At 42.1% G+C, this 109471-nt stretch overlaps 1 protein-coding gene and 1 long non-coding RNA gene across 2 annotated transcripts; both read left to right on the top strand.

The window, feature by feature from the left end:
• The first annotated feature begins 17397 nt into the window (after positions 1–17397).
• Positions 17398–49886, top strand: PXDC1 (PX domain containing 1). Its single transcript, XM_067562616.1, has 5 exons — positions 17398–18634; positions 34100–34191; positions 36188–36305; positions 41392–41503; positions 48117–49886. Exons 1-5 carry the CDS (start codon positions 18379–18381, stop codon positions 48232–48234), a joined length of 696 nt encoding a protein of 231 aa, XP_067418717.1. The 5' UTR covers positions 17398–18378; the 3' UTR covers positions 48235–49886.
• Positions 49887–61145: 11259 nt separating this feature from the next.
• Positions 61146–103477, top strand: LOC137162679 (uncharacterized). The gene is made up of 3 exons (XR_010922465.1): positions 61146–61279; positions 101564–101701; positions 102996–103477. It is a non-coding gene; the product is annotated as an uncharacterized lncRNA (long non-coding RNA).
• Positions 103478–109471: the final 5994 nt, after the last annotated feature.

Below are 109471 nucleotides of genomic sequence, written 5' to 3'. Positions count from 1 at the left end.
CTTCTGCATACGAGGCTTGATTCTTCTCTCTTACACTGATGCAAATTGGGAGTAACTCCATGAAAGTCAATGAAGGTGCACTGTTAAAACACACTGCCCAGGTAAATGCAAGGAGAATCAAAGTCTCCGAGTTCTAATATGTTCTCCTTACACTGTCCTTGGGCTTCATATGGTGCAGTAAAAAAATCTTGTTCTAAAGCCGAGTTCACTCCTCCTTCTTTCTCCTCCCCTCCCCCACTCCAAATCCTGCATTGATTTTTTTCCTCTCTTCCCCACAGCTATATATACTTCTTTGGGTCCCTGAAATTGTTCTTTCCATATGGCAGGTCCCAAGTGCACCCCCTTTGTCCAAGGAAATGTTATGTCTTCAGCTTGAGAAGTTCTAAGGAAAGAAACAACAGCTTCATTAATGGAATGGGGTATTTGTTTCACATAGTTCAATATGAGGAGCAAGTGGTGAAGTTTTCATCCAGGGTTTTAGTTTGATCCATTTTTATGGGTATGTGGAAGCCTTTCCATAACTAAGGTTGCAACCTATGTCCATAATAAGACCCATATTACCTGCCTTATAACTTTGGTTCTGAAAAATGGTTTGGCCTGAAAATTGCTAGATTTACTCTGGAAAAAAAGGAGGATGTTTCTTCAAAATTTGCAGAAAATATATCAAACTATGTTGTCATTTCAGTTCATTAAAAATAAACTGACTTGAATATTTTGCTTCATTTGATCCCTATAGCTCAAAAACTGCTTGTTTCTACCTCTTCAACCTTCCTGTGAAGTTAAATAACCTTCAGAACTTGAATACTGGCTATACTTGATGAACAGAGTTTGTAATCAAGCTATTAACTCTTTTTGTGGAGAGTTTTGAGGCCAGCCCTCTTCCTGTTGCCTTTGGTAGGAGTTATGGGTCAAGGATTAATGCCACAGAAGTCAATGGAGTTATATCAGTGTGAGATTAAAGTTGAGCTCTAGGGATGAAATCCTGGCTCCATTAAAGTCAACAGTAAAACTCCCATTGACTTCAGGATGTCACCCTAGATCTCGCTCCTCTCCTTCATGCTCATAGCAATTATACCATAAAGACACAAGAAAGCATGCACTTCCCACCACCCAATTCTTTCAAATGCTGGGGAATAATTACAGTCCTTATGTTAAACAGCAAGAGTCCTTATGTTCCAGACCTAACTGTTCAGTTCCACTGAAATGCTGTGACATCAGAGCAGAGAGCATTCAAGAGCAGAGCTTTTCTACCATAGAATTTCAAAGGAGCTGAACAGATGAGCATGCCGTTTCAGGGAGCATATTTGGAAAGCTGAAAGACATGTCTGGAAAGGGTACCATACAATTAAATAACATCCAACATGCAAAATAAGATGTTATATCTATCTCGTAAAACAAACTCCCATAAGTATTATTTTTATTACTGAGTCATTCTGGGATGTCCTTAAAATGTAGAGATAATGAAATAAGGATTTTAGATATGTATTATCCCAACCAGGACTGGGATTCAATTTGGAAACAGTATAGTTTCTATTCAGCCAAAGCATGAAATTATTTTTGAGAGCAAAATTTACTCTTTCCCTTAGAAGCTGCCATACACCCAATCTCTTTCTAGACCAGAAACTGCAATAAAATGGAAGTTACAGACTTTTCTTTCTAGGGAGCCCAGTACTTTCTCATGCAGGTTATCCTTGCTTTCAGCGAATCAGGTGAGTATGGATTGCAAGATCAGGTCCATTGTTTAGAATTGTAGAAGAATTAATACATTATTCAGATTTACTATTAGTATCTGGTTTATTGATTTCTTTTTCCCCCATGAGAACAAGATGCTATCTGGCTCTCCTCCATATGTGGTGAGCACCGAACCTTTCCCTTCGCCCCATCTCAGCAATAACTGCTGTAACAACACTCATGGGAGCACAGGGATTGCTCCGTTCCTACTCCCCTGGCAGCACAGAACATCTCAAAAGGGAACTGAGAGGGTTGGGGAGGAGGCAGGACTGATGTAAAGGGTGTAGCAGCAGAAACACTTGCCCAGACACCAGACATCTGGAAGGCAGTTGGCCTGGTTGCTGCAGAATGCCTCCTGGTGCTCCTCCAAAGGGCAGTGCAGCTTCACACCAATCCTGATATGAAATGTCAATATTTAGGAGGGAATGTTTGAAAAGACATTAAGAAGCCAATTCCTAAAAACGTCTTATCTTCTGTACACCAGTTTATAATAAGGCACTGGATAAAAGGGTTCAGTAGGACAAATTCTTCTCAGTTACACTGGTTTAAATCTGGAGTAGTTCCGTTATCTTCAAGGGAGTTATTTATTCCAGTTTCATCCAAACGTAAATAAGAGCAGAAACTGGCCCCTGATACTAGTGGATTTATGCTGGAGTTATACTTCTGCAGCTGGGTGCAGAATTTTGCATGATATTCAGGCAAACATAAATTTTTAAAAAGCCAAATAATCAGCAGTTTAGCTCGAATAATATGCTCCATTTCTTGGTCTGCTGCAAACACCTGTGAGGATAAGGGAAAGGATTTCTTAATTCTGAACTCTAACCTCACGGATCGCTGAAATTACTGTATTGGCTAGGACAAAATTTAAATATCAGATGATGAATTCTGAAGTAGTTTTAAATATAGTGAATCACAATCTAACATTACGTGTGTTCTCTTATATGTCATGTGATCTCAAAGCACTCTTACTTCCTAAAACCCTGTGATCCTGTTGTAGCAAGATGGATATCGTTTCTCCACTACCCTTGGGTCCCATGGTGCTTTTCATGGTCAAGCAAGAAAACTGCCTTGAGTGGGGCTTGATTGTGACCTCTCAGTAGTTTTATGCTGGGTTTAATCCCGTGACTTAATAGTCAGTGATTTAACACTTCATTTATACTCATGTAAATGAAATCAGAATCAGGCCTTCAGACTTTTTGGTGATCTCCAATGTATATAGTTAAGAAACGGTCCACTCTGAACAGATAATAGAAGGCATGATGCTCTGTGTGTTAATTCCTTTATGGTGATCTTTCCTGTTCATTGATCTAGTCTGATGGTAAAAGTGTTTCTATTTAAAATGAGCACTCTAATAATAATCTCCATAGGAGGCTGCAGACATGCACTGAGAGCTTCTACAGAGTATTCAGATATGCTTTAAGAAGTATCTATCACTTCACGTTGCTTTTCCATTAGTAAAATAGTCATTATGTAACAGGCACCATTACTTTCCAGGGATACTGCGCTGCTATTAACAAGACAAAAACTACTTCAAGAAAACTTCTAGTTATTTATATAGGGCTGAACTCCTTATGCAATTTTTACATCTTCTTACTCTTCCTTTGACACTAGTGGGAGTGAATAAGGACTGAAGAAAAACTAAAGCCTGAATTCTGATCTCAGATTAGTTATACATCAGTGTAACTGAGATCTGGCTCTTTGGAAAGACCTCAGGATTTGGCCCACTAATTTTGCACAAGTAGAATTATTCTGAAGAGGGAAGGAAGAAAGTCTTGTTATTAAAGCCCACTGTGAGTCCTGTGCCTGGTTCTCCACAGACTGTTTCTGTGATCTTGGATAAATCATATAGGCTAAAATGTTCAAGCTTAGTTACCTAAGGTTAAGCATCTAATTCATACTGTGATGAGTAAATAAGTGGCCCATTTTTCAGTGGGGTTGAGCACTCAACACCCATAGAAGTTAATGTGAGTCAGCCAAACAGTATATGAGGCTGCAAGTCTGGCTTGCAGTTTTCTGAGAATCAACTTCAAATTCATAAACAAATGGACATATAAATCACATGCCAAATGCAGAGTGGGAAATCAGATTAGATGTTAGAAGAATTACAGTAATGCTACTTCAATTTCCCCTCAAAGAACTGAACTTCAAATCCATATCTCCTGTCGTGTTCCACTACATATAAGGAAATGAAAGCAACATTAGAGAGAGATTTGAGCTATTTTGCTTTACCAAAGTAAATATGAACTGGAATAGATTATTTCCTGACCATGCTGGTAGTTAGGCTCACGGTGCCTGCAAACCCTTACTCATATGAGCATCCTTTACTCACCTAAATTAAAGGCTTATTTTGTTGCTGTTTTGATCGGGAGGTCAACAGTCAACATTCAGTCACCAATTTGATGATGTTAGTCATGATTTCCCACTTAACAGGGTGGACCTCGAGAAGGTCGTCATCTTCCACTCAATGCCTCTGCCATGGCTTTCTGTATTAAAAAACATTGAACCTCCAGCTATCTATCGAGATATAGTCACAGCATGAGAACTTAAACATGCTGCAGGCTACCTGGAACTTCTCATCTGGCAGGTTATGGACAACATACCCTAACAATGCCTGAAATCACAAAAACAACCATGGACTACATGTGACCACGTCATGTCTCTGGATCTGTCTAGAAAATGGCAAAGTGTCTGGATCTCATCCACCATTCCAAACAAGCACATTATCACTGATCTAACAAGCTGCCCCCCCCCCCCACGCTCCCAATTTTGACATGCTACACTGACTTTGGAGAACAGTGAACTGCATTTGAACAAACCATGGAAGATGCGGCTACTTGATGTACAAGTGGAAAAGCAAAAACTCCCCTATGTGCGACCGCAGTGAGAACATCAAACCAGTGAACACATCATAATGCAGTGACCCAAATATGGATTCAAAGGTGAAATGGATGATATCCACAATGGCACAGAGGAGACCTTGAAATGGTTTATGGACTGAATCTGTAGAATGTTGTTCTGCAGACACGAGAGACTCACCTAAATAATCCTCAAGATGAGTTTCCTCAAGCTTTCTTGCGTGAATAAGAATTTGCAAGACTGGAGCTCAAATTCACTTTTCTTAATGTAATTATTTCAATTCCAAACTAGCTCTTCTACAAGATAAAGCTATACAGGCCTAAATTTTCAAAAGTAACTCGTGATTTTGGATGCCTCCATTTTTCGGTATCCAGCCTGAGACATCTTAAAGAGGCTTTTTCAAATGGCAGGGCTCAGAAATAATTAGACTTGAAAATCATCAGATTTTTATTATTCAAGTAACCTGATAAAAGCCAGCTACGATAAGAAAATCAATTGAATAACTAATCTATGGCCTGACTCTTCGGACCTGGGTGGCTAAGGTTAGGTTCCTAAATCCTTATTTAGGAATCTAAATAAATGGCCTTTTTATTTTTTTAAAATGTGCTGAAAACCTACACTGCTATTGATTTCAGTGGTCAATACCTCTGAAAAATCAGGCTTCTTCCATTTAGATACCAAAATATGGTTTCATGAGTAGAGCTAAGAGAATAATTGGCATTTTTTGTTTGTTTGTTTTTTTTGGTTTGGAGGCTGAAGGAATTAATCAGAAGAAAAAGTTAATTTGGGTTGAACCGAAACTGAAATTTTTTGCATTTTCTTGCTGAAATGAGAAACCAAAAAAAACCAATTAGTTTCATAAACACTGAGCTCATGGTGTTTCCAAAATGAAATTTGCTTTCTAGGACCAGCAGCTGCTGAGGGACATTGATAAGATGCCAATTACACCCAGCACCAGCTGGGACTTCCAGGATGGGATAGGATGATCAGAAAGCAAGTGTGAAAAATTGGGATTGGAGTGGGGTGGTAACAGGCACCTATATAAGACAAAGCCCTGAATATCGGGACTGTCCCTATAAAATTGGGCCATCTGGTCACCCTAGGGCTGGACTCTGAGGCCAGGTGGACTGTCCTCGATTTGGGTATAGCAGGACTTTGCCTCCCAGGCCAGCCTTGAGTCTGGAAGCTCTGAGAAGAGGACTCTGGGGACTGGAAGGATCCCTGCCACTAAGCTGTGGACTGTGAAACACCAGCAGGTTCCTAATGGAAATATGCTTGTGTTTTGGTGAAAGTTTTGTCAAATCTGCAATAGATTTGATAAAATATCTCAGTCCAGCAAATGGGCATTTTCTAATGAAACTTAGTTTCATCAGAAAATTTCTGACCAGCTCTATTTAGGAAGCTAGCTTTAGGCACCCAGTTTAAACATATTTTGGTCGTACACCAAAAGAAGCTGATAACATTAAATTGATTATTATGACTTAACATCATTAATAATCTAGAAATCCATGGTCAGTTCCCCCAATTCTTCCCCTAGGGACTTATCCCACCTTTAATCCTTGGAACTGACACTAAGGTTAAAAATAATGGTGCTAGGAACAATTGGTTCTTGATTTTTAATCATAGCTGTGACACTTATTTGCTGTGTGGTCTCTGGTAAACCATTTAACATCTTTGTAGCCCATTTTGTTAATCTATTCTTTAAAAAGAGAGAATTCTTGCAACACTCGGCAGAGGAGGAAAATGATTAATTAGTTGATGTTCTTACAACACTTTGAATAACTAATACTAACATGCTATAATTATTTATGTGCTATTATGTATTGAAACTTCTCAGTAGAATAGTACAATACAAACATGCATTTTAACAAAGTTTATATGCAGCTTTGTTGACTCTAGCCTTGGTGTCTTGGTTTTGTTCTAGACAAGGAGGAGGATGTCTCGTGGGATTTAGGTTGGCTCTTTTTGACAAGCAGCTGGAATGATTTGAGTGGTGTTGGTTTTTAAATGGAAACTGTGCAACAAAAGAAGTTAAAGCATCTCCCTTGTTTTACTCAGATTGCTGTGTTAGAACTGACTATATTAAAATGCATACATTCTTGACTAATTCTAGGGAAAATTTTCACAACACAAAACAGGAATCTGGCCAGTCTACACAGAAAAGTCACTGAACAGCTGAGTTTGCTTTCCTACAGAATGTAGCACTAATGAACAGGATTGCTGCAAAAACAAAAAATGGGCACTCTGCCCCACCCCAGCCACCAGTTCTTGCTGGGACAGGTGAAGGCATGCTCCATGCTGAACTTTTTCAGTCTTCAGTCCCATAACCTGACGGGGTCTCAACAAGCAGGCAGTCTATGTTTAAGCCATTTGGTCTGTGCTTCGTGTTTCCTTTCCGAACTGAAGACTGAAGGGCCCTAGAATTGTTTCACTGTGTAGTTAAATAAATAAACAAACAAACATACAAAAAAGCTGTCATGCTTTAGAAGCTTTAAATTGTCACTCCTTCCATTTCATATACCCTCACTCCAGCCCTTTTATTTTTCTCTCTTTTTCACCTATAATGCTGCTTCTGTCTTTTCTAGATCCTTCCCACTCAGCTTTAAAAAGGAAAAGACTTATGGTGAACCCCCAACCCCACTGAAGTTAGTGGCAGAACTCCCATTGACTTCACTGGAGCCAGGATTTCATCCTAAGGCTCTGAGCCTGCAAAAACTTACACACATGCTTCACTTTACACCTGTGAGTAATCTCACTGAAGCCTAGTTTTACATTGATGCAGCAGAACTACATAGGGATTTGCACTGGTGAAACTACATCAGCACAGCTATACTGGTGCAAAAGTCCCTACTGCAGACAAGCCACCAGTCTCATGGAACTGTTCTGAGACAGGGATTGGAGAAAAGGCAGCCTTTGTTCACCCCCCATCCTGCAATCTGAATGGCAACAACCACTGCATGTTGGAAGTGCTTCTCCATGGGAGAGGTCTCAAAGCAACTAAGGCAACCTCCCTCACACTCAGGACACTCTGGAATAGTTCACTTTCACTTTTTTTTATAGTTTTAGGTCAGTTTCATTGGAGGAGGGGGGTGTTCTCATGCACTAGGATGCTGTTGCAATGTTTGGATGGAAAACACTGACGGGAAATAATTAATATATTTTCATGAAAATGTTACTATTAGTTCTTTGAAAAACCCATTTTGTTTTGTTTTTAAACAAATGTGGGACCTAGACTACACAACAGTGTTTCTTTGAGTAAATGGAATTCAAGGAAGACTTATACATGGTATTCAAATATATTAAACAGGAATATCAATCATTCACACAGGAAGTAATGAGCATATTATGGGTGCTACTGGAAACTAATAATACTAGTAATTACTGACAATATGACTTGTCTTACCTGAACTTCACAAAAGCAAAAGAGGTGATAGTCATTGGCTGCTGACTGGATTAGGTGTGTAGAGTGATGATTGTGGACAAGGTAGTGTTGGGGGAATAAATAAAATATATATTACTTAAAAAACAAAATAGCAAACGTTGAATAACAGCATCACATTGCACCTTTGTGCAGCAGAAATCAGTTATTTCAACCTGTGATATTACTTAGTAATAAGAGCCCACTTCTATTGCAATATTTATTGGATCAGGGTCCCCTGTTCTAATGTACTTTAGTCTTGTCTGTGTGTAAGGGACTCTATTTATGCTATGGAACCATATGACGTCTCTGGTCACTACACTCTTTTTAACTGGTCTAACTTGGGCCAGATTGTGCCTACTCCTTTCACTGGTGCACTGTGTGACTGAAGGACGACTGCAAGGAGCTTTCTACTTCCCAAATTGTATGGTTTGAATAACCATTTTAAAGCACAGTTACTGCTAATGCTGTCTGCCTAGCTATGTAGCCAGTCCATTCATATGACAACTTAGAGATCCAGTACTGACCACATCTTTAAATGTAGTTGTAAAATGGCTACACGTTATCTAGATCGCGAGGCAGACAGGGCCAGATTCTTCCCTCATTTGCATAGTGTGAATGAAGACTATAATTCCACTGGAATAGAAACAGTGTTATATTAGCATAACACGAAGGTAAGTGAGTTGAAAATCAGGTCCATAGTGTTCAAAATGTATTGATTGAACCATATTAAATATGGCTTCTTGTGGAGAGCAGAAAGGTATACAATGCCTCATTTCCCTTAGCTGACCATTGCTACTCTTACATCTCTTTGGCCACTATGCCAAATTGCACACTAAGATTTTTCCCCCCCTTAAATTTCCCACTGTTGCTACCACTGGTTGAACCTCATCACTCGTAGCAATGGAGAGTCAGCTAGTGCAGACAAGGCATTTTAACCACTGCCTTGTGTAGATCAGATATGAGTAGGGTCAGATGATACAGTATCTAAAATGCTGGTGGATGTCTGGAGTCCTGTCTATATCAGCATTTATCACTGTTGCTACCATGAGTGCAGCTCTAAAACTGGAGCAAGAATGGGAAACACAATGGAAAAAATCCACTTGTAGACACAACATTCAAATCAGCATGTCTTGCCATTGCCATTTCCAGGGAGTGGCTGTCTGAGAGGAATTCAGAGTAGAGAAGAAGCCACAGAGCAGATTGTGCAATCCATCTTCATATGTACCAGGTGTGATCATATGTAATGTATGATCCAAATTTATAGATACTTGTAAAAAGGAAAATCAATAGAAAACCAAAGGTCAGAATATGCAGATACTGTGATTCAGCTCCCACTGGTTTTATGTACTGATGTCTTTAAAGTAACTTAGGGCTGAATCCTGTTGAGGTTCATGTATGGAGTAGCTATAGGAGCAGGCCCTAAGGCTTTTTAAAAAGCCTTAACTATGGGGAACACTGCCTTCTTTCCAATGTTGAGCTGCACTGCAGCCATTGTGAATTGCTCACTTAGGTATCCAAGATCTCGTAGTGTTCACTTTAGGCACAAATTAAACCCTTGGTTGAAGTAACTTACCTGGCTGCACTTAAGGAAACAGGCAGCAGCTTTCTACCCTGCATTCCCCAACAAGTTTTAGGTGTTTTACTAATTTCACAACAAATGCATACGAACTGATTGGAGATGAATGCTCAGCACCTCACCAGATCTTGTTCCATATGAATAAACAAAAAGATATTACACGATCTGTCATGGTCTTTTCCTTATATATGTGACAATAAAAGGGGTGGTAGGGAACATTAGAGACCATAACAAATTATAATCCTTTAATCATACAGCAGGTTCCTGGAGCGGGAGGGGGCGGGGCAGGAACAACTTAATAAAAGCAACCTAGTAATTGATTTAAAACAGCTCCAAATGAAATGTCTATACTCATAATATGAAAAAACTACCCACATGCATGGACACAGCAGCTGTGCTAAGTAGCACCGAGGAATAGCGCACAATAGATAAGAACAGAGATTCACCAAAAGCCCCTTTTTGGAAGGAAAAAAACGGGGGTGGGAAATAAGAAGGGAATGACTTCTCTCTTGCTCCTGGGAGGAGTTAAAAAAATAGAACATTTACCAATACAGAAGGAAAAGGAACATAGTTCTGTGTATTATTCATGCTTCATTTGTATCTCACTCATCCCCTCCTCACACCAGCCCAGAAAGGCTTTCTAGGGCATGAAAGGGACTATAAAACTAACTAAGAACAACAACGTGTGTGTGTTTTGGGGGAAGGGAGTAGAAGTGATGGAATTCCTACCCTGATCCTTCAGGAGCTATACTCTCAGGAACTTCCAAAACAAAAGCCTGGCTTGAAATCCTGTTCTCTGCTAAAGGTCTCTGCTTTGAAACCCATATAATTAAAAATGGGGGAGACTGTGGCTCTCAGGGAGTTTCATAAAACCTGACGACTGGGTTGTCATGCACAGACTGAACTATCTAGGGTATGATGGTATCAAGTTTAATTTCTGTAACTACAGTAATGATGTATATTTCAACTATGCTGAAATACTTCTTGTAATTACCTTATTGCTCTAGTTTCTGTAATGACAATTGTTTACATCCCTACTTATGCTATGCAGACACGTTGAATCATTTTTTGACTTGTTTTGACTTGAAGTATTTGAAGTAGGAAATGTAGACAAGCCACACATTGCTGATGTAGTTATGTGCATCAATGCAATTTGACAGCCATTGTTCTTCACACCCAGGGTTTGATCCTGCATGTCTTTCATATCCAAGGCTCCAACTGATTTTTTAATGGGAGTTTTGGGTGCATTGGGTCTTCATTTTGTGAAATGCTTTCTTGGACTGTGCAGATACTTAAGGGCTTTTATCTTGTAAGATGCTGAGTAGTTTGATCCTGATCCAGCAAAGCATGTGGGGACGTGCTTAAGTTAGGCATGTGCTTAAATACTTGGCCAGAGTGCTCAGCACTTCACGGGATCAGGGCCTACAAGAGAGAGACTAGTGCAGAGTCTAATGTATTGGATGGAGAGTGAAGGTTGCATTTATTTCAATCACCAACACGAGCCACAAAATGACTCTGACCCAGGGTAATCCACTGACCTTCCAAATTTTAGTATATTAGGTTAGATTAGATTGCTGTTCCTTAGAAAAGAAAAAATTAGAAAGAAACTAGAGCAGCTTTGAATCTCAAAGTCAATAAACAACATGAATGGATGAATTCTTCTTCAGGGCAAGCATACAGTACAGTTGCACATACACTGATTTTAGTAATTTCAGGCATTAATAATGCAGTTTCATTCTGACACAATATGATTTTTTTAACTTTATAAAATGTCATGTGCCAAATCGCTAAGAGATTTCAAATTACATACAAGCCTATCTTTCCTGTGTAAACTTAGGCAAGTCACTTCACTGACATCAGCTTCTCCATCTGTCAAGTCAGAGTACTTGTCTGCATTTTTAAAGCACTTTGAGATCTATAGATATAAGAGCTAGGTTGTTGATATTATTAGGCCAAAAAAGGAATAACTGAAAACTGTAAATTCCAGCACATATATCTTTGTGTCCAAATGTATAGATTATATTAGGCTAAGAACCTGAATAATGCATATCAAGTCTATCTTCATATTTTTACATCCATATTTTAGTATATTGGAGGTTGATTTAGTACATTTTTAGTATATTTTGCTATGCCTGAAACATATTAAAGATATACTTGGCATACAACCTTTTGTGCACAGGCTAATAAAGGGTAAAATTGTTTCAACTAGCAATGTTCTTTAGCTAGATGAAGCTATCTTACCCTTTGGCATGACTATACCTAGCTTTCAAATGCGGTTACAGATCCTTGAGCATTTATAATACATTTTTTAATGGAAAGAATTTCAGGCTCTTCTATTAAATCAAATTCAGTGTCGGTGCTGAGGGAAAAGAGGGGCTCTTTCAACCAGTTTTTAACCAGAAAACATGCTATAAAGTCTAATAATCATTTGTGTATACTTTATCGGTAACATTTATATTATGAATAGTCCAGTGCTGCATTGATACAGCATGCCCTCTACTCCCATTGACTTCAGTGGGCACTGAAGGGCACTCAGCACCTCACAGGGTCAGATCCAGCTCAGTCTGCAGGAGTGATAGAAGAACACAGCAAGAATATAGAATTTCAACAGAAATCTGGTGGTGCATTCATCCCTCATTCAGATAGACCACACTTTAGTAGCATGAAAGGATGTTTCAGTCACCAGCCCATTTAATCCAAGGCTTCCTTTCACCACAAGATTTCAGAGGAAAGATTTTGTCATGGGAATAACAATTCCCTGAAGACTAAAAGATGAGGAGTTACTGTGAATTACAGATGCAAAAAAGTTCTAACAAGCGGGATCTAACCATGAAGAATTGAATGGGAGCACCTACTCCACATGCCTGCAGGTGTTAACAGGGCCTGGGTTGCTTTTTAAAACTCATTATCTTCCCTTTATTTTTTATGTAAGTGAATAAAGTTTCTACCCCCACGGCTTTGCAAATACCACACTGGGATTCTCGAACAGGAGGAATAAGTGAATTATTCCAGTACTGCAGGCAAAAGAGCAGAACAATGCAACAGGCAGGTAGCTCTCCCCTCTAAGGGTATATCTATACTGACGGCCACAAAATCACCCTGTCAGATCGATCTTTCTGGATTGATTGAGCGGTCAGTGTAGACCTGCTCAATTGATTAGGAAGTCAACGCAGTTAATCCACCCCCTCAAGTGGCGTAGCGCTGAGTTGACGGGAACATGGTTCCCGTCGGCGTAGTGCAGTGAAGATGATGCGCAGAAGAGAAGCACAACAATCGACAGGAGTTACGCAAGCTATTCTGTGTAGCTTGCATAACTCTCCCCGACTGCCACCAAATGTACAGGTAAGTGTAGACCAGGGCTCTGTCTTTTATCTCCTCCATTAAAAAACCCAGCCAGCTCAGGACTGAAAATTCCACTTGGTTCTTCACCCATGGTATTTAGATTGGCCATCTTGTTACTTTAGGAAGGAACCTGCAAGGAGGCCAATATCGCCTGTCAGGTGACCTCACAGAATTGAGTGCTGGGTTGCTGCATCATCAGGTCAATTTCTTTATTTTTTTTTCCCCTTTAACTGTTTTAATTATTTATTTTATTTAGTGGTAATTGCAATAGACATTCATTTACATGTATCTCTTGGATTTAAAAGTGTTTAACAAAGAAAGATAAGTACCATTATCCCCATTTTACAGATGAGGAAACAGAGACACAGAGCAGTAAAATTGCAGGCCTGAGGTCACACAGCTGGCCAGTGGCGGAATCAAGAACTCCTGAGTCCAAATCCACTTGCCGAGCCACTAGTACACACTGCAGATTTAAGGATTGAGAGCACCTGCTCTCAGGATTCCCATAGCAATGGGATCCAACTTCTCTCCTACAGGCTGTGCTTCCTGTGAAGGTGGCAAAACTTTGCTGCACTTCAGAGAAAAGAAGGAAGATGGCAAAGGTAGATAAAATCTATTTTTAATTCTCTCTCCTTTATCTATCCTCTAGTTGTGTCTGTATTGCACTCATGATGCTATTATGGAACAGGTCACAATAATACAACAGAAAAAAGTTCTGAGATTGACACCTTTTACGAACATTAGTTTTTGTGTGTGCTTCAGTCTAAAAATTGAAGGTCAGTTTTTCCACAAAGGTAGGCTTTATAGGGTTTGGGTTATTTCAGCAAGCAGAGAAACAGACTGTAGGAACTGTGCATGTATTTATTTTTAGCTGATTTCATTCCTGCTGGAAAGCATTCCTTTCTTTAATATCACGTGATAGTGAAAGTTGTGGTGCGGTAGGCTGAAAAACTCTGAGGCACAAATCAAAAGAATTTAAGTGGCTGAGAGCATGCATGCATTTAAGAAATGTCTTATGACTGTAACAAGACAATCAGATCACTTCACAAACCTCATATAGCATAAAATACACATTCAAATGGCAGCTTTATTTGCTAAGATATCTATGTGCAACCAAAAACAATGTCTACACCCTTAAATATGGAAAATAACTATCCTACACAAGTCATGTAAAAAAGACACCTATCAGAAAAGGGATAAAAATGTGTCTTAATAAAGGCCCTTCCTTTAAAAAAAAATGCATATTTTAAATTCTCCACTGTGTCATAGATGTTTCTCCACTGACTGTGATCATGCTGCATGTAAATGAACTAAATGAATGCAAAGAACCACTGTCTATCTACTTTTAAAAAGTATACATGCAAATTAAATAGCAGAAAAGAAAAGTATGACAAAAACAAATGGAACAATCATTTTCATTTGCAAGATGCAGATCCCTTGTGGTTATACATCCTTATTACAAATCTATTTTATGGCCCAAAGTGCTGACCTACTTTCCTCCTAGACATATTGCTGTTCTACTGCAAATACTTTTTTTGTGTGAAAGCTTTTTCCCACTACACTTTTTCAGATGCAAACAACAGTATCTGATTATTATGAAAAAATCTTTCACCCAAGGAAACAATCAATGCGATTTTAAAGCTATACCAGTTTATACTTAAGTCATGTCTCTCTTACATATAGTGAATTAGGTCATTTTTTTCTGGTACCATATTATATAATCACTCACTGGAGGTGTAAGGGGCTGATCCTGCAAACAATTATGCACATACTTAATTTTAGGCATGTGAGTAATCCCATTTTCAGCTTTTCTAAGGATCAGAAGATGTATTTTTATATAATGTATATGCTGAAATATGGCTTAACTTTAGGAATCTAGGTTTGAAATTGTTGGCATTGGATCAATTTCCATAAGCAGGCAATGACATGCATACAAGTTTTCTTGTTAAGTTTATGTTCTTAATTGCTTTGAGTACTTTAAACTGGGACGGGGGAGTGTCAGTGTAACTAAAGGAGAGAAAAGTGAATTGTACAAATGGAAAATCAAAAGGGCGCAAACCTGTGAGATGTTGAATGCTACATAGGATACCATAGGAATGAGGACACTCAACACCTGGCAGGACAGGCCTGAAATATAAGAGAACTTCAGTCTGTTTGGTTTTGGGCTCCTTCAAGTTGACTTCAGCAGGAGTTGGGGGAACACAGCAACAGACAAAAATTAGTCCCAGTCTGTATTGTAATGAAAAAATACAATTAAACAAATTGTGTTCAAAAAGTGCTTCGGCTGCTATATTTAGAAGCCACGCAAGGCTGACATCTCAAAAATGAGGGAGATGCACAGTTGCCTTCATAGAGGTTTCACTTCCTTAGGATGTATGGTGTGTTTCCCCCATCCCCCCTTGGGTTACCACAGCAACTGTTAGAAAATAAAATGCCTTCTCTTCTTGTTTTGTTTTTACATTGAAGAACTTGGGAGACCACCATGTACTGGAACAAGAGAGGAGATTACAAAAGCCTCCTTTCAACAAAAAGAACTGTGTTAAGTTCTTCCCTCAGTACAAAAGTTCACATCAATCCTTTTTCCTTGAAAACACATTGACTATTCCTAACAGCTAATAACTAATACAGAAGAGAGGTCTTGTCTGTCAGTGATATGAAAATCTTTTTGTGGTGAGCCAAGGTAAAGTGGGTGGGCCTTTACCACACACTGCACTGTATGCTGGGGCGACAGTGTGTGAAATTTATGTGTAGATTTCTGAGTTGCTTATTTGGTTTACTTTTATTTATCAGACTTAGGCCCAACCCTGCTTTTATGGAAGTCAGTTTAGTCGCAATTTAGTCTGACTAGGGCAGAATCCAGTTCAATATCTTAAGGGACTTGGGTATCATTAGTCCAGAATTTTTTAAAATTCAATATGATCTATAATGAAAAGTATATATCTGCAGTAGAATGGCATTAATATAAATGACCTTAGACATTTTCATTTGGGGAAATATGGTTCAGTCGTGGTTTGCTCTCTTCTCTGACAGTCTATTGTGCTTTAGAATGGATTCAGCACAGCTATACTGATAAAGAAGTTGAGTCAATAGAGTGTGGACAGTTTGTGTGTGTCCCCCTGGGAAAAGGATTAAATTTTTTCTGTTGTGTGACTTGAAGTATCAGAATGATTCAGTGAATTATCAGCAATTCCTCCCAAGAAGTTGAAAAGTGAGAGGGTTTTACTTACTTGAAGTGTCACATAGTTTAAAGTGTTATCAACCATTTTTGTCACCTTTTCTTTATTTTAGACAACAACAATGCAATATGTCACTACTTGTCATGTGAAAAAGCTATACAACCTTCCTTCCCCTGACAGTGTCCTAAATCGATTCAGCTACAATGCCCTCAGAGCAGCTATCCCACCATTTCAATAGGTATCTGTTCCACAGCGCTGATAACTTCTTGTCTCTGCCTTCCACTTGTGTCCTCCCTGTTGATTTGTTGGCGGCAATCTTGGTGTGAGGAACTTTAGGAGTTTATCACATCAGCAAACCAGCTCTAATGTGCTATTGAGCACAGCAGCAGGTTAATGTGGGAACTTCAGGTCTTCCAAAGAAAGTACCCCCAGAAAGGTCCTTTCTAACTTCTGGCCACTGTAGGGTCCAGCCAGGGAAAGTACCCACCCTTCTCTCACTGTGTTTCTGCTCTGTCAGAACTCGTGAGCTTCAAGGGAGCAGAACTCCCTTCCCCAAATACCACGGACCAAGTTGTGCCTTCAGTTACCATGGGCCTAGTAAGTACCCCTTACTATTCAGATTCCCAGCATTTCAAACAACTAGACGACCCCCTTCCCCGTTTTTTAATAGGCATTTCTCTAGTTCTGATAGATAGCTCTCTTGACTGATAGACCTTCGACACGGGCTGGAACAGCCCCAGAATTGATTTCTCCTTAATGAGGATTTGGCAGGCGGGGGGTTTGAACTTTAAAGCGAACTGTTTATTTGCAAGAACATGTCACAACGCGTGCAATGCTTTTGCAGGCTCAGTCAATGGTGCTGGCTCTCCTGGCCGTATTAGTGGAAAGCACCAGCAAACTTGCTAGCCTGTCCCCTGCTTTGCCTCTAATCCTGAACTGTGTATGTGCTTCTAGTCTCGCTTTTTCCTCAAGAGCGCACCAAGCACCAGTCCCGACTCCTGGTGTCCTGCTTTAGCTAATATTGCGTGGGAGGGGAAGGCTCGATATGGCAGGCACCCATCTCCAAGCCAGTCCTCCCCGGAGAGCCAGGGGCACTCTTGCTGCGCGAAGGCATCGTTCAGTGTCTCCCCAGAGCACTGGTGGGCTCTGCCTTTAAAACCACAGGCGCGCTGGAAACAAGTAGGCGCCGAGACGAAGCGAATCCAGCAGCCTCAGGCTGGCGGGAGCTTGGGGTGGGGGGAGCTTTCTCTTCCTTCCCAGCCGCTGGGGCTGGAAGAAAAACTTCTAGGGTCACTGGGAGGGAGAAATTCCTCGTCCGCTCAGTGGCTGTCTGTGAGATCACCCCGAGGAGGAGCAGGGCCCTCCTCTCTCTCGCCCTCTGCCTTGGTTGGGACCCTGCTCAGCGGCGTGTGCGGATGGGGTGGGTGTTGGTGACGGGCTCTCAGCTGCTGCAGATGTGGGGAGGAGGGAGCCTCGCTCGCAAGCGCAGTTTAGGAGGAGAGGACAGAGACTCCGCTGCTTGCGGGGGCTTTTCGCTGACCTGCCTGCCCCAGCGTGGAGGGATCGGCCGCGCCAGCGGGCAGGGAGCTGCTCCGCGCTACCCCGGAGAGCACAAGCAGCCCGGACGGGGACGGGGCGAGGGAGCAGCGCGCCCGATCGCGCTGCAATAATCCTGCCTCGGCACTTTCCAAATCAGGAGGGGCCGGGGCTTGATTTTCGGCCTCTGCCAGCGAGGCTGAGTTAGAGACAAAACTTCTCCGCCTTCAGGAACCAGCCGGGAGACTTTCCACCAGCCACCCCCGGGACAGCGGACGAGAAGCATCCCGCCCCCGCTGGAGCCGGGAGAGAGGAAGCCGGGGGAGCGCAGCGAGCGGAACTAGCAGCGACCCTCCCGCCGGCTGCCGGCTCAGTCCCGGGGCGCAGAGGAGTCGGGGTGTCTGTCTGGAGGCGCCTCCCTTGGACCCGGCGCCCGGGATCGGGCTGCGAAGGGCGCTGCCTCCTGGCCCGGGAGGGGGCGACAGCGCGGGCCCCGTGGCAAGCTGCCGGCTGCCTCCCTCTGCGGCGCGAAGTGCGATCGAGTGGTCGGGGAAAGTTACCGCCGCCCTCCCCGCCGGGCGAGCGACACGCAGCAGCTCTGCTGCAGCCAGCGGGAGGAGACTCAGCCCCTGCTTGAGGCGGGGTGCGGTGCCTTGCGCCGCCCTCCCCCGGACTTGCCAGCCTCCCCCCCGCCGGCCTTCGGTTCCCCAGCTGCTGGGGCATGTGCGGGCAGCGGCGGGATGGCCTCGGCCGTGTTTGAGGGCACCTCGCTGGTGAACATGTACGTGCGGGGCTGCTGGGTGAACGGCATCCGGAGACTCATCATCGACCGGCGCGGGGCCGAGGAGGAGTTCTACGAGATCCGCACCGAGTGGTCGGACAGGAACGTCCTCTACTTGCACCGCAGCTACTCCGACCTGGGCCGCCTCTTCAGGCGGCTGCTGGACTCCTTCCCGGAGGATCGCCCGGAGCTGTCCCAGTCCCCCCTGCTGCAAGGTTTGGGCAGCTTCTGGCTTCCTTCTTATTGGCTAAGATCCGGCTCCTTTCTGGGAGGGGTGTGTGTAGGTGCACGCCGGAGAAGGTGGGGGAGCGGTAACTTGCGGGGAGTCACTCTTGTTGGTTGCGGGGGGGGAGCTGGTTTCCTGGAGGGACTGAAAGACTCCGGTACAAGCGGGGGAAGGGTTAAAGTCCACATAACGGGCTTGATTCTCTACGGCCTCTCACCTTGGAGCACTTTACCCCAGTGCACAGTGCATGGGAACTGCCGCTCAAGGCAGTGGAGAGAATCTGCCCCCAGAGGTTTGGCCCGGATTGGTGGGAAACCGAACTCAGTGTCCGCGCTCCACATACACAAGCCCCCAAATTCTGATGCACCCTGTGGAAGAAATTTCCGGGCAGGGGTTAGAACACTGTCCCATCCTTCTCTGAGTCGAAGTGATCCTAACTGACAAAATCTCTATTTACTGCTCCATCCACACGGATTTAACACCTCCCCACTCCCACACAAGACACTTTGAGGGATGTGGGGAGAGGGCTGGGGAGGAAGCACTGGTGTTGAAAGTCAGCCACAGGTGTGTTTCCGGTTTGTAAGATGGGGAAGGTTGCAGCTCTTCCCAGTGGACAGAACAGACTCACAAGGCTAATAATTTTTTTTTTTGGGGGGGGGGGGGGGCAGACTTTGTGTATGTTTTCCCATAAGAGAACATGGAAGTTTGCTGCTGCTGTCTCTTTTTAACCATCCATCCTACGCTGAGCCCCAGTGCAAGGTGATGGAAAGTTACATTCTGGGGCGTGATTCTCTGCTTCTTTACACCAGTGTTGCTCCACTGACTTCAGTGGAGTCACTTCTGATTCTCACCTGTGGGGTTGGAGGTACCACCACAGACTTTTTTCCCCCCAGGCTAACTTGGTAAAAAACATTTTTTTCTAGAGTAATTCAAAGTGAAATTCTCTTGCGGGCTCTGTCAGTCACTCACGCCTCCTCCTTTCTTTACTCCTGTCAAGTCTCCATCTATTTGTGTTATCATTTTGTCCTGTTAAAAATATCTGGAATATATTCTTCTTCTTTTTCCCTCCGTGCCCACCTCTCTCTGTGGTGTAGCCTAGGTTCATGTGGGGAGTCACTTCCCTTTCAGTTCCTGAAAATGTAGACTTGCTCATTTAAGTTCATCTCGTTTCCCCTCCTCATCCTTTCTCAGATGACACTGAGGGAGGAAGGAAAGCTGCCGGACACTCTCAGGCACTGATTGCTCTCTGCAGACAACTGGGGCACCCTGTTGTATAAAAGTGAAAAGCCCTTGAGCCGGGCTGCCTGATCTGAGGCCTACTGATTTCAGTGCTCAACTTAACATACTTCGGGCCTGATTTTCAGGCTGAGCACCTATGGGCCCTATTGCCTTCTATAGGAGCTGTGACTATTCAGAGCCTCTAAAAATCAGGCCCAAGCTGTATCAAGTGAGGCCCTCCAAATCAGAGACCACTCTTGCACAATATTAGGCTTTAATGACATGTTTCAGAGGCCCCATTTGTGCTTATTCACTCACACTGGGACGCTGATGCCCTTACTTGATTGTCCCAGGTGGCATGGGCTATAACTGTTAAATAGTCAGGGAGGACTAAACCTCCTTAGCACATTAGGAGATTTAATTCTTGTGTAAGCCCTTGGTCCTGCAGCCCTCACTTCTGTGAGTAATCCTTCTCATATGAATTGTCACCCTGACTTCCGCAGGCTTCCACTGTGAATGATGTACATGAGTAGGGGGTGGAAGAATTAAGCCCTAAAACTACAGTCATAGTGAGATAGGAAGTTGCAATATTTTTAATGCTGACAGTTCTATGATTTGGAGTTTAAGATATTTCAAATCTCAAGAACTCTACTGTCTTTGGTTAATGATGGAAACTTTACAGTGAAACACGTGAATGTGGTGGAGTCAGAGTCCTGAATTGTTTGAGTATTTGCCGTGTGTACCTGATAATTCCAGTCATAGTGAATCCATTTCTTAAAATGAAATTCTGTAAAAAATGACTTTGCAGTAATGAGGTATCACTGCATTTCTCTGCACAGTCTTCATATTTATTCACCAGAACTTGTGCCTGTCTGGCCACACAGTAACACACACTAAATCTTCTTTAACTAAATGATGCTTTGGATGTAAGCAGGGGATTTTATAATGTATTTGGTACACATAGAAGGTATGACCTCATTTTAGATAAACTTTTTGGATCTGTGGTTTCTGCATATAGCATTTTAAAGAAGAATCACACTTTTCCATACATTTCAATATATTTAACCCAGCAGACAATCACGCTGTTTCTAAGCATTAGCACTGAGTCAGATATATTGTTAATCTCAGACTTTCCAAAAGTGCCAGGCAGAGTATTATTTGCATCTGGAATCTTTATGGAAGCAGTGAAAGCATTGTGAGTCAAATTTGCATTGCATAGCAGGAATTGGAAGTACTTCTGGTTACCGTAGATACATTTCAGTAGCATCAGAAGAATTAGATTATCCTATAGACACTTTGTCAAACTACATTATATAAAAGTTAAGGGATATTTTCCAGTAGCAGGCTCCTAAAATTTGAGCTAAAATAGTTTGATCTTAAAAATGGTTAACTTTGTGGGTTTAAAAAAAAAATTCCCACTTTTCAGCTGCAGAAATATTAGAAAAAGATGGTAGAGACCACTACTTTTGTGGGACTATAATCATTTGTATGCCCAACACAAAGCTAACAGATTGTGTTACTGTGCTCAGTAACAGCAAATTTTACTGAACCCCACAACCCACTATTTCCAGAACTGTGCAGCATTAATGATGCTTATGCAAAAATAAGGTAATAAAGAAAAACCCAAAAAATTAGAGCCATATTGGCCTCTATTGCACTAGGAATACTGAAAAAGAGGTGGAGAGAATACTGGAGAAATACATACTTTAAATCTTAAAGGGCAGATTGCAAGTTAATGGTGGCATTTTTTGAGATTAGAGTTCTACAGCTCAGGGTTTGTCTACATTTACAGTGCTGCAGCAGCACAGATGGAGCTGCCCCGCTGTACTGCTTAGTGAAGACGCTGCCTATGCTGACAGGAGAGCTTCTTCTGTCAGCATACGTACTCCACTTCCCTGAGAGACAGTAGCTACATTGACAGGAGAATTGACATAGTTATACCAACCTAATGGCCAGTAGACAGCGCTATGTCACTCCGAGTTGTGGATTTTCCACACCGCTGAGCGACCTAGTTATACTGACATAAATTTGTAGTGCAGACCAGTTTTGCCTTCTGAAGTTTGTTACATGTAAATCTATTTCAGTCAGAAGAAATATCATTTGACTATTGCAAAGGGCATATGTGCAAATGAACTCATCTGCTATAAATGCATGTTTCTATATTGCAACAAGGATTCCCTAGAAAGTCTTGATTATGTGCTTGATACCACTGTAATTACTCCTGGGAGATCTCCTCTCACTGGGACTCAGGCTATAATATTACACCACATCTGCTTTTCATTATGAACTTTGCAGCATTTGGGCCTCATCCTGCAAACCGCCCTACTTCATGTGAGCAGACTTTAATCACACAGCTACAGTAGCTCCACTGAAGTCAGAGGGTCTTTTTACAAGAGCAAGAACTACTTGCATAAGTGTTTTAAGGCTTGGGCCCTGTGCTAATACCCACACTCAAGAAATTAAGTCAATGCACTAATCTAAGATCACCATAAGTTTACCGAAACTTGCAGGATCCTGAACCCTTCCTAGTGGTGCTCAATGCTCTCAGCTGCTGTATTAATTTATCTTAACTCTTTCAGTGACTTCGTACCCTAATGGGGTGGGTACTAGCACACCCAGCAAAAATTCTGATTGAAAAAGCAAATAGAAAGTAATATTAATTTGTATTTCTTTAGACCCGAGTTTCCATGAAAACAGAAATGTTCCCACCATTTTAATATGAATGGAGGGTTATCAGAATCTTGCAAGGTTCAGACTTTGAGCCATGTGTACTCATATGTAGTGTGGACCTGCATAGGAAGCAGGGAATTTTAATCAGGTTCCTCTCATGCAGTTTCCTCTGTATTCTTCTGTTGTGGGGAAGAGGGAAATAGACAGAGGGAAGGTCCCCTTTCATCCACAGAAGAAAGCCAGGCACTGGTCTATAATGCTCACAAGATCCACAAGACCATCTGCATATTCCAATTGAATATATTGAATTTATTTCATTTCTTGGTGGATGTTGCATGCCCTGGCCCACCCGCTCCTCTCACAACCGGTCTGTTGCTCACCCTTGCCTCCACACATTGATAGACCAGCAAAGAGCCCTCTGCAGTTCCCAAAGAATGTGTGTGTGTGTGTGTGGTGGTGAAGGGGCGGGGAAATGCTGCTATGGAGGTAGCTGACCACCTTCCCCTCTCTGTGTGGGGAGATCTACACATACAGGGTATCAATATCACACAATCTGCACTATAATACAAGTACTATACTCGGTATAAGCAATAACAGCATGCATAGAAAAGTATACTTGATTCCTGAACATCTGGAATGCGTAATGAGACTAAAGGCCAAGTACACTCATCAACATGAGGTGTGAGTGCCTAGGATAATTACTCTCATTATAGTGATGCTTTTGTAAAATGTTTTTCTTAATAGTAAGCTGGCTAACAAGTCTGTTGCTGTGCTGTTTGCCACTATCTGTAGGGTCATAAATTTTGTCTTCCAATCAAATTCCTGCTCTTATAATGACCAATCGTCTTCATTCTCATGATTCATTGTGATGTCACCAGAATATTCATGGTATTTTCTTTAGGTGTCTGAAGTGTGTCTATCCCTTACTCTAGGCATATGCACACACAATACAATATAAAAGTAGAGACTGATTCAATAAGTGCAATCTTATAATCCACAGACATATACTATACATTACAATTCTAGTCATTGCCAATCTACACTCTGCTTATAAAAATTAGCTTCTCTGGATTTATGTAAAAATTGGTGAGGAAGACAGCAAAAGAGTTGGGGAGCTGGCTTAAAAATGACCAATTCGCTCTAGAGAGATCCAGAAATAATTGCAGTAGACCAAATAAATAAAATAAAATAGAAAAAAATAAGGTACAAATTTGGTATAGAATGAACGAGAAGTGGCTACTGCCTCCAAAATAATATTGAGAAATTCTGTAGTATGACTTTTCTTCAAGCACAGTCCTTCACCCATTCAGTCAAAGGCACCCCTCCCACGGAATTCAGCAAGTTGTTAGTGCTGCTTGATCAAGCCAAAGTGTATCACATTAGCACAGTCCCACTGAAGTCTGTGATAAATTTGGTCTTTTGAGTGTTTATGTATTTTCTAGGAATCCTGATGGAGTGAAACGGTCACAGTTTTGTACATTCTAGTGCTGTTCTCATAGGGCCAAATTCTGCTTCCAGAAACTCTGACCTCATTGATTTCAGTGCGGAGGGCAGAATTTGATCCAGGTATTTATAAACTCTTAACAAGCACTAACAGTTTTATGAATGTTCACATTCCTGGTGTAGAGACCACATGGATGGTAAGCTGGAAAGCTCAGATGGATTCCCAGAAAGGCCATTCACATTAAGACTGTGTGTAGTGCCTGAACCGACATACACGCTGTCAGTGCACAGTCTTGTCTATCTCATAAGGCTGTTCTGCTGTATTTCTCTTTCCAGATGGCTCCTCTTCTGGCTGCATCTCTTTTCCTCCCATCTAGTCTGATTTTTCTCTTCCTTTCTTCATCAAACTTTCCAAGGCTGCTTATCCCCCTCATGTCTCACTTTGCTTGGCCTACTTTCTGTTTCCTCACTTCCTCTTCAGGTTTCTCTCCATCCCGCACTAGGATGCTGGTGTTGTAACCTTTTTGCCAGACAGAGCCAGCAGCAGCAAAGGGCCGGGTTCTATATCTAGGGGTTCCTGTCAATGATACAGCACCAAATCAGCTCAAGCCCCCACCCAGTCACCTGGAAAATCACACACTATCCCCTGGGCGCCCCCAAAAGGCCACTTCCCCTCTCGCAAGCACAGAGTCTGAGTGTACAAAGTAAACCTTTTAATAAAAGAAAGGAAGTAACACAGCACTGTTTTGGGAAAACAGTGCACGCACAATTCATGAACACAATGAGTCGAACCTACCCCACCCCAGCATATGTGGGGTGTGTCCTTCGCCTCTCTCTTCTTGCTTTCCCCTGCTCTACTGACCCTCGTAGTTGCAGTGTCCACCCGACTGCACTGTCCACCTCGGTTGTGGGGCTCTGCTAGTCCCCTCTGCTAGCTCCTGCTGCCTGCCAGATGTGGGCTTGACATCCCCACTGCTGTGCCTGCTGCCTGCAGAGCCCCCTCTGCTGCTGACTCCACCACCTGCAGGCTTCCTTTGGGCTCCCACTGCCTCCAGGCCTCACGAGTCCCCTCTGCTGGTTCCCGTCATGCTGGCTCCTGCCGCTTCTGGGCCTTGTTGAGTCCCCTCTGCTAGCTTCCATTGCGCTGGCTCCCGCTGCTTCCAGACCTCACTGAGTCCCCTCTGCTGGCTCCCACCAAGTCCCCTCTGCTGGTGGTCAACCTCTTGAGGTTTCCCAGTTCCTTAGTGATTTCAGCTCTTAGTGAGTTTCATCTGTCAGCTTTCATTCATAGGAAAGCCTTCTACTGACACAGGAGCAAGTCCCTGCTTTTAATAAAACCAAAGACTCCAAAAAGAATAATTAATTCTACTTTTTAACAGTGGGAGGCAATAGTCAATCCATGCCTGAGAGTAGCCCTTTGTCAGAGCTGCTGCAGTCTCAGCAGGAGACCCCCCCAACCCCTCCCTCCTCTCTCTTACAGTGCTCTAGCATTCCTTCGCCACCTTTGTTGAGCTCTGTTTAGATGAGTGAATTTTTCATCAGAACAGGCTAAACACAGTTCTGCTGCCATTTGTTCATTCAATAGAACAACATTTCATTACCCCTGCAGCTAACACATGATTTGTAACCAAAAACCAGTCACACTGACCATTTCCCAACATGCTGAGCACCATGCAAATACTGAGCCCATGCAAATAAAGTGCTTCCCCTCCCCATTGCTCTCAGCTGATGGAAAAAGGAGAGGGCCATTCAGACACTCAGACCTTGCTTACAGTGTCACTGATGATTAATTATCTGTGGCACATCAGTGCTCTCCCATCATTCTCCACATTATTGTCTGATGCAAAAATTCTGTTTTATGCTGGATCATCTCTGCCTTCCTCCCCTGTTGCATCATGTCATAAGTGGGAGTGAATGGGAAAGAGATGATCGGCTGCTTCTCTGTCACATCTGCAGTGCACCAGGAAGGACATGTGAAAAGTTACATTGCATTCCTGAGGGCTGCACTGATCTGGATTACACACACTAGAAGATAGTCACATTTTGCTGCACTTTCTGTACCCATAACCTACTGTTTTATGTGTGCTCTGTTATACAGTGTTGCTTACAAGACCATCTGGGAGTTTAATATGTGTGTGCAGGGAGTCCTACAGAAGCATTTTAGCAGTTTCCAAAGACAGCAGCTGTTACAGCACTGTGACAATACAGATAAATACACTACATCTATTGTGCCTCATTTCATTGTTGACAATGTCAACAGTTCATTAACAGAGCTTGCTCAGAACTTCAGTCTGGTAGACAAAAGGGAACAGATCTTCTTTATCAAGCTTCTAGCAGTGTAGTCCAACTGAAATTCAATTTTTATTTGCCTCACTGTCCTTTTAGCTTCAGCTCCTCCAGGATGGCACTGGTTGCATATTATTGTTAAGGACCTTTGAGTGAAAGGACAGATTTTTTTTTAATTTGCTTCTGAATCTTCTTTACAAGATTTATTTGGGTGTAAGTAAATCCATTGAGCTTGGCTGATGTCCACCAAATTGTCAAACAGTACAGTTCAGTGATGGCAAAAATGAATGGTTCATCTGTAATAAGATGAATAAAACTTGCTGGTTTCAGAACAAAGCCATCCAAACGTCAGGAGTACATGATGAATTAATGACATTTGTCAAACATTTTTTTTTTTTTTGGGTCCACGTTCCATGTCGAGTTTTGGAGTTTGTATGAATTCTGTGCTAAAAGTGATAGTGTGTACAGGAGATGGCCTGTCCCTCCCTTCTTCTTGGAAGGAGGCTACGCCCCCTCGCTGCTGCACCTGCGTGGGCACACTTTAGGCAGGGGTTTAGATCTTTGCTGTCTGTAGCCCCAAGCCCTCAAGGAGGGCGAGGCACGTGCACAGTCTCTAGCCCTGGGCCCTCAGGCGGGGCAGGGTGAGCAAGCAAAGAGTCAGTGGCGCTCAGCCCTCATGCAGGGCAGGGCAGGGAAAGCAGCCCAAGGAGGCTTCGCAGGCCAGGGTGAGGCTACCACACCAAGGATGGGGTGTCAAGAGGGGAGGGGGACACAGGCCATCCCAATTCCACCATGTCCCAGCCCAGGCCCCGTCAGTGGCAGAACACTCTACTACTGGGTCGGTGGGGCTCCAGCCTCAACTCACTGACAAGGGCTCAAGTGCGAGCCCAGCCGTACCTAAGTCAGCTACTCCGAGCTACTTCCTCCACCCCTGTGCCCATGTACCTGCAGCCAAAGGTCATCATCGGCCTCCCCAGGGTACGTTGCCAGCAGTAGTCTAACCACGCCTTTGCTATCTAAGTTGTCCAATGGCTCAGGTAGGTCGGGTGAGTCCTCAGGGTAGCCGGGTTCCTCGCCAGCTCCTCTCTCCAACAGTGGACTGACGATATTCTTCCCCTCCAGCGGCTGCCTCCCATCTGAACTGTAGGCCCCGCCCTTTATACTTCCAGTTTCTGTCTGGGCTCCGCCTCTCTGCTTCCAGCGTGGGGGCTGTGGCCTCCCTGGCTCCACCCTCCAGGGGTTGAGTGGCAGTTCCTCCCTGTCTGTCTCAGAGGGAAGCCACCCCTCCTCACAACACTGAAGGTTCCATTTTAATGACAAATTCAGTTCATTTTTGTTTCCTCTTTCTCCTCTCACTTTTCCCCACTTCATTTTGTCTTTTATATTCTTTCTTATACCATGTGCCTTGTCTAACACCCTGCTTGCAAGATCTCTCGGGCTGGCACTATTCTCTTTACTTGTGACAATGAAATTCTGAACACCTCACCTGGTGTTTGTAGGCACTGTCATAATAGATAATAATGGTGGTGTGACTTTGTTTAATAAATATGTAAAAAGCCAGTGAGTTGAGAGAGCAAATTTCTCTGCCTTTAACCTCCTTGTGCTTTGCATGTGTGCTATGATACTTAAACACAAGCAGTTAAGTTAAATATAGAGTGAAATAAAAAACCTTTTACTCTGGAATTCCTGTTTTGGGGAATTTAAGTCAGGCTGTTGTTTTTTAAAGGAATATTCTTAGGTGCTGTAATTTACCTCTGTGTAGTATGAGCTGTAGATCTTAAAATAAGAAACCTGCTGTATCCGGATTAGACTTGTGCACTAAGGGCCAGATTTTACAGGTATTTAGCTGCCTCAAGATGGACATTTTGAAAATCTCACTAAGCACCTAACTCCCAATGCATAATCCTAAATGCCCTTCCAAATCTGGCTCTAGGTGCCCCCAAACAACCAAGCTAAGAGCTCGGTTCAGCATGTAACCAGTTTAAAACATGGTTTTTTTTGGTGCTGCCATTATCCAGCCCCCAGCACAGCTTTCTGGCTGCTCCCCAAGAAACACCCCCAGAATGAGCAATGTTGGTGACATTGCATGCAAATGAAACCCTTGGAGCACAGAGATGACCTCTAAAACCTGGATTATTCTCTCCAGAATTCATGCGTGGACTGTAACCTCCATGTGTGGATTTCCCCATCCATCTGAGGGGAGAAGGGAAGAGTGCTGCCTTTGTGACACCACCCCCAACCCTCCTGCATGAATAGAGTGTGGCAAAATTCAAGAAGAGGTGTCACAAAAGGTGCTGCTTTCAGAAGAATGCAGGATTTGCCATACTCGATCAGACCAGTTGTCCATCTAGTCCAGTATCCTGTCTTCCAGAACCTGCTGCTTCAGTGGATCATGTAAGAAATCTGCAGTAGGCACAGCAGATGTGGGATAATCTGTCCCCCACATAGGTTTCATCCTGATCTCTAATAGAGATTGGCTTAAAACCTGAAGCATGAGGTCTAATATCCCACATTTTTATTGTCTTTAATTATAACATCTCTGGCTATTCTTGGTTATCCATATAAATGCCCAGTCCTATTTTTTAAATCTTGTAACGTTCTTGGCTTCAATGACGTCTTATGACAATGAGTTATCACAGCTTAATTGCTCCTTGTGTGAAAAAGTTTTTCCTTTTACCAGTTTTGGATTTCCCACCTTTGAATGCCCCCTTGTTCTTGTATCATGTCTGCGGATCCTGTACAGTTCTGTGCAGAACTCTGGAGGGGGAGGCAATCACAGCTGTAGACTGTCCTTTTGTCCTCTGAGTCCAGTCTGAGGCTGCTAATGCATGTCCTACAGATGGGGAGGAGCGGGCATGTCTCTTGCTGTGGCCATGCTTCCTGAGGTTAGGGGAAGGAGCAGAGTAGCAGTCATCAATTGTCTCTGCAAGACAATTCCAATGTCTATGCAAAAGACCTGCAGACATTTGTAAGCTCCAATTGCCTTTCATGCAATTGGGAGGGGGCTCAACCTCCAAAATCTGTGGTCCCTCAATCTCTCTCAGTTTAGAAAAACTTTGCCAGATGTGCTTAATGGGATTGTCCCACTTTGTTTACCTTTCTCCCTCCCATGGGTTTTCCCATGGGAGATGGCAGTCTGGGTCTAGGAGAGGAAGGTACAATGTGATTTTTTTTTTTTTAGTGTATCTCATGGGGGTATAATATTTAATAGTAATCACAATACAGCATCTCTCAGACTTTATAGAAAGCATACACTTGCTTTGACCTCAATTTCCATGGCTAGTAAATTAAACTTGAGAGTGGAAGGGGAGAGTCTCTATGCCAATTCCTTAATCCCTTACCCATGTGTTAGTCCCATTGAAGTCAATAAGGCTGAACTTGTGAGTAAAATGAACAGGATTTGGGACCTGGTTGAGACCGTATCAACTTAAACATAGCTACATTTTTGGAAAAGCAGAGACCTGTTTGTGGAATTATCTAGGGATGGTGTGTGAGACTTACAGCTCTTATGTGTGTAGCTATTTTGCCTTGGAAGTCAGATCTTTTTATAAGTCACTCAGTAGTGCACAGCTCATTATCTCACAAATAATGTTGATGAGAAATGTACATAATGAGTCAAATTCCTCCCCCACTCCTTTATCAATTAAAAACATGCAAATGAATCAAATAAGTGCTTTGTTCTCGGTGTGTGTGTTACATATAAATTCAGCAGCGTGCAAGATTAGGCGTCTGGTCATTAAAACATTATAATTGTGCACATTTCAGTAACAGTTATATATATAACTGTAGGTTTTATGGTAGCGGAGAAGAAGCCCTTGGAAATCCAGTTTGGCTTAAGAATGGTAAAGATGGGTATTTACAACATTTAAATCACTTGAAATGATAGTTATTTGTCCAAGCACAGTACACATAATAAGACAGCACAACAAAGTTTCCTGGGAGGATCTAGCACATGCTTTCAATTAGAAGTCAGACTGCAGTAGAAGAAAAAGAGTGTGAGCAACATTTCTCCATGATCTCACTAGGATATTTCCCAGCTCTCAGCTAAACTATGTATGCATGACTGAACAAGTGAAAAATAGTACAATTGGGTTCCAAGCTGCAGTGCATCTTCCGCTTATTTGTTTTTCTTTATTTAAGGACTTCTATATGAACATGCTTTCCAAGTATGCTTTAGGAATGTAAATGGAGGGCATGGATGTTAAATCCTACAACCCTCTCTGTTACAGTTACTCTCACTGAAGTCAGTGAAACTGGTCACATAAATATGGAGTCTTTGCATGGGTAAGGATTAGAGAATTGGGCCTTGTATCCCTCAACCCTCGTTCTTCTGAGTTCTCCCACTGATATTAATTAATGTGGGTAATGGTTGGAGGGTACAGACTAGCATCTGTTTCCAAATATCAAAAGGGTTTAATTTCTGCAAGGTGCTGAGTGCCCTCAGCTCCTGCTGACTTCATTGGGTGGACTGATCCTGAGAACTCTTATTCATGTGAGCAATCTCATGAATTGTAGGATCATGACCTTCTGTTACTGAAAGTCCTATGGCATGTCTTGCATCTGTTAATTTTTAAAATTATATAATGTGTGTAAATATTACAAATGAAATTATGCTGGTTTCAGTTTACATGTAAAACCATTCAGGTATTTTCTACATATTTAGAATGTAGATGTATAAAGCAGAAGGGCCTGTATCTAGCTGAATTCATAGTGATTAATCATACAAGGTGAGCAGCTTCAGGCTGTATGTTTATAGCGAGTAAGAACGTTTATAGGGATTTATTCATGCATATATTGTCTTTATTTATGCGTGTAGATGTGTGTCCATCCTGGAGCTCTCGCTCTCTCTGTGACAGTGCAGATCTGCTTGACCCTCAAAGCAGACCTGTGTGTGAATCATAAAGTCTGACCACAAACTGGCAATATCAGTGAGAGGAAGCATTATTTTCAGAGGTTACAAGTGAGCATGCGGGGCTCTTGCAGGAATTCCATAGACAAGCAAAGGATAGGAGTTTTCCCTGCCTCTCATCACTCTTACTCTCTGTCCCCCCTATTCCGCTTCTTTTCTTCTGTTACATTGTTTAAGGTTTTAATAAAAATGTTTTTATTATGCCAAATACTACAAAGCCTTCTGTGCCAGTTTTCTAGTAGATTTTTTTTTTTTTTGGTCTGTAGTTGATTCTTTTCCAAGAGCTAGAGGTTAGAAACATGTTATGATCGAAAATCTTGGTGGATGCATGGAGCTACAGAACCCCCTACTGGATGGCCTGTGAAGTGCCAGATCTCATTTGTCTGTCCTTTCTGTGAAAGAATAGGCCTTGTAGACAGAGAGAGCTCTTACCTGGACATATATTCTTCTCTAAGTACTGATTCCTGCCAGCCATCTCTTTAGGAAGATTAGGAGGCGTATCGGTGTCTTGAATCTGCAATATTGGAGCCTAATCCTGCGAACCTTTACTTACACAAATAGTCTGTTCTCATGCAAGTAGTTCCACTGAGTTCTAGGATTTGCAGAAAGTTTTTGTATAATGCCAGATGTTTGGAAGGAAATAAAGATGAATATCTATGTTAGAAATATTACTGGAGAGAAGCAGACCCTGAAACTGGAAATCAACAGATGTAAACTTATGTACTTGGTGATATTAGGTGTAGAGATGGAAATAACCGGAGAAAGTTATTATGGAAGGATTGGTGGAGGGTCATAGTAGTTAGTGCATGACCAGCGAGGTGATGATGGACGGATAGTGTGCGGCAGATCACTGGAAGGTCAGCTGCTCAGTGCTTGAAATTAGCAATGGATCGTGAAAGCTTTAGAAAATTCTGCTGTGATGTCACGAATATTAAGACATGAGTACATGATTTTCTTACTTACTTTGTTCATAGTGGAAGAATGATAAACAGTACACTTCCACTTTGTACATAGACAGCCAGAATCATTGGCCCTGTGTCAGAGCACAGGTGCGGTTGGCCTCGAATAAAGAGCTGGCAAAATGGGCTACCACGTAACTAGAAAATGAGATTATATCCATTTATTGGTCTAATTTCCCAATAACACTATTCACTACATTGTGGCAAGATAGAATCTCTTTATGTGCCTATTAGTTAGAAAATTCGGAGCTAGATCGAGGTTATGTGCACCCAAATATTAAGGTCTATTAATTTTGCCTGTGTCCACTTTCTGTAGGCCCAATCCAAGTCCTTTGAAGTTCATGGAAATACTCTCATTGATCTCAGTGGGATTTGACTCAGATTCTGTGCAAGGAACCTCTTCCTTCCTGGAGCCTGGAAGAAGTAGGGGAAGTTACAGTGGGCCTAATGGATTTGTATAGAATATAGCAAAATGTGACAACACATCCAGCGTCCTATTGGTACATCTTTGGCAACCTTCTGATCTGACGTGGATGATATAAATTTTGGGCCCATTGATGTAGTGGTTGCTCTAGAGAGAGTCTCTGTTAATTATTTTTACAAAAGCTATACTTTTAAGGACAATTGCCAGCCTAAACTCACACTTCTGCTTGGAAGTTATGTATGTGCTACTGCTACAAGCAACACCTACAATAAGCCTATATACACACTGCCACTTACGTCGGTGTAACATATATCGCTCAGGGGTGTGAATAAACCTCCCCCCTGAGTGACGTAAGTTGCACTGACCTACGTATCAGTGTGGACAGCACTATGTCAACTGAGAGCTTCTCCCCCTGACATAGCTACTGCCGCTCGTTGGGGCTGTAGTAATAAGTCAATAGGAGAGCAGTCCCTCCTGTTAGCTTAGAGCGTCTACACTAGCAGCATTGTAAGCTGTATAGAGTAGCCATAGCCTAAGATGATAATGCCAGACAGAGATTGGAGGGAATATGTATTTTCAAGATTCTTGTCCCCACTTTGTTAGTTTTATGCATTTGACAGTCTTGTGTGGGTCTTTCACACAGCAACAAAGAGATTAAAGCTTTTTTTAAAAACAGGAAAATATGAGTGTAAAACCATAAAAATTGTCAGAGTGCTCAAGGGTAGGGTTCTGTCTCAAACCTTATTTACACTTTTTTGTTTGTTTTCAGTTGACTGCTTTTAAAAGATTTGCCTAGATTTCAGTTTGCCGGGGTTTTTTTCTGCGGCAGCCTTTAGGACTTCCTCATTTCCCAACAATGAGGTTTGTTAGATTGTGGAATAATCTCTCAAGTATTATGGTGGAAGCCCCTTATTCTGAGCCATTTAAAACTAGATACAAAGCACTCAATATATTGCACTGGCTGGATATTGAAGTGGTCTAGAGGACCTAAAAGGTCTTTTTCCATCTTGATCATTTCTGTGGCTGTGTGACAACATTCATGGTGGATGATTACCATGACTGTTGTAGCAAAATCTACTTGTCCTGCAGTCTAGCTGTTCACAAATAGGGTTTTGAAAAGTCTTTCTTTGACTATTACTTTTGTACCATATTACATTCAAAGAAATATGAGACTGCTCTGAAAGAGCTTTGTTTAACTTATGTTTGATTCTTTCCTCTTCTGTGTGGTTGTGTATGTGCGTTTACCCCTTCCCCCTTTGACAAATAAGGATGGATCATGGCTCTTGAAAGAGGATTTTGCGTGTTTTGATTTAACATCCCTTCCTGTCTTCCAACACAGCAACACTCTGCAATGAAGTTAGGGGAGCTACTTCTAGACAATGGGTCATCACCTCCTGAGGTTAAAAGATGTGCATCAATTAGGCATGCTGTTTGATGCCTTTCCAAATGTTCTTGAGCAAACTAGATCAGTCTACCGTATGTAGGCGTTCACATACATGCTTTGTATTTTCATTCTTACTTTCAATTTGTTTACCTTGTTTCTAGGACTAATGGCAATAAAAGAGGCCCGTGATATAGAAGCCAGGCTTAATGAGGTGGAGAAGCTTCTGAAGATTATTATAAATATGCCATGGAAAGTAAGTTATGCCAAGTACCACTTTACTGAACTTCTGACCCCATGTATAGTAACTTGCCCTCTTCATGTAGATGGGAAGGTATGGGGCTTTTGCAGTGGCAGAAGAGGCTGTTCAAGATCCTGCATGATATCATTCCTCCTGATATCTCAACCCTCACAGTTTCCTACCTCTTTTTATTGCCTCTGCTGCCTTTGCTCCTAAGCAGCCCTTTTTTATCCTTCTTTTCCATCTTTTACCCAGAACACCCTGCTTTTCCTTGTGCACCGAACTGTCACACCCTATCCATTCAGGTACATCCCTCAGGTACATCCACAGGTTCTTCTGTGGAGCGTATCAATTAATCCATCTAAATAATGTTCTGTTACACATTTACTACAAAGTGACCTCTGCATTGCCATGACTATCATCTCCTTGTCTTTCAGGGTAATATGTCTGACCTGCATGGCATATTGAATTGAGGGCCCAGTCTTGTAATCAGATCCACATGAGCATACCCCCATTGATTTTGGTGGGGCTCTCTCTAGCACAAGGGTCTACCTCTTTTTTTTTTTAATTGCAGGATTGGGGCTGTAGATTGTAAATAATCAAGCAGGGATTGAGGGCAATTAAATTCCCTTTTTTTAATCCACAAGGCATAGCGAAGGTGCTCAATAAATAATAATAATGTGTATTATTTGTAGTCTTGCCACTGCTGCCCCAGGCTTCTGGAATGCCTTCCTTTTAATCTTAGCCAGACCATGGATTTAGTCCCTCTTTTAAAGTGGACAAGTCACTTAACCTCTCTGTTCCTTGGGTTGCCCATCTGTACAAAACATCTTATAATATTTATCTCCAGGACAAGGCTATGTAGAAGCTTGATTAATGTATGCAAAACACTTGGAGATCCTTGGGAAGATACTGTAAAACAGCAATTGCTTTTGAAGCTCAACTGTGTATGCAGGAATTGGGAGATATGGGTTGCATTCTTGACCATGACACTGGCTTTGCTATATAAATGGGCAAGTTGTTGAACATGTGTGCCTAGTTTCCCCATCAATGAAATGGGGATAATGATACCTTTCAGGGTACTGAGAGATTTAATTCATTTTAAGTGCTTCTGAGATCTTCAAATGGAATGCATCATGGAAATGCAAAGTATTTTCATTTTATATTTTCAGCCAAGATCCTGTCATGACAGGATATAGCCAATAAACTATGTGCTAGATGTGATCCCTCTGCCTATCAGTCATATTACTATATTTCAGCGTCTCAGACCCTTACAAAGTATGTAGTCATGTCCACCGTGGCAGTGTCTTTACCAAAGAAACTAACTCATGAGCAGCCAAGTTTCATGAAGTAAACAAAGTGCCCATTGGGGAAGAAAACCACTTGACTATTTGGCGAATATGATTACTGATAACCAAAATGAATGGTTGGTCATTTTGAAATCTGCAGATCATGGGCCTGATTGGCTACGGCTACTTGTGCTTGTATAGAGTAAGATGCACTCCACTGAAGTCTGTGTAATTACACTAGTGAAAAGGAGTGTAAGCAAGAGGAGTTTCAGACTACATGAGTTATTGGCATGTACAGATGAGTTTGGTGTAAGAGGGGTCGTGTCGTTCGCCCCACCCCCCGCCCCTGGCTGCCCTGCTGGACAGAAACATTTGTTATAAGGAACATTTGACTATATTTTATGCAAAGTGTCTAGAAAAATCACTGATGGGCAAGTACCAAAAAACTAAAACAAAACAAAAAACCCTGCCCATGAAGTAGTAGTAATTTATTAGACAAACCCTGCCCCTGAGAGGCACTGGGCATCTGGATCACCTAATGAAGTCAATGGGAGTTGCAAGTTTTCAATAGGAGTTGCATGTATTCAGCATTTCTCAAGATTAGGCTTACTAACAGGTGGTGTTGCGGGGGGGTGGAGGGGGGGCGTGTAGAGGATAAACAAACTAAGCTATGAGTCTAGGAATTAAACTTTGAAATATATATTTATTTGGTTCTTTTTCAGTATTCTAGATCTGAAGTTGTCCTTACCTTCTTTGAAAGATCTCCATTAGATCAAGTGTTAAAAAATGACAATGTCCATAAAATTCAACCAAGCTTTCAAAGTCCGGTTAAAATATCAGGTAAGAATTATTAGCTCATTAGAATACTCACAAGAATTATTAAATGAAAATGTTTGTTTGTTCTTTCCTCCCTTCCTCTCAACATTTCAAAAGAAACCCTACGTCCCCCACTTTCCCCAACTCTTGCTTCCCAATATATAGAATATTATTAGGGCAAACACACTATGCAACAGAGCTATAGGCATGTTGAAATGACTCCTTTGGGCCTTCTGTTATCTTCAGAACTGTTCCTTGTGCTGATTAGTGTCAATTAGCCATTGCTTGAGAAGGCTGTGTCCTTGTGCTGTCCATACTGTTGCATCACCATGGAAGAACTGAGGGGATATGAACTAAGTAAAGTATATTTCTATAACATACACCTGCCTGAAGTTTTAAAAAAACAAAATTGATCACATTTTGTACTAAGGGTATATTTATAAATATTTCATAAAGGGTTAATACATGATTAATAGATGTGGAAGACATGAGTAATCTATCTTACAGATAGTTATAATACCACAGAAGAATTTGTAGATGATGATAAGCCATGGGTTAAGAGCAACTTACTCACTTACTAAATGGTTAATCAATTGTTATAAAGTGCATTAGCCATTTATAAATAATTAATAAATGTACCCTTAATATAAAGCTTGGCTGAAAAATTTAACAACAAACCCAGCTGTATAAATGATGAAGAGCATAAACATATACTATGAAGAAATGAAACACAGAGAGTTGGAGTAAGTGCGGGTCCGTGGTTCCATGCCCTGTCTAGCTTCCATGTACAAATTCAGTCTCTTCTTCACTGGAGGGTTTGTGTGTCTGTCTCTTCAAGTATCTACTAGTATGCTGGGGGGTGGGGGTGAATATATTTACGGTACCTAATCCGTCTCGACTAGGATGTGAGTCAAGTAGAGGTGGGTAACTTTATTAATCTAAAAAAAAAAGTGGGTTTTTCCTATATTGATATGTGACATGGGCAAATGTATCCCAAGAGGGAGTAAATGCAAACAGAGAAAATCAGTCATTTCTTCTTTATGTAATCTTGCAAAAATTAGCTTGTTCAGGATCTTTTTTTTAGTCATTTTACTGATGTACAGAACAAACTGTGATAAAGAGGCTGGTTCTGTTTAGGCCGGTTCAAATGGCAAGGGTATGAATTTCTAGACAGGTTATGTATAAGTTAATTAGAAATTACATATACCATTTCTGTGTGCAGTTCTTGCATTGGTCACCCACTTAAATGCATGATGTTTACTTTGCTACATGACATTTACTTTGCTTCTATATACATGAAAATGTTTTCTGAAAACACACTAAAGAGCATATTCAATAGGGCATCTTGTAGAATAAGTTGCTACTCAGTGTCAGTAAGGGTGGCAGAATCTGGCTATAAAGAATATATAATGTGAAACAAAGTGCTTTAAAAATATACTTTAAAAGAAAGTCTAGGGAAAATTGCAGTTTACAATACTGGAAATTGACATACTGGAACTGATTCCCATGACACAGACTGGTATAAATCAAGTATACCAGTATACTCTGTAGCTCTATTGGCGCTGAACTGGTTAAAAGCTGGAGAATCAATTTTTTGTGTTTGTTTTTGTAGAGTTTAAGGCTTACTTTGTTGGCTGAGGGAAAAAATAGTTTAAGGCAACTACTTAACAATAACTTAGTCTATGCAGCTCTGCGCATGTGACACGAGGGGGCCAAAAGCAGATGGAATGTGGTCGTTAATAGTCTGGGCACCATTCTGTTGCAGCTCTGACTGCTGTAAAATGGCAGCTACTAGTCCTGCTGCTGCTCTTTCTTACACCGGTATAAATCAAGCATAACTTTGTAGACGTCACTGAAGTTACACCAAACTGGAGTGACAAGAGAATGAGGGTCACTGATAGCTTTCATAACAGATAAAGAATTATGCAGAGATCACCTATCTTAATTCTCACGTATGAATGCTCAAATACAAAGAGAGAGATCTGGACATAGTCACACCTGTCTTGATTTGTTTTTTCCTGTCTGTCTGAGTATCCAAAAGCACTCTGTGGTAGTCAGTTTTATGTATTGACTGGCTGTTATAAAGAATTTCAAAACAGAGCCCAGAATCTGTTGTTTAGGTGTTCAACCGGGGGTATGCGTACCCCTGAAGATACTTCAGAATATCGTAGGGGGTATGCAAGAGGATCAAGGCGACTGCCCTGGGTTCCGCACTTTGGGGGGCCCTGCTCCAGACCCGGTGAGAGGTGGGTGGCTGCAGCCTGCCTTCTGGCTGCACACCAGACCTGGCGGGAGGCGGGCAGTCATGTACTGACGGGGCCAGACCCCCAGGCGCTGGCTGGTGTGGGGGGCACTGGGCCGGCCCTTCATGACACACAGCTGGGACCCTCCTGTGCCCTCCGTCCCCACTGTGCATTGTGAAGGGCTGGCCTGGCCCATCCCCCAGTCTGGGGGGTGAGGCTGCCCCATCCGAGCCGGCGCCAGGCTGCAGGGCTGGAGCGGGAGAACTGGGTGCCACAGGGTGGGTAAGTGCGGCGGGGGTGGGGGAGCTGCCTCATGCAGGAGGAAGTAAGCGATATGTTCCCTCCCCCTCTCCCCATAGGTACAACACCCCCCCCCATCCCTGGCAGCTGGGGGTCAGCGCCATGTTGTGGGAGCCAAGGACCTCTCCTACCCTGCATACGGGGGGGGGGGGGGGGGAACGTGTGAGGCCTGGGGGGACGCCACAAACACAGGCTTGGCCTCCAGGCACCGGAGACCCAGGGTATGCCACTGGAGCTAGGCAGGAAAACCATGAAGGGGCACTTAAGGTGAAACCTTGAGACCATAGGGGTACAGTTTATAAAAAAGGTTGAAAACCCTTGTTAGATGACACTATCCTAGTCTGAATTTTGCACACTGAATTGACTTCATTGTTTAGTTGATGGTTCCAGCAGATGGCACTAAATGATAACTTCTGAAATGTTTCGTACTGCTGGAGTAATGCTATGATATTCTTAGATCACATCAAGGTCATTTGGAAAAAGCTGACATGCAGGGCTTGCCTTACATTGGATCTAATATAACTCTCTAGGTGGCTTGTGTCCTCAGCATAAAGCTGCCAAAATATTTTGTTATCACAAAAAGAAAACAAAATTTGTCCAACACAGTTTACTCCCGATCAAAAAAATCAAAACAAACAAAATTTACCAGATGAAAGCAGAATCTGATCCTTGAGTTTACATCTCAATCTACTGAGCAATGTTTGAGGGCGAGTCACAGCTAAAGTGTGATTCAGGAGGGATTTTATGTAAAACCACCCATATATACATTCTGTTCAATTTGGGAGCAATAAAAAATAGACTGGAAGTCAGAGATTAATTTTTCAACATAAACATGGAAGCACGTGGGTGTTGGTCTGAATGCAGAAATGTACCTTTATTTTAAAAAATTAAAACCTCGGGTCTTTGCACAGCTAGGGTTGGCAGATATGACAGGGTAGTAAATTCTTTGGGTTCAAGATGCAAACCTTTTGTGTTCAGACCCACCCCACCTAACTTTCAATGGTGGGACAGTTTCCCATTGTTCTTGCAAATGATGCTCAGATGTAACATACAGGGCCTAGTTCTCTTCTTACTTTGGTGTAAATCAGGGAAAAGTCTATTGAAGTCAGTGGCTGTGTAACATGAGTGTAAGTGAGAGGGAGAATGCAGGGTTGCCCAGCCCCAGAATACTTCTGCTTCTCCCCATGAATGAAAAGGTGTTCTAGTGAACAATGGGGCCAAAATCTCTGCTGATGTAAATGCGCAAAAACACCATTAAAGCCAATGGTGCTGTACCAATGTATGCCAGTTGAAAATTTGCTCCCTGAATTGTAACTTGGCTTCATGCAGAATTTATAAAGAACATGCAGGTATTTTTCTTCACTCCCAGCCTGAGAGCTTTAACTTTGAAGTTTAGTTAACTTATAGTTAATTGTAAGAGTGTTAATTTATGATCACTCATTTGAGCTGAAAGTGTTGGGCCTAAACTTGATTGCAGTCAATAGAATTCAGGCCTCAAAAGTATAAGTTTACTGCAGTGTGCTTACTAAGTATTTGTGGTACCATAATTTTGCACACCAGACAGATTCATGTAAGAGTTTATACAAACAATGAAGTGAGTCTTGTATTTGTGTTACATTAAAGTTTTGATAGGTTAGTGTGTTCTCTACTGAGCAATTCTACTGTTTAAAAAAAGATGTAGGCCTTGATTCTGCAAGCACTTAATAGAGTCATTGGAACTATCCATGTGAGTAAAATTGAGCATATGTAATTGTGCTTGGACATAGAGGCCCCAAGCTGATTCTTAATCTCCCAGCATTTGCACTTTCACCTAGAGCTGGATCTAGTGTCCCGTGAAGTCAATAGGAGTCAGTCCATTGATTTCAATGGGGATTGTGTCAGACCCTTCTACTTATGAAGAATGACTGTAAAATCCAGCCATTCTGAGCTGGTAGCATTTGCAGAGAGGTAAATGACTACATGAGGTTCAAGGCAATAGAGAATTGGGCCCAAGGAGAATTGCTGTTGGAAAAGTTATTGTTTAACTTAATTTAAAGACACTGGTTGATCTAATATTGTAATTACTTCTTTTCATCATCTTTTTGTTTAATTATGATAACTTGCTGTCTGGGAAGAATACAGTCAAGAGAACTGTTGCATTATAACTTTATAGAGCAGATGCCACTCCATTGAAGTCCATGGGAATTTTGCTGCAGGCTTTAATGGGAGGAGAATTGGGCCTTCTCTCAGATGGGAAGATTTACTAAATATTCTTACACTAGGGTTCTGAACTGCAAATATTCAAGCACATGAGTTCAATAGGGCTGATCACAAGTAAAATTTCTCAGGTGTTGACCCAGCTCATCATTAATCTACAAAATAATAGTTTTTTAAAAATACTTTTTTTTCCTTTTAGATTAGCTTGCACAGATATTCAATGACAGGCCAACATGTCCTGTTGGCAGTAATGTCAGCTTTGTGAGATGCATGTTGACCCTATCCTCTCCCATCCCCCTGCCCGCCACCCCCTTTTCTGGAACCATCTCAGACTTTCAGCATTTTACCTCTTTCTTCTCTTCTCCCCACAGAAATCATGCGATCTAATGGATTTTGTTTAGCAAACACTGAAACCATAGTTATTGACCACAGTATACCAAATGGAAAAGACAAGCACCTGGATGTAGATTCAGCAGAGCAATTGTAAGTAGGCGTCGTTCCTGAGTATTGGTATCTCTAAATGAATTGTAATCTTTTCCTAACAAAATTTTAATACCCAGACAAATCCAGTGCTGTGGGAGACCCGTATTGGTAACATTGCCAGTCTGGCTCGTTAAAGCTTGGTTAATCTGGCTGGGTTGTCAGGGTAGGGCTATATTATAGCTGGGAGCAGGCCTCCCAGCCTGGGTGGACAGACTTGTGCTAGCAAGGCTCGACCTAGTGTGCTAAAAATAGCTATGTGGCGGTTGCAGTGCCAGCAGAGGCTCAGGCTCCCCACCCAAGCTGGGGCTCAGGGAGCAGAGCAGGCCTGAGCTCGGGTGGCTAGTCTGAGCCTGCGTGGTGCTGCAACATCCACACAGTTATATTTAGCGCACTAGCGTGAGCTCCACCAGCACAATTCTGTCTGCCTGGGCTGGGAGGCTCACTCATAGCTGCAGTGTAGGCGTACTCCTAAGGGCACATTGCAGCTGTCATAAAAATCAATAGAAAGCCTCCCAGTGGGAATTGCAGTGTCAAGCTGAAGGAGACTGGCTCTCTTCTTATGGAAAAAACAGTGGCTGCAACATGTGGGTGATCAAAGGGTGATTGTGGCAAGTACACTCTCATCACTTAAGCTTCAGTAGGTTCCTCCAGAAAAGGCCAGATGGAGGAATGAAATATTTAATTATCTAACCAGACTGGGGGGGGGTCAAGATGAGCTGATTATCCTGTTAGCTGAGAGGGTTGTTAAATATGGAAAGGAAGTGCAAGGGGAGGGTGGGGGGAATGCTAGCAGAGTTCAGAGGAAGTAAGAGGTTGGGGTGGTGAGAGCTCTCTTGAAAAGGGTTGAGGATGAGAGGAAATTGCAGAGAAAGTTGCTGCAGGGGATTGTAACGGGGGTTTGGTGGAGGTAATATAAATAAAACTCACAGAGGTGCTAGCAAGCAGAAAGCATCCCAGGCAGTTTGTGTGAGATCTCAGGACAGGAGTGGACACTCACCTGTTACAATCCAACTGCCATTGTCTTTGGTGAGAGCTGGCTTGAGTCCAGAGTGTGGGAAAATGAAGAATCCTTAGAGAGGCAAAATCTTCCTAGGAGGCAAGTAATTTTATTATTCAGTGACCAAAATATATCTTTTTATTTGTAATTGCTTCCCCTTTGGCTGTGCATTGTAGGCACTTTGGGGTCAACACTGCAGATGATAGAGCTTTCAAACAGAGTTTAGTAGATGAGTATGCTGACAGACTAATTTTTATGGAAATCAACTCCTGTGAAGTTCCATCATGCCAACTGATTGATTTTTCACTTTAATAGCATCAATTAGATGGAGGTAACTGTGTATTCAAGAATTTTAAATATTTGTAATGAAGAACATTGAACTATCCATTTAGTCAAGCTAGTAAAAACCAAGGAAAACAAAGGAGGAAAAGTGTCATGGATAAAATGGACAGAAGCTTGATCTCAGAACATAAGGTCTTATCTAAACTCCATTTAAAAAGTGATCTATATCAGTTTGTTAAAGTGTTTAGAGTATGTTGAGGCCCTGTGTTGTACCTAGAGTGAAATTCTTGCCCCATGGAAGTCAAGGGAAATTTTGCCATTGATTTTAACGTGGCCAGGATTTTACTCCTTGTTTCAAACTTGATCCTTGATAACATAGTTTGAAATGTAGCATGTACAGGGCCATGATCCAACGGCTGGAATCAGGCGTAATAAGATCCAGTGTCTGGAGGCTGAAGTCATCAAAGCTGAAACTGGAAATAAGACATACATTTTTAATAGTGTGGGCACTTAACCATTGGAACAGGTTACCAAGGGATGTAGTAGATTTTCCACCACTTAATGTAAAAATATGCTTTAGCCTAGCCAAAAGTTGTTAGACTAGAATCAGGGATTGCTTGGTGTAGTGCCATGACCTATGCTGTGCCCAAGGTCTGACTAGATGATCATTATGGAGCCTTCTGGACTGAAAATATATAAATGGAAAAAAAAAAAAATATATATATATATATATATATATATATAGATGCGGGGTTTTCAGACAACTGTGGTAGAAGAAATAAGCCAATGAAACAGGCTGTCTTTACCCATTCATATTTTAACTTCAGATGTAGCTTTTCTCTTGCAGGGGACAGTTAAGTTAATAAAGCAAATCTATACACATGCTGTTCTTAGACTGAAGTGAGGTCCTTCCTGCAATTGTATTTTATAGCAGGGATAGAAGCGGAATCACTTGCGTAAGGCAGTGTGTTTGTCAAAGGCAGGTTTAGTGAAGATTTCCTATATTGCAGCTGTAAATGTAGGTTGATAATCGAGTGAATGTATACATTTTTTGGAATGTTATGGAATCCATTTGCAGTCCTTGTACAATTGCATTGACTGGATTGGTACTTTCTGTCTGAAATAAAAGCTAATTCCTATTTGACTGACTAGTATCAATGAAAACTAGCAGACCCAAATTTTTCTTCTAGCATATTGTAAGCTAAGTAGGGCTTGGTTAGATTTGAACTTGGATAGGACACATGCAAAGAATAGCTATGTGCTTCAGAAAGCAGCACTGAGGATTCAGTAGGTGGCAACCTTTCCTTGAAGTCTTTCCTGAACCGATGATCCAGCTTTAGAAGGCATTGGATTGTGAGTGGTGCTGTCTTTGTTATGATCTATAAAATTGCAATCCTGATCACTTGTCATTAAAGATGTAGCACTTTTGCAAGCAGGAGTGTTAGCGCTGGTGTTCCGGCCTAATGCCAGTTTGAGTAATTGTGTTCTGCTCCCTTAATTTCCCCTGTAATTTTAGAGCCTTTTTTATGCCCTATGTGACATTTGATGGCCTGGGAAGTATTCATATTCAGAATTTCAATTGGCTGTGGTCTTCACATCCTGTCCTCAAATGTGTTGTATTATAGTATGCTATGAAACAATTGTGTTCCATCCCAGAGGTGGCAGAAATGATTCTTTTGTATATACTTTGTAAAATGCTTTATAATCCTTTGAGAGGAAAGGTGCTAAATAACATCTATTATGTATTATAATTTGGTCACTGGTTTTGCTGTAGACATGAAACTCCTCTGACAAGGGTTGTTTTGACCCTTTGGGCCACCAGCAGAAGGTGAAAACTGTGGAATTGGTCATGCTGCTTTCTAGTAAAAATCCACTGTAGTAGAAGATGTGCATTTTTAAGGACAGCATTACTATAATGTTATAAGAATGTAGAACTCTGTATAGGAGATTTTTATGTAAGTGAATGCAAATAAGTTAAATAGAGAACTATGCTGAGATATTAATGTTGAGAATAAAACATTTCCAGAGATGTAAAATCCAACCAATTACTATTAGGAAAAGAAAATGTTACCACTGACCTTTAAGATCTGCCCATAGAGAGCAGAGGCTCTGTATAGATATTGATTCTAGGTAGGCTGATGCATGGGATCCAGACTCTCTTCTCACACCAATTTTACACCAGCGTTACATCATTGCCTTCTGTGGAGTTATTCTTGGCTTACACTTGTGTAAATGAATCAGCTAATACTTTTTTCACCATCAGTGCTCTGCTTGATTTTCCTCTCACCCATGATTTACACTTGTATAATCATATTGTAGTGAGAGGAGTTACCAGTTTTACATCAATGTGTGCAATGAAAAGAGAATTAGGCTCTTTGTGAGGATGGTATTTTCTAAGGAACTAGGGGATAATTAGTGAGGACAGAGGAAGGAATCTGCATGTAATTAATAGTCTGAAGAACTATTGTTTCAGAAACCCTCACTTGGGAAAAAGACCTGTTTGTAGTGACTCAGAAGCATATTAAATATTACACTGCTGTCCTGTGTGATGCAGTTTCCTTTAACTGAGTTCAGCTTCATGTGAAGATTTTAAAATATCGCAAAGTGTATGATGTGTCCCCCACTTTAAACAGAGGTGTCATCTGTTCTTCGGTAGAGATACTGATGGGGGCAGATAGAATCTTAACAGACCTGTCTCTGCTTTTCTAGTTTTGTCATCCTGAACAAAATACCATGGAAAATAGATAGAAACCTGGTGTCAGAATGCAATGGAGTGTTTAAAACATTCCTGCCTATGACTTGTGGTGCTTCCAAACACACATCCAATTTCTCCATCAAACTCTTTCTTTTGGTTTCAGAAGCTTATGACTGCCATTTCTTTGCCCCAGCACTTTTGGATCATCTCTGGAATAGTGTGCTCTAATGGTAATCTGTGACAAAATTGCTGGGATGACTGTAGTCATGTTACTCAGCTGCAGCAGTCTAATTAGTTCAGATGAATGTGATGAGCCAGCTTGACACTGAACTATTTAAGGCTCCATCCGTTTGGTCTCTCATCAGAGAATTAAATGATGTCTAACGAGATGTTGAAAAATATGAGTATTGGCTCCATCCCTAGCAAGGCCGGTCCCATAATTCAGCAGCATGAAGGTGGTGTAGAAAATGTCAAAAGAGGAGAAACTGAGAATGGGATAATCTTTTATTCTGGTCCAGCTAAACTAGGTTTACTAAAACCTTGTGTGAGGAGGGCATGTCAGTAAGGCTCTAGGGATTAGGGAGGGATACACAGAGTCTGCAAGAAATTGCAATCATTCTGCCTTAGTTTAGTTCCTTATTGTGGCTTGTTGCAAAGAATTGTACATAAATGCAAAGGATTATATCTCCATTTTCAGAATCAAAACAGAAGCAGATTCCAGATTCCTCTGTGTGCTCAGAACAGAGGCATTTGAAATAGCTGCCAAATGCTGTGAGAATCAAAGGAGAAGATCTGGGCCTCTATTACATGACTCATTTTTCCAGTGCTTGCTTGCTAGCTTCCTTTCTTCATCACCAACATTTTTTAATCTAGGAGAGGATGAGGGGGTTCACTCACTCATGAAAGTGATTGTGGTTGAGTGGGATTAACTGTAGAGGTTCTTCTTAAGTGCATCATAGTTTGAATTTCTCTTGGCTAGTAAAATTTAACCAACTCCTCTCCTCGATTTCTGACATTGCCTGATAGGAAAGAATCCATTCACTGACTTCCTGGGGACACAGCTTTCCTGTGGTTGTCTGGTAGTAGGGAAGGCACAGAGAAAACAATTCTTGAGAAAGACTTGACTGTTTTTGACCTAGGTCGATTTTCATATGACACACTAACAATGTATCACAAATATTTGGCACTCAGGTACTAGGATGACAACTGCCATAGGTGGCAACTGTCATAGTACGGTGCTCACCCCTGTAGTAATAACTTTTAACAAACACTGTTCGCTAATGAGGTGCATAATTTACTACCTCCCTATGGGTACCATACTACGTTATGAGGTTTTGTTTTGTTTTTCATTCAGGGCAAGATTTTAAGAAGATAGCCATCTAATTTTACTGAAAACAAACTGTTCCTCCCCCCGTTCATTTCCATGGTTTAGAAAGACACAGGCTTACCATTAACTGGGAGTGAGGTGCAGGGGAAAAATCTCTGGTCGTCTAGCGCGCCGTGATTCTGAAACTGGCAGTAGATGCTGTACTATTTTGGCCACTACTAAAGAAGCCAAATTACAATCTGACAGTGGTTCACAGACTGTGTGTATGGACTTTCCTTGGTGGAGCATTTTGAGAAACCAAGCAGTGCTTCAGTAGGATGAAGCACTGAGGTGTTGGAAGAAGGGCTGAGTCCCTGCGTGGAGCATTCTCTTACAAAGTGGTCAGCACAAAGAAAAAGCTACAATAAAGCATTAGAAGTACTTCTATTGTTACTCTGGTCCGAGGTGAACTAAGGGGAGGTGTACACTACAAATTTACAGCGGCACAGCTGCACCGATGCAGCTGTGCCACTGTAGCGCTTCTGGTGAAGACACTCTAAGCTGACAGGAGAGAGCTCTTTTGTCATCTTAATAACTCCACCTCCGCGAGAGGCCGTAGCTATCCCGGCTTAAGCTACACCAGCGGCAGCTATGTCAGCAGTAGCTATACTGGCTGCTAGGTCAATATAACTACGTTGCACAGGGGTGTGGATTATTCACATCCCTGAGTGCGACGTAGTTATACCAAAGTAATTTTGTAATGGTAGATCAGGGCTAAGGCTAGTAGGTAATACTTAGAGTATGTCTGTACTGCCAGGGCTCATCAGATCGATGCAGCGGGATTGATTGAGTGGGCAGTGGAGACCCGCTCAGTTGATCCTGGAAGTGCTTGCTGGCTGACGCAGCAAATCCCCCTCCCACTCCCCCGAAAAGAGTGAGGCTGCATCAACCAGAGGGTGTCTCCCATCAACACAGCGCAGTGGAGACACCGCAGTAAGGGAGCGTAAGTTGACAGGAGATACACAAGCTACTGTACGTAGCTTGCGTATCTCCCATCGACAGCAGCTGGCAGTGTAGACCAAGCCTTATTCAGAACATTGCCCTGAAAAGTAGGCAAGCAGCATTAGCTGGAGGTACAGCACAAGAAAGCATTCTAGTCTGCTGACTTGTTTCCACATGGTTCCTTAGCAGGTATCTTTCCTCCTTGTTTCCTGGAGTCAGTCTTCAGTTATTTTACCTCCTTTTCCACAATTTATGTTCATTCTTTCCCTTATCCTCCCTTCCTTTGTCCCATGTTGTGTAAATGATTTGACTTTTTTTTTTTTAATTTTAGGTTTGAAACTGTTAGTGAGTTTACTTCGGAGCTAGAAGAAACTGATGACCCAGCAGCCTATGTCACCAACTTGACATACTACCACCTGGTCCCATTTGAGACGGATATTTTGGATTGAGGCTGTCCAGGGACCCAGTCAGCTAGCATCCAACTTATTTCTTTGCTCATAGACTCTGCTGTCCCATTGCATTGCTCTTCTGTGGATAAAGCTGTGTGATTAAAAACAAACAGCAGAGAAGTTGCTGCAAATATATGTCATGAAACTGATTTTGCAGCTTAACCTTTCATTGTGACTCAAGGAGGTACCTTGCAAGGAAATGACTACTTCAACAAACTCCTTTTTCCCTGGAAAGGATATAGCAAGACCTTAGGGCTACTGGATCCAAGGAAATCATTTTGGCAAAGTCTACGGTAACCACTACACTGACAAAATCATTAGCGATCATGCTAATGTTTGGTGGCACCAGTGGTCACTATTATACAGTGCAACTTGTATAAGAGACTACCCTTATTAGCCAGCTTCCTGTCTTAAAACATCACTGCAAAGTATCCCCAGATGTACCGTGTACATTTCCACTCCACCTCTATCAGAAGACCACCTCTGTCAAGCAGCCAACGTTTGTCAACCCCTTACGTGATCACTTAAGACAGGTCTCATAGTTCGCCGTTCATTCAGCTGTGAGATGATAGGTGCCTTACGCATCATGTTACAAATACCATAGAGTGCCTACAGGAAACAAATTCACAATGTGATTACTTTACCTCTGTTAATCTGTGGATTTTGTTTAATCATTGGAGAGCTGCCTTCATTTCTTTCCTGAAACAGTACAGCAAACTGGCATTGCAACGGAAAGCTTATAAAGTTTAGGTACCTTGAATTACTTCAAAGTTCTGGAAAGCTGATAGGAAGCTGCCTTGCTAAGAACAGTCGCTGCATGCCAAACCCTTGGCTATGATGTTTTTCTTGGACCGGGAAACGTGAGCAGTGCTTGCAGTTGTTTACACAAGATGGATAATTACCTTTGCGTATTACTTTCCAGAGAATGGGGAGATTTAAGCCCTGTTGGGACTGAGAATTAAAGATAAGCTACAGTATGTTTAACCAGGACAGGAGAAAACAAACCACCCCAGCTCAGATAGTCTGCTTCGCCCATCCCCCTAGACTGGGTCTGAGTCTGACCTTGCCTACGCTGGTTTCATACCAATGAAATTCTAATCAACTCAGTGGAGTTAATGCCAATATAAGAGAGAGCATAATCAGACCTCAAAGGCTCTTTACTACTGAGTAGTGCAATGTTAACCTCTCTTAGTGTTTAACCTTGAGGGATGCTGAGCACCCTGAACTCCCACTATGAGCTGAGTGCTCAACAACCTGCATGATCAGCCCTTGACCTTTCATCAAGCATTTAATGAAGTAATGGCCAGATTTAATTTAAAGGGATATGAACTGGGAAAAGTGCATTTTGAGCTAGTTATCTGTACAATGGCTTCGCTTTGGTCCTGAAGAACTTGGTACGGCGCCTCTTGTTCTGCAAACTCTTCAGTGCTCTGTGTATAATAACAGTGAACAGAATTTGCTAATGTAAATAATAAATTATTGAGAATCCTAATTCCTTTATACAGTATGTGTTTAAAATATATATTTAATGAAATAAAATTACTCACCTTAAGTATGATATCTGCAGTTTAAAGTGTTGGCTTCCATTTATTTTTCATGGAGAGTAAGTCTTTGAGACATGAGTCCTCTACTTTTTTTCCAGTAATTTTGGAAACATTGACTTATTGCTGCTTTTCCTGTGCTGCTCGTATGCCCAGGCTGCTGATATAATTAATATCCAAATGAAAGCTATAGGGCTGGATACTGATCTCACCTCCTTTGTAAATATGGATTAACACCATTGCCTTCAGTGGAGCTACTTGGGATTTATACTGGTGAAAATGAGATCAAATCTGGCATCTATAGTTTCTCAGCATGGAGGAGTACTCTAAACAGGAATGTAATAGGAAACTTCCTTGTTTTGCGTTCTTAAACTAGATTTATTTTCTTTGCCCACCAGCTACAGTTCTTCAGTGTATGCTTCCAGCTGATTATTATTGGGTAGCAGCATTGTCCAGTGGAAGGGGTACTGGACTGGGAATCGGGAGACCTGAATTCCATTCCTTGCTCCGCTGCTAACCTGCTATGTGACCTTGGGCAACCGTACGTCACCTCTCTGTGCCTCAGTTTCCCCATTTGTAAAATGGAGATAGCAAGTGGCATTTTCAAGTGCCTAAGCCCCACTGACTTCCAATGAGACATAAGTATTCTTGTAAATGTTATCCAGTGATACTTACCTATTTTTTGTAAAGCACCTTAAGGTATGGATAAAAAGTTATATTAAAGCTAAGTAGTGTTATCACTGAGTTTAAAAGCAAGTGACCTCTTTCCTAATGAGAAAACAAGTCAACACAGGAAAGAAGATGTGGGTGGGTCACTTTATTAAATCTGTGAGATTAAGGTTTAGTTCATAAACAGAAGTTGCACTGGTTTCGTGTAACTCTGTTCTTTAAACCAATTTAAATTAGTGCAAAAGGCTGTGTGACTACGCTTACGAAATCACCATGATAGTCAAACTGGCGCAACTTTCTCATGTAGATCAGGCCATAGTCCTTGTACCAAATATAAATTTGGAAAAGGATAAAGTATTAATCATGAATATGTCCACAAAATGGATCTAGGTCTAAGTAAAATCAAGCTGTAGTGTGAGGGGTATAGGAGTGTTCACTGCCTTGAACACAGTCAAATAATATTAAGTATATACTTTATTACACACAGAAAACTACATTAATAGAACCTTATGAAGGTTCCAAAGTCAAGCCCTCAAAAGTTTGCTTGTGCAACCTTAATTCGTCCCCTGTACATATATGTGTTATGATACAGTCTGTCATGATCACATACTGTTTTTCCACAGGACCCCTGCCTAATTCAGGGCACAGGATGGGCCTTTTCTGGAGATAAATCAGGACTGTCTAGTAAAGGAGGCCGTTGTCTGTAGGCATCCTGTTTCATTTGTTGCAGAAATTGGAAAGTGTAGTGAGTGAGGCAGGACATTGCAGGAAGAGAAAGGATGGTGTTGTAGTTGTGTGTGTGTGTGTGTGTGCGCGTGCGTGCGCGCGCACAATCTAGGCTGCTTTTTGTTTTTGTTTTGAAAAAGCAAAGTGATAAAACCAGAAATTCCATCATGTGGCATCATATCAACACACACGTGGGTCATCAGCAGGATTAAGACCTTTAGATCCACCACGCAAATCTGTGGCATTTGACCTAACAAAGTAACTGATAGCAGTAGTAGGCTGTCATCCTCTATGTGGACTAGCACTAGAGGAAGATGGGATGCTGCCAGTGGGTTTCAAGCTATTTACTGACAGCAGAGGAATGGTGAGACTCAAGAATATTAGGTTCTGTTCCAGTATCTATAAATGTGTATGCTTTAGTGGGCATAATCTCTTCTGCCCATTCCCCTGATGTGGAACCATGCTCTTCCCCACCCTGGCTCCTTGCTCCAGTCCCATTCTTCTCACTTAGATAGTCTCCACTCCTCAGGCTTCTCATCCCAATCTTTTTGTCTAGCCCGGTCCTTGGTCTCCCCCTGCAACCCAGATCCTCATCAAATTGAATTTCCCATCATCCCCTTCTCCCTTCCTCTCTGGTTCTTAGTCCCAGTCTTCTCCACCAGGCTCCTCATCCAGTCTAACTCCTCCCCACTTATTGGATCTCAGTCTTCTGACCCAGCCAGTCCCAGAATCCCCTACTCCCGGTCTCCCCGCTCAGACTCCTTGTTCCAGTATATTCCCACAGGCCTAGATCTTGTCCTCAATGTATTTGAAACAGGCATCTTCCTCATCCAAGCTGCCTGGGAGCCAGAAGGAGTCTCACTGAGAGCAGAACAGACATATAATCCCTGCTCTCAGTTTTTTGTGCGGCCCAGAGCTGCAATTTCAGGGAAAGTCCTGAAAGCATGTCCAGTACAGACAAAATCATTTGGGAATTGAGGTGCTAAAAACTAGTCTCTGCTGAGCATGTATGAACTGATTCCCCCCGACCCTACCCGAAGATGTTTATAACTTAGCCAAAAGTGAGTGGATTTTCACCAGACTGCAAAAGGCACTTTCCTGACACAAAAGACAACTCCCTGCCAAACTTAAGTCTCAACTCCTACGTATGGGTATGCTATAACTTTTCAGAACCAAGGTTGCCGGAACTTTTTAAAACTGACAAAACAACATATTTTTGCTTAACCCCATTCTCAGATGGTGGAACCATTTTGCCTGCAATTTTCCAAAATAATTCAGCCTAAGGATGACACCTGGCATGGAAAATTTCAGCCCAAATGGTTAAAGTTTGGCAAAGTTAAAAGCAACTGAAAAGAGGGTCTTATAATAGGAAGTGTTAGACAGCCTTAATTATACGTGGTACTGCCAAGCCTAGCTTTTGCTTTTGGCGAGGTCAGTTTTTGATAGGTCACTTTTGATCTTAATTATAATTCATACACGTTTATAAATTTTTTATATACTAATACTTGGGACTGCAAATGAACAAAAGCTACCAATTTAATGAGCTGTACAACTCCTATGACTGACTAATATTATTGAGCATGAGTTGTGGGTGGATGCTATATTTGTTCATATTAGTACTACTTTGGGATGTCAAAAATAATTGTACAGCAATTGTAGGGTTCTATTTTTTTGTGGTTTATTAATTTCACTTTTGGGGGATTATTTTTAGCAATTTGAGTTCTTAGCAGCTTTCTCTTTGCTACTGTAATGAGATTGGTTTTTGAGTACTTCCCAAAATTCTTGTCTAAATAGGATCTACTTTAATTTTTATTATATGAATAAAAAATGACTTACCTTTTAGTTTAAGCTTTGTATCCCTCTCCTTGAACCGCTAGTTTAGTGTTTAGTGTGTTTGTTCCCTAATGCACTTTAATGTAGTACTGTTTCAAAGACTAGGGAACCTTGAGTGTGCACCAGCAGGGTCTACGCGGCCAATTAATATCCAACATATTAATGCGCTTTAGAAATAACACACCTGTAGTCTATATTACTGCTCCATATGGACAAGCCCTTAGGTACAAGCCAGGGAGCAGGAACATCAGCTATATAAACAAACTGCACTGGAAAAGGGGCAAAGTCAATGCAAATAGAATCATAATTTCCAGAATTTTTCTAGTGGAATTATTCATTGATAAACACTGATTGATTGATTGATTTGTGGGTGTGTTTTATTGGTTAAAAGCTAAAATCAGAAATAATATTTATATTTTATCTTTTTCATTAACGTCTCCCAGAACTGACAATATCTTAGTTAGAGCTGGCCAAAAAATTGATAAGTTCACATTTTTTTTGACAAAAGGTTATAAATATTTAATGAAAATATTTAGAAAAACTTTCCCATTGTTTAACCACCTCTAATTTTAGTCCCTTATCTCACCCCAAGAAGATATTTCAAACCTATTATCTATGTGATTCTATTTCGTTTTCCTTGTCTTTTTTAATATAGATTGATGTGCTGCTTTTCCTACTATAACTTGGTTTCTGTTCTGCTGGGTAATATATCCAATAGTATTATGAAGTGCATGTAGCACATTAGGATGTATGAGTGGTGGTAGCACTTGGGCCAGTATTCGGATCTAGAAGGAAAAAAGTGATTTGCAAGGATACACTTTCAGAGCAGCAATTGAAACATACATAGTAAAGAAAAATCAATTCACTGACAGGAAAACATTCTATTTTGATCACTGAATATTAGGCTTTTCTATGCCGAAAGTTGCACTGGTTTACCTATAGGTATGACTTAAAGTCAATTTAATTAGACCAGTGCCAAAGGTTGTTTGGCTATTTTTAAATCAACATGAACCAGTCAATGACATGCAACAGAAATGTAAAAGTGGGCTATGAAAATGGTAACCTGTAAATACAAATGCATATTGCTTGAGTCATAGGACCTGAGTCTTCACTTGGTGACCCAGGTCCTACACCGTAAAACAAAGCAGTTTGAAACCAGCTTGCTGGCTATAAGAGGATTGGCCTACCATAGCAGGGGGATCCACTGATTGCAGCAATTCCTTTGCTACTGCTGCAACAATGGGTAGAAGAAAAGGCCAGGGCTATCCAGTACCCATTTGATCCCTGGTTTTCACATGGGACGTTTGGGGCCACTGGCAGCCAATGCAACTTAGAGTGGCCTTAATGCTGCTCTAAATTGTGCTGTGGGACTAGCCTGGCATCCAGTCAGGCCAGGATTGTGGAGATCACAAAGGCCTTCTTTTTGCATGTACACCAGCTTCTCGGTGTCCCTGAGTTATAGCTGAGGTGCTGAGCCACTTATACTGGAACAAATCAGGAGTAACTCCATTGAAATTAATGAAATTACGCTGTGTAAGTGAAAGGAGAATTGGATCCATGTTGTCCATCTCTATGAAATATTGAACATTCAGAAGCAAACTAGATAAACTGGTGGAGATCAGTCAGGTTGGGCAAAGCAGGGGCTGCTGTGTTCCTTCACAACATAGACTGGACTCGGGTTTTTTCTGCCCTTGGAGCTAGTCATTCCATTGAAAGAATGTGCTTACAGAGAGCAGAGTGAAACTGTATGACTTTAACAATTTTGCTTCTGATCTGCTGTGTTTTTCTAGACTCCTCCTTTTGTGAAATACTGGCACATCGTGTACTGCTGTCATCCAGCTAAGATACAGTAAATTGGTTATTTTAAACCTATGGCTTTTATAAAAAAAAGAGTTGATTTATTTCAGAAAACATCTTTACTTTAAGTAGGAGAAGGGAATACATGCCAAAATAACCCCCTTCCTCTTTTCTCAAGGAGTTAGCAGGGCTTTCTTTCATCCCCTATAGTTGCAGGGGGCACTGGCAGTTATTAGTCTTCCAGAAGCTTACCTGTCTTCTTTCAATCCCACCCAAAAGCAGCTGCAACAAGTTTGAAAGATTCTTCCTTGAACTTGTCTACACTGGGGATATGACCTGGCTTCATCCATTGGTGGCCAGGCAATGATGTAACTGCACCTCCGCAATCCTTAGTACAACCATTATTTGTGCAGTGGAGCTTACTCCTGCTTGAAACCAGGCTAACCTTTATCAGAGCAAACTGTGAATATCCTTGCTCACACTAGGTTTTGCAGGGGTAGCTATATCACTGGTGGCTCATTGAAGGCAGAGATAGAGGCCAATGTAGACAAAACCCATGGAACAAAGGATGCATCTACACTATGGAGCTAAACCAGCATATGGCCTTAATGTAGACACAATGTATGCCAACATACAGGGTTTTCCTGTAGCACCACCTCCCCATATGATGATAACTATGTCAACAGACACACTCTTCTATCAGCATAACTGCATCTGCTACATTGGGGGTTTTGTCAGCATAAGTGTCACCTGGAGGTGTGGTTTTTTCACACCCCTATATAGCAATGCCGATAAAAGTTTTGAGTGTAGACCATGCCAAAGGCAACCTCTGGTTTTCCTTTTTTGCACCTGCTAAACTAGAGGTGAGGGGGAAGTGATAATCCACTTGGGCTATGTCTTCATAAATAAAAAAGTTGTCTTTTTTAAAGTGTTTAAATCCTACTGTAGACAGAGAAGTTGTCAGGTAACACATAATGGACTTGTCTACATGTGAATGCTTTTATCAGTGACACAGGTCCATTTATACATGTGTAACCCCCATGTAGACACTGGGCATGTCTACATAGGGAAACTCAGGAAAATTAAACCAGATTAACTAGAGGTGTGAATTAAAAGTGCACTAGTTAAAGCACATTCAAATACTGTACTTCTGTTTGGAAACACCCACACAGGGATTTAATCCTGTCTAATTTTTATGAGTGCCCCCAGTAGATATACCCCCTCTTATTCTGGTATAAACCCCTACATAGATTAAATCCCTTCTGAAGTGACATAAACTAAGATGGAAAGGCATTCTTCTACCAAAATAAGTGTTCACAGGGGTAGTTTTTCCAGTACTAGTAACTTCAAGTCTGTGTTGCCGCATGGGTATAATTCATAAAGTTGTATGTAAAAAAGCCAAAATGGCTAAAGACTTAAAAATTGGATAGTAACATAATTACCGCAAATCACAGTGATGTCTGATCCTCGTGATTTTCTCAGCAAAAATACCTCTCGACCGTGTTTGTAGCTGTTTCCAGCCCTTCACAGTGACTCAACAACCACTCTAGGCTTCCAAGTGATGTCTCGGGCTATTGTGTGTGGTGGTGGTGTGTGGGTGGCTCTGTTGGTTTGTGTCTAGGAGGGTTGTGTTGATTTGTGCAGGTGGTGAATGAGGCGTGTGTACTGCTGTGAGGAACTGTGTGTGTTTGGGATTATTGTGTATGCTGGTGGTGTTATTTTGTGGGTGGCAATTGAATGCATGTCTGTGGCAGTTCGGCCAAGTAATTATCCATCTGTGCAGTCTCCCTCATGTAACCCATGAAATTGTTGCATGTAAATTAGCTGTAGAGTAAGGGTGGTGATTGGTTGAGTTACCTCTGATGTCACAATGGTCTAGGACTCTGGGCATGGCATGTCTTATTGTAGGTGAATACTGCACAGGTTCATAAAGTCAAAACTGACTGAGAACTTTAAAATTGGATAGGAACAGACTGTGAAACCCAGTGATGATTCCATCTGGCTAAACTTATACAAAAAGAGTTCTCAACCATGCTTGTAGCTGCTTCCATTGCATCACAATGAGTTTATAGATGTTTTAGGCTTCCAAGTGATGCACGGAGGGACATTGCTGGAATCTTATTTATATAGATAACTATATCGGTTTAAATTCACATCTTTAGCTTTATACTTGGTTAACTTTTGTGTGTAGATAGAGTCTTAGATAACAAAGTAAATCTTAGGGGGAGGTTTAGGGTTTACGTAGCTAGCTAACACATTTTTAAAGCACAATTTTCCTTGTCTAGGATTTTAACATGTTAAAATACATATTTTCCCCTTAGTGAAGACAAGACCTTGGAGTACAACGTTTAACATTATGTCTGAGGGGTGTAATTGCTGCAATTCAAAGTGATAAATATCCAGCGTAACTTGAATCCTTAAGGTGAAGCTTCACAATGAGTGGAAATGCAGTTAAGTGCTTCGGGGACTTTCATTCCACTTCATATAGCTGGATTTCACTAAATTAAAAAAGCTTGCATGTGAAGTGGGAACACAGAGATTTATTTAATGATGAGCACTGTGCCTTAAGGAAGTCTTTGTACATAACACGTTGAGGTTTTCTGCGGCTGTTCCCAGGAAAGCAATTTTAAAATCATTTGCTAGAAACATTCTCTGCAATCCTTTGCTTAAGTGCTTAATATAGGAATAGGTTTTCCTTTTGATTATTTTCTGTGTGCAATTCCTTGTGTGTGCTTTTCTTGCATTTCCACTTTCAAGTCCCTTGAGTAACTAAAAAACTGGAATTTTTCTCCTACCTTTTTGGAAGTGTATTACATTTTTCCTCTACAGCACACAAACATAAGCAAAGCCCATGTATTCCACAGCCCTGGAATCTGCTACAGAATTCACCCTTTCAATGCATAATTCTGCTTCAGAATCCATACTTTTTCTTTTAAAAAACAAAACAAATTTACTTTTCTAGCTTTTATAATCGTAAAGAAAGCCTTTCAAGTATATCCAATGGAGTGGTGTCTGCATAAGTCTGCAGAAAGCCTGGAAGTTTACCTGCAAAGGCGTCATCTGCTCCCATTCATTTCCGTGAGGTGTGTATTCTGAAGCCTAATGATGAAAATGCATTTTTCAGCGCTATTCGTTAACTTTCTGGTTTTAGTTAACTTCTGCTTTTCTTCAAAAACTCCTTCCATAATTCCAAACCACCTCCCACATGTTCTTGGGTGTCAAAAGCCTAACTGTCCTTTTGCATAACTACCACAATTTATTTCTGCAGAGAAGTTGACTTGTGGATGATTGGACTAGTATGTTGAAAACTGAAAATTTAGGGGCATTTTAAAATTTGAATTTAAAAATCAAATTAAACAATGCAGGTATATTATACTCTTCTGTTTTTCATTTTCATATTAAATTTAATAAAACCTTTGGTAAAATCCTGTCCTCAGTGAAGTCAGTGGGAATTTTGCTGTTGACTTCAACGGGGCCAGGATTTCAAGCATATGCTGAAGTGCTTTAAATCAGGGTCTTAAATCCAGTTTGAGTCTTGTTCATAACTCTTTGCTCAGATCCATTTTAATGCTACTTAAATAGCTGATTATTGGTACAGTTCTAAAATCACATTCTCCTGATTTCTTTTTTCTTTCTTTTTTTATTTTGAGTGGTGTGATTCTCTTTTGGAATAACTGTTTCTTTGTGCCACTGTTACTTTGGCACACTATGCAAAAATAGTGGGTTGAACAGTTATTGCCATTAGTGTCATGAGCAGAATAAAACAGTGTGTGCAGTATAGTCCACTTTAGTTGTTGGATCAGGAACAAAGGACTCACTTCTTGTGGGTTTGAAATAAATTTTTCCCCCAAGTCACTAAACAAGCTGACATTTTGAATATTGTCAAAAATCTTAAGGAAGTAAGGAAAAATAAAAAGGCCATGCAGCACTATATATTGTTCACTAACCCTTTATTATTATTATAAGCAATATGTTTAAATGTCTCCTGCAGTCCTGTCTTTCATTATAGGTCCTGATTCTAATTTTTTCAGTGTCTTTTATAACTGCAGTAGTTTGTAGAGCAACAGATTTTTTTAAAAAAAAATATTTTCTGACAAATTCCTAAAAGAAATGTTTATTCCTGTGTTAGATATCTACTTATAATATCCATGATCATTTTTCCTTTTTATGTAAGTATCACAGTGATGAAATACAATATCCTCTTTCCTCTTCCCCCTCTCCTCCCGGATTACTCAGATATTGGTCAGCCCCAAGAATCTTTCATCAATTTAATGGCTTTCTAATGGAAATATTTGCACACAGATGTGTTGTTCCAAAGTTTTACTGCACAATACATATTCAGCTCTTCAGTGCTGTAGAACAATTGTCTCTCATTTGTATAATCATTCTTGTCATATTTAACAATTTCAGCTAAGACATGCATTTTGGGATTTACACAAAGGGAAAAAACAATACCAAGATAATATTACACATAAGTATCCGAGCTTAACAATGATGGAAATCACATTCATATAAAAGTTTATGGTAATTGTGAGGTCTTGTGAACTAGAAGGAAATACTTATCATATAATTATGTGTGGGTTGGGTTTTTTTGGGTCTCTGAACAAAACCCCACAGGTCTGTCTGATAGCCCGTAGTCCCCATTATCATAGTATCGGAGTACTTCACAATCCTTAATGTATCCTCATAGCACCCCGGTGGGGTAGGAAATTACTATTATCCCCATTTTACAGATGGATCAAGTCTCTCAAACTGTAAAAACAGGACTTGCGGGATGGAAAGCCAGCTATTAAATTCAGCTTGTCATTCCTTTTGCAAAAGCCACTACTGTAAAAATCCTTGAGGGACCTGACTCAGGTCAGGGTTGGAACCCTTCATCTTTAAGGGTATGTTTATGGTGTAGCTGAGAGTAAGCTTTCCAGGCTGGGTAGACAGACTTGCGCTAGTGGGGCTTGAGCTGGTGTGCTAATGAGAACATTGCAGGTCCACTAGAGGCTCAGGTTAGCGACCCAAGCTCAAGTTTAGGGAGTGGGTGGCACTCATCCTTCTTGTCATGTTAGAGCTGGTCTAGAACTATCACTAATTTCCATTATACTGCTGAATACCCATCAAACAGGAGAACTTTAGGTCACTACTGAGCTGCTGAGATTTCAACAGGCACCTTAGTATGTCTACACTGTAAGTGAGGTTGTGATTGTAGCCCAGCCTGAACACAAGCCCTCTAGGGACCCTGGATATGTACTTGGGTTGCTAGCCCATGCTGACCCCCATGCCACCACATCTATTGTTACCTGTGCTGGTTAGATTAAAGATAGGGTGGGTATGGACATATCTATCTGTGCTACAATCACACCCTCACTTGCAGTGTAGACATGCTATAAGGTGCTCACTGAAATCTCAGTAGTGGCCGGAAGTTCTACTGTCTGATAGGTATTCAGAGGCATAAAGGAGACCAAGAACTTTGAATAGCCCTTTAGTCTGAGGGCAGGTCTACACTGAGAACTTTCATTGGTATAGCTGTTTCTCAAGGGTCACACCCCTGAGAAATGTAGCTATGCCAACCTACCACCACCGTAGACAGTGCTAGGTCGACAGAAGAATTCTTCCATCAACCTAGCTCTACCACCACTTGGGGAGGTGGAATAACTACACTTACAGAAGAACCCCTCCCATCAGCATAGGTAATGTCTACACTGAAGCGCTACAGCAGTGCAGTTGTGCCCCGGTAGTGGTTTAAGTGTAGACATACCCTCAATTACTGTCTTGCTGCTATAAATGGTCCCTCTAGAACAGGGTTGAGAACAATGGGTTGAGGCTTTAAGACAGCCATTGCTGCTAATGCCTGCTTTGTGTGTGTGTATTGGGGGGGGGCAGTGATAAATACAGGACTGAAGTCTCTGGGGTGGTCACTCCAGCACCTTTTATAAGTACTACGTGTACCTTTTAAAAAAAGGAAATGACCCAAGCCCTCCCATGTGTACAACAGGTTGTGAAGGATCCTGTGTACAGATGTTGCTGACAGGCAGTAAGGTGGGTTAGATCTCCATTTCACTATATAGAGATACAATTGCTTAATTCTCTTTGGTGTGTACCCGCTATTGCCATTAGATAATCCTCAGGCTCACCTAAAAGATATGGCCATGGACACCAGCTGATTGACTCCAAATAATTTCTGGCTGTGACGGTGTGTACCAACACCCCCCTCCCCCTGCACTGGCCCAGCAGGAGTTAACCAATCACTTTGGGCCCAGGAGGCCATGCCCCCTTGCCCTTGCTGGGCATGCTCCTGGTGGAAATGGTATAAAAGCTCAGCTCAGGTTGGGCTGACTGAGGGGGAGAGGGGTTGTATGCTTTAGGCTCTTTGCAAGAAGTTGCTTGAGCTGTAGGTACAGTGCACTGTGAGACTCCAGACAACTAGGGAGACCAAGAGAGACAGAATGCTACTGCCTATGGAGGAACTGCCAGATCCAGAACCAAGGGTAGGAAGCAGCCCAGAGAATGTGTTTGCGGATATGGAGTCCTGAACTAGAAACTCAGGCTATTGGTTTCACAGGGCCCTGTGTTGGGACCTGGTGAGGCTAGGTCCCTTTATCCTTTCCTGTGCTGACCACTGAGAGTGCTGACCACTCAAGATATCAAGTGCTATGGCCTGAGACTAGGGATATTGAGCATGTCTGCATAGGTTTATGGATGTCAGGCATTACTGCCTGGGATGAAGGGCATTGACTGCTAGGCCTTACTGCCCCTCCATGAGAGGGTGACTGTGGACTCTGGGCACTGGGCCTTACTGCATGGAGAGGTAGGGTGGCTGTGCAGACACATGCTGTGGGGAGTTGTCATCACTGGAAGGGTGCAACCTCCTTTTTTGTGGACTGGCACCCTGTGACAGTGGCTAATAATTTAAATTTAAATTATCTTTAATAAATGTCACAAACAGGTGAGTGTGTGTGTGAGAAAGTAAATAAAGGATTCCATTTCAAAGGCTTTCACAGCATCTACTTGAATGTTTGTGGACCAGGTTAAGACTTCCCTTGCACCTCTTTAGGCAGTTGTTTCAGGCACCAAATTCACAAGTGTGAAAAATGTCATGGACAGTGAAAGCTGGTGTCCCCTGTGAAATCTGCCAGGGAGGGGCAGGACTGGGGGTGCCCCAGCTGGAGTGCCTACCATGTGCTGGGCTCCAGCAGCTAGTCTGGATGGGGCTGGAGAGTGATAGGACTTCCTCTTCTCTGGCAGAGGCTGCTCCTGTGGCCAGGTCAGATCCACCTGTGGGAACCTCCCCTGGCTGCAGGAAGTGCTGCATCCCCATCCTGCTTCCTGCTCCCATGGCTCCCCAGTTGCAGGAGGAGGACTGCCTGCACAGGGAGCCACTGCAGAGCTTCTTGCAGCCTAACAGACTCACTATGCTCATATTCTGCTACAGCTACTGTGTATGTGTGTATCAGGCCTGTAACATGCAAAGGTCCCTCAACTCCAATGGCAGTTGTGTGTTTCAGGGTGGGGGGCTCAGTACCTGGCAGGACTGAACCTTTTTTTTAAGAGTCGTGTTATAACCCACTAAAATTCCACCAATGTGCTGGTAGTCTCCAAACAACTGGTCTAGTTTACATACAGTAAAGATGAGTTTAAAGGCCACTCTCAGTTAGTCACTCCCTCTTGTTTGGTAGCTGCACCTTTACCATGCAAACTTCAGATTAAGAGAAGAAAGTGAAAAGAGACTGAGTTGGCAGGTGGGGGATGGAGGAAAAAGAAGGGAAGGATTGTGAGTACAAGAGGAGGAGAGTTCAGAGGATATCCTCAATGTGTTGACTCAACTTAGTCAGTTTGAAGGTGTGTTTGTGGTTCCTTTGTTTTTTTGCATTGGCAATGTCCAACAGTCAGATCTGACTGTGGGTATAAATGGGTGAGTTGTTCCTGAGGGTACAACCTGGACTGCTAAATAAAATGTGTTCCTTCAATTCACCCTCACATGTGGGAGGAGTTCCCTGAAAATAGCCACAAAGCTAACTCATACCCTTCAAAACCCATCTTAAAACTCCCCTTTTTCCATGATGCCTACAAAAAATTAACAGTTAGGCCGCTGGTGTGCTGAGATGACTGCCTATCATGCTGACCAATATTGACTCATTATGTCTTGGTCCTCTCCTATCTGTCTGTCTCTGTCCATCTTTTGTCTCTTCTCCTATACTTGGCCATATCCACAGTACCGCTGCTAAAATGAAATAGCGCTGCAATTATGCTGCTGTAGTGCCATAGTGTAGATGCTTCTTACAATGATGAAAGGGGTTTTTCCATCACTGTAGGTAATCTACCTCCCTGAGTAGCAGGATGGAAGAATTCTTCCATTGACCAAGCTGTGTCTAATATTGGGAGTTAGATCAGTTTAACTAGGGTGCTCTGGGGTGAGAATTTTTTCACATCCTGGATGCTGTAGCTGTGTCAACCTAAATTCAGGTATAGGTCACATCTCAGATTATAAATTCTTTGGTGCAGGGACTGCCTTTCTGTTCTGTTTGCACTGCGCCTAGCACACTAGGGTACCGGTCCATGACTAGACTGCCTAGGTGCTACAGTAATACAAATAATAAATTATAATTATTAAAAATACACCTTTTTTTAGCCTGGATGGAGCCTTAATAAAATATAGAAGAGCACCTCTGGCATGTCTAGCAATGACTTTCAAATACATGGGACTTAGAATCTTCCAAAACTAGGAAATCATGAAATTTGTGTTCAGATTTCTTGCCAGTGATTTACAGTACTAGAAGTAGCACTTACAGGAATCTGGCATAGGACAGTCATTAGAGCTTGCTGATTTTTTAAAATAGTGTCACATTTTGAAGACATTTTTACTCTATAGGTTTTGTAAACAAACTTTTTGTTTAACTTTTTTTCATGAACTTTTTTAAAACAAATTTTTTGTTTTGCATGTTTCTAAAAATTTTTTTCCATTTTTTTTTGGTTTCCTTTTTTCTCCTTTTTCCCCCTCCCATTTTATCACTGAGAAAGATGTGGTGGGGGGGGGGGGGGCTTGCGGGGAAAAATGGGGAAGAACAGTGGATAGATGGGGAGAATGAAAAATGCACCCAAAAAAATGCAAAGCAAAATATTAAGAATTGTTTGTTTTTTTTCAAGAATATGAGAAAAACAAAGCTAGAAAAATTTGCATTAATTTTAGTAAAAGGCCACTTTCACAAAATTCTAAAATTGTCAAGCAGCTTTATCAGTAATTAAGATATTTCAGATTTACAGCTTGATGTGTTGTGAAGCAGGCATATATATTTTAGAACTTATAATTTGTTTCATTGCTGTATTTCTGTACCTCTGCCTGAAAAAACATATGTTACCCAAACTAATTGCACTAAAGAGCTTCAAAAAACCATATTGATCTTACTATCATATGACTAGGCTTGGAAGGATTAGATATTTTTATCAGTAAATGTCTGTAAACATCAATTTCACTGTACACATACAAACCAACGAAAAATTTCTGTTGATGATAGAATTTCTGTTGATAATAGAAATTTACAGATAGACCAAGTAAGACAAATGCAGTTTTGAGAACACAGAGTTTGATTTAAGGATATTTCCTTTTTATACTTTCATATCTGATGACAGTTTACATTTTAATGGTTATAGAGCTTTAACTTTTTGAATGTCAACATCTACTGTAATTAAACAATTGTCTGATCCCCCTTCCATTGCCTACCCCCCATAATTTCCCAGAACTGTGACAGTCCACGTAGATAAAAATAAAAGTTTAAAACCCTTAAATTTGCACAGCTATGCAAGTTTTAAATGTTAAAAATTAAAAAAAAAAATGCTTAAAGAAAAACATCAATTGAAATATACAAAATTGAATTTTGCCAAGCCTACATATGACTTAGTTCCCGGAGTCTTGGTAGGGGAAAGCTAAACCTTGTCTTCTCTGTAACCACATAAGTTATTTCTTATCTACTGAGGATAAACAATTCAGACAGGAAAAAAAAGTATGCTTAAACCTACTGGCTGAGGTTACCTTCATTGACTTAGGCAATTGAGGTTATTATAATAATTGTACAATATGTAAATTAGAATGTTGTACCAAGAGCATCAGAATGCTAACTGCCCATTCCCCCCCCCCCCCCCAAAAAAAAAAAAAAAAAAAAAAAACCACCTCATCTTCCTTATCTGGCACGAAAATCTTTCTGCCCATATCTATTTATGTAGATTTTTATAAAATGTGGAGGTGATATGAGTGTCTGTCTGCAATTCATAGTGCTAGGTAGCATTGTGCACCTACTTCATGCACATTCAAGGATCATATTAGCCCTTGTGGCCAAGGTGTAGGGCTGGGAGCTCATGTTCAGCTGATTATCCAGCATGATCCCCCCAATCTTTTTGAGAGTTCCTGCTTCCCAGAATAGGGTCTCATCAGATTGGGAAACTATGGCAGAGATGTTAAGTAACATAGTCAAGATTGAACAGGAAAACAGTGGTCGAATCAGGAATTTGGAGGTCTCCTGATTCCCAATCCAGTATCTGAATAAAACCATCCTCTCTCTCTCCCCCTTCATTTCTTCATCTTCTTTTCTTCAAAAAAATCCTCTTGAAGTTCCTCAAAACAAAATAAACATGAAGTGATAGGTTAACATTAATGTGACTTTGCTTGGATAGATATCAATACATTATTGGCTTGCATCAGAAAGCTTGTCTACACTATGGATATTTTACTGGTGAAATTAGTGATGTAGCTGCACCAGTGCAAATCCCAATTGCAGGCATGCTGCACTGCTGTAAAAAGTAACTTCCACCTGTATAGTTTATCCTGGTTTTAAAATGGGCCAAGGGTCCATCCACATTAGGGAAAAGTATATTCTTATCACATTAGCCAACACAAAGGAAAAGTCTAGTGAAGACAAGGCACTTTGTAGTTTCTACACATGTCAAGGTAAACACTGGGGGGAACTTGCATTTACCTGAAGGCTTATCTACACTTAAAGCACTATCTATACCTGGAGTTAGATTAACTGCGTGTAGGATGGATGGATGGATGGATTTTCCACACTCCTGATCAGCAAAGCTTTACCATGTAATAGAGTAGACTAGGCCCAGAGGGCCCCCCCGCTGAAGGCCTCAGGGTGCTACCACACCCGTCCCAGGAAGAAGCAGTGGAGCTAAGTCCCCCAGTGGCTTAGAGAGACTGTGCAAGAAGCAGCCAATCAGGAGGGGAGTCTGGAAGGGGCTAGCAAATCAGAGGGTTGCAGGCTAGTATAAAAGGAACTGCAGTGCAGTGCTGCCTGACCCTAGTCTCACACACTTTTAGTTGCTGCTTGGAGCCTGAGGAATGAAGGTGGCACCTCTAGTGGGCTGAAGGATGGCAGCATCACAGAGAGCTCAGTGCTGGCACGGACTGAGGGGGAGTTTGAAAGAGCTCTGGGCTGGCTGCTGGGTCTGTACATAGAAGAGCCCTGAGGTAAAAGTGAAGCAGTGGTAAAGGGAAGTGGTGCAGGGAAGTGGCCCAGGGAATTGAAAGCTGTTTAGTTAAAGGGCCACTGGGGAAGTGGCCTACAATTGGACAGTAATAAACCCCCAGAAGGGGATCTGAACTGTTGAGGCCCAGTTCAAGAGCTGGGGACAGAACAGACTGGGTGGGCAAAGAGTCTCCAGGGAGGAAGCCCTGGGGGTATAACTCCCTAATGGAGCCGGGGTACTAAAGACTTTGTTGGACTAATACCCGGAAAGGGGTCTGTGTGAGTTGTGCTCTGTAGAGTATGAGTGACTTTGCTGGAGGGCTGAGTCACTGGAAACTGCTAGAAGGGGTTCACTGTAAACTGAGATGTACAGACACACCTAACCAGAAGGGGATGCTCTTGAGTGTGGGTGTCATGCTGTTACATACCAACATACATTTGTAACGTAGACCAGGGCTCAACCTGCTAACATGTAGAAACTACAGCCTGCCTTGTCCTCAAGGATTTTAGCTAATATGTGGTAAGAACCCACCTTTTTTTCCTAGTGCAGGCAAGGCCCACATCGCTGCTTACATTGGTGCAGTTCATTTATACTAGGGATCTACAATGGTGTCGCTGCACTGGCAAAAACACCCACCCACACAAGGTCACATCCTCAGGTCTAGCAATACGTACCAGAAAGCTATTGCAAGGTATAGCTGTGAGTCCTGACAGAGCATGAAAGCTCATTTTATTTTCCAATAGGAATGTCAGCACTCTACCACTGAAAGGGCCCTGTTTTGCCTCCTTTAGCATAATCCTGAATTCGTCTTGTGCATTTTTGTGAAGATAAGACTCTTTGTTCTCAACCTTCTTAAATTTTCATCCTCCCCCCTCCCCGCTTTTGTGTTTTGATGGAACTTACCACTGAGCAGTTACCATGGTAACCAGGACATAGCTGTTCTAGTAATGAAAAATCTGCAGAAAGCAAATAAACAATCTGGCACAGCCAGTAGTGGATCATTTAGACAGAAAATAATTGTGCATTGTACCAATAATGGATGAGCGAGCCTGTTTAAAAGGCAACATGAAATAGAAAATGAGTGACTCTTCATCCTCTTGTCTTATTTTTAAATATAACCCTCTCCTCCCTTCTTAAGTCTTTGGATTGCTGCAATGACTATGGATCATGTGGTCCCTTTGTAGTAAAATGAGATGGAAAAGGCTCTGCTGCAAAATATACTACATTAACGAACTGTGTAAGTTGATATGTATCCTCCCATCTTGCTATGAAACTCAGCCCAATGGTCTCCTCCAGATACAATGAAAGAAGGGGACAAAAATGGGAAGAACTAGAGTGTGGAGTGAAGGTGCTCAAGAAGGGACGCAAGGTGCTTCCGCTGCATACGCTCTGTGACCAGTCCATGCCTAGGTTAGACCACCTGAAAATGCAACGGTCAGGGCAGGCTGCAAAAAGTGAGCAGATTTTCTCAACATTGGTGGATGTCACACTCCCCACCCTGCCACCAAACAGTGCTTCTGATTCCCCACACTGGTTATTAAGAAGATAGAACAAAAGATACACAGCCCCTTTTACTGCATTTCAGTCTCTGGCTCCCAATCAGCAACTGGGTCCACTAAATAGAGAAGTTATTAAAACTCTATGCTATTTACCAAAAAGGTTCTCCTGATCACCCCACAAGGATCAACCACAGTACCAGATCAATATGTTTGGATCTTACCCAAAATACCACCCTTCCAGCCAATTCTTTACTAACTAAAACTAAAGGCTTATTATAAAAGGAAAGAAACTATAAGCAACATTTTATCTGATTAAAGCAATCAGATACCTACAAATGATTTGAAAGTTCATATATCAGGTATCCAGTAGAATTGTGGAGTTTGCAGGCTTGTATAGTCCCTCTGATGTACATCCAGTACCTGGATGCATCTCAGTCCTTTATTTCACAGCAGCAGTTGCAGATGAGTTGATCCAGAGGTAGGTGAAGACTAAAGACAATATGGATGTGGTGCAGCTGCCTTTTCTAGTGGATTGCCAGGTGGTGTGTTTCAAACACAAGTCCTCAGCAATGGCATGGAAAAAACCTCAGGCTCAGGGTCAGAGAGAGTCCCCTGTCCATAGGGCATGCTCTTACATGTCCTGGTGACTCATCAGGTGTAGCTCTATCTTCTCTCCTAGGGCCCATTGTACCTGTGAGTTTCCTTAATGGGCCATTAAGCAGGTAGTGCTGCAGCCATTCTGAGTGGGGTGTTGCCCAGAATACAGCACAAGTTGCAATACAGATTCATCCAACATATCTATAGCTTCCAATACAAATATGACACATACATATAAACAATATCATCTTACTTAGCAAATTATAACCTTCTAACAGTACCTGACATGGCCTATCTCATATGAATTATTGTAATTTTGACACAGTGCTGGTAAATATCATAAATGGTTCCCCTAATCCAGCCAGCATCACCCTCCCTCTAGGCTCAAAGCACATAGGAAGCTCCTCTATGGTTCTGTCATGCAGTTGGGGCTCTGACTCAACCTAGACAGGGTTTTTCTTTATCTCATGGAAGTTAAAATGATTGGGGGAAAGATGATATACTTTAAACAAGATAGCTAACACATGTTAGAAATTAGAATCTTAGAGTGGACAAGGCAAGTTATAGTTTTCATGTGTTAGGTAGTTGAGGTATTCCTATTCCTAGAGGTATTCAGAAAAAACGGGGCTCACCATTCTCTGACTCCAAGGGCTTGTCTTCACCAGAGTGTTTTACCTCAGATTAATTGGTTGCCAATTGACTTGAGGTAGTTAACACCTTTTAAAGCTCATCAGGACAGTCCCCAGGTACTTGTTCAGAGCAACAAAAATGTGGTGTGTTTCCAGACTGGCCTTTATAAAGGCATTGTCCAATTAGCTTGGTGGTACTTAGCACTTTAATTGGACAATGTCTTTGAAAAGGCCAGTCTGGAGACTCACCGGATTCTTGTTGACTGGTACAAATGGCTGGTGAGTATCCAAACCACTCTCTACATAGGTGTTAACGATCTTGAGGTAAATGGGTATCCATTAATTTAAGGTTTAAAAATAAATCTCTAGTTCATAATGTATGGTGATTTCTTCCCTGATTGGCTCCCTCATCCTTTGCATCTTGTCTTCACTAAACTTGGCAGTGAACCCCTGCAATGTTTAAGTTTGACAAGCCCCATCATTCAAACTCTCAACTGATAGGATTGCAAGATGCAGCTGTGTTGGGGAGCCAACAAGAGGTATCTATATTTGAATTGAAGGGGAAGTTTTCAATGTGACCTGAGGAAGAGCTCTGTATAGCTCAAAAGCTTGTCTCTCTCACCAACAGAAGCTGGTCCAAAGATATTACCTCTCTCACCTTGTCTCTTTAATGTGAGTATAGTTGAATTTCACGTATGCTAATAAGTGCACTTGGGGACCAGCTAATGTGCTGGCTAGGACGATCAAAGGCCTTCAGTTAATGTCCTTTATGTTGCTGTACACTTACTGCTATGAATTCTTTTAGCCACTGTCTCAAAATGAGTCTTTTGCTTAAAAAGAACCAACTAACAAACAGAAACACAACTTTATATTCGCTTTTTTGGCCACCCTGCACCTCCTTTAATCTTCTAGTCATAGATATCTTTTTGTTATAAAGCTCCAGTCTTTACCCCGGGAGTTAGAAAATATCATTGTCTCATGGAAGAAGAGCCATAATTTGGGGGAAATCTTGTTGGGTAGTAGAATACTGCAAATGACAGTAAATATTAAAATCCTAAGTGTAGTAGAGCAATACATTTAATGACTAATACTATTTATAACCTGCATAATTTTATCATGCAGTATTCATATTTAATAATACACTAATATAATGCCATCTATGCCAGCTCACCAACTGGGAAGCTAGTTGCTTTGATGAATGGTCTTTAGTGGCATTAGCTGTCTGTCTGACATGGCTTACAGATGATCTATAGCTGTAATAGCCACCTGCCAAGGACCAACCATGAATGCTCATCCTCTGAAACAGTAGCTGCTTGATAAAGAAAGCACTCACTAGATATTTACTAGTGGCATTAGTCACCTAGTAGAGACTTCTGCGATGCATGGGTCACCTCTAACATCACTAACTGCCACAGATCATTGCTTTGCAGAGTAGTGGGACTGCATTAAGCTTTGTTCCTCACAATGTGCCTTTATGTAGGCACAAGTGTCTGCCCACACAGATATGATGGCAGGATCTAGGCCTTTGATGGCACTAGATATTTTCCAGTGCTACAGTCAAGTTAGAATTGTTGTATGAGGACAACTGGGCCCATAGATTCCCATTGACTTCACTGGAAATTTTATATGTATCTATGGGCAGAATTCGGCTAACTATTTTTTTTTTTATGTTGGAAAACAGACATGTTCCATCATACATAGAAAGACATGGTTCAGCTGTTCTGGCTGCAGAGTAGAACCTCACCAGAAAAATGTACAACCGTGTGTAACATCACAGTAATAAAAGTATAGCTATTGCAACATGGGATGGAAAAGCAAATGGTTCATCTAGTTATCCAGCAACATTTCTGCAAGAGCTACTTGCCAGTACTACGGTCAAAGTTAAAACTCTCCCCACCCCAACACCTTTCCATTTCCTGCTTTCCACTGCCATTCTTCTTCTTCCTCTTTTTTTCTTTTTCAGGGTGTTGATTTTTAAACCGTATTGGGAGGATGGGCAGAGGTGAGATGGAGGTATCTATATTCTGGAAGACGTTATGGCTGCTGTCAATTGGTTATCTGATGTAGAGACAATTACGGAGGTGTTGGAAGTTTCTAACTCTACCAGGTGCTCTGTGTATCCCCCATTTCCTTCTCTTGGCAGCATGACTTTCACCAAAGTTAACAGGGTTCTGCCCTTGATGCCTAGAACATTACCTGAACATTTTGAATGAATTAGATGCAGCGTTCAGTGTACATCCAAACAGAGAAATGATATCAAATTCATTGTAAGGCCTTCCAAGTTTTTCAATTATACCCATTTTACCAATGGGGAAACTGAAGGATGGAGTGGGTACGTGATTTGCTTAAGGTCACATAGGAAGTCTGTCATGAAGTAAGGAATTGAATGTGAAACTCTGAAGATCCAAGCTCGTGCCCTAACTGCTGGACCAATCCCTGTGGTATTATGTAGAAGTACCAAGCTATTATATACAGCTTTTCATCAGTAGATTTCAAAGCGCTTTATAAAGGAGGTCAGTCTCATCATTATTACAGATGTGCCAATATGTCATAGTTACCACTATTTTGTTCCACTAAGCTTTGTTCTCAGATATTTAGTCATTTGAGATGAGTTTGCAGGAAGAAAAGTAAAATGCATGACATTTATCATTTCATAAAGAGGAAAGAGTTATCCATATTTTGCCCCCAGCAAAACACTTTCATAAATATTTGATTCAACATTTATTCTCTCTCTCAAAAATAAAAAGGGCTTGAATTTTCAGAAGAGTTGAGGACTGGCAGCTCCCACTGCACTCAGCTGGAGCCATGGAAGCTCAGTACTTCTGAAAATCAGGCTCTTTACTACAATATTGAAGTTGATCATTTAAATGCTGAAAGGTCAAGATAGTCTCTTAAGGCTTCCATGTAGGTTTGTGGTTCCTAAGGGCTCATGACAATCCAACTTTATTGAACTGCAAAGTAATTAACTCATATTAAACTCAATGGGTCAAATTCATCACTGGTGCTACTTTTTTGGGCCTGATTCTGATCGGATTCACACCAGGTTGATCTCAGTAACACTTTATCTAAGCCAATCTTACACCAGGGATGAAGTTGGCCCTATTTCATAATGGAATTGTATGCAAGTGGTACTTAATTATTATTATCGAAGGAGTAAAGAGGCTGACAGACAGCTGGTGACAAAGAAAACTAAAAACACTCTAATGCCCTGTCAGTTCAAGCAGTGACCAACCATTAGCAGATAACAGAAAATAGCTACCACTAAGGCAGTGGTCCCCAACCTGTGGGTCTTTCAGAGTGGCATGCAGCTCCCCTCCTGCTGAATGCAGAAGGGAGTTGCTGCCTAAGCACCCAAGTGGAGCACGTTACTGGTGCAGGCTCCTTGCTGCAGCCAAGGGGATGGGAGATCAGCACTCCCCTCCCCCAGCTCCAGCAGGGTCTCTAGGCGCGGGTCCCTGCTGGAGCCAGAGGGCGGGGAGCACTGATCTCTCATCCCTCTGGTTGCAGAGGGGAGCCACTGCCAGGTGGAGCGCATGGTTTCCCTGCTGGACGGAAGGTCCTCCTCGATGAACTCCTTCCCTCTGGCTGCAGTGTGGGGGAGAGGGCCGACTGGTGACCCTTCAGCGTTTGTAAAAATTATATTTGTGGCCCTTGAGCCAAAAAGATTGGGAACCACTGAGCTAAGGACTTTCAGCTCTCAGATCAGAGTATTCACTTCTTCCTCAGGCAGCCAGGGTCATGATATTAGCTTATGTATCTCTTACTTCCTCCTTGAACAAATGATACACAATTCACTTAGTTTATTAAATTGCATCCTTGAGCCCTATTTTTAATTTGTTCTGTATACTAACATGTACTATTGTGGGAGCAGGGTTTTTTAATGAATTAAACACAAAATATTGCTCACATTAATGTCTTTGTTACTTGTATGACTTTGGAGCATTTACAAACAATTCAGCTGTGTGTAGCTTGTTATTGTTAAACATAATATTGAAGGAAAATACAAGAAACAGCTGTCTATCTTGACCCCTTTTTTGTTTTGTTTTTTGAGGGTTCATATTCACATAATTTGTGACTAGTGGGTGCCTTGACTTTTTTTGGTTGATTGACATGAGATGCCCTAAAGGGGCCTGATTTTTCAGAGGGTAGGTCCTTTGTGCTTTCTGAGACTTGATCAACATTAGCAACTTATGTTTGTATAAATATGTCACTCATGGGGTATGGAAAATCCACACCCCTGAGCAACGTAATCATACAAACCTAATTCCCGGTGAAGACAGCGCTATGTCAGTGGGAAGCTTCTCCCGTCATATCTAGCTACCACCTCTCAGAGAGTTGACGTATGTACGTTGATGAGAGAAGTCTTTCCACTGGCATAGTTAGTGTTTTCATTGAAGGGCTACAGTGGCACCGCTGCAGTTGTGCCACTGCACCATTTAAAATGAGGACAAGCCCTGAGACTCTGTCAATTTGGGTAGCCTGGATTTTGAGTTTCCAACTACAGCCAACTTAAAGATTAATAGATAATCACTCTTAAAATCTTGGCTTAAAATCATGACATTTTGGGGGCCTTTCCAGGGATGGAAGCAAGTGCTCTGTGCACCATTGGATAGAGGACAAATCCTCCCTTTGCAGTAGTATAAAGTTCCTGTTTCTAGCCCTGCAGGGCTGCATGGTAACAAAATCTAAAAACTGTGACACTTCTATGTTCTTAAACTGTCACTGGCCCAGGACTGAATTTCACCCATCCTGGACCTTGGGCCAGGTTAATTTTAAGAGGGAGAAGTACTCATTTGAAAGGGAGATAGAAGAAACATTTTGCTACTGTGTGTGTGTGTTTGGGTTTTTTTGTTTAGGCAATGAAATTTGAAACAAGGCTGGGAAGGTGGCAAGTTTTGTGGACGTAGGTGTGTGATAATCAGTATTCCCTGGAGGCAAATATTCTGTTAATATTGTAATGGAAGCCAAAGCAACTCTTTTACTTTCTTAGTCAAACCTTGAACCTAGTAAAATCAGTGGAACTTTAACTATTCACTTCAGTAGGACTGAGGTTTGAGCCTCTGTGCACTGTGAACTTCCTGTGCAATCCGAGCTCAAGGTCTCAGTGTTGCAACTTCTGCATAGAGATTTCCAACACAGTAGGCTAGAGGTTGGATACTAAATTTCTTTCTACGTCATTTGCAAACAGGTTAAAGAATGTAGCCATGCTCTGGCATTCATGACTTAGATATTTGAAAGACACTTAATTTTACAGTGCCAAAGCAAATAAGTGAAGACAGCAACACTCCCCTCTTTTTTCTTACAAGAATTTCTTCTAGGATATGTGCAGTGTGGGTTTCAGATGACACCTTGAAAACTGGCATTAATTGGCTTACAGCTGTGCTTTAAAGTGTAATGTTGTCGTCTTGCTAGGTAGAAGAAGAAAGTAAATTAAACCAAAATACGACTCTTCCTGTTTCCATAGAAATTATTTTCCCCTCACTTACGAAAGTGAATAGAATCTTTCTTTATACAAATAAGGAGCATAACATGACTGATAGTTTGGAGCAGAACTGTAGCTGCATGTAGGAATGCCTAGTGAATCGGTGTGTCACATGCTGATATGGAAAGGAGCCTGATGGGAAGTGTTTGGGGAAAAATAGATCCTTTCATAAGATCCTTTCAGTTACCACTCAATTCTAAATCTCAGTCTTGTAACTCTTCAAAGCAGAGCCTTTTTGAAATACTGGGGGTGCCTGTGTGGAAATGAACAGGAGCAAAAAGCTAACTTCAGAAGCTGACAATATATCTTAAAAGGAATCCCTGGCAAATTAGATGATCAGAAATATTTTACTTCTACTCTTTATTCTCCAGAAAACAAAAGGATCTCAAAACATTTTTAATGTACAATTTTGTGAGCGTCTCATAAGTGTATATAAATAAAAATTAGAGCTGATCAAAATATGGTGCAAAAAATTCACAAAAATGCATAATTTCTGGTGGCTTTTTTTAACTGATGTTTTAAAAACCAGCTCTAATAAAAATCAAAACAACATGACCTTGGGTATAGAAAAAACAATAAAATTTACTCTCATGCTTCTTCAAAAAAGGAAAAAAGAATAAGACCACAATGACTCATGTTTGGTCAATGTGCCAAGTTTGAAATGCCTACCTTACGGCTCTGGATGCACTGCTTTTAATCTTTGCTGGGTCAGATCAGTCCTTCATCATGCTGAGGCAGGTAAATTAAATTCCATGCAGTTTACTGTGTAGAGGAGTGGGGTTTTTTGTTTTGTTTTTGTTTTGTTTTAAATGGGACCTTGAAAACCAAGCTCTTGGAGCTAGATCAAAGCACAATGAAGTCAGTGGAAAGACTTGCATGAGCTTAACAAGGACTCTGGATTGGTCCCTGGGTTGAAGATGTTAAAGATTTTATGGAAATTTTCATAACACTAGGGGTTGCCTTGGTGTGCTTAGCCAGAATAGCGCTATCCTCCATTATATGCAGTGCATGGCTATAGAAAGATGACTGTACTTCATGGGTGCTATATGTGTAGTCCATTAAGGCACTGCAAACTTTTAATCATGTGAGGTTTTGTAAAATTAATCCATAGTTTATATATTGTGTAGATCATGCAACCCCCTCTGTTCACATGAGTACTGACTTCATTACATTTACATTGACTTTATCCAAATTTAAATGGGAGATTTGCTTGTACAAAGAAGGGAGGATTGGGCCCTTTGCATCCATTGTGAGAGAAAGGCACACATTATTTCTCTAGCAGATGGAAAGGGGTGAAAAATAATCTCCAGACAATTCTGAATTGGCAGTGGTTTCCAGGCTGAGACTGCCCCTTCTACTCTAAATGGAAAAGATCATTACTGTTAGCCTTCAGTCCTCAAAATGACTTTTGTAATGAAGTGAGCATAGGACTATAATGACTTGTGTAATGAAGTGAGCGTAGGACTATGATACAATATTTATTTCTAAAGCAGTCCTTGCCACAGAGGTTTTCAGGGAACTGTACAAAAATATTTACAAGCACAATAAAATGCAGTACAAAAAACCCACCCTCATAAAATATCAAAGAATAAAAGAAATTGAGGGGGATCAGAATAAAAAGAGGTGTAGAAGATAAAGATGATGATGATAAAGATAATGAGGCCAACCATGATCATATTAAAAGCAACTTTAGGAAAAAATTGAGGTTTTTGCTTTTTTTTTTTTTTAAAAGTGGTGTAAAAATGACTCAATATCTAAGGAACCAGAGCTCTGTACACACTAAAGCCCATTCCAATAAAGGCACAATTGCCTGCTGAAGCTGTAATAATGGGCTCCCAAAGGGGGGTTTGTGTGACTGTGGGTACCAGTCAGAAAGAGGCTTAAGGAGGAGATAGCTGATGTAGCGAGAGCCTGCTCTGTTAGGTCTTTACAAACTAGCAGTGCCAACTTTAAAACTGGTCCATAGGTGTGCACAGCACATTTGATTAGGGTGTGCACCCAGGGAATTTTCATTAGGGTGTGCACCCAGGGAATCTTTATCTGGGGTGTCGCACTCAATTCCACTGGTGGGCCACATTTGAATTACCCATCGGCAGATTTCTTGTCGCGTCCTAGTCTCCGCCGAGAAATGTCGCGAGACTAGGACTTTCGGCGGCAGATCGCGGCGTGTTCCCATCTGCCGCAAAATCTTGCAGCTCCTTCCCAATTGCACCAACTAAAAGGGAGGCTGGGACTTCAGATCTTTTGTACATAAACTCAGAATGAAGTAATTTCTTTTCATAGAATCATAGAGTTGGAAGGGACCTCAGGAGGTCATCTAGTCCAACCCCCTGCTCAAAGCAGGACTAACCTCAGCTAAATAATCCTAGCGAGGGTTTTGTCAAGCCGCAGCTTAAAAACCTCTAAAGATGGAGATTCCACCACCTCCCTAGGTAACCCATTCCAGTGCTTCACCACACTCCTAGTGAAAAACTTTTTCCTAATGTCCAACCTAAACCTCCCCCTGCAACTTGAGACCATTGCTCCTTGTTCTGTCATCTGCCACCACCGAGAACAGCCTAGCTCCATCCTCCCTGGAACCACCTTTCAGGTAGTTAAAGGCTGCTATCAAATCCCCCCTCATTCTTCTCTTCTGCAGGCTAAACAAGCCTAGTTCCTTCAGCCTCTCCTCATACGTCTTGTGCTCCAGCCCCCTAATCATTTTTATTGCCTTCCGCTGGACTCTCTCCAACTTCTCCACATCCTTTTTGTAGTGGGGGGCCCAAAACTGGACACACTACTCCAAATGCGGCCTCACCAATGCCAAATAGAGGGGAATCCTTCATGTTTCTGTCTATCTACCTCTCGTGTTTCTAAGGGCTTGTCTATACATGGAGTTATTCCTGAATGTGCACACTTGGATTTAGTCAGGAATAACTCCATGAATAGACAAGCACGAAGGCGTCTATTATTGAGAGTCACTTGATTAAATTAATGCTTGGTCATTTTAGGATATGTAGAGGAAAACACAACTTTGTACATTGTGTAGTGTATCTGAGCAACTCGGTGCTGCAAGGAAATCATAAGGACAAATCCTTTGTCTGAATATTTGAAGGGCTGCATGATTTTATGACCAAAAATTAGATCTGTTGTTCTGTATGTTAAAACAGGATTGGTCAGAGCTCATGTTTCAGAGCGTGAACCAATCACTTAAGGAGACAAGAAGGTATTTTTTCCCCAATCTATAGAGCATTGTACAATTAGTTAGGTGTTTGTTGTGGTGAGTTTTTCCCATCTTCAGAAGCACCAGGTAAATTGTGGAGGTAGGATAAGGGACTTGATGTATCTATGATCAGATCCCATGTAACCAGTCCATTAGCTCTGTTGCTTATTTCTGTGGATGACAGCTAGCAATTTAGCTGTTCATAGTGGTATTCCTGCCCCTTTTGCAAAGGATGAATTATTAGTGACTTTCTGTTGCCAATATCTAGCAGGTTTTTTTCTCAGTGGATAAGGATGTCTGATACTCAAAGTAAGCCTTGTCTACACTACAGAGTTTTGTTGACACAAGTTATGCTGGCGTACAGCCACCTCTGTAATTAAATGGCCGTTGCCTGTCCTCACTATGCTCCTTGTCAGTAGAGTGCATTCACACTACCAGCTCCTGCATCAACACAGGGAGCAGTGCACTGTGGGTAGCTATCCCACTGTGCAGCTGTATGCAGGGTGCTTTGGGAAGGGTTTGCAATGCCTCATAGGGCAGGCACAGCGTCACATAATAGTTTCTGAATCCCATAGTTCCATGGACATCCTACTAGATTGACAGCTGCTTTTCAACTGCCCCATCAGCCAAACTGACATTGCTGAACACTAACACAAGAAGCCTATAGAGGGGTGGGATGGGCTGATGGACTCTGTGTGTGTGTGTGTGTGTGTGTGTGTGTGTGTGTGTGTGTGTGTGTGTGTGTGTGTGTGTGTGTGTGTGTGTGTGTGTGTGTGTGTGAGAGAGAGAGAGAGACACACACACACACACACACACGAGTGTGTGTTGGGGGGACAGTGAGGTAGAAGCAACTAATATTGAGGCAGAAACTAGTGCACAGATAGCTGGTATCCCCCCCACAGCCCAGCTCAGCAGAGGCCTGTACACTGGCAGGGAGAGGGGGATACCCCGACATCAGCCCCCACCTCCCTCCCTGGCGCTACCTGCATACCTGCAAAAGGAGAGCAGGATTGATTCCCTCGGAGTTCTCCCACAGCCTTGTCTCCCCACAGACCCAGGGGAATGATCCACTCCCTCCCCTGCAGTCCAGGCAGGAGTCCATTTGCTCCTGGGAGTCAACATGCTGATCTGGGCAGTAGCTGTGTGAGCTCTCCACCTGCCTGAACAATTTTGAAACTTCCTGGGGCTTTGAAAGGGGAGGGGCACATGCCTGTGTATCTGGAATGCAGGGCAAAGCAGCAGAGTTCAAAACCATGTGCAGAGCGGTCAGGGTGGGCTTTGTGGGATAGCCCCTGGAGCCCAGTTACAGCACACAACATCTACACTGACTTTGTCGCTCTAACTTTTCTGCAAAAAGCTCTACGCCTTTTGTTGAGGTGGTTTTATTTTGTCACCAAAGCAGGGGAGCTTTGTAGTGTGTGCTGACCAAAACCAAAAGCTGATTGTTTTGCTGACAAAATTCTGTAATGTAGACCAGCCCTTAGATTAAACCAGTCACTATAATAGCATCTCATCAAGCTTATTATTTACATTGTGTAAAAAGAAAACTTTTAATTTTAAATGCAATGGACAGTCTCTGTTCAACAAAGTATAGCTACAGTTTTGATATGATTTTGATCTATTACTATAAACTGAGTATATGTTATCGAGAAACTAGGTCACAGCAAGAAGAGGAATTAATTTTTAAAAGAAAGAAATATGAGCGATGGTGATCGGAAAGAAACTAGATTTCAGAGTACAATAAATAAATAGTACTAGCTGACAAGCAGGCCACCTCTTAGTTGGACATAGCTGTTAACGCCACTACCTGTGCAGCTCTTATTCATCTTGAGCAATGCTCTTTATTAAAATCTAATAGAAGAGGTGACCTCATAACTTTACTTTTTCCAATTGAGGGCTTCATGCCCAATGTGACTGCCGCCCAGAAGAAATTAATACCATTTTTGTAAATTGTTGGACTGGGGACCTCTTGGTGACCTCAGATGGGAAAGTCAGTTCAAATTTGGGACTCTTGCTGTACCTCATGTCCTATAAAAAACTGCATATACAAAAATTTCAAGGCTCCTGCTCAATGGGAGCATGAAAATTAATTGGGTCATTCAGTCAACCCCCTACAAGCATCTGTGTTTAGGTGACTATCACTTTCTGTTCTAGTGTATCCATCTCTGAAAGACATTGAAAGACTTGCCAGAAACAGATGGGTGGAGGAGCATGAGTTCTGCCCTAAATTCCAGAAGCGTAATGGGGACGAGCTAACTGCAGCTATGACACTACATAGCTTATAGCCCTGTGCAGAGCTTTTTTTTAAAGGCATGGTATGGTCCCTTTGGGGTGTTTGTACTGTAACTGATTCCTGTAAATAAATACACTTAAAAGAGTGGGAGACTTCAGATTTATTCCGATCCTCAAGTTACACACACACACTGTTGCTGCTTTAAATCTCCTACCTGACCTTAAAGCTGCCATCACACTCATCCTTCTGTTAGTTGAAGGGAGAAGGATACTCCTAAATCAAGCAGAGGGGTTGCTGTAGTGTGGTAAAATTTGGACGTTCCCTTCATGGGCTGTAGTCACATTCTGTAGTGCTCCCAGCCCGTCTGAGATACTAGTATTTTGAATGCAAGTGCAAAGCACTAACCAGTGAGTGGGGGCTCCTTGACCTCTGTTTTCTGCCTTTCACTACAGCTATCATACTTTTTTTCCCTGCTAGGACCGAGGACATTCACAATACTGGATTACTTTCTAGCTAATGCATTATTATCACAGCTGTTTGAGGACTATAAACATCATAACACATAGAAAATGTGGCCCAATCAGACTTGCAATATTATGTTTAGTTTGACAGAGACACATGCTCTGTGATATGGCCAATATTATCATTACATTTTTCTCTTATTCTTAATTCCATTACACTAGAAAAATTACAATAGATCAGTCTGTAGAGATTTCCCTGGGTCATTGTTATCAGCTAGCACTGTTCTTTAGGGAAAGGTTCCATAGTGAGGACTGGGCTACCTTAGTATGTTGTGGGGGAGTTGGAGGGGGAATAAAGACAGTTTCCTTAGGGATTTTTACCTTTCACCAGTGTTCCCATGTGTTATATGAGCTTTACATTCTAAGGGATGATTGTGGAATTCAGCACTCAGTTCTCTAGATACTGGGGTGGATCTAAAGTCAATGGAGCGACAGACAGCAGTTTATACCAGCAGAAGATCTGGCTCAGCAGCTGTTTCCCCACTGCTTTGCAACTTTTGTTTTCATTTACACTTGTAGAAAGTGGGTAAATCTGACTTGCACTTTGCACTCACTTTGTACTGGTGTAAATGTCCAGACAGAGTGAGAGGCAGGGGAGAATCAAGCCCATAGTCTTAAAGAGGAGCCACAAACACCTTTCACTCCTATTCATGATGTTTGTGCACCAGTGTCACGGTGTTGCTACAGAATCAGAAGTTAATGCAATCTGGAGTCAGTGGAGTCTCACTCTAGATTTACACAATGTAGCTAAAAGCAATATTTGGCCCAAAAACTTTTTAGTTGCTGATATTTTTGGGATAAATGGTTGTCAATCAGTTCAGTTCCTATTTAGAAACCTGCTTCTACTATCTACTTCTGAGGATTCTTCCAAAAATACTGAATCTTCCTTGAACCAGACTATTATTTATACTTTCACTGACTATGAGATTGTCTTGGCAAATACAGTTGGCATATGAGGGAGAAGCCTATATTGGGGTGCAAGAGTTTTCACACAACTGTCCCAAAATAAGATACTGGATCTGATTCACAATTCCATTACAACAGTTTCATGTGCGTTTAAGTGTTTTGGCTTCCATTGAAATTACTCCATTGACTTATGATGTTACATTGATAGCTGTTGTTGCTGATAATGCATCATTGCCTAATGGCACAAATATTGTGGGTACAGGTAGGCTGGGTAGTTATGCTGGGGGAATGGACTTGTGAATCAGGCCCATTATCTCAAGAGCATGGTAAACTTTTCTTTGGTCTGTTTCCTCTTCAAAGTCTTTCTTACATTTAGAAGTTTAGATAATGAATCATACACTGGATTTCTAGTTCCAGTTTAAAGACTCATCTTTCTATTACATCCAATCCTTTGATACCTGCTTGAATGTATTTCTTGCTCATTATACACCTTGTACACATTTGTCTATACAGGGATCTAACACTATGAAAGTGAAAAAGCCTCCATAACTTCTACGGAAACCTTCAGAGACTCGCCTGTTTATCTCTTTTGTTACCATAAAAAATCTCCCTCATAGTTTCTGTAGGGCTGTGAATTTAGTGGTAGTTGAAAAAGAGAGTAGATTCATATAATTAGCAAAGATGAGTTACCTCATTCTCCGCGTTCCAACTGTGTCCATCTTGCATACACATCAGCATTCAGTCCATGGTCTAACTAGCGATGACTCATCTTTTGCAAGACCCATCTTTTGTGAGCGCTAATCAGCCAGAGTCCCTGCAGCAGTTCAATTGATGTTTCGATATTAATTACAGGTAACTCGAAAGAAAACCTCAAATAAGTGTTGAATAGTAAACTATGGGTGGCAGGTAGTATCAATGGTCAAATACGTACTGTAGCTCCAATTCATTACTTTAATCATATTAGAGTTTTGGTCTAAAAGTCAGTAGTAAAATAGCAAAGACTTGTACTCTGCATGAGATCCATGATTAAAAAGAACATACAGCTCTTACAGGGCCAGATTGTCCCTGGCTGCTGCAGGTGCGTAAGGAGGAGGGAGGCCCCAAGGAGCCTTTGCCCCCAGCTCCTTGTAGAAGAGCTAGGGATAATTGCAGTCCCTGCACACAGGGGAGCACATGAATGCTTCTTTTGTTTGTTCCTCGGGTCCAATCTACCCCAAAGGGGGTGGGGTAGAGGTGGAATTGTGACTACCATCTGATTTGCATCAGCTGGCCAGGCAATCAGAGAGAGCTGGTGGCAGCATCACAAGGGATGGTGTTGTGTGCACACTCCCCCTATGAACCAGGAAACTCCACACTGCCTCCAATTTGAATTAGTGGCTAAATGCCACAATCTGTCCTAAAGTTTTTGGAGCCTTAAGTTGGTTGTTATTTCTTAGACTTGTTATTGCTTTTTGTTGCAATAGTGCCTAGGAACCCCAGTCATGGACCAGGATCCCACTGTGCTAGGTATGGTATGAACACAAAACAAAAAGATAGTCCCTGCCCCAAAGAGTTTACAATCTAAGTATAAAACAAGAGAAAACAGATGGATACAGACGGCCTTACGGGGGAGAACAGGAAAACAATGAGACAAAGGGATCTGGAAAGAGAAAGGGATCTGAGGGTCATCATGGATCACAAGCTAAATGAATCAACAGTGTAACACCGTTGCAAAAAAACCCAAAGATCGTTCTGGGGCATATCGGCAGGAGTGTTGTAAGCAAGACGCGAGACTCCATTCTTCTGCGCTACTCCATGCTGATTAAATTGTTCTCTTTAATCTCTGAAGATAGGACAAGAAGCAGTGGGCTTAAATTGCAGCGAGGGCGATTTAGGTTGGACATTAGGAAAAACTTCCTAACTGTCAGGGTAGTTAAGCACTGGAATAAATTGCCTAGGGAGGTTGGAGATCTTTCAGAGCAGGTTAGAAAACACCTGTCAGGGATGGTCTAGATAATGCTTGATCCTTCCATAAGTGCAGGGGACTGGACTAGATGAACTCTCGAGGTCCCTTTCAGTCCTACACTTCTATGATTCTATTAATATAGGTCAGCATGATAGGCAGTGGTCTCAGCACACCAGTATCCTAACCTGTATCAAGTTCTTTGTAGGCCTCAAAGCAGAGGAGAGTTTTAAGGAGGGATTTGAAGAAGGATAATGAATTCATTTTGTGGCTGTTTATGGGGAGCTTCTCCCAGGTGTAGATTGCCCAATTAATCTTGACTTGATGCTGATGAAAGAGCTGGATCTTGCTTCTGCTGTTGACTAGGTATTGCTGGTTTAACTGTGACTTTTCTTTTTTTAAATCAGAACTTTCTTTGGCTCCCATGTGTTAATAATTTAATGGACTATTTAGAGCATAAAACCTTTGGGGACAGGGATCCTCTCTTTTGTTCTGTGTTTGCAAAGTGTCTAGCACAAAGGGGCAAGGTCAAGAACTGGGGCTCTTGTGCAGGACTGCAACACAGATAATAAATAATAATAAAATGATATAGAAAATGTACATTCTAAAAGGTGCCATTTGACTTTTTTCTGTGTTTTTCTGTAGTCTTTATAATGCCTTTTTGTCTGTGCTAAGCAAAATATAAACTGTCTCTTTATGATATCTATTCCTTAGTTTTCTAAATCCCCTTTCACAGCAGTCTCCTCCACTTTATCGGCTAGGATTTGTAGCTCACCATCAACTGGCAGATTAACAGGTAAATCTCCATAGATTTTTCTCCAGTAGGTATTTTTTTGAATGCTGCTAACATTAAATTTCCAATTGATCCTGCCAATAACTATTACAACAAAGTGTGCCATTTGCTGAATTATTGGAACTACCTTCAGCAGCCAACCTTCATTAGCTCTCCTGATATGCTGGTGGCAGTGCAACAGTGGGAGAGTTTAAGAAAACATCTGGTGGAGATGCAGACTTTGAGGCACAGTCACTTTAACTGGTTACAAGAAACATGATTCAGTTTGTGGCCACACTGCAGCTTATCTACCATCACAGCTTGCGCTTCCCCACATGCTGCCTAACTAGTTTGTATATGGACACAAGTGATATTTTGAGCCAAATGTCTTGGTATGTGATTACAAATTCAGTGAAATGTTGTTGTGTGGGCAAAGCTTATCTACATGCAAACTGGAACCAAAATAGCTTGCTCTGTTTTAATTCATACCTTCAGTGTGTGGACATTTACACTGGAATAAGTGCACCCTAAGTATGAATTAACATGGTTGTAAAGTCTAGTGTAGACACTACACAAATGTTTGTTCTGGGACACAAATTCTTATCCTATAGTTCATATTGGAACAAACGTTGATGGTGTTTACTCTAGAATTTACAACTCACAGCCAAACTAAAAAATCAGTGTTGATATACACTAAGCACTTTCCACTGTATATTGCTGAAAATACAGTGAATTGTTCCTATTAAAGAAGGGCTGATTGGCTTGTATGATTGTAACCATGTATTCTGGGGGCAATCCAGACCAGTGAAGGGTTGCATCACTACTTGCCCTGCAACCCTGGATGCCTCACAATGCTTTGTTGTTGTAGGTCTCAGACTGGGATGCTCACAACCAATCTACAAACATCTGTGCTTAGACAGCCTTGGTTCAGCCGCTCTGACCCCAGCATCCGGTCCACAGCCTCACTCTGGTTTCCACCAGTCTTGGTTACAACCAACCAGGTGACCCCATCTCACTTCCAGTGCCGAATTTACACAAAACCGTGTGCTCTGTAATGTTCAGCCCTTTCCCAGGCAGTTGAGAGGAATAATAAGATTTGATTGTTCCTCTAAAGACACAAAAGCGCATCACAGCTTATTAACTTCAATGGGGGTAAATACAACCTGGCAATTAAACACTGCACCAAGTTGGTTTATAGTAAAAATAAAATAAATGTATTAAGACTATGACCACGGGCATCGGGTAGTATAGGCGGGGGAAGGCTTAGCCTTCCCAAACAGCCAGGTTTAGCCCCGCCCCCTCCTGCTGCATCGCCAGCGCTGCAGCAGGCAGCAGCTTCCCCTTCCCGCCCTCAGGCTGCCCTGAACGCAGTGGGGTAGGAGGGGGTCAAGCCAGCCATTGGTCTGGGCCACCCGCTTGAACTGCCTGGCTGGTGCTCTGGGGGTGGTTGGGGCCACCCAGTGGGTACTCCACCCAGCCAGTGCTCCAGGGATGTTGGGGCCGCTGGGATGCACAGCCGGGGCTGCCTGGCCAGTGCTCCGGGGAGGCTGGGGCTGCCGGCGGGCACGGCCGGGACCATGTGCGGCTTAGGACACCTGGCCTGTACTCCAGGGCAGCCAGGGCCATGCGCAGCTTGGGCCACGTGGCCCATGCTCTGGGGAGGCTGGGGCAGCCAGCGGGTGTTGCTGGGGCCACACTTACCTCGGGCCACCTAGCCAATGCTCCATGGAGGCTGGGGTCGCCAGTGGGCATGGCCAGGGCCATGTATGGCTCGGGCTGCCTGGCTGGTGCTCTGGGGAGGCTACGGCAGCCAGTAGGCATGGCCAGGACTGCCCAGCCAGTGGTCCAGGGAGGCTAGGGAATCCAGCAGGTGCTGTTGGGGCCATGTTTGGCTCGGGCCACCCAGTCTGTGCTCCTTGGAGGTTGGGACCACTGGCGGGCACGGCCAGAGCCGCGCACAGCTCAGGCTGCCCAGCCGGTGGTCAGGGCCACGCACAGCTCAGGTCACTTGGCCTGTGCTCTGGGGAGGCTGGGCCGCTTGGCAAGGAATCGGGGCAGCTGGTGCCACTGGGTGCTGGGGCCGCCCAGCAGAAATTCCGCCCTGCTGGTGCTCCAGGGCTACGCACAGCTTGGCTGGGGCTGCTGGCCAGGATTTGGGGCAACTGGGGCCACCTGGCATTGGGCTGGGGCTGCCCTATCGGGACTCGGCTCAGGGCAGCCCAGGCCTGGCTCTGGAGTGGGGCAGAGCTTCTCCAGGGGGGCAGCTCCGTGCGGAAGCGAGGGAGAGGGGCATGGCCTCAGGCAGAAGGGGAGGAGCCATAGGCTAGCCTCCCCTAAGGGGTAGTTCACTCAGCGCCCCTGACTATGACATAGGTTAATTGATGCCACATAAAAGGAATAAAGTTAGAAAGGGTTACAAGCAAATTAAAGTGGAAATGCATCTAAAAGTCTAAAACTTAATCTAGCAAGGTACAGGCTTTGTTTAAGATGGTTTCTCGCCAATATTCAGTTTCCAGAGACTTCAAATGTCCCCCTTTGGTTGAAGGACCCTTCTTTCTCAGCTTGCAAGAGCTCTGTTTCTTTGTGTCTGTCTAGTGATGGATGCCAACGATGGCTTCTGTTTTTGCTTATATCTTCCAAAGTTCAATGAACTTGTTTCAACAGGCAGGATGACCTCGTGTTGTTCTTCCTTTTCTGTGGGGTTCCCATCCCCCTGTTTGTAAATGGAGCTTCCATTGTTTTGAATCCACCATGCTTATGTGACAGGTAAATATCTGCCTTCTCTTCTGGCTGGAAGGCAACCTGTTTCTCTCTGTTTGGCCAGACTTTAAAACATAATATCATTAAGTATCCATATTTCCTCATACAGTGTTAATACATACATTTCACAATGATATTAATCTCTGTGATTAATCACTGTGTGTCATTAGGTTGCAGAAAAGACATCACTCAGTACACTTTATAATACAGTAATATATAATTATAATACAGTAATATGGTATACAATGAGTTGCTTCAATTGCTTATCACTCAAAGTTCAGCCCCCTTGTCTTTATAGACCAGTAAACCATTGCAATGGATTCTTCTGAAGGTTACCACTCAAAGTAAAGTTTATTCAAGCTGTGACGAAGGCAAGATGGAGTCTGGTGGTGAAGGAAGCTCCATGCTTTCCCCCACCCCACTTGTTAGCTTAAATGCAAATTGTTCTGTTTCCTGTGATCTTCTTCCCCTACTGTCTTAATGGTCACACATTCCTTTGTTTTGGATGCACTTGTTTAACAACTCCCCCAACCTGCCTGGTTTACTCACACCTTAGTCATAATTCTAGCATATATTAATAACTTTTAGTATCCAACACATACATTCATCACACAAGAATATTAATGATTAATGAGTTGTTACTTTTCAAATTGATACGTCAAGGCCTATTTTGTACAAAGGTTATTACAATAGTGCATAGGACGTGAATACAAGGTGCTTAGTGTCCCGGTGATCTAGAGGGATGTGAATGTATAAGGAATACCATTCTTCTGGAGTCAGAGACCTGAAGATGGCTGGCTGGCTGGCTGGCTGGCTAGTTAGCCTGCCCGCTGCACCGGAGGAGAATCTGGAACTTAATTAGTTGATCCTTATAAAAGAGGGCAACCAGAAATGGATGAGGGAGACTGTAACACCTTCCAGAAAGCTGAGGGGCGGGAGGTCTTGTTTCCAATGGAGCTACTGCAGAGAGGAATTGTTCCAAAAAGCAAAGGGTCAGAAGTGAAATTGTGTGAAGTCCCTTGTTGCTGAGGCTGTGATGTAAAAGCCAGGAAATTTTGGGTTGCTGAAGTTACTGGTGTGAGGGACAGACTTGGGACAGGGATTACTTGGCCTGCACAGACTTCTGAGGAAGAGGTGATGCGGTTTAAATTTGTTTCTTCAGAAGGCTTAACATAAAACAACTCACGAATTTGAAACTGCTTCCCTGGGTTGCTTGAAAGCACTCAGATAGAATTACCCCAAGATGTGAGCTGAGTCAGCAAGAGCAAAATGTGGTCCTGTTGGAGGAGGGTGCTATAAGATAGGCCCCAATCCTTTTACAAGGAACATAGTCCCTCTAGTCCTTGACCAATTCAGTTGTAATGCCACTCCTATTTGTATACTGCTAATTACATGCAGCAGGCTGTCGAGGAATTGGTCAACCTGGATTAGGGTGACCAGATGTCCCAATTTTATAGGGACAGTCCCGATATTCAAGGCTTTGTCTTATATAGGCACCTGTTACCCTCCCACTCCCATCCCAATTTTTCACAGTTGCTGTCTGGTCACCCTAACCTGGATCCGGGGCTGTTAGTCATCTGGTAGAGCACCATTGTTCTGGGATCCACATCACTTCTACCCGTCATCACTTCACGGGGTGTAACCCATGAGACGCTATGATGGAATTCAGGGCCATCAGGACCAGAGGCAATTTCTTGTCCCAATTCCTCCTGAATGAGCTGACTAATTTTTGTAGAACTGTCTTGAAGGTCCTATTTGTATGTTCCACCAGCCCAGATGACTGTAGATGCTTTGCAGTGTGAAACCTTTGTTTTATATTTAAAGCTTGACAAAGACATCTTACAATCTCACCCATGAAGTGCAGTCCTGATCAGAGTCTATTGTGTCAGGCAGACCAAACCTCGAAACCATCTGCACCAAAATCATGAGTTTTTTAAGAAGTACATTTGCAGGGGCACTTTGGCTTTGTGCATGTATGTTCTATTATGTGCACAAGTGAGAGTATGCAGAAATTGCACATGCAAGTGATTTGAAGATCCGAAGTTGCACATGCACAATTGGAAGCCAGATGGAGGTACATGAAAATGGAGGATAATATTTGCTCTGTTCTGTTTATTCAGAACAGACAACAGTATCTTGTTTCTTAAGGCCTCCTCTGAAAGATGATCCTCAAGGGATTTAGGCTAAATTAAATCATCCGTGTGTCATAGGGGATGTACACACTGATGGTGGTAAATTTGCTGCCGTCAGATCGATCTATCTGGATTGATTGGACAGAAGTGAAGACCGGCTCAATCGATCCGGAAGTCGACTCAACAAAACCACCTCCCCAAAAGTCCTAGTGACTCATCAGGTATACCTTTGGCTTGTCCCCCTGGGCCGCTTGCACCTGGGAATGTCTCAATGGGCCATTAAGCAGGCTATTGTTCTGCCACCACCCTGTCTAGGGTGTGTCTTAGACACCACAATTTGAAATACAGATATATCAAATATATTCATAACTTCCATTACACATATAACATATGAACATAAGTATTATCATCTTGCTTAGCATATTATAGCCTTTCTGACAGTACCTAACATGGCATATCTTACCTGAATTATTATGATTTTGACATACCGATGTCACACAATATAATAAATGCTTCCCCCCAATCCAGCCAGCATGACAGGAGCAACTCCTGATTTACACACATGCAAATGAGATCTGAATTGGACCCTCCCGTCTAGGACCCCAAGCAATGGAGTTTAAAGAATTCAGAGACTTGAGGAGAGGTAGGGAGGCTATTTCTGTTTTTAGATATATGATCCATACAGTGGATCTGTCTATTCAGGGAGCAGTGGAAAATGGTTTTCTGTAGACAAATGAGTCTTTAACTAAAGATTGAATAAAATGTTATTGGACACATTGGGGATACTTTAATGTTCTTGCTCCGGATAGGAGTTTGCCTGTTGGATTTGGCTTTCAGTAATTGTTTCATTCCTTGTACATGTCTACATGGTGATATTCCATCAACGTAGTTTGTTTGCTCTAAATGCGGCAATTTAATTGCAGAGGACTGAAATGCATCCACATCACTCTGTTATGGTACTTTTATTGTTGATCAGTGTGCCAGCACAGCTCTGTGTTAATCTGAATTGAGTGCTCTGCATTCTGGCCAGAAATCCCATGGTGCCCTGTTCTGCTGCTCCCTTTTTTATGTGTGATGCATGCTGGAAACTCCAGGAATTCTGGGAATTGGGGGGTCAAACTAACAAACTGCCATAATTTCTCTCCTGGCTTCCATTCATTTTGCTAGTGCCATTTTTGAATTGATAGCAGGCAACATTGGAGCCCCCGTGCCAAGAGTCATGATCATGACAGTCATTAATACAAACCTGATGATGACTCCTGAGCAGTGGAGGGCACAAAGGAACCATGACAGGTTGATCCAGATGTGAATCAATGCTGTGTGGGATGCTACTTTAGTGCAATAGTTAGGAGTTTGTCCACAGAAATCTTAGAGCAAACTGATTCACTGCAAAGTGGAGTTACTCCTGTTGCAAGGATAATTACTTACTGCAAGTCCTAAGATGTCAAATAAATTACTTTGAGACCAGATTTCATGTGGACACAAAGCACACTAAGGCAAACTAACTACACTTAGCGTGATGTAATATACTCATGTACACCAGGCCGTTATTTGCTCACTGCACCTCCAAATATCAGGTCGTTAATAACACAGGTACTTCTATTGAACTCTTTTGGGAGGTTACATAGCAACCCACAGCCTCTCTTTTTTGCTTTAGTGGATGCCAGGGATTGCCAACATGATTTTTGTATCCATTTCTGGAGCCCAGAGCAGTGGGATAGTTGAAGAAAAGTGGGACTTCTTTCAGAAGCTGTTGTCATTTCTGAGAGGCCTGAATGTCAGAGCTGTCAGTTAAATAATAGGTCCATGATTCTCGCTGGGCTTGCTCAACTGCAGTGACCCACACTGTTCGGAACATAGGAAACAGATTGCAGGCTGGCAGGCCGTTTGTGGTGTCATTATCTGATCTGAGTGAATCAGCAAGAGTGTCTCTACTTCCAGTGAGGCAATTTACCAGCTAGTTTTGACTGGACAAAGTGTCAGATTTGTGGTAATGGGCTGGCAGATGATATTCCCTGGACTTAATTGACTGCCTCATCATGAATGACTGATAAATAACAAAGCAGTTCTTGTAAATAACTCTTCTATTTGTATAGCTTTCTTTCTAATCTGCCATTGAGGTTTTGTGGAATTGCTTTGCTTGTATTTGCGTTTGTCTAGAACCGACTGTGTGACGGTATATGAAATATACTCTGTTGAAAACATTAGCCAGTATAGTCAGTCAAGCAATGCTGATTTACACCTAGTGTCTCTTTGATTCTGACATGCATAAAATTGGATACATGGCATAAAGAGGTGCTTGTCAGTATTGCCAACATAGTTAGGGAAACTAGATTTTTTTTTTCTTCCAGGAAAGTGTTTTAAAAATCCCTTGATCCAACTAAAGAAGGTGCTTTTGTTTTTCAGAGAGAACCTACTCATCTTAAATTACTTATAAACTTATCTATCTTTAAATTGTAAAGATAAGATAACACCTTCCTGAAATAATGCTACAACCAGGCTGATTTAAATAAGGATTTTGTGAACATTGCCTAGTAATTCAATCAAACAATGCTAAGAAATTATTGCTGCAATACAGGATTCTTTTTTGATATTGAGTCACTGACCCTTGTTTTGAAGCAGTCTTTCAATGAAGTGGACATTGAGCAGAAAGGCTAAAATATTGCCAAACAATATAGATCTCCAGTGACCTTTTCAGAAAGCAAAAAGCCAAACGCATGACTCATTTCCAAGTTTCAGCATACATTGTGTTCTTCCTTGTAAATGGAATTAAGCAATATGGGCCAGATCTTCAGCTGGTGTAACTGGGATTTCAGTGGTACTACACCCATTTACAACAGCTGAGGCTCTGGTCCTCCATTCCTTCTATGCCCTTCATTATTGCCATTTTATAAAATTGTTTGTCTGATGCCGCTCAGTCTGGCACAAATAAAAGGACAGTGAATGCACCGGTAAGTGGGTTAAAAACAGAGGCTGCAGTTTTGAATCGAAATAATTCACTTGGTTGTGTCAGCTGGCAGTCCCCTGGGCCTGTAAAATCGTAATTCCACCTTGTGCTCTGAACACCAATGAGACGTGGCCCTTGAGCCACACCTCCCAAGCCACACTATCTATACCTTTCCTTATGAAGTATGATTTACTTGTTGAGTGCTATTATTATTTGTATTACTGTAGCACTCAGAGCCTTAGCCATGAACCAGGAGGCCCCATTTTGCTAGCTGCTGCACAAACACAGAACAAAAACAGTCCCACTCCCAAGGAGTTTACAATCTAACGCAAGAGACAACAGATGGAGATGGGGTGGGGAGACCCCTGGTGCATGTGAGGTTGCACTGGCAGGGGCGGAGGGACATGGTCTTCAAAATGGTGGTTCCCCATCTGGTAGGGGACAAAACACATCCAGAACATTATATTATCCACTGTTTTTATGTTGGCCCCGTCATAAGAAATGACTATTTTCTATATTCTTATAGCTGATATCAAATTCTGGGTGGCTTCAGAGACCTGAAGCTTATTGCATCTGTGGTGGCTTGGAGACTGTATATGACTGTATATGACATTTATCACATGGAGCTGCACCTACAGCCAACACAGATGCTTCCGTCTTCCCAGTGCCTCTTATCCTCCAGATCTTGCATGCGGCTAGGTCTCTCCTATGAACACTACGCATGTGCTCCTACAGGGCAAACTCACCTGTCCTGCTACACTTTGAAACATCTGTGGAGGCATATATGAAGCCAAGCTGTTTTTTCTCGGTGTATTTTATTTTGAAGAGCTAGAGGAATGCACAAACAAGGAAAACAGGAGGACTAAAAAGAGAAGGGACTGATCCTCAATTGTAAATGCATTACCCAAACCAAAAACATCCCTACTAAAAAAAAATTGCGCTGTTCTGTCTGCATCTTCCCCCTTCTGCAACCTCCCACTTTATATGGTTGCAGTCTAAGGCTGTACCGCAGGGGAAATGGTAGAAGGGATTTCTTCATTCTGATGAGCTGTCATTACCAAATGGAGTGGACAGATCAATGATCTGGAAGACCAGAAATCTGGGTTATGTGCTCACTTCTGCCACAGGTCTGCTGTGTGACTTTCTGTAAATCATTTCTCCTCTGTGCCTCAGTTTCCCCTCTGGAAAATAGGCATAGCAATACTCTTCCAAAGCACTTGGAGAGCTAAAATGAAAAATGCTAGAGAAGAGCTAAGTATTATTATTATTGTAATTAATTAAAATTTCTGTAGCCTGAAGATGAGCTAGGAAGAAATGGGAGTCATTGACATAATGCAGAGATTCTTAATTCCACTGGGTGGCAGCTGTGCCTTTGTTTATACTTCCTTGTTTGGGTCAGGAATCAGGATGACAACCACCTGTTTCCTACAAGGGAGCAGATCCAAAATCATGTAGTGCAAGCCGTGAGAATCTGTATCCAGCCGAGGTGGCCATACGCTCTTCATGTACACTCTGATGACTGCTTTTACAGTGTGAATCCCTTCGTTTTCTACTGATGTTCAACCCAGACTTCCTGAACCCAAATACACATTGCACATACTGGCATGGTGTATTGTTTGGTTGGTGAGCGGTTCTTTTTAAGTGGGTACAAACCAAAACTACGGTAGCAACAGTGGTCTTGATCCTGTTGCAATGTGCATGGAACCCAGAAGGAGGAACGTCAGATTCCTTACTATGTTAGCGAAAGAGACACGGCCCTGAACAAAGGTCTCCCATTACGCCCAGCTCTGCATTGCCACAAATCAAATACAAACAACACCATCTCCCGCCTGTCCAAGGGCTTGGATGAAACTAGCAATTGGATGAAAAGCAGCTGGCTGATGCTGAATTCTGGAAAGCCAGAGGTGATGCTAGTGGGGGGAGAGAACCATTTCAAGAGACTTGCCACCTATATAGCAGTACCCCACCAAATCTCCCAACAGTCTCAGGTTTCACAGGACTGACCTGCTTTGACCCCCAAACCCTCCTGTCCTGGTTGAAGCAGAATATTCCCCTCATTTAGGGCTGCCCTGGGGTGTGGGAGAGGCTAAAAGGAGCAGTTTTCCCCAGGCCCCCTGTTTGGGAGGGCTCCCAAACCAAGCAGCATGATGACCTGGTGAGAAGGTCACAGCACCACTCAAGTCTGGCCTGTCCATCCTTCATAGAGGGAGGCATGGCCAGGGCAAATTTGGGTGTCATTGCGACCAATCACACTAGGTTGCAACACTAATCAAATCTGACACGTCCACCCCTCTGTCTCCATCTATGAAGTAGCGGACAAGCCCAGTCTGAGTGGTGCTGCAACCAACTTAGCCACATGAAATGTTGGGAGGTATGCCCCCTGTTGAGGGAGTCAACCTTCAGATCATGGTATACTTAAAGCCATACAACTCCATCCAACCACCTCCCCAGCCCCTCCAGTGTGGATACAGTTATGCCAGTAAAAAGGTGCTTATATGGTTATAGATTATTCCCATACAGGGAATATGTGTGACTACACTGGTTTAAAAAAAAAAAATCACCCCTTTAACTAACAGTTATACTGATACAAAAACTGCATATAGACCAGGCCTCAGACAGATGGGAGCTAGATCTTTTAATTTCTGTCTTGTTCTCTCATTCACATTTTGTATGTCATGCTCCTATCCGAGAAACTCTTCCTCACCCTCTGTACTTTCCTGCTGGTTCACATTCCTGGCTGTCTTTGAGGCAAAAGTGTGAGCTCCGGCATCATTATTCTTGGCATGAAGTCATGATTTGTTTTAATGCCCAGAAAATATTATTTTTCCATTTCAACATCTTGGGAATCAGTTTATATAGGTTGATATCTCTTTGGCACAAAATATCATTTACAGCAAAGAAACACCTGACAAAGACATATAGCAGCTACACAGAGCGCAGAACTATTTGTTTGTTGGGTTCTTTATTTAGTTCAGGTGGTCAAAATATCTCTGGAAATCCTGAAAGATTTATGGAGTGGGCCGCAAAGTAGCATGAAGGCAGACAGGTACTTTATCATTTTGATTGGAGGGCCTCCCAGGAGTCCTCATTAAGCCACTACTGGCCTTTAGACCGCATTTCAGAGCCACTGTGTTCTCCCAAGTCCTGTCTCACTGCCTTCATTTTGGGGAAGCAAGTGTCAGGTGCTCCTACAGTCAGTTATTCAGTGAATCCAGGAATCTTCCTATTTGTTAGGATAGAAATGCTCTCCTTACAGTATTCTCCTCTGAAGTGTCTTGAAGTAAGCACAGACTACATAGTTAATTAAAAATGACCAGCTGGTGATTGTTTCTAATGTGCAAAACACTTCGCACAAGGAAACATTTAGTCTCCCTTCATTTCTGTACATACATTGAATTAACAGAACAGATTAGTATGATTGTTCACACTAGGCCAGATTCTCTCCTGAGATCTGTCTCCTTTGTGCCACTCAGGTGACATAAAGGTGGTGGATTCTGGCTGCAAGGAGTGTGTCAAGACAGGGAGGAGGGATGATGGAGCTCTGTTATGTCTATCTGCCAATGGGGTAAGGATTCTACTCCAGTGGCATAAGTCAGAGAAACTCCTTAGACCAGCCCTAATATGACAGAGCCATAACTGGTAACCTGACACCCTTTCCTTACTGAGTCCAGCAGATCTTGGAAAGATTTTGGCTGGATCTGTTGAGCCACAGTTCTGAATGCTGGTTTAATGTTTCTTCACAAATTTTCATAAGGCTAAATCTGAATGCCAAGGTATTTGCAAGTGAGGGTGTATATATGAAAGAGAACACTGAGGACATAATTACAGTGCCAGAGTTCAGAGGCTCGTTATTGGAGATAGTCAGATAATAAGCTCTGATGAGAATTAAAAGAACCATTCAACTTTTATGTAAACATTGCTTTGTTTATATTGGAGCCCCAGATTGCTTCACTGATATTGCTTTCAGTACTGGGCCAGGCTGCCCGCTGCAAAGCAGGTATCTTGTTGCATCGTGCTCTCCTGGGTTGTACTGTAAATGCTTTGTCACACTTCCTCATGCGAAGAAAGAGACAAATATTTGAACAAAAGAGAGTCATAAAGTTATTTTGGCACGCTCTTCTAGTAAACTGCTGTGGTGCAGGAGCCCTACTTGCAAGAGCTGTGAGTCACTGCTTAGTGCTGTGCTGTTGACTAAGTCTTTCCCCTAGCTACCTCACGGCTGGAAACCTCCTGGGCAACTTCAGGGTGTTCTACTCACCAGCCAAGTTTCTTAAATGTGTCAAAGATCACTTCTTGTTGACTAACCTTCAGGTAATATTCTCATAAAACAAGTTGGTCTAACAGATCAGCACAATCTGATAGCTTTTTATCATCAAATACAATTTTACTGAAAGTCTCATGGTAAATTGCCAACACTGTTCTTTGCTACTTGTGTTTTTCCATATATGCAAGGATAATTATATACTTTCAGTCTGAGTCTTTGATTTCAGACCAAGGAAAACACCCAAATAAGAAGGCACTAATGTAAAGTCTCTGGGAGGGAGCATACGAGACTTGTGTGATGTCCTCCCTGCTTTATGGTTCAGAAACATGGACTACATATGCTAGGGACATCAGCAGACTGAACAGCTTCCATCTGAGATGTCTGTGCAAGATCCTGAAAATAAAGTGGGGGGGCAAATACCAAACACAGATGTGCTGGAGCATGCAGGACTGACACATGTAGAAACCACTATCAAGAAGAGGAGGTTGCGATGGCTCAGCCATGTCAAGAGAATGAGGGGAGACCATATCCCCAAGATTATTTTGTATAGCAAGATTCGAGACCGCTCTAGAAAGCAGGATCGTCCTTTATGGCAGTACCATGATGTGTGTAAAAATTGTATGAAGTCATTCAACATCAATGTAGAAAGCTGGGAGGAGCGCGCAGAATCCCATTCAATCTGGAGGGAATATATGTCATTGGATGCTGCTCAACACGAAGCAGCTTTGATTCAGAGGTTGGAAGAAAAACGAGAGAGAAGAAAGCAGCATGCTGTAATCTTGGATTCCAACTCAGACAACACATGGATCTGAAATTTTGTAACAAGCTGTGTCTCTCTTGAATTGGGCTTTTCAGGAATAAGTGGATTCACCAGGCATCTGACTAGACCTCTTATGTGTGTACGCTATGATCCAGTGGATCGACTTTTGCGTATGCCTATGTAATGGAAAGTCTCCAGGAGGGAGCATAGTATGTGTGTACTCACTGTAACAGCTACAATCTTGAACAGAAACTGTTCTGCAAAATGGAGGGCCCAACACCATGCACAAGAAGAGAGTACTTAGAAATGTAATGGTGCAATACACACACAAAAGAGTCACAACAGGTAAATAGCTAGCACCTTTTGAGTGGTCTACATTTAAACTAGGGTCAAAGGTACCTGTCAGGAAGGATATTCCAGGTGCTCAGATATGATCATGGGACCATATATCTAGTAAATAATTCTGTAGATTAAATAGGATGCTCACTCTTAATATTGTGTGACTTCTTAAAAATGTAAAAATATAAGGAAAACTCTTCCTAATAAAAAAGTGTTTAAAAATACTGCTTGTATAATTCTTTTTTTTTTTTTTAAACACTTTTTTGTAGATTTTAATATTTTACAAAAGCTTCCTGGAATGAAACAGAATAGTCCAGACAGGGATAATCTAAAATGACTTAATCATCAAGAAATGTCAACACTCAGGCCCAGTCTACATGATCAACTTTTGCCAATATAGTTATCTATTAGAGGTGTGATTTATTTTTCATTTATTTATTTAGTAACATTTTTGTAAGTGCTTTCTCTGCTGTGGCTTAGTTTGCACAGGGAACTGGTATAAGCTATACTGCCAAAAGCGTTTTTTGTTTTTGGCAGGGATAAATTGTATCTAACTAGGAGGCAAGACTAGTAAACCTTTCCCAATGGAGATACGATCTCTGTGAGTGCTGATCAGTTAGTCCTACAACAAGAGTGATACCCTTGAAATAAATATCTGATAGGCAACACTGTAGAAGATCTTAACAGAAACTGCAGATAAAAACCATTGTTAAATTACTAGCTCTGTGCTTGAAGGGAGTGTCTTACTGAGAGCAATATTCAATGCTGCTGATAGGCAGTTAGCAACCAAACCTCAAGTTTACATAACAAAAATCTTTGAGCCAAATTCATCACTATTGTAATTTCACTGACTTCCATTGAGTCACTGCATATCAAGGATGAATTTGACCTATTGTGCTGGAGAGGGAGGTATGCCAAATCCTACTCTGCTTCCTTTGTGTTGTAGAGAAGCAACTCACTTCCCAGCACTATGGGCAGAGTATGTCCAACCTTTAGAACCAAAGACTATGGCCTGGTCTACACTCCACAATTAGATCGATGCAAGGCAGCTTACGTCGACCTAGCTGCAGATCTGTCTTCACTTACGTAGGCAGGAGCCAAATTCAAGTGCTCTGCAATGCTGATTTAATAACACCACCTCCCCGAGTGGCATAAAGTCACAGTCAATGTAGTTAGGTAGACCCAGTGAGAATGTAGAGAGTGTGTTGCTTAAGTTAACCATTATTGGTCTCCTGCAGTTGTCCCACAATGCCCTACCCTGATGACTCCATTATGAACTCCGCTGCCCAGGGGTTATGTAGATAGGAATCCCTCCTATCCCCCTTTAAAGCCCTGCACATTTTTGAAATTCCTTTTCCTGGTTATGTACACCTAGCAGGTCTCCATTGCTGAGTGAAATCACCCAGCTGACCATGCCAGCTACACCCTCCAGATGCGCTCCTGACCGGATACACAGGAAGATATTGGATCTCCTGAGCCTATGGGGAGAAGAGGCTGTGTGGGCACAGTTCTGAACCAGCCACAGAAATGACATCTACAAGCGGATTACTCAGGAGATGCAGGAGAAGGGCTACAAAAAGGACCAGAAGCAGTGCTGCATAAAAGCCAAGGAGCTGCAGCAGGCATACCAGAAGGCCAGGCAGCCCAATAATTAATCCAATGCCGAGCTACAGACCTGCTGCTTTTACAAAGAGCTGCATGTCATCCTTAGCACAGACAACACCTCTAGCCCCGGAGGCACTGTGGATACTTCTGAGGAGCCTGAGTCACAGGCCCCTACTGGAGAAGGAGAAGGTGGATGAGGAAGAAGAGTAGGAATATACAGGACAGGAGATGGGGATCCTGCTGCATGGTGAGCCAGGATCTGTTTTTGACTCCATTGTAGTCCAGCCAGTCCCGGCAGTTGAGCATGTGTGAGCCTGATGCAAGGGAAGGAATCTCTGGTAAATATGCAGTTTACTTTGAAATTACAGGGCTGAAACCACCAAAGTAGAAGTAGTCTTTTTGTTTACTCATTATTACTTATGCTAGAAGAGGTGGTGGAAAGACCAACAAAGGCAGAGTTGCTATCTGCCTTTCATTCCCCTCTAGAGTTCGGCAGAGGGGGCCACTCAAAGCTGTTTGTTTTATACGTACCGGGATGTCCTATGAATCCTCCATAGAGATCTCAATGAAACTTTCATGGTGGTACTCTGCCATCTTCTGGCAGAGGTTTCTGGGGAAGGCGGCCTTATTTTTTCCACTCTGATAGGACACTTTCCCACATCACTCAGTGATTACTTCAGCAGCCACTGTTGCAGTACACAGATTCGCTGCGTATGGGCTGAAGCAGCATTGGGACGCCAGCAGCAGCTGTGCTTTCTCTGCCTTCATTACCATCAGGAGTGAGAGATCAGCTAAAATCACCACCACCTGTGGAAAACAGTGCCAGTGTTCAGTTCCATTGCTGTATACATTTAGAATCATACAAACAAGCTATTCCTTACTCATTTGCCCAACCCCCAGAGGGCTATACCCATCATGGCTGGTGCTGTGACAGGCGCTGTACTCAGTCCCAAGCAGAAATGAAAATGTAGGGCTTATAACTTTTGGGGAGCAAGTGAATTCAGTGTCTTAAGTTTTGATTTCCATGGTGAATACACTGACAACTCTGCGTGTTGCATCAGCATCTGCTGCCATTGCGGCTTTCAGAGTCTCCCTGCAGAACACCTGAGCCAGATAAGGATAAGAAAGAAGATAACTTGGGATGATGTGCTTGAGGAGATCAAGTCAGTGCTGCACCAAAGAACGAGCATAGGGCTGGGAGATCACCCTTGCAGGCAGCATGGAGAAGGAAAGAGTGGAGAGGAGAAAGGCGCAGGAAAAGGAGAGGGATGTGCAGCTTGTGCTTCTCCAACAGCAAACAGATGCTACAGACTCTGGTGGACCTGCAGGTTCAACAATCCCATAGTCGCCTCCCTCTGCAGCCTATAGAGAACTCAGTATCAGGACCTTCCTACAATCCCCCTCCCCAACCTTTCACGTTGCATCAAGGGCCAGTACACTATCCTTACCACTCCATCCGAGGGGACATTAGAGACAATCACAACTTCACATACACTGACCTGTGAAAACCACCATTGGTATATTTATACCTGAAATGGAAATAAGTGTTCTTGCCCCTTCATGAGTTCTGTTCCCTTAATTTATTAAGTTTTAAATGTTTTTTTTTAAATAGCTTGATTCATGTTACAGAATATAATTCTTTTTCTTTGGAACAAAATTCATCTTGATTAGTTCACAACATGTGCTGGCTGGTGCTGAGCAAGTCTGACATAGGCCAACTTCCTGTTACTGCACTGCGTCACAGAACCCATAATATCATTCACAAACAATATTAATAGGCATTGACAATATTATATTCCTACATACACAGCACTCACTACGAGATTCATACTGGGCCACAAAAAAGCAAGGCCAGTGCACACTACAGAAACACACGCTACTCTGACTCAATACTAAAATGGTCTTTCAAAGCCTCCCTGAGTCGTATAGCTCCATGCTGAGCTCTTTTAATAGTCCTTGTATCTGGCTGTTAAAATTCAGCAGTCAGCAAGTCCACCTCCGCCCTCTACCCCAGCAGAAACTTTTCCCCTGTTGCTTCACAGATATTATGCAGGACACAGCAGGCAGTTATAACCACTGGGATATTTGTCTCACTTTCTTGTAAGTAAACAATGCCAGTGACCCTTCAAACGGCCAAAGGCACATTCAACTGTCATTCTGCACCTGCTGAGCATGGAGTTGAAGTGCTCCTTGGTGCTGTCAAGGTGGCAGGTGTACAGAGCCATGAGCCATGGGAGCAAGGGTAGGCTGGGTCGCCCGGGATCACTATTCCATTTCAACATTCCCAGTAGGAGTAATCTGCCAGTCAGGAAAGAGTCCCTGCTTGCAACTTTCTGAACAGTCCTGTGTTCTTAAAAATGTGTATGTCATGTACCTTCCCTGACCAGCTCACACTGATGTAGATAAAGCAACTCTGATGATCCACCAGCACTTGCATAACCATAGAAAAAGAGCCCTCTGTTTGATGTACTCTCTGGCAAGGTGGCCTGGTGCCAAAATAGGGATATGCATGCCATCTCTTGCCCCACCACAGTTTGGAATTATAGCAATGTAGCAGAAATGGATATGTTACCAATCTAACCTAAACTGCTATAAATGAATCGTCATATCAATTTAGATTAGCTCAGTAATTTACCCACTTTGTCTTACAACTGTCTCACATCAATTTAACCTATCTACTAATTTCACCAGTTTAACTCTAATACATTATTTTGTGTAGGCCAGCCCTTTGGACTGGAAAACTCTACGCAGAGCCATGCAACAAGTTGGAAGCCAGTGTTTGGGGAAGAGCATCAGAGAGTGTCTGGTGCTTGAGTACATGGCTGTTCTCTGGAGTTCTGGAAGTAGAGCTACATCTGTGAGTTATAAATTATAATTTGCGTTTGCCATTATTGTCCCTATTGTGGGAAGGCCCATGTTCATAAACTAAACTAGGGACTAGATTCTGAACTCACTCTTCACAGCTGTGTAACTCTATTGACTGCAGATAAGTTACTCTTGATTTACAGCTGCATAAGTGAAGAATCAGGCTCACACAATGTAGCAACATGTGCCTACCTCTACTCATTTCTTTGTCTACAAGACAATAAACTGCTCCCAACCCCATAATATCCTTGATAGTTCAGAAACCCAAAAAAATCCTCTAAAACACCATTGGAAGAACAAACTCCAGAATCTTCAAGGTTTGCAGAAAAAAAATCAAGTCAACAAGTTGTCAGTTAACTTATTCAAGAAATATTTCCAACACCTAAATCTCATCTCAGGGGTAACCAGTAAACACTTGCTATCTCTAGAGGAACACTAAACACAACGGTAGCACTGCAAAGGGACTTGCCTACATGTTTAATGAAATCCGCAAATCCCAGCGTGGACACTCTGGTGTTGGTTTGAGTGGCTTATTTTGGTTTGGCTTAAATCAATTAGGAACAGTTTTAAGCTAAACCACAATAAGACACTCGGAAGTGTCCACAGAGCTTTTTGCAGTGACTTAACTGAATTTGGTTTAAAATAACGCCTTTAATTAAAACTGATGCAACTCTGCCCATAGACGTAAGCCCTTGAAACTGCCTTAAGGATTCCCCTCGTTTAAGGCAATATTCAAGTGACAGAGTTGGCTGTGCCAGCCTTACACCTTCCAAGGAGGGGGCAGACTGAGGACAGGGATGGGAGGGAGTGATTCTGGAATAGGGGGCAGTCCAGGGATATGGGCCAAAGAATGGCTCCTTGGGAGCTGTTAGCTACTGGTGCAAGTCATAGCAACCCTGAAAAATCAATCTCCAACTGCCTGTGGGATCAAGAAGATGGAAAGTGGGAGGAAAGTCACCAATGCTTGCCTTTCCCAAGTGGGGCTCTGGCTGAACCTTGTTTTTAAATTATATTTATATTGTTTTTATTAAATTATTAGAAGTTGAAGCTAATTTTAAAAAAAATATTACTCATTTTGTTCATTTCCTGTTGGTTCTTAAATGCAAATCAAAAAAGGCAAAACACCAAGTGAAAACCAGCTAGTAATTAACAGAAATGTCTTTCCAAATATATTAAATATTGTAAAATAAAGGGAAAAATTCCTTAAACACGAAGACCCACACTCAATCTCTTAAATATTCAATACTTGTACTGCCTCATATATCACTTTTTTTTTTTTTCTTCAGCCACCCGTTCTGTTGCTATTAAGATTTCAGTTCCATCATGGATCTTACATGGCAGTTGGCCTGAATCTAACAAATAGCAAGAACTTATAGGCAATATGCGATGTTGCTTATCAATGCTTGTGCAGCTCCATCATGAAACACTTCTTTTCAAGCTGCAGGCTGAGACAAAGATACTTGTATGATTGCTGAAAAACAATTACATAAACTAATTCAGGACAACCAACTTCTAGCGTTGGAGGTGGAAATGAAGGTACTTAGTGCCATGGCAAAAGTCAGAGAACAGAATTTCAACCTTGGAGTTAAAGCAATAATGTTGTATGCCATGAGCAAACAGAGTCTACTGAAAGGGGGCCCACCCGATGTGCTTCAGGACATTGAATTTCGCAAATCCAGAAAGCGATGTTTTTAAATCAGCAGAATACAATGTAAAACTTTTTCTATTTTTACTATGTCATGGTTTGGTTCTCAATAAAATTTTAAAGACAAGAATTACTATTAGTTTCCTTCTGTAATATGGCGGTCCCCATTACACTATGTCCAGAGGCCTCCAAAGACAGTCCTGAGTTAGAGTTTATTCCACTTCTGAAGTGAGATTCTGTGATACGCTTCTAAGAACTCACAGTCTTGGTGGGAGGGAGGGAGGGAATCTACTGTGACTTTTAGCCACCTTTCTGGGGCCCCCCCAATCCTCTGCTGTTATAGGGAGCCCAGTGTAACCTGGCCCTGGGGCTTTGTACGCTGTCACTTTAGACACTAGGTGAGCCAAGTTTTCCCTGAAATGTAATCATGCTCAAAAGGAAGCTTTCACACTCCAGTAGAGAAGGAACAAATAGCTGTAATGGCCCTATTGTATGTAGAAAGAAAAGGCAAATAACTGTTTTAAGGTAGTAACAATGAGTACTTCTAAGCAGGGTGGAATAAAGGGGATAATTCAGATAAGTAAGTTTCTTTGGAAACAATCCAGAGGGGTAGCCGTGTTAATCTGTATACTTGTTTTTGGAAACAATGGCCTTGTTGCAATTCCCATGCTAACAGATATTATGGGATCATGATGTTACCTTGCACAGATGTGGCCAAGAGAACAATTGTCATGTCATGTTATGTAAAACTAATGTATATGCATAAATATGATGTATTTCAATGGACCCAATGAGAATGACAAGTGACAAAGTCACCCTACCTTGTTAGAAAGGGGTATGTCAGCAGACACGCATGAATTGTTGAATTCAAATAGCTATCATTTGCTGTATGCAGTGTAGTTGTAGCCACGTTGGTCCCAAGATATTAGAGAGACAAGGTGGGTCAGGTAATATCTTTTATTAGACAAACTTCTATTGGTGAGAGAGAAGCTTTCGAGCTTTTCATAGAGCTCTTCTTTCCCAGACCTAGGAAGAGCTCTGTGTGGCTCAAAAGCTTATCTCTCCCACCAACTGAAGTTGGTCCAATAAAAGATATTACCTCACCCACCTTATCATTTGCTGAGCAGATTGGTGATCATATCTAGTCTGTTATCCTCTCAACTACACAGTCTCTGCATATCTGCCCTCTGAGCATGAGCGGGAGACTCTTCACCTGTTCCACTGTCCCTGATCTCGCCTCGCTTCACAGACTCACATTTAATGCCCTGACCCTTAGCCCAAAGTTTATCATAATAATTAGTTCACCTGGCAGAGAATCCAGTGAACCCTTTAACATCACCAGACATCCACGTCACACAAACCACACAATATTCATCACTAATTGGCAGTCTCGGCAGAAAGGGCTAGGACTGATTGGACAGACAGACACTGATCTCTCTTCTCTTAGCTCAGGGATAAGGAATATTGGTAAGGCAGCATGGGGGTGGCTTAGCGCTATTCCAGCCTGTTCTATGGCTAAAGGATTTCAGTGAGTCTTCAGGACTGTCAGGCTTACGCCTTCCACAAGTATAATATTCACTACAATAATGAGCCCCCTTTCCATCACCACCATTTGTTGGTCTGATCCCTCCATCTAAATTAACAGATAGCAGACTGTGCATTAATTCACAAGAATTAGATATAAGGGGAGAAAAGCAATAAGGTTTGTACCCTAGTAAACGCATTAAAGTATGTACATGTACCACAAACAAAGAACTGTTTATTTAGGGCATGCAGCTGCTTCTTATGTCAGACTCCACTAATTCTTAACATACAATGCTTATTAGAAACTTACAGCCCTCAAAGGATATTTCCTTATCTTCTCTTTTGCTTTAATTATGAACTCAGCAAGAAAAACAAAGCAGACTGAGGTTTCAGAACACCAGCAGCATGGCATGAAATACCGCAGATTGTCCATCAAATCATTTGCACCGTTGCAAGGTTAAGAATCCTGATTGATATTTAGAAATGCATATAATGGATAATTATAATGGCATCTTTATTTAAATTGGGGACAGGATCTATGCATGTGTCACCTCTGTTTTTAATGTTTTCATATAGTTGTCTCTTTTGATATATTTTATTGCTAGACATCAGGTTGGCATCACAATGAGGCAGTCCGTGTAAAATCCACTATGACGCTGAAAGAGACACGAAAGTATTTAGCCATGGGTGAGCTTGGTGACTTATTAGCACTCCAAATTTTAGGTGCTGCTCAAATGCTGCAAGGATTTCCACTGCGGGGGAAAAAAACCATCCAGCCACAACACTATGATTGTTTAATATTGTGTTGCAATAGAGCCCAGTGATGCCCACTCAGGATCAGAGCCCCATTGGGCTAGGCACTGAACAAATTGGAAGGGATGTTCACTGCTCCAAAAGTTTATCGTCTACATGGAGACTGAGTGTAACAAAGAATAGGAAGAACCTTGGGAGAAGGGACAAGGATAACAGCAGTAAGGTCACATGGTACAAAATCAAGCTCTGTGGTGGGAGGGTGGGGGCTTGATTGTGGGTGGCTTGTTTTCTTTTAAAATGTTAATACCACTGCCTGACTCTACTGCTCCCACCATAATTTGGGGGTTGCGGGGAAATCTAACCTAGGATCAATCAATCCCACTAGAGACCCCAACACAAGCTCCCACTGGCCATCTCCTCAACTGGTCTGTCAAGAGTGGAGCTTTCAAGCCATGCTACCTAGTAGCCACAGCAGCAGAAGCGGGAAGCAGAAATGAGTGCTGGGCTGCCTGGCTCCTTCTACCCTCTATTCTGTGCTCCCAGATTCCATCCCTGAGAGCATAGGCTATGGGAGAGGTTGGCAATAATGCAGTTTTTATTAACTGCTAATACATAGTTGCTAATGATTTCAATTTGGAATAGGAATAGTTTGCATTTCTATAGCACCTTCCATCCCAGGATCATAAAGTACTTTGCAGATATCACCTGCTTCACAGACAGTTGTATTTAAACATTAGTACGCCCATTTTACAGATGAGGAAAGGAGCTCATAAAGTGACACACTTGCCCAAGGTTACACAGAGACAATAGAATTAGATTTTTCTAATTCCCACTTCTAAATTTTAAGCACAAGACCATTCTTCCTGAATTATTCTCTGTTGGTACATCTCCGAGCCATCATTCCCATCTACACTTGGGTCTAAAAGGAAAGATTGGTTTGGATGGTTTTGTTTGCTTGTTTTTAATATAATCTGAATTATTCGATATAGTGAGCAGTAGCAAGGTTCACTCCATAACCAAAATGTGCCTCTCTCTCTCTCTCTCTCTCTCTTTTTTTTTTTTTTTTTTTTTTGGGATATTAATTGGTACGGACACACATACATTTTTTATTATTTTTTAAACATTTTGCTCTTGGCTTCCATTATCCTGTATCTCGTGCAGTCATTTTGTTTCAATAAACATTGATCCAGTTTTTTGTCAAGCATTCTGAATGAGCCATAATCTTTTGTACCCTAAAAGTACAGAAACAGCATCCTCATTATTTTGTTATGCCATCCTATGACTTTTCCATATTATTATTTTAATTCTGCAACAAATTTCCAAGTGCCTTTGAGAATGAAGAATAACTGGAGCCCATCTAGTCCACAAGTGGCCTTATTGTTTGTCCTTCTTATCCTACATGTTATGACTCATTGACTGATTCATGCTTAACATAAACGTCTTGAAATGTATACTTAATCCAATAGGTGGGGCAGCTGTCTGATGATGTGACAATTCCCAGTTTCTTTGTTGGGCTCTGTGTGTGAGCTATTAAGTGAAACAGGATAATTATGGTTTGTTTATTAGCATTTTGCATGGAATTAAGTTAATATATTACAGGGAATTTCAACTCATTTCCTTTGTGCTTTATCCAAAAACATGTTTATTTGACCTTGTCGGGAAAAACTCTAGGATTAGACGTCATCCGCTAGAGTTTTAGAGCTACATGAGCCAGATTTTGATCTCCATTACAATAGTGTGAATTTGACTGAATTTGATTTCCCTGGTGTAAATTAAATCAGGATCTGACCCACTACCCATTATCAAAGATGAATTAAGAGAAACTGAAGGTCCTTCCTGTCTCTTTATGTTCTCCAATTTTGCTCAAATATTTTTAGATGTCCAGACAGCAGGATGGATTCTTAAGGACCTCAAGATACGTGGAGGTGTTTTTGGGATTTAGCATAAATTGTTCCAAATTATTTCATGAGGGATGGGATTGAAGGGAGAATTTTACATTGCCAGGACCTTGCATAATGATCTTACAACATAGATACTATTCCATTCCCCAGTTGTTTCTGTTTAAAAATAAATAAAAATGAAAATCAGCATACCTGAATAACACTTTGTTCTCTACTCTAAGGGCTGGTCTATGCTACAGAGTTTTGTCGACAAAAGTCAACTTCTGGTTGTATTATGCTAAAGTCAGCTTTTGGCGACAAAACAGTGGAGGTGCACACACTGAAATGCTTCTCTCACCGATGTAACTCCCCCACTATGCTGACATAATAAAACCACCTCAATGAGAGGCGTAAGGGCTTGTGTCGGTGTAGTTAGGGCGACGCAGTGTCAGTGTAGACACTGCCCTCCTTACGTCGGCTATTGGCTGTCGTTGTCAATTTCACAGCTCCAGCTGACCCCTGCTCCCCTGGAGGGCTGAGCAGCTGGTGGGGTGAGGAGCCCCAGGCAGCCGGACCCCACTCCCAGCAGGGAATAGGGAGGGGCGGGGGTGGTGAGGCGTAGCCCTCTGGGAGCCTGTGAGGTAGCTGGGCTCCTGGCAGGGAACTGCCAATTGAGCTGAGAGACCAGGCTCTCAGCTCCCCACACTGCCCCCCTTAGGTCAGTGGAAGTGCTCCCCGGTCAGGACACACATCACTGACCCAAGGAGGTTAGTGTGGACACCAACCACCACAGTAATTAATGCAGTGGCTATAAGTCGACCTAACATAGGTCGAGTTAACTTTGTAGTGTAGATAAGGCCTAAGTAAAGTAGATAAGGCCTAAGGCACAGTATGCATTGTTATGCTGGTGCAGGTGCCTTGAGGAATATGACAATTTAAAATAAAACCACTGTGATAGAGACACAAAATCTACACAGGCCTAGTGTTGACCTTAGCCTTCTGCATCACATCTCCTTCCCACACTGAGCAGCTCTTGGCTGCAGGAACGAATCTGGCCCTCTGCTTTAATTTTTGCTCTTAAGATATTATTTAGATCAGCGGTTTTCAATCTTTTTTCATTTGCAGATCCTAAAAAGTTTTGAATGGAGGTGCGGATTCCTTTGGAAATCTTAGACATAGTCTGTGGACCCCTAGGGGTCGGCGGACCACAGGCTGAAAACCACTGATTTAGACTGTAAGCTCTTTTGAGCAGGGACTGTCTCTTTGTTCTCTGTCTGTACAATGCCCACCACAATGGAGTCCTGGTGCATGACGGGCCACCTATGTGCTATGTTAATATAACAAATACAAACAATTAATAATCTTCTTATAGTGCAAAATAAATGTCTACAGTTCTCAGGGATGTACCTGTGTCATTAGCAATAAGTGTTGCAGGAGCTGAAGAAGAGCTCTGTGTAAGTTTGAAAGTTTGTCTCTTTCACCAACAGAAATTGTTCCAGTAAAAGATATTACCTCTTCCACATTGTCTCTCATGTGGGAGAGAGGCAGAGATATGGGAAAGAGATCTTTATTCAACATGCATAGAGGCGAGTGTGATGACATGCTGAGAGGTCTGTGTTTGTCTGGTAGCAGCCTAGCCACCAGCTTACATTCCTGCCCAAGTGTTAGTTACACCAAATTAGGACCCTCCAGAAACATGCCCCTTTCTCCAGACTCTCACTCATACTATTGATTTTTGTGCGTGCAATTCTTTTCTTCCTTTTCTTGCATTTCCTTGCCTGTGCTGGTTATATTAGAGAGATTGCCGTAGTTTAACTCATGTTTTTAAATCTTCTAAAACTTCTATTTGATAGGAATAATTTTTTGGTAAGTTGAAACTTAAATCTCTTTTCCAATCAAATGTCAGTCTCCAGTTATGTAATTTGTTGTTTCGCTAATAAATGCAGAACCATCATTTCTG

The sequence above is a fragment of the Emydura macquarii genome, unplaced genomic scaffold (assembly GCF_026122565.2).
Source record: "Emydura macquarii macquarii isolate MOO-44397 ecotype Brisbane River unplaced genomic scaffold, CSIRO-AGI_Emac_v2 contig_2452, whole genome shotgun sequence".
Taxonomy (NCBI): domain Eukaryota; kingdom Metazoa; phylum Chordata; order Testudines; family Chelidae; genus Emydura; species Emydura macquarii.
The sequence above is the reverse complement of the archived record's forward strand: the minus strand, read 5'-3'. Positions and strand labels throughout refer to the sequence as shown.

Bases quoted from the DNA above. Each gene is read 5' to 3' on its own strand.
- PXDC1 (XM_067562616.1), top strand. From the start codon at position 18,379: ATGGCCTCGGCCGTGTTTGAGGGCACCTCGCTGGTGAACATGTACGTG. The intron at 36,306-41,391 runs GTAAGAATTATT...TTCTCCCCACAG, and splicing joins AAGTCCGGTTAAAATATCAG to AAATCATGCGATCTAATGGA. The intron at 41,504-48,116 runs GTAAGTAGGCGT...TTTTAATTTTAG, and splicing joins GTAGATTCAGCAGAGCAATT to GTTTGAAACTGTTAGTGAGT.